At 37.9% G+C, this 144,179-nt stretch overlaps 1 protein-coding gene across 5 annotated transcripts; it reads left to right on the top strand.

The window, feature by feature from the left end:
• Nucleotides 1-42,256: 42,256 nt before the first annotated feature.
• On the top strand, nt 42,257-112,649 carry LOC127808401 (indole-3-acetaldehyde oxidase-like). 5 transcript variants are annotated; one of them, XM_052346932.1, is made up of 10 exons: nt 42,260-42,636; nt 43,394-45,094; nt 45,656-45,915; nt 46,066-46,275; nt 46,467-46,685; nt 76,538-77,503; nt 81,216-81,311; nt 81,542-81,640; nt 81,914-82,103; nt 112,050-112,649. In XM_052346932.1, the coding sequence occupies exons 1-10, from the start codon at nt 42,477-42,479 to the stop codon at nt 112,304-112,306; spliced, it is 4,158 nt and encodes a 1,385-aa protein (XP_052202892.1). In that variant the 5' UTR covers nt 42,260-42,476; the 3' UTR covers nt 112,307-112,649. The 5 variants fall into 5 exon arrangements, 2 of the variants coding, with proteins under 2 accessions (XP_052202892.1, XP_052202899.1); XM_052346939.1 differs by lacking the exon at nt 42,260-42,636 and adding an exon at nt 42,683-43,214; XR_008024937.1 differs by lacking the exon at nt 112,050-112,649 and having other exon boundaries at nt 42,257-42,636; nt 81,534-81,640; nt 81,914-81,941.
• Nucleotides 112,650-144,179: the final 31,530 nt, after the last annotated feature.

Genomic DNA, 144,179 nt, shown 5'->3' with positions numbered 1-144,179 from the left:
GGCCCTAGCTGAGATGAGGGAATTGAAGGAGCAATTACAGAACTTGACCGACAAGGGATTTATTAGACCAAGTGTGTCACCCTGGGGAGCTCCGATATTGTTCGTGAAAAAGAAAGATGGTACCTTACGTATGTGTACTGACTACCGACAGTTAAACAAGGTAGCCATAAAGAATAAGTACCCGTTGCCTAGGATTGAAGAGTTGTTTGACCAACTTCAAGGAGCCAGAGTATTTTCTAAGATAGATCTTCGGTCAAGGTACTATCAAATGAAGATCAAGCCGGAAGATGTACCCAAGACTGCATTTCGGTCACGGTATGGTCACTACGAATATCTAGTGATGCCGTTTGGATTGACCAATGCACCTGCTGCATTTATGGATTTAATGAACCGAACTTTTAGACCTTACCTGGACAAGTTTGTAATAGTGTTCATAGATGACATTTTGATATACTCTGCAAGTGAGAGTGATCATGAAGAACATTTAAGGATAGTCTTGCAGACTTTAAAGGATCATAAGTTGTACGTCAAGTTCTCGAAGTGTGAATTTTGGCTTACTCAAGTAGCATTTCTTGGACATATAATTTCTGCAGAAGGTATAGCTGTCGATCCAGCAAAGATAGAAGCAGTTCAAAAATGGCAAGCACCTAAGACCATTGGGGAGATCCGAAGTTTTCTTGGACTAGCAGGATACTACAGAAGATTTGTAGAAGGATTTTCAAAGATATCTGCTCCACTTACTCGATTAACGCAGAAAGAAGTTAAATTTGAATGGGATGATAAATGTGAACAAAGTTTTCAAGAACTTAAGGCGCGATTAACTACGGCACCGATTTTAGCAATGCCAACGGAGTCAGGAAAGTTTGTGGTGTATAGTGATGCTTTGGGAATAGGGTTGGGATGTGTTCTAATGCAAGATGAGAAAGTAATCGCTTACGGATCTCGGCAACTGAAAAGACATGAGCAGAACTACCCAACTGATGACTTGGAATTAGCAGCTATAATATATGCTTTGAAGTTGTGGAGACATTATCTCTACGGGGTACAATTTGAGATTTTTACGGATCATAAGAGTTTGAAGTACATATTTTCTCAGAAGGAGTTAAACATGAGACAAAGAAGATGGATGGAATATTTAAAAGATTATGATTATACCATTTCCTATCATCCAGGAAAGGCGTACATAGTTGCAAACGCTCTTAGCCGAAGAAGTTCCGAGATTGTGGCTAACATGATGATCGAGGAATTTAGCCACCTGACAGTAAGTGTTAAGCCTAAACCAAACAAGGGATATTTGGCAAATCTGACAATTCAATCTGATGTGGTAAATCAAATCAGATCAGCTCTTCAAACAGACACAAGAAGAAGTCAATGGATAGACGAGAACGGTCAAGTTAAGGCACCTGAATTTAGTTACCGTGACAGTATACTTCGATTTCAAGGAAGAACATACGTGCCAAGGAATCAAGGTCTGAGACAAGTTATCTTGGGAGAAGCTCATCGGGCAAGATACACAGTACATCCAGGATCCACAAAAATGTATAAGGATCTTAGGGAAATTTATTGGTGGCCAGGAATGAAAAAGGACGTGGCACGGTACGTGGCACAATGTGATACCTGTCAATGTATCAAAATTGAGCATCAGCGTTCGGGAGGAAAGTTACAACCATTGGATATTCCCGAGTGGAAATGGGACCACGTCACTATGGATTTTGTGACCAATCTACCTCGAAGTCCCAAAGGAAACGATGCTATTTGGGTAATAGTGGATCGACTGACCAAGTCGTCACATTTCTTGCCTATTAAGATAGGGCAACCGACTCACGCTCTGGCTTAGCTGTACTATGAGAAAATAGTACGATTGCATGGAATACCTGCAAGTATAGTGTCAGATCGAGACCCATGATATACGTCAAGATTTTGGGAAAGTTTCCACAAGTGTATGGGAACACAGTTGAAGCTCAGCACAGCTTATCACCCTCAGACTGACGGACAGTCTGAGCGGACAATTCAAACGCTCGAGGACATGTTGAGGGCATGCATTTTGGAATTCTCGGGAAGTTGGGAGAAACATCTACCGTTGGTAGAATTTGCCTACAACAACGGGCACCACAGCAACATTGGAATGGCTCCCTACGAGGCATTATATGGGTGAAAATGCAGAACACCACTCTGCTGGGTAGAAACTGGAGAAGTAGGATTAGTTGGACCCGAGATTGTTCAGACTACTACTGAGAAGATTAAGCAAATACAAGAGAAAATGAGGATAAGTCAAAGTCGTCAGAAATCGTATGCTAATCAACGAAGGCGAAACTTGGAATTTTTGGTCGGTGACAAGGTATACTTGAAAGTCTCTCCATTTAAATCCGTGATTCGAGGAAAAAGGAAAGGGAAATTAAGCCCAAGATACATAGGACCCTATGAGATTTTGGAGAAAATTGGATTAGTGGCTTACAGATTAGCTTTACCTGTGGCATTATCAAACATCCACAACGTGTTTCATGTGTCTCAACTACGGAAACATGAGCCAGACCCTACGCAGGTACTTCGAAATGAGACCATTGAGATACGAAATGATCTAACGTACCCTGAGGAACCAGTTCGAATCCTAGATCAAATGGATCAAGTCTTAAGGAACAAGGTTATCCCCTTAGTGAAGGTACTATGGGGCAATCATGACGAATAAGAGGCAACTTGGGAACGCAAAGAAGAGATAAAGATTTCTTATCCACATTTATTTTGATACCGTAAGTTAGTAATTTTGAGGACGAAATTTCTTTTTAGAGGGGGAGGATGTAATACCTGGTATAAAATAATAAGAGAATTTTTGAAGATATGGGTCAAAGATGATATTTAGCAAAGTTTCGGGCCTAAGTGCAATATTCGAAACTTAAACGAAAGAGGAATGACTAAGTTAAGATGAGCCAATTGACGAGAAATGGCACAATTAGACGATATTTGATAAAAATCAGGGATTTTCAAAGGTTTGAAGTCAAAAGCACGCAATTAAGAGAGTTCGGGCAAAAGTGCAGATTTTGCAAAATATCAGAGTGAGGTCGAATCGACGAATTTTTCAGAAATTCCAAAAGGAAATGGAAAATATAGAACTTGAGGGCCGTTGTGGAAGTGTTAGAAAGTCCAGGGGTATCTAAGAAAGGGAGGAAATTCAATTAAAAGAAGGCTGGGGACTAAAATGCAATTTTTGCAAAGTTCTTGGTGTGAAACCGACCGGCTTCCTATGGCCGCCGGCGGTCGCTTCTGGGGCATCGGGCAGGTCACTCGGAGGCTCTAGGCTAGCCTCCAGACGATGATGGTCTCGTTGGGAGCTTCCATTGGCCGGAAAATGGTGTGATTTGATCGGAAATCATGGCCAAAAGATTTTCGATTTGGCCGGATCTTTCGAGGGCTTAGGCTCGCGATTTGGTGCTTCTTAATTGGTTTAGAAGCTAGATCTGGGGTTAAGGGGATAAGGGCAACCGATCAATGGTGGAAAATCGGGTCGAGAGAGGGTATAAATAGACGTCGAGAGGCCGAGGGTTTTCTTCAAAATCGAGAGAAATTCAGGGCATTCGGGCTTGAATCGAGGCACAAGGATAAGGGGCTTTTGTTCTTAGTGTTCTAAGGATCGATTCTGGAAATTTTAGGGGCGTTTGGTGTAGAAATGGAGGGGTTTTAGAAGCTTGGCCGGAAAAACGAACCGCCACCGCCGCGACCTGCAACTCGCTTTTAAACCTACCTCCGGCCACTTTTTCCGACGAACAAGGGCACTATTGAGGCAGGGAAGAAAGAAGAAAGAGAAAAGAAAAAAAACAAAAAAAGAAAAGAAAAGAAAAAAGAAATGAAAAAAATGCTAGAAAAATCTCAAAAAATAGAAAATTATGTTTCGGTAATATCTCAGAGATTTTGGCTAGAAAAATGATTCGAGCACGCGTTTCGGGAATATGGGACACATACCGAGGAAGTTGGAGAGGCTAAGTCAAGGTAAGTAAAATTCTCTAGAAAATTTCAGAAATTCAAGAATATTATTTTATGAATTTTTACAATGAAATATTTGAGAAATATTTAGTTTGGATTTATTGAGGAAAAATAGGAAGAAATAGAAAGAAAATGCAAGAAATTATGAAAAAATAGGTTTTAATACTTATTTAAATAATATGGTGATTAGGATGCTTTGAGGGTTAAGTTGAAGTGACTGGTGCGAATTTTGATGTTGACACGCAAATCGAGGCGATGCACAAATTTCGAGATAAGTGCAAATATCGAGGTACCTCGATAAGCTTGAGAAGGTAAGTGGTACTTCCCAACTGGATTTAGCTTTATGAAAAATACTTGGTTTATGGGTGATTTATGTTTCAAACCCCTATCCTCGGGGATGCTTTTATCATATTGACATGCTTTGATATGTATCCATCATGTAGACTACATGCATAACATGATTATGAAATGCATAAATACACGTTGATATCATTGATCACGCTCATTGTGGCTGTAGGGAGTACGAACTGGCACCACTACTTTACCAAGGGTGCCCCCATACACCGCGGCTTCAAAAGAGGTGACCGTAAAAATGGTAGGTAGCATGAGGGGTGCAGTTGACACCTACGATGAGTAAGACATTGCATTCATGCATGAAATATATTTTCTGTACCCTTCCTTAGATGATTCATCATCTAACTTGGGCTTTGCCCTTGAAATATTCAAACGTTCTAGATGGAGATTGTAGCAGATACAAGGATAAATGAGGCATAAAATGGCACTTAGCAGAGTGCATGAGGAATGAATTCTGAACGTTTTGAGGAAATGTTGATTTATATCCTTATGGTTAATGAAGATGTAAGAACTGATTTATGATCAATGTTAAGATATCAAGTTTCGATCATTGCTTCCACATTTGATATGTATAATGATTCTCTTTCGAGATTGATGTATGGGAATTCTGGGACGGATACAAGGAATGATGTGATTTAGGATTAGTTTGAAAGGAAAAAAATTTATTGTCCTAATTTATGACGCACCCAAAAAAGTGGAGTGTTATAGTTAAGATGAGGTATAGGTAATAAAATAAGCATACATACTACTAGATCCCAATGATTATCTTTCAACTGTAGAGAGGTATTTGAGTAATATGACTCATTCTCCACAAATGTTACATCACAAGAGATGAAGAATTTTTGTGATATAGGGTAAAAACATTTATAACCCTTTTAGGTAGGAGAATACCCAATGAATATACACTTTAATGCTCTTGGTTCAAGTTTATGCTGATTTAGACTAGTTTGATGGATATACACCACACATCCAAGTACTTTGGGAGAAAAAGTATTTAGAATACGAGCATGGGAAAAGATGGAAGTGAGATTATGTAGTGGGGCTTGGTACTTCAGGACTTTGGAAGGAAGACTATTAATTAGATAAGCAGCTGTTAGGACTACCTCCCCCCAATATCTATTAGGCATAAAACTTGTGAACATAAAAGATCTAGCCACCTCAAGCAAGGGTCGATTTTTCCTTTCAGCTATTCCATTTTGTTGAGGAGTATAAGGATAAGTGCTTTGATGAAAGATCCCATTGGTAGTGAGATATTGGGTAAATGAGTGAGAGAACTATTCCCGGCCATTGTCAGTCCCAAGGATACAAATAGAGGACTAGAAGACATTTAAAATAAGTTTATGAAAAGTTTGAAAGATTGCACTAGCCTCAGATTTTTCTTTCATCAAGTATACCCAACACACTCTTATGTGGTCATCAATAAAGGTTATAAACCATCTTTCCCTATTTAGGTATGGTACTGTAGCTGATCCCCATATATCACTATAGATCAAATAGAAAGGTTTAGAAGGAGTATAGGGGACTAATTGATAAGTACTATGAGCTTGTTTAGCAAGGATGCAATGATCACACTTAAGTACCATTTTTTATTTATTGATAAATAAGTTAGGGTACAAGTGTTTCAAATAGAAAAAATTAGGATGACTAGGGTGTCTATGCCATAACAAAATTTCAGAATCTGAACTAACCATAAGAGAAAACCTATGAGAAACTTGACGAAGAGAATCCTTGTTATCATAAAGCCAATAAAGTCCATCATTCTCCTCTGCACTGCCAATCTCCTTTTCTGAGGATCGGTCCTGAAAATGCAATATGAAGGAAAGAGTGTTACAATACAATAAAAGTCTCTTGTTAGTTTGCTTACTGATAACATATTACAACTTAGGTTTGGCACATGCAACACTGATTCAAGTAATAAATCAGCAACACAAACACTTCTCTTTCCTTTCACCAATGATTGTGTCCCATCAGCCATCAAAACAGTTAGATCCTTATCTCCTATCTGAAAATTTTCAAGAGTAGTAATAGACCCGGTCATGTGGTCAGATGCCCCGGTATCTACCACCCAATGACTCTTATTCATTCTCCTAGCAATTAGAGAAAGAAACTAACCTTTTTGTGCCATAGATGCTGAATAATTTGGTGTTGCCTCAATTGATTCCTTTGCAATATGCGAGCCTTGTAACAGTTTCAATAAGAGCTCAATTTGATATGTAGTTAATCCCATACCTGTTCCTTTTTCACCAGTGGGGACACTTGCTGCTACATAAGCGGATCTGTCATTCTCCTTCTTAGGTCTCGGTTTCCAGTTTGGGGGTTTCCATGCAACTTCCAGCATGTACTCTTGGTGTGATAAGGTCGATTGCAATGTTCACACCATTGCTTCTCCTTTGAAATGTCTTCCTTTCTTGTAGCAGTGAGGGCTGATCCTGAATTAGGTTCGGTTGTTGGTAGTATAACGCTCTTTCTTCTTTCCTCCCATCTGACCTTGGAAAACACTTCCCGAAGAAATGGTAAAGGCTTGGTACCCAATAATCTTCCTCTTACCTCATCTAAATTTGGATTGAGCCATTGGAGAAAATAAAAAATCCTCTCCTTTTCCAGCATCTTGCTATACTTTTGGCTATCTTCTGCACACTTCCAGTTAGGATCATAAAATAGATCCATCTCTTGCCATAGTTCCACTAGGTTGTTGTAGTACTCAGTCACTCCAAGATTTCCCTACTTGGTATATATTCCGAATTACAGCTCTAATCTCAAAGCATTGAGCTGTGTTTTTGAAATCGGAATAAATTTCTTGAACAACCTCCCACACTTCGTTGGTTGTTTTGTAAAATAGATAGGGTCGGCCTATCTTGGGCTCCATTGAATTGATAATACAAGCCATCAATATCGAATTCTCTATCTCCCATCTTTGATATTCTACTGAATTTTTTGGCGGAGTTTGGATTGTACCTATGAGGTAGTCGTATTTCCCTTTGCCTTTAATCACCAAGGTTATGGATTGAAACCATTCTCTAAAGTTTCTTCCGTTCAACCTATGTTGGGTGATACACAAAGTATGGCTATCAAGTGATAGGGTGTTGTTAGGCGCTCCAACAGTTGAAGTCACCGGTTGTTGAAGATCCGAACTCAGGGAACACTCCGCTACAGTTGAGGCTGCATTCTCACGATCTTGAGGCTCCATCTAATTCGAATCTTTGGACTAGGAAGAGTCGAGCTCTGATACCATGAATAAATTTGGTTCCTAAGGTATGGAACCTGAAAACGAGAGACTGATTTGGTGGAAATCAACTCATACTTGATTTCTCATGAAAGATGAATTATATACAGCTTTTTATGCTATCACTTCCTAACTTCTAGCAGATAATAAATAACATAATTGAAAAATATTTACAGAATAATTTACAAATTTATTCCTATAATTTCTCCTTCTCGGTTAGGAGTCTTGTCTTGTTTTTCTCTTTTATTTCTTCTCCTTTATCTTGATGAGCCAGCCCACAACCGAAGCTCATATCTGTTGCAGACTTCTTCTTTACTTTGGACTCTTTTCTACTTTGAGGTCTCCTCGGATCCTAGGACTCTCCAACAAACTCTTTCAATGCTTATTTACATTCTTGATTGTAGTAAGCCCTCAATATTTTTCTACTTGATTACAATTATGTGAGCACTCAAGTGATGGTTTGAAAGTTTGTTAAGATTAACTTTCGTATTTCATTCACTTGATCAATAGAAGAATCTACTTTAGTAGATTATTTAAATTCTTGATTTAGTCACAAGGGTTCACTCGATTATTTGATATATTATTAATTAAAGTTTTGCAAAAATATTATATCATCAACATCATCATCAAAATATCATTAATATATAATTCAACAGTCTCCCCATTTTTTATAATGAAAAAAATTTAATTATTTGCCTCAATATTTCTGCCCCATTTTTTCATAATTAAAAAGGTTTAAAAGCTTCTCCTCTTGAACGTTTTCTTCCTTGTTGAATTTGGAATACTATATGCTCCCTATTTTTATTTGGGCAATGATACCATGATATGTGCAGTGGACTTGGTCTAATTAGTTTATTTGTTTGTTTGTTAAGATGAGATGGTAGTGTAGTAATGGGTAGTTTTTTTTTTAATACCATGCATTGTAGTGGGTAGTTATTCCTACTTTTTTTTTTTTCTCTTTGCAGCATGTAACACTATTATAAATAGTAAAAAAATATCATGAATGAAGGGAAGGCAATTGAAAACCCAATTTTTGTCATGTCTCATATTCTTTCTTCTTTAATTATGTCTTCTTCTTTTTTTCGCACTTCTTATTCTTTTCCAAATTTTATCTATATCAATGGTATCAAAGCCAGACAATCTTGACTCAACACAAGAGATGTTTGGAGCAAATGATTGTGGCGAACAATATGGCGTTGATGAGTTTGATGCACCAAACCTATTTTCACCATACAATCTCTAAAGAGAATCCCTAGTATAGTACGGGTAAAAATAAATTATTTATCGTGTATCAAATACACGCATCGAAATATAATATACATGCCATATTATGCTTGGGTATTTAAGCAACACACATTTTCAACAATGGAATATAAATAAATCTCATACCTGATATTCGATGTAATGTTGGGGTACATAAACAATTTATGTACTAAGACCGTATCCACCTCATGTTGTGGTGATCCTAGTCTGTCCACACCTAGTATGCAGTAAGGTATCATTCCGGTCACCTCTTCTCGTGCTAGACACAGAGGATTTGCGTATCACTGATGCTCGCGTCTCAAAATTTTGCGCATAACAATTACATGTAAAATATTTATGGCAGCAAAAGAATTTCAAATGAAGCAAAAGAAGAAGAATAAGAATGAGAAGAGAACAGTATAGAAGGGAGAGCACATAAGAGGCAGAGGGTTTTGCCTTTGTTATTAAAAGAATTCCCCCCTCATTTTCCTTTTCTTCCTTCTCCCCATTTCAATTTTTCTCATGTCCGCCACCCCCTTTAATAATGCAGTGTAATAATGCACTGCACTATGCACTATTGGCAGGGGGGCCAAGGGTCAACTTTTGACCAATTACTTTCAAAGAAATTTTGCGCACACGATGTTGATATCAAACACAACACTATATGATGCGTGATTTTCTAAGTTCACTATTCGCTAGTAATTAGATAACACCGAAACCCTTTTCGATATCAGTCAACCCCATGACCCATCATCTAAACTTCTCCAAATCCCAATGACGTTTCGAGAGTTCCTAAATAACGCCTAGCAGCAGTTCATGATAGTATAGGTGGCAACAAAGTCTTACTTCAAGTGAATCTATTACAGTTGACGATTATCGTGTGCTATAATCCTTTCATTACCTAGCATCCCAATTGAGCAAGAGTCATGGAGTGACAAATTCACAAATTCAGTAACTGTGTCAGACCTCATTAATATGACCAAATGACACCTCAGGAAACACCTTTCTTGACTTTCAATCTACCTTAACCAGGGATTGTTCTTGTCACATTTATAGTAAATCATATAGGACATTCACCCCATCAAATACCGACAAGGGCAACGGATCATATTCCCAACACATGTCTCCATATACTAGCAATACGAAACTACATAGATGAGCGTTCTCACCTCCCAATTAAATGGTTCGGCTTATTAGTAAATTCCACACACTAATACACAAAACAATCAAGTTAATTCAACTCTAAAGATCAACACACTATCACAACCTGATAACATAACCATTATCCAACGAACCATGTGGTCAATCATCGGTATCACATTCGACTGATTGTTCTCCAACGACCACCCACAAGTTTACTAGCGACGTCTCATGTCATATGGCACCTGAGATACCACCCTCCCATCGGTATCCCCATACCGAATGAGGGAGTAACCCCTATGCTAGTCCATACTCGATTAATCGGAGTGCACATCCAAATAATGTAAGGATTAGGAATAGTTTAAAAAGTTATGTTATCAGAGAATCCTGCCACAATCTCAACACCTTGAGAATAAGATTCTCACATAGAAAATCTAGAGATTCATTCATATAATTGATTGGATAAAATACGAATGAAGAAAACCTTGCATTTTATAGATTTATATAAGAATACAATTAATGTATTAAAAAAAATAAGTCAACACATCCCTACGTACTATAATATCTCGAATCAAATGAAACTTGTGTTCAATGTGTTTGGACTTCTAGTGAGACCTAGGTTTATTCACCTGCACGATAGCTCCATTATTGTCACAATACAAATGTACTGGTGACAAAATGACCGGAACTACATCAACTTTTGAAATAAATTTTTGAATTCAAACAACTTCGTTAACAATATTGCATGTCACAATATACTTGATTTCAATGATTGAATCCACTATGACTACCTGTTTGGAACTATTTTTGACTAACAATTGACACTCTTGATTTCTTGAAAAGTTATCGTCTATTTATTACGATAATTAAGTGGTGTTTGAAGGGTTTTCTATCCCTCTTCTATTTGAAATATTTAATGGATTGAATCTTATTGATAATTGAGTGATACTCAGACTCACTCGCATGATGTCCTGACAACAATCGAATGAAAAGTTTTAGAACTATTTACTTTTTCTAATTTTTCAATTATTTGAGCATTTTGAATTTTCACTCGATTTAATTTCTCATTCACTTGATAATAATTAATTTTTGTTTCACTCAATTTTTCTTGCACCTATGTTTGCATACTGAAGAATGTATTTGAATATTTTCAGCTCAGTTCAAGTAGATTTCAGGCTTATTTGTAAAGAGAATGAGAGTAAAAATAATTTCTATAACTTCCAGAATTTCTTTAAAACTCAAGGTCTTAAACACAACTTATTTCAATATATGCAAGGTAATTAAATCAAGATTTTAAATGAAACCAAAAAACAGTCCATAAAATTAGATTGTAAAATTATAAGATTTTAGAGATAATTAAAAATATCTTTTAATTTTTGTAAATATATGTTTATAATAACATAATTTTATAAAAAAATAAATTAATATTATTTAATAACTTGATTATTATTTATTATAAATAAAATGTATGTACTTATTTCAAAATGATTTCATCTCTCAATTTTAAAAATACTAAATAATATAAAAAATTTAAATATTAAGTTCATCATTTATTATTGTTCCTTACGGCCCAACGACGTTGATCAGACTGGTTGCAATGGTGGCAAAGCATCGTGATCCAATGATCTGCACGGTGGGGGGTGTTTAGCACCTGCAAACACTCCGACACTCAAGTTAATACGTATTTAAAATGGTAGAGTGTTGGTAAGGCTTAGAAAGAACATATTTTATCTTGCGATCATGCTGGTTTATGTAATATCCCAAAAATAATAGGGATAATAATATAACCATAATAATAATAATAATAAAAGTGAGTAAATGAAATTAATTTAATTAAAAGGAGTGGCGGTGCGCGTGTGCTAAGCATCAAAAAAAAAATTTGATATTTTTGTGTCTCTCATTGAAGCTTCTGGCCGAGATGGGGAAACAGAGGAGAGAGAGAGAGAGAGCTGGGAGATTGCGGAGGGGGTTTGGTCGAGTGAAGAAGAAGCCGTGAGAGTGAGAGATAGGGTAAGGGAGAGAGTTTGAGAGAATGAGGGAGGTGTGATGTAGCTTCGGCCATGGAAGCTGCCGAGTGAAGCTCGGCCATGGCAGTCGAGTGAGGCAGGGCAGTAGCTCGAATGGGGAGGCAGCCATCGATGGCGGCCTTGCAGCGACGTGGAGCGGCGGTTCGTAGTGGCGAGGAAGGGGCCAGAAACAAGCTAAGCAAGCAAAGCCGCGGCCATGGCAGCCATGGTCGTGAGCTTCGCAGCTGGGCAAGGAGGGCGACGCAAGCAGCGGCGCAGCCGTGGGTGGTTGCGCCGGTAGCGGGGCAGCCAACGGAGCTGCTGGCAGGGGGCGACGATGGCCGATGGGGGCTGGACAGCGGTAAAGGGCTGCTGGTTCGTGCAAGGAAGAAGGCGTAGGGGAGAAGCCGCGGTGAAGAAGAAGAAGAAGAAGAAGAAGAAGGAGGAGGAAGAGAAAATGAAGAGAAAAGAAAATAAAAAGAAAGAAAAGAAAAGAAAATAAAAGGAAGGAAATATGAGGAAAATGAGACGATTTTGGGATTGTCATGGCATGAAAAGCGACCAGGTACGTGGGTAAAAAAATTATTGAAGCGTCATATATTTAAGAATTTTATTTGGCTAAATTATTTATATTAGATGATAAATTTATTTAATGTAAGTTATGATTTTATTAATTTTAGGAGTTTAATCTATTTTACAACGTGTATTAATTTGGTGGTATTCAAGCGTGGGAACGCTGTAATCAGTTTAAACGAGGCAAGTTTCCTTTACCCTTGCGATCTCCTTTTATTTTGTGAACCCCTCGTCTCCCCTTAATTCATTTCGGTGTCGCGTATTAATTATATAAATTGAGAATATTATTAGTGTGATTTAATTTAAAATAAATATGAGATTTATTGGGATTTTATTTGCGGTGCGCTTACGTGGGATTTTAGACGGTTAAATTATTTATATTACACGGTTATATTTAATTAATGCGAGCTATGGTTTTATTAATCGCTATTAAATATTTTACTTCGCAGCGGGAGTGCAAGAAATGCAAGAAACGGCCGTGTAAAGGCAAGCTCCTAACCCTCGCCTCATGATCTTTAATTCCCATGAAAGACCCCGTGATTTCATGTATTTTATCACCTCCCTTACTTTAATTCGGCACTTAGCCTTATTTGTTGAATTATTACTCATTTGTTTTAATTTAAATTAAATCCGAGGCTTCTAGAATTTTATTCGTTGTGAGCCTATGGGGGTTTGTACTGCCCCCACTCCTTTTGGGAATGATGTTGACCCAGCCTGGGAACTAGGTTCCTAGACGTGCGGGTTTGTTTATAATTTTATTGGGTTTATTTACAGTTTTTCTCGGATTTATTTATGGTTCGGTTAGAGCTATTGAATAGTAGGGCAGGGGTCGGTTGTTGGTGACGTAGGGGTAGACTATTGTGCGGCCCTGAAGTGGACTGTCGGGTGGACACTCCTAGTCACTGGTCATTGACCGGTGCTGGGCACTATTGACTAGCTCTACCAGTATGTGATTCACTGCATGTTTAGATTCGTTTTATTACTGTTCATGATTTAATATGCACATGGGTACGGGTTGCATGTTGGGATATTCATTTATTGAGTATGCATGGATACGGACATTCTAGCGTGGTTAGGTTGCATCCAACACGGGCATATGCATCGCGTGTGGTTTACTATGTGGGTGGAGTATGGCCTGATGCCTGGATGTATGGGCGCCTTGTATCACGTTGATGCTCACTACGCCATTGCATTTCTATGTGCATTGCATGGCTACTGGTAGTTATTAGTTCTCGGACGGGAGTACCGTTCCGAGGGAGCCTCTAGCTCGGGTGTCGGGAGTACCGACATGGACGGGTGATGGGAGTACCGACCCGGGACAGCGCGCGCAGATTTGTTGAAGATTTATGTTGCCTTTCAAGGCGGCGACAGGTTGGTATGGGACCTGGGTGTCGTGTGTCTTGTGTGGGCCCCAGGGACCGGTATATGCTTTTATTATGCTATGCTATTGTGTTGTAGCATCTCATGACTTGTGTGTACCTGGGGGTTTATTTTGGGAAGAGTTTACTGGATTTATACAGCCTTCAGCCTTTCTTTTCTTATGCTTGCTAAGTCTCTCGACTCACCTTGTTTTCCATCATTCCAGGTAGTGCTAGCGTGGGCCATGGTAAGGGAGTCATCTCTTAGCGGCAGAGTCGATATGGTGTACAGGTAGTCCCGTCAATTCCTGTCAACTCTGATGGTTGAGTAGAATTTACTCTATTATTCTTACTGTGCCAGGTTATTCCTCGAGTCTTGTGTCTGTCGGCACAGGAGTCTGTATTCATTTATTTATCATGTGACCGCTGTGATAGCAGGGTACCCGTAGTGCATGCATGTGTTTAGCTTCGCTTCCGTTGTTCTTATTTTTGTGTATGCATGCCAGGGTAGTTTTGTCTCTATGTTCATTCTTTTTTTTTTTCCTTCTGTAGGCTCTCCCGTTCGGATAGTCTTGGTGGTTGGGATATCCGGGCGGGGGTGCTTACAGCTTATATAGACATGAAGGTACCTTGCGTGTCACCGGCTATTATGGGAGGATAAAAGGCTGAGATGCACTATAATGATAGGGATCACGCTCGAGTATCTTGGAGCTAATGAGGATCAATGCGCGAATTGTATGGGGTTAATGTAATCCGTTACTAATGCAAGAATCTCGTCTTAGATGGAAACATTATCCGAGCTCTTGGGCCAAGATCTAACCTAGGGGCCAGGCTAGGTGCCAAGTTGTGGGTCTATTGCCTGGGCATGGCCCAATGGATCAATACGATCCAATTATCATTCATCCATTCTTAATCAAAACATGATTAAAATTATCACAAATCAATTGTTTGTTTGCATAATTCAAGCGATATTATGCGATTTTAAAATTATCACAAATTAATTGTTAGTTTGTATTAAAACATGCAAATCAAAATTTAAACCATAACTAAAATTTTAATTTTATGCGATTTTATCGATTAAATTTTTGATCTTATGTAATTTTATTCTAATTCCAATTTTACATACAATTTGAATTGTTTAGGAGTTTTCAACATGTAAAATCATAAAATTATATGTGTTGAATGAAATTTTTACAAGAATAATAAAAAATTATAATTTTAAAAATATAATAATAATAATAGTAATAAAATATAAAAACTTTTTACAATTTTTCATATTATAAATTACAATTGTTTAAGAAAGTTATCTTGATTATTTAAATTTTCAGATTCGTTATTATCACAAAAGACTAGTTCTTACCGTAGAAAAAGTCGAACACAATAAATTGATATATTCAGACTAATTCGATAATCACACGGTGTTTGTTCTAACTACTCGAATAAAACTGTCTCAATATTTTGCTCTTGATTTATTAAGATCTTATAATTGTTTCGAGCTTTATTGTGTGCATTATTGACATCTCCAAGATGAACTTAAATTCTATCTTTCTTTTAAAATTATTGAACCCTTCTTTCACAAAAGAATTATCACTTTCTTGTTCTCCATTATTTGTTTTAAAAATATAACAATACAAGCAAAATGCGATATCTTTGCTTATACTATAGTCTAATCAATCACCAAATTTATTGAACCAAATTGGAATGAATCGTCTTGATTTCGAGGCTGACATAGACCTATTTGTAAGTAGGCTCTTCTAATTTGATCTCGAAGATTAATATTATAATTCATTATTGGAGTTCTTAGCTCAGGATCCATAAGAAGTTATGCAGCTTCAATTTGCTCAATACTTACTTTGTCAACCGATTTATTTTCTTCAATATAAATTTCCTCCATACTTGCTATCTTTGCTTCCTAATTTTCTTTAATACTTTATTTTCTTTGCATCATCATTGTAAGTAGGTAAAATTATGAGCAAATTGTAAAAAATGCTATGATGATTACTATTGAGCCATTATATACTTGTTTTCTTCAATACTTATTTTTTTTAATAATAAACTATAATATAACTTTCTTTATTTCTAGTAGTAAACCATTGTAAAAAATAAAATTAAAAATAAAAATCTGGCCTTCACGTGGCTCTGCCCTTGAGCACATCCATAACCACAAAAAATACTGAACGCACGACACAAATACCATCAAATGTGATTACGTATGATTTGATCTTAGATTGAATGAGGGACACGAACATGAATATCATATCAAAATATATTTTAAGGCGATAAAATCTTCCTCCCACCACTTCTTAAACAGACAACCATTCAATGGAATTACCATATAATATGTTGGGGGATCAAAAACCTTAATCCAACATTATTATTTAAAATAATAGAGAGGGGATATAAGTGTAAATAAAATATTTATCTAATAACTCTCCTAGTACGAGTTAATTAGATAATGGCTTACACTCTCTCTCAAGCCACTCCTAAATTCAAAAACTAATGTACACATCTCACTAACAATTAGATAAACTACTATAAACAATAAGAATATTATGCACGTCTCTTAAAAGATAATCAATTATATTATTACCAATATAATTTTAACAAAATAAAATCATTGATAATTGATGATAATCCCAAATATATATATATATATATGTATATATGTTCTGACAAGAAAATGCTACTTGTACAAGGAATTGGGTTACCAAGAGGATGACTGAATGCGCCAAATGACAAAAATGCCCTCACCCAATTTGCAGATTCACCACCCATGTCCTTGGCTGTCTCCTTTCTTCTTTGCCATGGCTACTTCTAGCAAGCTCTGCCTCACCTCGCCTCATCACCTTCGCCTCTCCACATCGTTTACTGCAGATACATCCTCTTGTCGCCTCGCTACGGCGCCTCGTGCAATCACTGTTGCATCCTATTTTCGCCTCGATGTAATGCCTCTTATCGACGACCACTGCACCATCTCGTCGCCTCACCGCTGTGCCTCTGGATGAAACCTCGGGCTTCATGAAGCAAATTTGATTTGATCATCAGGACTATCATCTCATCTATACAAGTGACACGATCCATTCCAACAATAATGTCTCGATAACCACAACCACAAGGTATAGTACCTCTCTCTTGGATCATATTGGACTTTGGGCATTCTCTAGCCATATGCCCAGAAATTGCAGACATGTTGTACTTTTGTTCTTGTTTTTAGTTATTAGAGGCACAAAATACTAAATGACCTAAGAGTGTGTTTGATTGCACACATTTACCATAGAAAATGTGTAATTATTACACATATTTTCTATGGAAATAATCAAACACTCTTAACTTTTTTATGAAAAAATGTGTATAGTACAAGCATTTAAAACTTATTTCCATGAAATTCATTTTTCAAGGGGGTGAGGTGATTTTTGTTTTCTAGCCAATCATTACCTAGAATTTATGCAATCAAACACACCCTAAATGGAATATTATGGGCCTCTAAATCCTTGAAGAAGTGTATTTAATAATAATAAATCGTCGCTAAAAACATAACTAGAGATGCAAATATAGCAAGCATTGTCTACTTGAGTTTATTTACTAATGGTAAATCTAGTGACAATTATTATTATGAAAATATTAGTTAGATACTTAATTTTGATATTATTAATGACTTGATGTATTAATATTATACATTTTAATAAGACATAAAATATAACATATCAATACGTGAGTGTCACTACAAATATCATAATTGAATATTATGATAAAAACATATATATATATATATATATTGAGTTTTAGGTTTGAGTTATTTGAGTCTTTTATTTATAAAATAAAAGTACGACAATTGTTAGAAATAATTATTTTTTTAATTCTTATAAATTGAGAAATTTCATGTGTTCATTAGTAAGGTGCATGAGGCGCACTTAATTAAAAAAAAAAACTTCGATAGCCTTATTTGATGACATTTCAAGTGAATTTATCACCTAAATTTGAATAATAATACCCATATCAGAGTCTTTTTAAGAGATTTGGTCAATTGATACGCTTTCTACTTCATAGTTGGAGGTATAAATTTTTGTTTCTACTTTACAATAAAAATAAATAAATTTTCATATCATTAAAAATATTATGTTACGCCACACTTTAATATTAATAAAATTAAGAATCAAACTTACAACTTAAAACTTCACAAAAAGGCCTGTTGGGAATTTTTTTTTTAAATTTAGTTTTTTTAGTAAATAATTGAATATTTTGTTAGAGAATAAAAAAATTCAAATTTTTACTTAAAAAATAAAATATTAATATATCTTTAATTATACAATTAAAAAAAATTTAAAAAAAAATTGAACCAACCTTAATCAAATTGTTAACTACTACTCTAAGACTTCGTTTGTTTGCAAGAAAGTGTTTTCTTGAACGGAAATAGTTCCTTGAAAAATGTTTTTCCGAAATGTATTTTTTGTTATTTAATTGTAACCTGAAAATGTTACTAAAAAAATCTTTTTTAGTGTTTGATGGGTACTTTAGAAAATTATAATATGTTTTTTTATCATTAAATCAATAACATATAGATAAAGAACCATAATAGTAATAAAATTAAAACATAATCATATCATATATCATAAAAGTTTTGCATCACAAAAGTAACAACCTAATTCTAGATAAGTTCTACAAAAATACGAAGACGAGAGAGAGAGAGATGGATGGATAGATAGCCAAATGGCGACATTGACGGGGACAATAAGGGGACCTAGGTGGATACTAAGAGAGATGGAGCTTGAGGGAGACAACGATACATGAAAAGATAGACAAAGGCAAAGAAAGACAAAGACGACAACGCGTAGAGGTAAATTTGGATAGAGAGATAGCTCAACAATGATGGAGATAAAGCCCGACAGAGATGACAACATAGATGGAGCGAATAGAGGCAACGATGTAAGAGGAGCTTGATAGACAAAGGCATAAAAGGTGTTGAAAGCTCTAGAAAATACAGATGATGAAAGTTTAGAAAGTGACTTCCAAATTTTAATTCGGGTAGTCACTTTATGAATTTCCTTTGTGTTTTAGCAATTCACTTTCTATTGATCGAAAAGCAATTTCATTTAACTTTGTTGTTTTCCTAAAACTAAACATAAGAAAACAGAGAAAGTATTTTTTGAGAAAATATTTTCTTGCCAAGCAAACGAAGTCTAAGCAATGTTTTTTTATTATTATACAAGTTATCTAAGAGTTAATCTCTTACTTTCTTTATTTAATTTAAAACAATGACGTATCCCATTGTGATCCATGGTTTACGAGCCCTCGGAAAAAGCCCGATCACCCCCGAATTGTAGGCATGGGCCCATGTAGGGGTAAATCTATCGTTGCAAAAATATTTAAAATATATTATTAGGAGGTTGCTAGTGTTATGCACGTGTAAGGTAAAATTATATTTTATAATTAGAGTTTATTTTTTTTTAATTTTTGGGGCAATATTTATACAAATGAGTTTAGGTGTAGTGATATAATTAGTTTTGATGTGTCCAAATGAATGGGCCTAAGTTTTGATGTTGCACATTTTTGTATATTAGTTTTGATGATGAAAAATATCTATTAGCTTAATCCCTAAGTCATGAGTCAAGGTCGTGGTTTTCAACATATATCAATTTCAATATTAAGTATAACTTTGTGAAAATGAAAATCAAATAAATTCCAAGTATAGAGGTTTGCAAAACCTTATTTTTCTAAGTTTGGAAGGTTAGCTCATTACAAGGGGACATATAAGAAAATGTTTTTTTTTAGAAAACTATCTCCCGGTATTTCGATTTCTAATATCTATTGGTATTAAAATGATTTTTAATAAATTTTTCATAAAATAGAAAGTGTTTCTTCTTTACCAAAGGAGGACGATCGGAGGCGGGGCTCGGGCTCCGGCTATTAGGAAACCACAACCGTGGAGAGATTCGATTATGCCTGATTTCGATCCGTAGAGTCGCAAGCGCGATCTCCTCCAAGTTGGTCCACACGATCGATACTTCCATGAACGCCTCAGTTGTGCTAGCAACCCTAGACGCCTTTTGAGAGACACGAAATTTTTCTCTTATTTTCCAGTTTCTTAAGCGGCATATAAATAAAGTTTAAGAACCCTAATCGTGCCTTGGAAAAACTATAAACACTTTAGGCCCGGCCCTTAATTACATTGGGCCAACTCTCTCTTTTTAATTGTAGAATGAGCTCGATCTAAGTGTGTGACCCCTTAGGTCTACCATTAGACTAGATGTAGGGCCAATTCTATTGGCCTATATCAAGGCCCAACTTATTAGATTAATTAAACTCATGGGCTTCTTAATTAACACATCTCATGGGCTTCTTAATTAAACTCTTTAATTAATAGTTTTAGAATTAATCAAATTAATTCTAAACCCTACATATCATGGTTAACGTCTAGCAACATGCCATGAATACCTAACCAACGATGAAAGAACACGGACAATTGCAATTATCGTTCAGTAAAATCCTTTCATCGATCTATGTCTTGATTGAATTTAGGGTATAGTTTTATGACGAAACCCTAATCATTCAATTACTATGTATCCATTCTTAATTTATGACTTGATAGGTGAAATCAAAACACCTTTTGATTTTCACCTCTCTTTGGCCAAGGATTTCCTCAGTCATAAAATCATAGGAATATATAGAACATCATCTCATCTTAATGATAAGTGATGAATCCTATTTCGACATTCATAAGCTTTTATATGTGATAAGGCCACGCCCAGTGATAGTTTGTCAATGACTCCATTAGAATCCAAAAAGCACCAAAGTGTAACTAGTCAAATATAAGACTACCGTGATATTTCAAGTCTAAGGATCAATCTGCACAATTGCAACATAGGAATTTCAATTCGACATTAAACAATAACCACTAGGAATTCTATAGCGGGTCAATTCAGTGTACTTATTCTTATAATAAGCACCCACATATATGCACTAGTGTTCTCACACCAATGTCCATGAAACAAGACATTCTCCTGATTGAGCATGCATCATATGTGCTAGTCTATCCGAGTTAGTAGTGTCCAATCCTAATAACTCTATGATTAGGAACATTTAATATCAAGGCTTATAGGAAATATGTTTCATGATAGTCATCTCTATGCACGACCATATTCCATGAGCCTATTTGATCTATGGACTTTGTCAAGTATGGATTGCAATAAATAATGACGACAACCATCAATGACAAATAAAACATAATGCCTTGCAATAACAATTGATTGAAGATAAAGAATCCCAATGTAAAGTATGATCAATTACATAAAACATGATTGGCTTGTGGGGCATAACTCTAACACCGGCGACGGGTCCGTCTGGGTGGCAACTGGCACCTGCAAGCACTCCAACGGTCAAGTGAGTAAGAGAGTAAAATGAGACAGTGTATCGGTAGGTCAGTGATGAGAACATACATTGGCTCTGAAAAGAGTTGACTGATATAGAAGGAGGAGATGTCCTCTTGCATGCATGAGACGTGCGCTTGCAAGTGATGGGACTGGGTATTCGGCGCAGGTGGAGGTTCCTAGGTGGTATCATGGTGGCGACGAGACCCTCATTAATGTGGATGGGATCCTCCATTAATGAGGGCAGGATCTAGGGCTGCTGCATGGATATCTAGTGGGATTGTAATGATGTTGTGATAGGTTTGGCGCTGGGTCAAGGCTGGATCCAGGGGGAAGACCAGATTGGGCCCTGACGGTCCACAGGCCCCCAGGTCGAAGGCTTGAGTAACGAGCGTTCAAGCTAAAAAGAAAAACCCGAGCGATTTTTGTTATGTGTGGCAATTTTGGAGAGTTTGGTTAGGTAGGACCAAGGCGGTCGATTTGAGCCGATTTTGTTTTTCCTAGGATGACGACTCTATAGTTGTTTTGAGGTCGGCTCGAGATGAGTTAGTGGGGCAATACTCTTTACGCGCTGGTTTGTGTTGCGCATGGCCTCGAGATTCGATGGCACTTTTCCTCGAGGAAGACGCGAATTGGGTATCGCCCAAGCGTGAAGGGTGGCTAGCCATTGTGAATGTGCGTCGGCGGGTCTCGTATTGCTAGGACACGTTTGGAGTACGGTTGAGTTCCTACTTATGCATGCCATCCGAGTTTTAACTATGGCTTGTATTCCGACTCCCCCGAGGTGTACACTATGTAGGACTTTGGGATATGGGGCGCCGTACCCAAAAGGCGCGTCGTCATAGGTGTGCATGACTACTTTCGATTCCCCTGGGAAACTTGAATACTCGATGGGTATGTGACAAGTGGCGTGCCCCTAGCGTTCTGCTAAATGTCTGATGGTGTTTTGCTTTCTTTCGGATGCGATGTGTGAAACAGTTTAAAAGGTGCGTCTCTTTGTTTCTGCGTTTCTCACTGTTTCTTTCTCAAAGGCGTGCTATTCACCCAATCTCTCTTACAGATAGAGGCAGTTCCTTTCTTTAACAGGATGATGGCGAAGGTTATCCCTATTGGTCATCAAGGGGCGTTAGTGACGACATCGAAGGAGGCGCCACTCTTCCGATCGTTAGTCTAACATCCTCCGTTGCTAGGCCTACTCTTCCGACTGCTCATGATGAAGAGCGACCATCAGCTGGGAAACATCAGAGCGACACTAGGGGGGCTGAGTCATCCGCGGGGGCGCCATCTGCGGGTGTGCCCTCCAGCTTTGGGAACCGTCAGGCAACGTACCACTAAGTGAAGGATCGGGTTCTGGGGATTTTGGTGGAGTAACGAGCGGTGGAGCTTGGGTTTCGTTCAGAGGTCGTTGCCCTCAAGCCATCGCACCGAGAGGAGGTGAAGCGCATCCAAGAGGCGGCGGAGAGCGAGGCGAGAGAGAGGGTAGCCAAGGAAACGGTTGACTTGTGTCAGCGGCTAGAGGAGTCAGAGTGGTCGCGGACTCGTTGTCGCGAGGTCATGAGCCTTCTTGTCTGCCAGCGTGAGGATGCCAGGGCTACGTTTCGTGATTCAAGGATGGAGGTTGCCCTTCTGCGGGTGACGCTCGGTGCTACCCAATCGATGGAAGAGGCTGGCAGGACTCTAGTGTTGGATGCTGCGAACGAGTATTTGAAGGGCTACGAGGAAGCTCTTCTACACGTGCGAACTTTGTTCCCCAGCCTAGACTTGTAACCTTGCAGGCCGCACATAATGGTTAAGGGCGGTCATCTTGTGGACCCGATCGAAGGGGCACGGGCCAAGGCTTCAAAGGGGATTCTTGAGATAGGCCAAGCTGAAGAAGGTGTTGCTGACGATGCTAAGCCGCTAGCTGAGTTGGGCTAAATTACTGCTTTCTTTTGTTGTAATTACATAGGTTTTCCTACGTTTTCTCGATTTTATCTGGTATCGTGACTCTTGCTATCTTTTGACTTGTCCCATTTTTCCTTCTTCACAAGGCATCCTCTGTGTTCTTCTCGGTATGGAGTGCCTCTTTTTTTTTTTTTTAACTGAGGTCGTGGTGGCTCTTGATTGGGCTAGTGTCCAATCCTAGAGCTCGAGGTGCCAACTTTTGGGTCTGGCAGAGGATTGGGGGGGAATTGCATACGTGGCGCAGGCTTGGAGGTTATAGATGAGGCGACTTTCCGGTGTCGTACATATCATAAGGACGAAGCGCTTCAACTTTTAGGCATTTTGTTAATGCGCAGGAGGGGTTAATTAGTCAGGGTAGGATTTGGTGCTTCGTTTTTCAAGGTAGGATTATGACAGTATTAATGGTGTCATTTTTCAGAGCCTAACTGTATTAAATGTCTAGGAGACGGTAAGGGGCTTCCAATCATCGAGTGTGGTTGTGTTTATAAAAGAGGAAGTGGTTTCGCTCCATGCTATCCTTGCTGGCTTGCGTCTTTGTCTTGGGAGGCTAAAAAGATGTCGTTGGTGGTGTTCTACAGCAGGAATTTGTTGTTTGAGTGGGGGCATTTTTGTCGGTGACCCCGCGGATGGTAATTTTTTGAGTGGTATGACAAGAGTTGAGAGGTCTATGGTTGAGTGTGTTGAGACGAGGGTAGTACTAGGATGGGTAAGACGTGTTGTGTCTAGAATGGGTGATGTGGCCTTCTCGGGGTTTACCTCTGGTGGGAACATCGTGTGTTGTCGTCCGAGGGCTTGGGCCATTAACGTCGATATTATCTAGCTGGGGTTGGGGATCGTCTACCTACTCCAAGGTTGAAACTTGGAAATGCCAGGATCACCTAGGCGGTCGGGGTCACCCCGTATTTTCATCAGGAGCAGCGGTCGTGCTAGCAGAATCCGACCCCCTCGAAGGCAGGATGCCAAGAAGTACAAAAGGGGTTCAACCAGTCTTATGCACTTCACGGGGTAAAGCGATTGCTAATGATCTAAAGGAATGCGACTGCTGCTTGACCGTGCTTTACCCGTTCGGTTGTCTTTTGTTAGATTTTCAAGCACTTGTATCATGCGACAGTTGTAGTGTGATAGGCAGGTGTATCATAGAATTATTTATAGGTGCGAGGCTTGTAATCAGATGTAAATTGTTTGTAATTAAGATGTAAGTGTTTTTCAGGTACCTTGTTTTCTGTTACGTCCTGATGTAAACTTTCTGGGATCGAACCGGAGAAAACTCAGGATCCAACGTGCTCGTCTGCTACCAACCACGTTTCCTTTTGTGAGTCCTAAAGTCCGTAGGGGGCGGACTGATCATGTCGGTCTAGGTCCCGAACACGGTTTAAAGGAGGACCGAGTCTGGCTCGAGGTCCTATGCGCCTATCTGATACAAGGTGTGTCTCGATAGGGCCGAGGCGGGCTCGAGGCACCTAGGGCAATGACGGGGTTGTGCCTGAGGTTCACACGAGGCAGACTAGCCATGTCAATCTGGATCGCGAGCACAGGTTAAAGGAGGACCGAGTCTGGCTCGAGGTCCTATGCACTTGTCTAATACAAGGCATGGCTCGATAGGGCCGAGGCGGGCTCAAGGCGCCTAGGGCAATAACGGGGTTGTGCCGGAGGTCCGCGCGGGGTGAACTGGCCATGTCAGTCCTTGGTCCCGAGCACAACTTAAAGGACGACCGAGTCTGGCTCGAGGTCCTGTGTGCCTATTTAATTCAAAGCGTGGCTCGATAGGGTCGAGGCGGGCTCAAGGCGCCTATAGTAATGATGGGGCTGTGCTCAAGGTCCGCACGGGGAAGACTGTCCATGTTAGTCTGGGTCCTGAGCACGGTTTAAAGGAGGATCGAGTCTGACTCGAGGTCATGTGGTCTGTATGATACAAAGCGTGGTTCTATAGGGCCGACGTAGGCTCGAGGCGCCTAGAGTAATGACTGGGTTGTGCCCGAGGTCTATGCGAGGCGGACTGACAATGCCGGTCTAGGTCCCGAGCACGGCTTAAAGGAGGACTGAATCTGGCTCGAGGTCTTGTGCACCTATCTGATACAAGGTGTGGCTCGATAGGGCTGAGGCGAGCTTGAGGCACCTAGAGCAATGCCGGGGCTGTACCCAAGGTCTTATACCTGTTTTTGAATTTACTTCATAAAAATATGGAATTTTTTGGCATACCTTATTATTTCGGCCTTCTTCGGTAGCGGTTTGCCCAAGCGTGTCTTTGTTTGGGATATGCACTATGTGGATCGAGGTTGTAGGTTACTTGCTTTTGCATTCGATTGATTAGGCAGGGCTTGTTGAGGCGGCTTTCGGTGTGATGGGGAAAAAGCGGGACTATACTATGGCTCATTGGGAAGTGCCGCAAGGGGAGTCCGTGTTTCCATTTTTTGTAGAGTTATGACAAGTAGTAAGTAAAAGCAGTCGTCTTTATTTAACCAGGAATATTGTAACAATGAGTTTCTAGGGGTATGGCTGCTTAGCTGAGGTGCTCCTTTGCTTCCCCATGTCGCGAGTTTCAGCTAGGTGGCAATCTTTGCTACTACCATTGGTCCTAGTGCGCCGCTTGTGCCATAGGTGATTTGTCCTGGGCAGAAGTCTAGCTCTTCGAGGTGCAGTTCTATGCCTTGGTTGTTTGTTGATTGGTTTTGTTCTTGTAATTTTTCCATGTACACGACGGAGTGCATGTAATACCCAAGAACTTTGGGTCATTGTTTTAGACGAAAAATAGAGATTCGGGAAAATTAGGTATCTGAAAAGCATGAAAAATTTATCGAATTGACCGAATGGAGTACCCTAAAGCTTAAATGTCTAAGGAAATAGGAATGCCTCTAACGAGCATCTCGAGGCATGATTTTTAGGACCGAAAGAAATGCAATCAGGAACGATTTTCGGTATAGCAAAAATGCAACTGCCATTTAGGCTGAAAAAAATCGAATTCTCGTAGGAGACTCTCGAAATGATAACAGAAGCTCTGGGAAGCTTCGGTTTGTCGTGTAAAGCAACCCTTCAGAGGTTTCAGGAAGAAACGAGTAGGTTTAAAGCCTAAACGGAGAAACGGGCCTAAGTGCAATTTTTCAAAAGTTGCCCGAGGGGGGTCAAAATGGCATTTTTTACAAAAGTGGCAAAGAGGAAATTGAAAGATTGGAACTTAAGGGGCTCAATGGAAATTGAGGAAAGTGTAGGGGTTGTGAGGAAAGGGGCTAAAATGGAAAAATCAAATTTGAGGGGGGCGAATCTGTAATTTTGGAAACTCCATAGCCAGGGTTTCTGACAATGGTGCACAAGCTCTGGTCGGCCGTTTCAGGTAATGGGCTAGCACGATGGATGGTCGGGGATCTCGTTAGAGTCATCATGAGCCGATAACGGCCATCGGAGTGGCTGGAATTTCGAGAAAATCGGCCAAGAAAGCTGGCCAAAAATGGGACGCCTGCAACTCGCTTTTGCAGGCGAATATCAGTGCTTTTGGGTCGATCTAGGGGCGGTGGAGAATCCTAAGGCAATGGGAAAGGCATCCAAGGCCATTTAAAGCTTCGAAATCGCCTATAAATAGAGCTCGAAGATGGCTAAAATTTTCAAGAAAAGAAGTTTCAAATCAAGGGCTATTTTGGACGAATTGAGAGGCAAGGATAAGGGGCTTTTGTTGCCCATAGCTTGAAGATCATATCTGGAACATTTGGGGAGTAACGGAGCAGAATCGAAGGCAAATCAAAGCTTCGTCAGAACCCTAGGCGGACCGCCTGGCCGAGAGTTCGTGGCCTCCGTTGGCCGGCTTCCGGACCTCATTTGGAGCTCATTCAGGTACTCCTAGGATCGATTCTTCATGGTCTTTCTTTTGGTATAGGTTTTACATTTTTCCGGCATGGCCTTGGCCGGAGAAGACGACCGGCGCGTGGGCCTCACGCGCCAGTCTCACTGTCCCTAGCACGCGCCAGCGCGTGTAGGTGTGTGCGGGCTTGGTTTTTCATGTAATTTTTTTTAAATAACTTAGAAAAATATTTTAGAATTTCCTATGTAAAAATATTTGGAGAAAAATAGGTGTAGGTATTTATTTTGGAATATTAGTGAGGAAAAATTGAAGAAAAATAGAGAAAAAGGCAAGCAAATAGAGGAAAAATAGTGTTTATTGATTTTTTTGAATAAACATCTTGCCTACGGTGCTTTTGGACTTGAGTTGAACCATTTGGTGCAAATTTCAAAATTTGGCACGCAAATTGAGGTAATTTGCACGTTTTTTGAGGCATCCCAATTTTTGTGAAAGGTGAGTGGTTTTATCCGTATAACTCATATATGATATGATTTCCTTGCTATGCATAATATTTTCACATGTTATGATCATTTTCGTTCATATATTGTTGCATAGGAAAACGTGATATATGCACGACACGATATTTTGTCATATTGAAACTCGTGCATGGGGTTGGGATGTTACCCTAAGAGTGTAGCCGAAATTCCCCTAGGGCAATTAATGGAACAACATTAGGCTTATCCTGCAAGAGGTTCGGGATTCTGCCTAGGGTTCCGTGCCGGGCTGGCGGGCCTGGGAAGTTACATTGTGGGTATATGTTTATAATTGTCCATGCATCATGCATCATTCATTCATATTTATCTAACCCTCACTTAGAAGATTTCATCTTCTGATATTGGATTATGTCCCTAGAATATTCCACGTTCCAAGCGAGCCAAGTAGCCGAAAGGGCAAGGAAATGATTGAGGCATGATCGTGGTGGAAATTTTATGAGTCCCATGTGGGACTAGAACTATCTATTTTATTCGGATGTATTGTTTAGATTTTAATTTCGTTTGTAATGTTATGTTGGGTGAACGATATGTATGTACCCACATATGCTATGTTTTCGAAGTTCCTTACAGGTTCTGATCTTGCTTCCGCTATACTTAAAGTGTATCATTCCCTTACTATATTTGGGAGTGTTATTAAATAAAAGTCATGTTGAGGATTAATTGCTAGTTTATGTTTGATAAAAAAAAAATCCTAGCATAATTTAATGCCCTGGAAGGCGGGGTGTTACAGTGCAGGTCTTGTCCATTTTTTCTTGTCGCTTGGTCATCATTCCAGAGAGTGCTGCTTCCCCGACTATCCTTATCGGGTTCGGGGGTTCGAACCCTGAGACTATCATGGTAGCATTGCCGAGCCTCTTTCTGGTCGACATGAATGGTTCCAACCTTGGTGTCTTTTACTGGGAATTTCATGGCTAGGTGGGATGTGAATAGTACTGCGCCTAGTTTGTTAAGGGAAGGGCGACAAAGTAGCGCGTTGTATGGTGTTTCATAATCAACTACCAGGTATCGAATGCAGATTGTCTTGAAGAGGGGAGCTGTCCAGAACAAAGTTAGCAAGTTGATTTAGCCCTTGACTCCTACTTGTTCTCTTCAAAAACCAATTAGATTACCATCAAACGGACTTAGTTCTTGTTCGGGGATTCCCATCTTCTTTAGGGTCGATAGGTACATTAGGTCAGCCAAGCTACCTTGATCCATAAGGACTTTCTTTACCAAGAACTTGGCGGCGGCGATTGAGATCACCACGGGATCGTTGAGGTTTTTATCGATGCCTTCAAAGTCCTCTTCAGTAAAGGAGATTGCGAGGTGGCGGGGAATTTTCCTTGGTCTTTTTTTGGCGTTACCTATTGACATTATCTTTCGGAGATGTCGTTTTCTTACCGAGTTGGACTCTCATCGACCTGCAAAGCCTCCGGAGATGGTGTCGATGACCCCGGCTACCTGGTTTCCTAGAGGTGGTCTGGCGTTTTGTCTGTCGCTTGTTTGGTGCCGCCTCTAAGGGCTGCGACTCCTTTACCTTCCAAGGTTGCCGTGGGGGGATTGCCTCCGGTCAGGCTGGTAGACATATTGGCGGGGGTAATCCTCCCTAACCAGTCGCTCTATCTGGTTTTTCAGGGCGGTGCACTCTTCAATCGTGTGTCCGAACCTACGGTGGTAATCACACCGCTTGCTGGTGTCAGTGTTGCCACGAGGGGGTCATTGTTCGTTGATATCCGGGAGAGAGATGACCCTGGTGTTGTAAACTTCTCAAAAAATTCAATCCCACATTGCCGTGAGGGGGGTGTACGCATTGTAGTCCAAACGAGGTGGCTCGAGGGCCCGAGGTGGTTCCCTTTGCCCTTTGTTGTGATCCTAGCCTTCTTGGCTTCGATAGAGGTCCCTCATGTGGTTGTGTTGATGCTGGGAGAAGGTCCCGGTTGGGGGCTGGTTGCGGTTGTATTCGTGGTTTGGCCTTCGTGCATCGAGCGATCGAGGCTTCCTCTATGTTGATGTCCCCTACCGACTGTGTCCTAAGGTCGGCCAGGGTGATAAGGGGCTTTCGGGCCAATGAATCGATGAAGGGACCCGCTCTCAATCTAACCGTAATGGCGTGTAGGGATACCGCGGGGTTGAGATCTTTGATCTGGATGGCCTCTTGAAAGAACCTGTTCATGAACGCCCATAGTGGCTCGTGCTCACCTTGTTTCTGGTTGATAAGACTAGTCAAGGTCCTGGGATGGGCTCGATTAGTGGAGAAGTGAGTGAGGAAGTGGGTGGCTAGCTTGAGAAGTCGTGGATGGAGTTCGGCTCTAGGGACGAGAACCATAACATGGCCGATTTCCTCAGTGTGCTGGGAAAGGATCGACACATGATCGGGTCCGAGCTTCCGCTTATTAACATGGCGGCGCTAAAGGTGGTGAAGTGGTCTTAGGGGTTAGTGGTGCGTCATAGGGTTCTAAGGCGTAGGGAGGGCAGAAATTGTCAGGAAAGGGAACAGACATGATGAACTCGGAGAAGGGATGTTTATAAGAGTATAGGGACGCAGAAGGTGAGGGAGCTGGGGTGTGAGTAGCCTGATGGTGTTGATGGTGATTACCCTCAGTATCGCAGTTAACTCGTTTGTTGGGCTGGTCATGCTGCTAGTTTTGTGTTAATTCGTCAACTCGATTTGGGAACCACTCTACTGCTTGGAGAAGGACCTCTATGATAGCTGGATTTTGTGGAGGGTGATCGGGGTTGTTTAGCTCTTGGGCAGGGGCGCTTATGGTTCGTACCATGATATGGATGCGGGAAGGTTGGTTCAAAAGGCTTTTTGGGAGCTTGTAGGGCAAGAAAGTTTTACTGGGCCCTACGGTGGGCGCTAGATGTTGCTTCCTGACCAAAGGAGGACGATCGGAGGTTGGGTGTAGGCTTGGCAATGGGTCCATCCAGGGGGTAGCTGGCACCTGTAAGCACTCCGATGATCGAGTGAGTAAGAGAGTAAAATGAGGCAGTATATCGATAGGTCAGTGATGAGAACATACCTTGGCTTTGAAGAGAGCTGGCTAATGTAAAATGAGGAGATGTCCTCCTGCATGCAGGTGATGGGATTGGGTATTCGGCGCCAGTAGAGGTTCCCAAGTGGTAGTATAGTGGCAACGAGACCCTCATTAATGTGGATGGGATCCGGTATTAATGAGGGCAAGATCTGGGGCTGCTGCACGGATATCTAGTGGGATTGTAATGATGCTATGACAGGTTTGGCGCTGGGCCAAGGCTGGATCCAATGGGAAGACCAGAGAGGGCCGAGATGGGGCCCAGACAGTCCAAAAAATATATATTTTGGAGGTGGTAATATTGTTAAATCTTGAGTTTGTACTAAAACCAAAATTCTACTTTTTTATTGTTATGGATTTTGATTTTTTTGTTATTTTTATTGAATCCAAATAGGGGGTACTTTCTTATTTATATTTATGTATTAAAGTAAATGGAAAGTAAAATATAAATAAAAGAAATGTAAATAAGTTTTGATGTATACATGCTATGGATTGTGCTTTCAAGTAAATGCTATTGAAAATCTGTCATGTTTCTATGCATGTTTCTAAACCCCTTCTGTAAAGCCTTTCAATGTTTTTCTAAGTGTATATGCTATTTCAAAACATCTAAGTATTGCATATGTTTTCAAATCAAGTTTTGGACTATGTTTCGAAACCTGTATGGTATGTTTTGAAATCTTCATTGTATGTTTCGAAACTTCTGACATTCTGTCAACAGAACATTCAAATCCGAGATGCATATGTGCTACATTTTTGTCTCTATCTAAAAGTATTTTTTAAATGTATTCTCCATGCTCTAAAAATTCAAATTCAAATTTGAATGTGAGTGCTTTTAATTAATCATAGTGGGGAATAGATTTTGTCTCCCACTCATTGTTGTTTTTAAGTGCAAGTCTAGCTGGAAAGGCTATATGTTTCGAAACATGTGGAGTATGTTTCGAAACCTTAGTGTAAATTTGTGATGTTTCAAAACCTGTATGCTATGTTTCGAAACCTACTTTTCTGTCTTGTCTCTAACGGCTATAAATGACCATATTTCTATCTCTTGGTATAAATAGTAGGTGTTTGAAGACAAGAATATGACACAACAAGAGGGAACACGCTAGAGACACATACACAAGCACAAGTGTTGATCAAATCATTTATTCAAGTTCTCAAAGAAGATCCTCTACAAATCATATTCTTATGCATTGTGAGTAAAAAGGAGAAGCAAGCAAAAACTGAAGTCTCATCTTGTCCAGCTCTCCTCACCTCAAGTTAAAAGGTTTGTCCAGCCATTGGTAAGATATTCATTGATATAAATTCTATTGGGCTATAAAGATAAAATTCTATTTATCTTGTTAATGTTGTAAGGTTTGAGTTTAACCTAAAACTCATTGTGGTAAAAGGTTTGAATTGAGCCTAAAACTTATTGTGTCAAAGGTTTGAGTTGAGCTTAAAACTCACTTGGTGTAAGGTTTGTGTTGAGCCTATAAAAACTTATTATACAAGGTTTTAGGGTGAACCGTGGTAAAACCCTTGTTGTGGTTGATGTAATGACCCGTTAGGGGGTCTAGACGTTTTCGGGTATTTTATTTTGGGTTCAAATTTTTTTTTGCTTTAATTAATTGAGGGTTGAAAATATTTTTCTTTGCTTATGGAATGAAGAGTAAGTGGAAATGAGAATTTGGTAGCCCATCTAAATGGAATCCAAAAATGTGGGGAAAGTCCAAGTAGATTGGGGCATTGAAATGTGTTTTGAATTTTAATTATATTATGAATGGGCTTGAATTATGATAATTTATTTGGGTTAGTGAGTTGGGCCATGGAATGGCCCACAGTATGGGCTAAGCCCAATTAGGAAATGAGATTTGAAATTTTTGAAAGAAAATAATAATAAATTAAATTGGCCAGCAAATGTCAACAGTGCCCTTGGTCTTCCTTTTGACCCTTGTAAAGGTAAAGGGCAATCAGGTCATTCGACCAAGTTGCAGTTGCAGCTGTTGCATTTCCCTTTTCATGCTTCCTTTGAATCAACGACCTTTATTTGTTGTGTGCCTGTCTTTCCCTTTCTGCAACTCCTTCTTTGTACTTCTTCTTCTTCTTTCCTTTTTACCTTTTAGTCTCATTTTCGTTTTGGCCAAGAGGAGCTTCAGGAAGGGAGGATTTTTCTGCATAAGCGAATCTACCAGGCAAGTTCTTTTTGCATTCCCTCTTCATTTTCAGCACAAGCTCGTTTATACACTCAGTATTTCACTTCCTTGATTTCTTGCTTTCTCATTTACTGTTCGGCAAGTTCTTCACGCACTTTCACTTATTTTTAGTGCGAGCTCTCCTATATATATATATATTCATTTTCAATGCAAGCTTCCTTGATTTTTATCTTCTGCTTTAACTTCATGCTGCAAGTCCTTTTATACATCATCTTCTACTGATACGATTGAGGTGTACATGTTGGTTCACTTTGTCCATTTCAGTTCATTTTAGCTCGCTGTGTTATTTTTTTAGCTCACTGTGTTCAACCTTTTGTTTCTGTATCTCTTTGTGGGTCTCCTTGTGGTCTCGAAATGGGGTTTGTTTTCACCCCAAACTTTCTTCGTGAATGGCATTTTATATAACTAGGTGAGAATGAAAACCTCTGCTCGTTCTGCATCCAAAGAAGCAGTGTTAAATGTATGTATATATATATATCTGTGTATATCACCTCTGTATGAGCTCGCTGTTCCAAATGCATCTTATAGCTGTATGTACTATGTCGAAATGTAAAATGCTAAATCATCTGCCACTCATTCGAATGTTTTCATTGAGGTATTTAGAGGTCTCGCATCAAACAACAAAAGCTGAACTGAGAATATATATATTGTTCACCCATATATGAGACCCACTTATAAATACATATATACAATATGCGTAACGAGCTAATGCCCTTCAGAGATTTGTAAAGCTTATTAGAGCATGCCCTGCCTAGCTAATCCACCATATACTCATGCTTAAACAGTCGTTCGAATGCCCATGTTCTATTCTGTTCGGCAAACACAGTTATATATATATATATATACACGTTCAGCTTCATTGATGTTCTAGCGAACTCATTCCAGTTCTTTCCGCGAGCTCGTTCCAGCTCTTTGTCGCAAGCTCACACCTATATGCTCCTTGACCATAAGCTTAATCGCAAGCTCGTTTTCGCGAACTCATTTCTCAAGCTCTTGGCTGCGAGCTCTTGCCACACGCCTGACCTCAAGCTCGTTCAGCGAGCTCTTGCTCAACCCCTTAATCGCGAGCTTGTTCAGCGAACTCTTGTTCACCTCTTGACCTCGAGCTCGTCCCGAGCTCTTTTCGCATGTCCTTTTCGCGAGCTCTCCCGTAAGCCGAGAGCTCATGACCTCGAGCTCGTCCCGAGCTCTTCCCATAAGCCTTTGAATGGGAGCTACTTGCTCACACCCTATCTATTTACCTTTCCTTTTTGCATTTTCCTTAATTTATATTTTACCTTTCATTTACTTTAATATATAAATATAAATAAGAAAGTACCCCCCATTTGGATTCAATAAAAATATCAAACAAATCAAAATCCATAAAAATAAAAAGATAGAATTTTGGTTTTAGTACAAATTCACGAATTTGCAATTTTACCCCCCATCGAAATACATAGTTTTCGTTTCTTGAAAAATTCATTAAAAATCATTTTTATAATAATGAATGCTAGTTATCAAAATACAGGGAGTTAGTTTTTCAAAATGAAGACATTTTCAAAATATGTTCTATTTGGTCCATTGTCTTAGAAAAATTTCAGGTTTATGCTTGGTCAGCAATTTCGCGTGGTATGGTCATTTGATTGCATGGGGACTAATCATGAATTTGAGCTATGAGCACTAATGCAAGTAAAAGCATACTATCACTAGTTAAATGAAATCACAACAATCATATGATGGGAAAAATAGTTATTAAATTTATAATACTCCTCAGCTGGTGAATCGATATTTAATATTAAATAACATCTCTCAAAGAAGTATTCTTGTGTTGTAAATTACATCAAGCATTTCTGTGTCATAAATTACATCTTGAATGTGGTAAACGTTATGAAGTAAGATATGTTGAATTTATCTGATGATGAAAAAATACTCGGTATGGGTAATTAATGTTGAAAGTATGAATATCGCGGAAATAAGAATTTAAATACATGAGGTTAGCAAATGCATACATGTACATGTTACATATATATATGTTTTGCGCACCTATTATTTTGCACGGAAGGAAAAAGGGTACCCTAGAGCACCTGGCACGGGACGAGGTGGCCATAGCCCGGCAGGTTGGCTCCATATTTATTTGTGAGGTTTTATGAAACTTATGCACTTTTGCATGCATTGATTTATGGCTTAAGAGCCAGAAAAATTGATATTGGTAATGAAATGATGTACTCTTGCATGTATTGATTGATGGCTTGCGAGCCTATGAGAATTGATAATGATATTGGAATTGTATACACATTTTCATAGTGATACATGGTGACATGATATATTAAGTTGAATTGATAAATTTATGAATTATGAGTCTTGTATATAATTGTGGAGTCCTTGATTACTCTTCTTGGTGTCATCATGTTCTTGGATCCTATATATTGTTCCTTATTTCTCGAACTTGCTAAGCCTTATGGCTCACTTGATCTTCTTTGCCATTCCAAGTGAAGGAAAGAATGTTATTGGGGGCGAGTCCAGTAGGACTATAGCCCAGGGGTAGTGGTGTGCAGAGACGTGTCCTACCTTTAAATATCCTAGTTAGTGATTTGGTGAGGTTTGTAATAATGAGAATTTATTATGTTATGGGCATTTGAGCCTCTTATTATTTTGTATGATCATCGAGCCTAGAGTTATGAGATATTGGGAATGTAATTAAATCTTATTTAAATTTCCACTGCTAGAAATGAAATAAGTTGAATTCAGTTTTGTTCTATATTATCTCTGTAATGACCTCTTTTCGAATATCCTATGCTGAGCAGGAATATTCGGAAGCGAGCCTTACAGTTGATCACTAGTAAAAGTGATTGGGATTGAAAAATCCTTTAAGTGAGTAAGCTTGAAGGTAGTGGACTAGGTGTAACGCCCCGCTCCCACTTACGGGTGTTACTCGTGAACAGCCACTCGAATTGTTCACCTGCCCGGCCTTTGTCGAAGGGTGGACCATGTTTCAAGGTGAAACGCCCTAGGTGGGAACTAGGCTCGTCCTTCCCTTCGCTGAATCCCAGGATTCGCCAGTAGAGTTGGGCTTTAGCCACACCGCATTGGCTATAAAGAAAATCTCCTTCAGGCGCCCAATCGACATTTTTTTTTTTTTTTTTTTATTCTTTCCCATCAGAGAATTTTACCGGGCTCCCAAAATCATCATCCAGACCAATCCATTGATGGATCTCCAATTTTTGGAGGAAAAACTCATCATTTTCAATTTCCCATAATTTCGGCGTTTTCTCCAAAAATGCCCGAAATTCCATTTATTTTGAAAATTCCTCCAGGGCCCAAAATCGATTAAGAAATGCCCCTTATTTCTCCCAAAATTCCAATTTTTAAAAAAAAATTGGCCGGCGGGGCCCGCAGGCCCGCCCGGGGCCCGCACGGGGCCCCGCTAGGCGCTGGCCGCGCGGCCTGGCCGCGCCCGCGCGCGCCCGCGCGCGGGCTGCAGGCTGCTGCCTCCAGCAGCCTGCTGCTGCCTCCAGCAGCCTGCTGCTGCCCCCTTTTCACTCCCATTTTTTTTTTTCCCTTTTTTTTTTTTTTCTTCTTCTTGGGGCCTCCTAACCCCAAATTTTCCAGAATTTAAATTAAACAAATAAACCTCACATTCACCTTGGTTTGCCTTTAATTCTCCTTAATTAAGGCTTAATCCACCTCCTAATAAATACACAACATATCATATCAAAGTGAGGTTTTTGCCTAGGCTTCAACATGCCATAAGCCTCAATCTCATTCACAAAAAATCAACCCTTCAAGGAATATACACTCCAATTATACACTTTGGGCTTAAGAAACCCTTACTTAAAGCATATACAATTTAAGCATAAATTACACCATTTGAGAAAAATACTCAATGTCTTCATGCTCAAGCTTCTTTCTCTTGCCAAACCCCTCCATAGCATGCTTTAATACCTACAAGAGGTCAAATAAACCTCATGAGCTCCAAGAGCTCAATAAGGGTGCAATGATATAAAGTATGGAAATTAACAACATAGATGCTAATGCCATATGCAAGTGCCTAGGGTTCCAATACCTCAACCCTCAAGGTTAAAGGCTTCAACATACCCATCCCAACACACAATTTCATGGCCATGAGTCTCATGCACACAAGCATATGCAAAGCAAGCACAAAATGTTAAAATGCATACAAAAGTCATGCTAGCCACCATCCACTTGGGGCTTTCCCCTTACCTCATACTCCATGGATCTTCAAGTTTCCAACAACTTCAAGCCTCCAAAATTACTTCCTTTAAATTTCCTCAAACTCCTTACATGAAAAACAAGACTAGGATTATAATGAAATCCTTTAAAATGAGAAATACAAGAAGATTATGAAATCCTTACCTCTAGGCTTCTTGGATTTCTTCTTCTCCTTTTTCTTCTTCTTTCTCTTTCTTTCTTTCCTTCCTTCTTCATTTCTTCAAATGGCCAAAAGGGAGACAAGTCTCCCACACTTGCCCTTTTATATTACCTTTTTTCAAATTTCAAGAATGGATCTTCACCATCCATTTAAAGCACAATCCATGTGCTTATGGGAGACTTGATCTCAACCATCCATTTAATAAATAAGGCTTCTCTCTTGAAGAAAACACAAGAAGCACAATCCATGTGCTCTTTTCTTGGTTAATCTCATCCATTGGATTACCTTTGCCTTTACAAGACTTCATCTCCACCATTGAAAGAAAGCACACTTTTAGTAGGATGGTAATTCATGCCATTCCTTCTCTTTAAATCTCCACCATAGGATTTATTCTCTAATTCAAGAATACATCTCATCCATTGGATTTATATTTATTTCTCATTTAAATAAATCTCCCCATTTTCACTCATAAGTGAGTGACTAATTTCCATTTCTTTCCCATTTAAATTAATGGGACTAATTTCACATCCATCACATTTGAGAAACATAAATAATTTCTTTCCCATTTAAATTAATGGGACTAATTTCCAACATCACATTTGAGAGACCACTTTGAAAGACATAATGCTTTCTTTCTCATTTAAATAATTCTCATAATTTCCAAAGCATTAATGGGAGACTATTTTCCCATTTTCCTTTTCATTTATTTAATTCACCATAATTTCAAACATTAATGGTGACTATTTTTCACATTTCATTTGGATTTTCTTTAATCCAACACAATAATGCCTCTCATTAAATGCTTGAAAGACCAATTATCCTTTCTTTTTGCATTTAATTAAATCATTCCTCAACTCATAAATCCACATATATTATTTCTCTCAAATTTCCAAGATTATGCCAAGTGTCACTCTAAGACACAAACTTGGCTTCCAATTTTTTTTGATCTTGGTCATCCATGTGGTATTACCACATTAATTCACTAACTTAGGGAAAATTTAATTATTCTCCTCAATAATTTATTATCCACCATTTTCCCTATTTCCAAAATTAATTTCCTTCATGGAATCACTCCAAAATTCCCAAATACCATTTGTGAATTTATTAATCCCACATATCTCTTCATAAATATGAAATTGGGATTTTTATTCACTTACTCACCTAATTCCATATAGGAATTATTTTTAATTTATCAAAATAGCCCTTTATTGGATTTCTCTATCCAAATTACCGAAATACCCTTCTCATGGGCATTCTCAATCTCAAGGATCATCACTTCCTCAAGGGCATTTTTGGAAGTATACTTACTTCCTTTCCTATTTTCTTAACACCGGTTACACCGGGTGTTACATTAGGCGGGGTGCTGAATCACTATATATCTTGTGTACAATTGTTCTTTCATTCTTTGCTTATTGTTATTGCTCATGCTTTCAAAATAATTATCTTTAAAGACTAAAACAATGTTTCCTTGAGCTTAAACATACATATACATATAAACATATTTTTGATATACAAACTCTTTTGGTACACTCTTATTTATGTAAATCATCTTTGTTAAAGATCATTATTTTGAAATACAAGGTAAGAAATTTCAAAACAAGAAAACTGAAAGTTATATTTCGAAACATACCTCATAAATTTCAAAACAAACTAAAACAGTAAAATATATTTCGAAACATATGTAGTAGGTTTCGAAACTTACTTAACAGAAAGTCTTATTTCAAAACATATAGCTTATATTTCGAAACCTAGTATTTTGCTATCAATAAGTTTTAAATTATCGAAAATTTATACAAATCTCTATTCACCCCCCTCTTGGAATATATTTGTTATCATTAGGACCAACAAGTTCAAGACAAATTTAAGAAAAATAAGTCAAAAAAGAGAAAGTTAGAAGACCTCCCAATAGATAGTTCATGGAAGACCATCTTAAGGCCTCTCTAGAGTACTTTTGAGAGACCTTAAAAATCTCTTTTGAGCCTTAGAGATACAGTCACTAGAGACTCTTTAAATTATGGACCATTGAGAATGCATCAAATTACCTCCAAAGTCTTCGCCTGAAAATTCGAAATGAACAATCCTAAAAGATACTAATGTTCTTTCATATATTAATATTCAACTTCCATAAATAAAAAGTGATCCATCTGATTTAGATACACAAGAACTTCTACACATACAAGCTACTTGAATACTTATATTTTTTCTAATTAAAATTAATTTAAGTATTGAAAAGCCCACGAGAGAGACACTTCACACCCTTAACTATCTTCTATTTTGTAGGTCTTTCAAATACTAGAGACTCAAAACATTCTCTCACATTTATAAATTTATTGTTGTATTTCAACTACAAAAAATTTCATTTAAATATGAGAAATTATAATTTCAAAATTTATTCACATGATAAGTTTATTTTTAAATAAAATATTCAAATAGTATTATTAAAATTTAAAAAGTTTGATAGAGATTCAAAAAAAAAAAAAAACACTAAATGTTTGTTTACTTAAATAATAGAATCAACCAAATCATATCTATTATTTATTTCTATACTTTTATATAATTGAATACCATATTTTTTTTTGGATTACGCACCATCACTCGCGCCCCTCGTCGAACTCATCTCTTGGTCATCACAAGGGAGATAAACTGCATGATATGCCCAAGTGGTTAGAGTTGAAGGCTGCGTTTACTAACACTTATCAGAGACTACCCGCAGAAAGAATTACTTCCTCTAAGAATTGATTCCACACTAGCAGCTTCAGCATGACTGCTCTTTACAACCCTCTCTTTTACTGCTTGGTTGTGCCCGAGGGCAATCGAATACCATATTTTAATATGACGAAATCCTGTCAATGAAGTGTTTTTAAAATACTCTTTATATATCTTATTTTAAAAACAAAATTAATTATATTAACAATAACTCTAAATAGTAATTGATTTATGAAATAATTTTACTAAAATTTATTTTATTTAAAATTGTCTAAAAATAAAAAGTAAACTGCAACTATTAAATGCAATTCCATAAACTCTTATTTAATTTTTTTTTTTATTTTGCATATACACGACACAGACCACCAGTCTAATATAAGATATTATAATAATAAATTAAAATTTAAACAAAATATTCGTTTAATCTCTATTTTTAATTCAAATGGTGGATGATAATCATAATATCTAAATAATATATTTAAGCTTAAGAATTATAATTGAGATATTATAATAATGAATAGAAAAATTAAAAAGTAAATTATAACAATCTTTTATTTAGAATTTTTTATTTTTTTAAATGTACTTAATACAAGTAATCCTTCTAATTACATATATAAATATATAGGAGATTAGAGTTGTATAACTTTTCCCCTAGGAATTATTTATTTTTCTAACCAAAATAGAGAATCCACATTTTCCAAAAAATTAAGAAATAGAAATGCAGAAAAATGTATAAATAAAAAAATATAAGAGTCTTTTTATAAGTATAATTTTTAATATAAAAAATAGTTATCCTATCAAATATAAATATAAATTTTATCATCTATTTAAATAAATATAAACATAAATTTTATTATCCATAAATTATAACTTAATAATTAAAAATAAATAATAAATTTAAAAAAAACAAATTTAATATAATTTATGAAAGTTCTTTCATCACCTCATGATCATTCTCTTCATATATATATATATTAATAGAATCCTCGTTATATATGTACATACATTCACAATCACAATCAGAGCTATACATTACACATACAATCCTCATTATATATGTACATACATTCACAATCACAATCAGAGCTATACATTACACATACATTCACAAAATATATATACATATATATATATATTTATAGTCTACCTATGAAAGAATTAGAAACATGAATATGGATTAATCTACTTTGTCCGAGAGGCTTATCAATGGACTTACCGAATGGGGTCAAAAAAATCCAAATGCCCTCACCCCTGCTGTTCTCTCCTCTCTTTTTCGTGACTCCCTCTGTAACTGTTGTCTCATCACTGCCATCGCCTTGTTGTCATAGCCTCGCCTCGTCGACGACGAGACGACAAGGCAAAAGCGGCGGTGAGACAACAGTTGCAGAGGAGGCCATGGAAAGGAGAGAGGAGCGAGCAACGGGGGTGAGGGCATTTAGATCTTTTTAACCCTATTTGGTAAGCTCGTCTGTGCATTTCTCAGGCAATATAGGACGACCCACATGAATATATACATACAAATGAGAAGATAGACAGTTGCCAGTCAAAGAGTTCAAAGTTGCATTCACCAATTGAAATTGGACGAGTTGGTGAAACTAGGACAAGATCAAAAAGATAAAAGAACAATGGAACTAAAACGAGAACAAGAAGATGGACAGATAATGACAACGAACAGAATAATGGAATGACAAAACCACACGAGATTGAGTAGATGAAAGGACAATGACAACATAGGGGAATATAAAGGTTTAACTTTTCACAAAATCAAGAAAGAAGAATAAATTAGAGTTAAAAATCTTCACTTAGAGAAGAAATATTGTCTAGAGCGGAAATAAGTTTTCAAATTGAACATATGTTTCCAATATTTTGAAATGACATTGAAACATTTTTAAAATTATGAAAATGACTTGTAAATATTTTTTTTAGTATTTCTTAAAGTTTTGAGAAAGGAAATATTTTGGTGTTTCCTTGCATTGAATTTTTTTTTTCTATAAATTACATTGGATATTTTTACTTCTATATTAAATTCTATAATATCTTTTACTGTTTTGCTTTAAAAGCAAAGAATAATTATATTAAATTGTTAATAAAACTCATGATCTCCATAATTATAATAAATTTTAAAATACTTTTATCATTGTACAAAAAACTATTTTAATTTAAATTTTATTTAAAAAATACTAAAATTATAATATAATTGTCAAGCACTATCAAATAAATCTTTATTTAAAATATTAAATTTTATTTTGATATAAATTAATTTAAAATTTTCATGCACCTCTAGTTTATGATAGTGGTTTTAACGAAGAAATATGATTATTGATTATTGATATTTATTGATAATTTATAATTTTCAAAAAATATATTATTTAGGTATTTAAATTTAATATTTATAATAATATTTTATATTAATATAAAATGAGTGGGAAAGTATTGATTATGGAGGTGACAGCACCTCGAGTTAAGAATGCAACATCAGACAATGAAAAGGTTCCAAAATCAAAAAATTCCCTCTTGCTTCTGCAATCTCCATGTTCTAGGTTTCATCATCGAACAAGCTATTCTCTCTCCCTCTCTCTCTTTCTCTCGACTCTTCCATAAATGTGCATGTGAAAGATTTGGCACCCCATTTTTGTGGGTTCTGTTGAGGTTCAGTTCTTGAAGTTGATCAACCGACTGCTTGCTTTGGATGTATGGAGGATGGAGGAGCAGTGCCAGCTGGGGCAGCCAATCTGGTATTTGCAGTAAATGGGGAGAGATTCCAACTCTCCACCATCGACCCTTCTACTACTTTGCTTCAATTCTTGCGTTCCAAAACTCGCTTCAAGAGTGTCAAGCTCGGCTGTGGAGAAGGTCTCTCTCTCTATGCATATGTATGCTTCATATATGTGTATTGCTGGGGATTATTGATGGATTGAGATTTGGGTTCTCACTTTTCGTTGATTTTTGGTTGAATGGATTGATGGATTTTTATTTTCTTCTGAAAGTTGATCTTGTGGACCCATTATCTGACTTAGAAAAGTAAATGTGGTCTGGGTTTTTCTTCCTTCTGCTTTAGCAGTTTGCATTGAGGGGGCATTTGGACGATTATATAAGGATTGATTTTGCTTTTGGTTCCTGTTTTGGGACGTAATTTAAGGAGTTTTTGTCTATGTATAAAAGCATACGTGATAGTTTCCTCATTTGCTTAGTCCTTTTTTGCGTTTGATTTCTGGACAAAAACCTTGGGAAAATTATGCAAGTCAAATATTTTGTGCTGCTTCTCCATTCATCAAACCAAACTTCGCTGAGCTGAGTCTGTTCTAGTATTCGAGTTTAGTTGAATTTGCTATGTAGTTGGGACAATCGGACAGCAGGTATTTCTGTTTGGAAATTTAAATTTACTTTTACCCAGTTTCGGTTTTTTTGGCGACGACAAGAAGCAGGCGAAAGTAAGTAATTCTTCTGGTTATTCTCTTTTCTCTGAATTGGTCAGCGTTTAGGATGCATTATTTTAATGCTTTTTAAAGCTCCATTTGTACTGAAAAAGGATACAAGGTTTGACTTTAATCCTATAAGATTCATGTTTCCATTTTATCGATACTCTTTTTTCAAACTTTGATTGTCACAGGCGGTTGTGGTGCTTGTATTGTTCTACTATCAAAGTATGACCCTGTGAGCGATGAAGTTGAAAACTTTACAGTAAGTTCGTGTCTTACACTTCTCTGCAGTATAGATAGGTGTTCGATTACTACCTCTGAAGGTCTTGGCAATACTAAGGATGGGTTTCACACAATTCACCAGAGGTTTGTTGGTTTCCATGCTTCTCAATGTGGCTTTTGTACACCTGGAATGTGCATGTCGCTATTCTCCGCTCTTACCAATGCTGAGAAAACACAACGAGCAGAGCCTCCTCCAGGATTCTCTAAGTTGACAGTTTCAGAAGCTGAAAAGGCTATTGTGGGAAATCTCTGTCGATGTACTGGGTATCGATCAATTGCTGATGCCTGCAAAAGCTTTGCAGCTGACGTTGACATGGAAGATTTGGGATTCAATTCTTTTTGGAAGAAAGGAGATAGTAAGAAAGTCAAAGTAACTAAATTACCATTTTATAACCCAAGCAATCAGGTCTCTACATTTCCCGAGTTCTTAAAAAATGAATTTAGGTCTTCGATGCTTTTTATTTCTAGAAAAAATTCTTGGTATAATCCTACAAGTGTTAAGGAACTTACAAGTATGTTGAAATCTACTCTAGCTGAAAGTGGTGCACGAGCCAAGCTAGTTGTTAGTAACACAGGCTCTGGTTATTACAAGGAAATAGACCACTATGACAAATACATTGACTTGAGGTGCATCCCTGATCTCTCAATGATTAGAAGGGATCGGACAGGGATTGAAATTGGAGCAGCTGTGACAATCTCTAAGGCTATATCAGTGTTGAAGGAAGAAAACAAAAGTGAGTTCCTTTCACATGGGGAGGTGGTGTTCCAAAAAATTGCTGATCATATGGAGAGGATTGCATCAGGGTTCATTCGTAATTCAGCTAGTGTTGGGGGAAATTTGGTGATGGCACAACGAAATCATTTTCCCTCAGATATTGCTACAATACTTCTTGCTGTGGGGTCAGAGGTGAATGTAATAACAGATCTTAAGCATGAAAAGGTCACACTAGAAGAGTTTCTGGGAAGACCTCCTTTAGACTCCACAAGTGTGCTTATGAGTGTGCATATTCCTTGTTGGGAACCAGTGAGAAATGTTACATCAAAAACTGATGCCAGGTTAGTATTTGAAACCTATCGTGCTGCACCACGTCCCCTGGGGAATGCATTGCCCTATCTGAATGCTGCTTTCTTGGCTGAAGTTACTCCTTGTAAAACTTCTAGTGGAGTTATTATAGGCAATATTCAATTGGCTTTGGGTGCTTATGGGAGTAAACATGCAATAAGGGCAAGAAAGGTTGAGGAATTCTTAGTTGGAAAGCTATTGAATGCTGGCGTTCTTTATGGAGCTATTAAATTGCTTGGAGCCACAGTTGTGCCTGAAGTTGGTACTTCGAATGCTGCTTACAGGTCAAGCCTGGCTGTTAATTTTCTCTTTCAGTTCCTTTGTCCATTTGTTGATGCTTGTGATGAATTTTGTGATGGTCTGTTGCATGGATGTAATGATGCTTTCTTGCTAAGGGCCTCCGAAACAAGTAATAACCAAAAGCAGTTTGATCATATAAAAAATGCAGTATTGCCTTTGTCTGCAAAACAAGTGGTGGAATTGAACCAAAACTACTCTCCAGTGGGTGAACCAATCACAAAAGCTGGTTCTGCCATTCAAGCATCTGGTTAGTTATGCTGTTTTGGTATTTTCATTTCAGTGTAGACATGGCTTACAAATTTTTCTTGTTTATTGAAAATTCTATTGCCACGCTTACTTGTACATTCCAATTAGCACCTGCAGTTGGAGACCTTTATCTAGTTCTTTATAGGTGAGCAGGTGACATGTCTAATAATGTTTAACTGTTAGCCCTGTTTAGTTGAAATGTTTTTAAATTAAGTACGCTTCATCAATTTACTCTTATTTTGTTGGTCTGCCACAGAACAGGTGCAATTTGATGAATCTATCATAATCAGGAGCATTATATGTTTCCTCCTGCTTCCTTTCCACTTTTTGTTGTTTTCTGTTTTTGCTCATTACAAAACTTATATGGATTCTTAGCTTTACTAAATGATGTTAGTTGGCACATGATTTTTTAATCTTATTTTTTTCTATTTTTTTTCTGTGTGCGCACGCTTTTTTTTTGGTTAGATTTGTTATTGGCTTTCATTAATAGTTGATTTCTTTCTCAACCCTTGAACAAAACAACTTTTCATCTTAATATTAACTTTATTGGGTATGTGTATAGGTGAGGCTGTCTATGTAGATGATATTCCTTCACCAACAAATTGCCTTCACGGTGCATTCATTTATAGCACAAAGCCTTTGGCTTGGGTAAAGAGAGTCAAACTTAACTCTAAGTACCTACAAGACAACGTAGCTGGGGTTATTTCTTTCAGAGATATCCCAAAAGGTGGGGAAAATATAGGTTCTAAGACCATCTTTGGTATTGAACCTTTATTCGCTGATGATATTACCAGGTGTGCTGGCCAGGCCCTTGCATTTGTGGTAATTATTCAGTTCAATTGTTTTCTAAGTGAGAATCCATTTAGTCTATTTCCATAAGTTTCTATTTTATAGTAGATATAGATGAGAATATATATTCATTCTATTCTCTGATTATTCTCTTTTATGTAGTAAATAGAATGGTTTCAATAGGTTGCAGATACACAGAAACTTGCAGATATGGCAGCAGAGAATGCTTGGGTTGATTATGATACTGGAAATTTGGAGCCCCCTATTTTGACTGTTGAAGAGGCCGTTGAGGGGTCAAGCTTCATTGAGGTTCCTCCTTTCCTTTATCCAGCACAAATTGGTGACTTCTCAAAAGGAATGAATGAAGCAGATCAAAAGATTCTATCTGCTGAGGTGCTGATAATTTTCTCTGTTGTTTGTTTTGTAATTTTCTTGCTGGATCTTTTGCCCTTCTGACAGGATAGATCTTTCGAGTGATCCTTTCATTTGATGTTGTAATGATGTTTCAGATACTTTTTGGGATGATTCACTAACTCTCACGATTTGTGCTTACATCAAATTACTTTCTTATTTCTTGTACACAGATTAAACTTGGGTCTCAATATCATTTCTATATGGAAACACAATCTGCACTTGCTATCCCAGATGAAGACAACTGCATGCTGGTTTACAGTGCTTCTCAGTGCCCCGAGTTTGTCCACTCTACAATTGCAAGATGCCTTGGTGTTCCTGAACATAATGTCCGTGTGGTTACAAGAAGAGTTGGTGGGGCTTTTGGTGGGAAGGCCACAAGATCTATGCATGTAAGAATACAATTGCATGATAATTTGAAATTTGCATAAAAAGGAAATGAAACTTCTCTTGTCCCCAAATTATTTTGTGTTAGGTTTCCAGAGTTTGTGTTTTTTCTTTGGTCCTTTGAACTTGGCACACTTACTATTTAAGATGATAAAATTCTTCCATGATTTTTGGATGACACCTTATTTTTATCACCATCATCATTATTATTATTTTCATTTGCCTTTCAGTACGAAAAAATGATAGGAGGTCCAAGTCCTTAATTCCTTTTTCTTTGAAACTGTCTTTTGAATGTGCATCCTACCATCTAGTAATTGATTGAGCTGCAGACTGAAGAAGGTATCTTAATCAAAACGAAAAAAAGAAAGACTAAGTTAATGCTTTATTTCTCTTCCTTTTCTGTTTTTTTGTCCTTTCTTATTTTGTTCTTCGTGGTTCTTTACTTGGAAGTGGGGAACACAAATGGAGAAACTAGAATTGGATTTAGTTAGAAAGGTTTTCCCATAAGAAAACAAAAGCTAAGATCTCGCAACTTCTTGTGTAGCTTTTATTGATTTTTGTAGAAAACCATGCGCATATAAGAACTGTTATGATCTTGAGGGTTATTTTGTAATCTCTACCTCTATTAAACTGTTGGGCAAGTTAGAAGGCGGGAGAGGCGGTTATAACAGCCTCTGGAAACAGTTAGGAGGTTAGAATAATCATTGTATAGCTAGAGGTCTTCTTAATAAGGAGACCTACGGCACATGGAGGACTACCGATTGATTGATGAATAGATCTTTCTCTCTTTGATCTTTCTAATCTCTCTATTCTAATTCTCTTTTCCCTCTCTTTCTCAATCGGAATTACGGAAATTGCCAAGTCCTAATTCAAGGACTTGACAAGTGGTATCAGAGCCGTACGATTCGGCTGTGAGGTTCGGATTCCAGGGCGCAATGGCGGAAGGCACACGTCTGAAGCAATGGGAGATCCGGTTAGAATCACTGGAGTTGGGCGTGACCCAGACCCAGGAGACCCTACGACAAACGCGAGAAGAATTGACTGAATGGAGGGAAGTAATGCAAACAGCTATGGAGAAACAGCAAGAAGCAACAAATCGATGCCAAGAATCGGTAGAGATGCAAGGGTGGAGGATGGACAGCTTGCTAAGCATGCTGTCTTCGCTACCCCAATTCCGTTTACCACCAGAATATCCACCACGACAGTCGTCGGAACCGATTCTACCACACCAGGGCAATCGTCTGGGCACACAAGGGATTCTTGAGGAAGCAGACCAGGGTACGGTGCAAGGAGTTATGGGTAGGAATCACTAGCTAGGGATTCAGAACCATGTTCCTATGCCAAGATTGGAGATTCCGATGTTCGAAGGGAAGAAACCACGATGGTGGGTGAGGAGATGTGGACGATTCTTCCAATTTTACCGAATTCCAGAGGAGCAAAAGGTAAATTTGGCGGCGGCTTATTTGAATGAAGAGGCAGATTCCTGGTATCAAGGATGGATTCAGGATGGAGGAATGCAAGGAAGCTGGGCCGAATTTGCTGAAGGGTTATGTGAACGGTTCGGGGAGAAAAACATGACCGATGTAGTAGAAGAATTCAGCAAGTTGAAACAAGAAGGAACGGTGATTGAATACCAAAGCCGATTTGAAGAATTGAGATCTCTGGTGAGTACGATACAACCTGGACTTATCGAATAGTATTTGGTATCAGTCTTCATTAACGGATTGAGGGAAGAACTGCGGCCCATGGTGAAGATGATGACTCCAACATCCGTTAAACAAGCAACGGAAAAAGCAAGACTTCAAGAATTAGCCTTAGAAGCCATCTTCAAGAAACATAAGGTTCCTTATAAACCCAGTATTTTAGCAGGATAGTATGGAGGGGGAAACATAAGGCCATTGCTAACATGGCATAGTCAACAAAATTCCAAAACACCCATAAATAATAACGGGAGTAAAGGAAATTTGATAGAGCAGCGAAGGCAGCTAGGGTTGTGCTTCAAATGCGGAGAAAAATACGGTCCGGGTCATCAGTGCAAAAGATAGCTGATGAACATGGAAGGAGTTGATGGAGAAAAGATGGAAGAAGAAACAGAAACTGGGGAAACCATTGGTGAAGAGTTACTGGAGCAAGAAGAAGAAGAAAAGCTAAGGGAGGAAGGAGGAGAGATTTCGTTCCATGCATTGAAAGGAAGCCCTATGGGGCAAATTATAAAAGTAAAAGGACAGGTGGGAAAACGAAGACTGATGGTGCTTATCGACAGCGGAAGCACCCATAGCTTCCTCAGTGAAGCCACAACAACGAGCCTTTAGTGTCCCATGACAGCCACAACACCTTTGTCGGTAACGGTAGCCAATGGAAATAGAATGTATAGTCACTATAAATGTCTCGGATTTACATGGATCATGCAAGGGCAAGAATTTGTGGCTGACTTGAGGATCTTAGACTTGGGTGGATGTGACATAGTCCTTGGCGTAGATTGGATGAGGACTGTAAGTCCTCTGACTTTTGACTTCAACAAGTTAGAAGTCACAGTGGTAATCGACGGACAAAAGTTAACCTTGCTGGGAAATTTGGAGCAAGGAGAGTGCAAGTTAATTGGAGGGAAAAGGCTACAGAAAATGATGTCAAAGAAGGGAGGAAAGATAGCCCAAATCTATTCTATACAAGCAAAAGAAATAGAGGATGACAGTGAAGTGAAGGCAGAATTGCAACTCACCAATGCTAACATCGGTTCCCAACTCACAAATAAGGTAGGTTTATCGGAGAACTTGCATTCACTATTGGTAGAATTTAAGGATCTATTTGTAGAACCCAGCTCTTTACCACCCCAAAGACCATTGGATCATTCAATTCACCTTAAACCAAATTCAGAACCTGTCAACATTAGAGCCTATCGATACCCTCCTGTGCAGAAAACTGAAATTGAGAAACAAGTTAAAACAATGTTAGACTCAGCCATTATTTAGCCCAACCAAAGCCCCTATGCTTCTCCAGTCATCTTTGTTAAAAAAAAAGATGGAACTTGGAGGTTTTGCATAGACTATAGACAGCTTAATTCAAATACAATCAAAAATAAGTTTCCTATACCTTTGATTGATGACCTATTGGATGAGTTATATGGTGCCCAAATTTTTCTAAACTAGATCTTAGGTCTGGTTATCATCAAATCAGAATGACACTATCTGATATCCATAAAACAGCATTTAGAACTCACCAAGGGTTATATGAATTCACTGTTATGCCCTTTGGTTTGACTAATGCCCCTGCTACATTCCAAGCTTTGATGAATCAGATTTTTCTACCCTATTTAAGGAAATTCATCCTCGTTTTCTTTGATGATATCCTTGTGTACAACCCCAATATTGAACACCATATTATACACCTCCGCACTACATTTGAGATCCTTAAATCTCACCAATTGTATGTTAAGCTCTCCAAATGTACCTTTGCTATGAGGGAAGTGGAATATTTGGGACATATTATTTGTGGAGAAGGGGTACGAACAGATCCAAAGAAAGTGGAAGCAATGTTAGAGTGGCCTAGGCCTAAAAATGTGAAGGAGCTAAGAAGTTTCTTGGGATTGACAGGGTATTACCGAAAATTTGTGCAACACTATGGTATTATCAGCAAACCTCTCACTGAGTTGCTGAAAAAGGAAGGGTTCCAGTGGAATCCGAAAGCAGAAGCAGCATTCTTGGCCCTTAAGAAATCCATGTCTACAGCTCCAGTATTAGCTCTGCCAGATTTTTCGAAGCCATTTACAGTTGAGACGGATGCTTGTGACACAGGGGTGGGAGCTGTGTTAATACAAGAAGGGCGACCATTGGCTTTTATAAGTCAAGCATTATCTCAAAGGCATTTAGGATTAAGTGGGTATGACAAAGAATTGTTAGCAATGCTTGGAGCAGTTGACAAATGGCGACACTACCTAGAAAGCTAGCCATTTGTGATCCGCACGGACCATGAGAGTTTACAATTCCTTGGCCAACAGAGATTGCATACTCAGCTGCAAAGGAAAGGGGTTTCTAAACTCATGGGGCTGGATTATATTATTCAGTACCGTAGAGGAAAAGAAAACATAGTGGCTGATGCATTATCTAGACGCAGTGAAACTGCAGCTTGCCAAGCTATCACAACAGTAGTACCTGAATGGATGGGGGAATTAGAAGCTAGCTATGGCCAGTCAGAATGGCTTCAAGGTATCCTAACACAGCTGGCAGTCCAACCTACTGCAATAGCAGATTATACATTATCCAACGGTCTGATCAGGTACAAAGGCAGGTTGGTAGTGGGGGATGACAGTGCATTAAAGGAGAGAATAATAGGAGCACTTCATGCTCGCCGGTGGGGGGTTATTCAGGGATAAGAGCTACTTATCAAAAGGTCAAACAATTATTCTTTTGGCCTAAACAAAAGCCAGATGTAGTGAAATTTGTGATGTCTTGCATAGTGTGCTAGCGATGTAAACATGAAAACGTGGCTTACCCGGGATTATTACAGCCCTTGGCAATACCTAATCAAGCTTGGGAAGGAATTTCTATGGACTTTGTGGAGGGTCTGCCCCTATCGGAAGGCAAAGATGTAATCATGGTGGTGGTGGATTGTTTGACAAAATTTGGCCATTTCATTAGTCTATCTCAGCCATTTACTGCACAAGAGGTGGCAAGAGTATTTTTGGACAGAATAGCCAACATCCACGAAATCCCTAAGACTATTGTCTCGGATAGAGACAAGGTATTTACAAGTTCATTTTGGCAGGAACTGTTCCTGAAATTGGGAGTAGGCTTGTGTTTGTCCACTGCATACCACCCTCAAACGGATGGTCAAACGGAAAGGGTCAATCAATGCTTAGAGGCATATCTAAGGTGCATGTGCTTCACAAATCCTAAGAGCTGGAATCGGTGGCTATCTTTGGCACAATGGTGGTATAATACCACCTACCACAGTGCTATTTGGAGGAGTCCTTTTGAAGCCATGTTCGGGTATAGACCCATGCTGCTGCCTGCTATTTCTGAGTCTTCCCCTACTATGGTCGAAGTGGGGCATTATTTCCAGCAGAGACAACAACTGTTAACTGTCCTAAAACAAGAATTGGCTAATGCCCGGAACCAAATGAAGCAAATAGTAGATAGAAGGAGGAGTGACAGGACTTTCGAGATAGGTGATTTGGTCTATCTCAAGGTAAGGAGGTTCTTGCAAGAGCCCAGGAGGTTCTTGCAAGAGCCCTATACAGCAGTGCCACCCTCTAAGTTGAGCCCCAAATATTTTGGACCCTATCCTATTGTGGCCAAAATAGGTCCAGTCGCATATAGATTGCAGCTATCTGAAGGAGTGACAAATCATCTAGTGTTCCATGTTTCTTTGTTAAAGAAGGCTACAACAGCACCTGATTCTACTCGGACAGAATTACCACCCAATGCGGAAGAAGCAGAAGAAATCATAGAACCCCGCTCTATTCTACAGAAGAGGATAATGTATGAAGGAAAAGTACCCTTGACACAAGTATTAGTCCAGTGGTCACACCTTCATCCAGATCACACTACTTGGGAATACCTTCCAAACCTGTTGAAGCAGTTTCCGCGGGCCATGGGACTTCTCTAAATTCTTGAGGACAAGAATTCTTTCAAGAGGAAGGGATTGTTATGATCTTGAGGGTTATTTTGTAATCTCTACCTCTATTAAACTGTTGGGCAAGTTAGGAGGTAGGAAAGGCTGTTATAACAGCCTCTAGAAACAGTTAGGAGGTTAGAATAATCATTGTATAGCTAGAGGTCTTCTTAATAAGGAGACCTACGGCACATGGAGGACTACCGATTGATTGATGAATAGATCTTTCTCTCTTTGATCTTTCTAATCTCTCTATTCTAATTCTCTTTTCCCTCTCTTTCTTAATCGGAATTACGGAAATTGCCAAGTCCTAATTCAAGGACTTGACAAGAACAACTAGGCAGTTAGGAAAAATAATAGGTATAGTTTATTTGATTCATTATACAATTATTTGTTCTCCTAGGTTAGACAATTTTTTCTATGTTTAACTGTCTCCAGATGAACAATTATCATTTGTAATATATATATGTGTTCAATCTAAATAATAGATTAAGTAGTTTTACAGTCCAAACTTCTTTATAGTATCAGAGCATTTCTGATTAGAAAATTCCCCCATTGTCCCAATGGTGTATGTGAATTAAATAATGTGTGTATTCTACCAAAAGTGTATAATACAATATAATATATATATATAATTATTTTAAGTTAATTACACTAATACCCCTTACTTATCTTATTTAATACTCCTCCTCAAGCTAGAACATATATATTGAGCATGCCCAGCTTGGTACAAATGTAATTCACACGAGAACCTTTTAGTGACTTGGTGAGTAAATCAACCAATTGATCGTTGGAACCCACATTTGTTGCAATGATGAGTACCTTTATGAAGAGCAATAGGTAAGTCAAGATCAGAAATCGAGGGTGACGGACCAAAGGAGGAAGAACTAACGGGCACAGGGGATGAGTTAGTGGACGACTCCCTCGAACTAGTGACAATAAGTGCTGCTGGTTGGGCTACAGGTCGGGGACATCGCTGATAGACCTGAAGATCGGGGCGAGAGGCAGAGGGCGGTGGAGAAGGAGAAAAGGAAAGGTCAAGAAAAGGAATAGGCAAAGGTAAGCCAGTAGACACAGACTTGGAGACCTCAGACGAAGAGAGAAAATAAGAAGATGATTCAAAGAAGGTAACATCTGCTAAAACAAAATAGCAAGCTAATTGAGGAGAGTAGCAACAATACCCCTTCTGAAGGTGTGAATAACCTAGAAAAATACATTTGATGGAACGAGTGGATAGCTTATCACGACCTGGGGCAAGATGGTGAACAAAGTAGGTACACCCAAAGATATGAGGAGGAAGAGAATATAAGGCAACCCAAGGAAAAAGAATAAAATGAGGAATCTGGTCATTAAGGACAGAAGATGGCATTCAGTTAATTAAGTAACATGCAGTTAAGACAACATTATCCCAGTATTGAAGCAGAACATGCATATGAAGTAGAAGCATGCAGATGGTCTCAATTAAATGACGATTCTTTCTTTCAACCACCCTATTTTGTTGTAGGGTTCCAGGATACGAAGTTTGGTGAAGAATCCTATTGTATGCCATATAGGATTTAAATGGTGAGGACAAATATTCAAGAGCATTATCATTATGGAGAACACGGACAGGCACATTAAACTGAGTTCGAATTTTAGCACAAAATGTAGTGAAGATAGAAAACAATTCTAAACGCGTTTTCATTAAATATAGCCATGTAGTTCTAGAAAAATTATCAATAAAGGTTACAAAATAACAAAAACTGTCTTTTGAACTGACACGGTTGGGACCCCATACATCCGAATGGACCATTGAAAAAGGAGAACTAACACGTTTATTGACTCTACTCGAGAAAGAACTATGACTATGTTTCCTAAGTTGACAAGACTCACACTTTAAAGAAGAAATACTAGAGAGACTAGGAACCATCTTCTTGAGATTGGGTAGAGATGGGTGCCGTAACCGACAATGGACTTGTAGTGGGGAAGCAGTTGTTGTGTACACCAATGATGAAGCAGGGTGAGACAGATAGTAGTGTCCGTAAGACTCAAGCCTCGTGCCAATTGTCCGTCCGGTCCTCCGATCTTGAACAAGAACAGAATCAGACAAAAAGGTTATAGAGCACTTAAGACTACAACTAAGTTGACTAACATAAAGTAAATTAAAAGAATATTGTGGTAAATGTAAAACAGATGACAATGGTAAAGTAGAAATGGGTGATGCTATGCCAATACTCATGATTGAGGCATGGGAGCCATCAACCAATGTAACAGGAGGTAGAGATTTCAAAGTTTGAATATGAGATAGAAGAGAACGATTACCAGACATGTGATTGGTGGCACCAAAGTCGAAGATCCATGGGCCAAGAGAAGATGAGGACTTAGTAAAGCAAGAAGTAGGCTTATCGATGTGAGCAAGGGATGTGACAGGTGAAATGGCTTGTCGTGCTGCCCAAAATTGAAGGAACTGAGCATACTCTCCTTTGAAGATAGTCACTGGTGAGGAATCACTGGGTGTGATAGATGTCTAACCCTCAGAAGCACCAACAACAATGTTAGCAGTACTAGTTGCTTAAGGTGGGTGACCATGTAAGTGATAACAAGTCTCCCAAGTGTGACCAAGGTGATTACAATAGGAGCACTGGGGTCGAGGATGCTCGCCACCACGACGTTCACGATCAGTTTGGGTAGTAGCAAGGGCTGAATGATCTCCAGATACAGACGTGCCACGATCAATAGTAATAGAAGTGACACTAAATAACTTGACAAATACCTTTGTCAAAGGAGGTAGAGAGGCACTGCTGGGAATTTGTGTCTTACTGATTCAAGCTCAGGTTGAATCCCATGAAGATAGAGGACAATAAACATTTGATCACATTGCTGCTGTTGTTTCTTGATATCTGTATCAAATGGCATTAACTTATTAAAATCAGTAATGGAAATTTGGAGCTTACCCAAATAGGTGGTAATATCTAAATGAAAAATGCTATTGGTACACCCATTTTGTACATCTTGGGCTACATAAGGGGGTATTATGACAAAAAACCCCCTCATGAGGCGCATAGAGGCGCGTGAGGCGCTGGGTATTTTGGTCATAATACCCTCTTATGTAGCCCAAGATGTACAAAATGGGTGTACATCTAGCATGATTCTATCTAAATTAGCCTGTTGTAGATTGGACAAAGCACTAATCACATCATAAATACGAGTGGTGTCACTTATATACAACTTACAAGCCCAAGTCCATAGAGCACTACACTCACGAAGAGGTTGAAATATAAGCATCAAAGTTAGCTCAATAGTTTGCCACAACAAATTGAGTAACTATGCATCCACCTGTTGCCGAAGAGGTTGATTTGGTCTTTGATAAATGATTCTCAAGGCCATGTCCAAGAAACCAAATTTCAATCGCGGATGACCAAGCAGAATAATTTTGTCCATTCAATTTCTCCGTGGTAATAACTGGTGTGCCTGAAAAATGGGGAATAGTTATAGTTGGAGAGGCTTGTGGATGAAAAGTGTGTTGTAGATGAAGACATGATATGGAAAGAACAACCCACTATTCTGGCTGATAGAATTTGGAGCAAGTTGGATTTGGAGTGGGTCGGATCTAATCCAGATCTAGGCAAGATCTGGGCGAGAAGCTTGAAGATTTGGGCAACAAGCTTGGTTGCTACTTCAATGGCTGCAAATTTGAACAACGGCGGCAAAGCTAGAACGACGGCCGGTGTTGAGGGAGATTGGCAATGATGGCATGCGAGCCAAGAACAGAGGCGAGCTAACGAAGGTGGTGAATGCCGCGAACGACGAAGGTGGCTGCTGCAAAAGTGGTGAAGGCGGCTACTGCGAAGGCGGGAGGCTCGACTGTCGGCGGAGGCGGTCAGTCAACAACAACGTGTAACGATTAATCAACGACGTCGGTTTCAGTTCTGATGGAGGCTTTTCGTTTTCCATTACAGGCGGTCGGAGAAGACGAATAGTTGCATTGAACAGAGGCCGTGATGTTGGTCGGAGGTAGCGGCGACGACAGCGGCTGGATCTAGGGTTAGGGTTTGTCTAATGGCTCTAATACCATGTGAATAAAATAATGTGTGTATTCTATCAAAAGTGTATAATATAAGAGAATATATATATATATATATATAAGTATTTTAAGTTAATTACAATAACACCTGTAAGGAAACTTGGATACGAAAAGTGAACAGATTCGGTCCCTAGTAGGGAACCCAGAATTCAAGTCAAGTTTTGATCAATGAACTCGATATTTGATTCAATAGAAGCTATATACCTACTGAGGCGCCTAATGGAAAGGTATTGGGATCATCAGAAGGAAGGCCCCTAATGGAAAGGTATCAGGATCATCAGAAGGATCTACATATGGTGTTTATAGATCTAGAAAAGGCCTATGATAGGGTCCTTAGAGAAGTATTATGGAGGGTTTTAGAGAAGAAATGAGTCTGAATAGCCTATATACAAGCCCTTAAGGACATGTATCATGGTGCAGAGACAAGGGTCAGAACATGTGGAGGGGATACTGAACCGTTTAAAATTACAATAGGATTGCATCAAGGTTCTGCACTAAGTCCATACTTATTTGCTTTAGTAATGGATGAACTCACTAAAGATATTCAGACAGAGGTGCCATGATGTATGCTATTTGCAGACGACATAGTGTTGGTGGATGAAACAAAAGAAGGAGTGAACACTAAGCTTGAGTTATGGAGAAACAATTTAGAATCTAAGGGATTTAAATTAAACAGAAAGAAAACAGAATATATGGAATGTAAATTTAGTAAGAATGCAAGAGTGGAGGATGTTATAATAAAATTGGAAAACCAAATCTTACAAAAAAAAAAAGACTATTTTCGATATTTGGGATCAGTGATTCAAAAAGATGGAGAAATTCACGAGGATGTCACACATAGAATTAGGGCAGGTTGGCTAAAATGGAGAAATGCATCGGGGGTGTTATGTGATGGTAAAATCCCAATAAAATTGAAAGGAAAATTCTATAGGACAGCTATAAGACCAGTTTTGTTGTACGGCTCAGAATGTTGGGCAGTTAAATACCAACATGAGCAAAAGACGAGTGTAGCGGAGATGAGGATGTTAAGATGGATGTGCGGCCATACAAGAAAAGATAAAATTAGAAATGAAGTTATTCGTAATAAGATAGGAGTAGTGCCAATAGAGAAGAAGATGAGAGAGACTAGATTAAGATGGTTTGGTCATGTGAGAAGGAGACTAAGAGACGCTCCTGTGAGGAGAGTTGATGAAATAGAACAATTAATCAAAAAAAGAGGTAGAGACAGACCTAAGAAGACTTTGAGGGAGACATTAAAGTTTGATATGAAGTGTATGGATCTCAATGAAGATATGATAAAAGATAGAAATATATGGAAGTCTAGAATTCATGTAGCCGACCCCACATAGTGGGATAAAGGCTGGATACGTTGTTGTTGTTGTTGTTGTATACAATAGAATTTTAGAATACAATAAAATAAGAAAACTTCTATCTATTCCTATTATTTTTCCTAGATTTTAACAACTTATCTATCTGCATCGTTATCTCCTTTTCCTGATCTGCTGCATTGACTTCTTATTTGCTTCTTCCTGTGACTTCCTCATAAGCTAGGACTCTCCAACCCCCCCCCTGAAGCTAAGAAATAGATATATCTCATTCCTAGCTTTTTGATGAGAGTTTCAAAACCTGGTCTAGCCATGGATTTAGTTAATATATCTGCCCTCTTGGTCTGCTGTGAGAATGTAGGTAAGTTTTATGCTTCCATCTTCTACTTCTCTTTGGATGAAGTGTCGATCAATCCTGACATGTTTCATTCTATCATGTTGTACGGGGTTGTTAACAATGCTTATAGTTGACTTACTATCACTGTAGAGTCGTGTTGGTTTAGTTAACAACATTTGTAGATCTTCCATCAATCTTGCCACCCAAATTAATTCGCAAACTCCTTGGGCAATCGCCCTAAATTCTACTTCAACATTGCTTCTTGCTACAACGGACTGTTTTTTACTTCTCCACGTGACTAAGTTACCCCATAACTTTGTACAAAAGTCTGATGTAGATTGACTATCAACCACTGACCCTGCCCAATCTGCATTAGAAAATCCCTCAGCCCCTCTTTCATCAGTCTTTCTAAGTAGCAGTCCCTTACTTGGTGTGCCCTTTAAGTATCCCAGAATGTGATATACTGCTTTCAAATGTTGTTGAGTTGGGGCATGCATAAATTGACTTATGGTGCTTACTGAATAGGCTATATCTGGGCGTGTTAACGACAGATAAATCAATCTCCCAACTAACCTTTGATGCCTCTCTTTATCTACTGGTGGATCATCATCCTTCTTCATATACTTCCAATTCCTCTCAAGTGGAGTTTGTCTTGGTTTGCATGCAAGCATTCCTGTATCTTTTAGAAGATCAAGAGTATATTTTCATTGAGATATTACAATACCTTCTTTACTTCTTGCCACTTCCATTTCTAAAAAATATTTCATATTTCCCAAGTCTTTTACCACAAACTCTTCTTTCAATCTTTGTTTTAGAGCTGCAATTTCATTAGTATCACTATCATCCCCTGTAACAATTATATCATCCACGTACACAATTAATATACACCTTTTTCCATTTGAGTGTTTAATAAATAGAGTATGGTCGGCCTCACCTTGCTTGTAACCAAATTTTGTTAAGGTTGAGCTAAACTTTTTAAACCATGCTCTAGGGGATTGTTTCAAACCGTAGAGAGATTTGTATAGTTTGCATACCTTCCCAATTCTTTCTTCGTTTTCAAATCCGGGTGGAATCTTCATATATACCTCTTCTTCCAGCTCTCCATTTAGAAAAGCATTCTTGATGTCGAATTGAAATAGCTCCCAATCTAAGTTAACAACAATGGATAGAAGTACTCTAATGGAATTTAATTTTGCAACCAGGGCAAACGTCTCTTCATAATCTTTTCCATAGGTTTGAGAGTACCATTGGGCTACCAACTTGGCTTTATAACGATCTATACTCCTATCTGATTTATATTTGACAGTAAATACCCACTTGCAACCTACTACCTTTTTATTCTTCGGTCTGTCTACCAGTTCCCATGTGTTGTTGCTGTCCAAAGCCTTCATTTCTTCCATCACAACATTCTTCCAGTTTGTATCACCCAAAGGTTCATGTATATTGCTGGGAATAGAAGCTTCATCTATAGTTACAGTGAATGCTCTGAATTATGGGGACAATTTAGAGTAATTTATATACTTTGATATGGGATATTTCACACAAGATCTTACCCCTTTTTTGACTGCAATAGGTAGATCCAGATCACCGCTAGCTACTGCTCTGCTTTCCTCATTTGCTGGACCGATCTCAAGTTCCAACAACTGGCTGATTTGAGGAGCAGGATTTTTTGGCTTTCTCGAGTACACTTTAAGTTGTTTTTCTGGACTCAATTCTTCCCTTAGATCAGTCTCCCCTAGTTCATCTGGACTGTGATCAGATTTTGAGCTTATAGCAGCTGATGATTGGAGATTGCTGGGTTTAATTGTTGCAGGCTGTGAACAACCAGCTGCAGGATCATCACCAGTAATAGAGGGAGATATAGGCAGTGTAATAGGCATTGAGATTGTGGGATCCCAATGGCTTTCTTCCTCTTGTGATGTAGTACCGGTGTGATAAAAGACTGTTTTATCAAATGTTACATCACAAGAAACAAAGAATTTTTGTGATGTAGGACAATAACATTTATATCATTTTTGGGTAGGAGAGTAACCAATGAAAATACACTTGAATGACTTTGATTCTAGTTTGTGACGATTTGGGCTGGTTTGATAGATATAAACCACACATCCAAACACCTTTGGAGTAAGAGTATTGAGAATTCGAACATAAGGAAAGGTAGTCATCAAGTTGTTCAAGGGTGTTTGGTATTTTAGAACTTTGGTTGGGAGCCTATTAATCAAGTAAGCGGCTGGTAAAATGGCCTCCCCCCAATACCTATTAGGACTGGAACTTGTGAACATCAAGGATCTAGTCACTTCAAGTAAATGACGGTTTTTTCTCTCAGCTACCCCATTTTGTTGGGGAGTGTAGGGACATGTGCTTTGATGAAATATTCCATTCGTAGTGAGATATTGGGTAAATGGGTAAGAGAAATATTCTCGGCCATTATCAGTTCTAAGGATGCAAATAGAGGACTGAAGTATGTTTAGAACAAGCTTATGGAAATTCTGAAAGATCGCACATACCTTAGATTTTTCTTTCATTAGATACACCTAACATACCCTTATGTGATCATCAATGAACGTCACAAACCACCTGGTACCATTCAAGTTTGAAACCCTAGCTGGACCCCATATATTACTATGAATCAAATGGGATGGCTTGAAAGGATTATATGCTTTTTGAGAGTAGGAATTGTGTGAAAGTAAAACAAGATCGCTACGGGGCAAACAGCGTAGTTCAAAAATTTTGAACCTTACCCCGATCCCGGTGATTGGATCAACGTCGAAATCAAATCATTCACAAACAAATAAATAAATCTAACCTTTAGATTATTGAGTCGTTCACGGATTCGAGCCGTCCAAGCGTCCGGCCTCTAATTCGTGATACGCGGCACGCGTCCGTTGACAAGGAGAGCAGAATAGGAGTGATAGCTCCTTTTCATTTGCGTGGCTTGTGTATGGACGGAAAAAGGACACTCTCGTTTCGTATTGATGCCAAAAGAAACGGGGAAGAGTGAACGGCAATACGTTTTTCAACTCTTAAAAAGAGGACACCAAAACTCACTACCCTTGTGGGCAACCTATAAAGGGATATTTATATAGAAATATCCTAGAGTTTCTAAAACTCTAATGAATTGGGTTAGCCCATTAATTCTAATTTAATTAGAATCTTAAGTGGCTTATTCTAGTCCAATTAGAAATATAATTAAATGGCCCAAATCCTTTTATAGGTTTAAATAAAATATTTTGGCCTAAATTTAATTCAAGCCCAAATATAATATTTAATATTTAGCCAAAATCTAATTTGGTCCAAATATAATATTTAATATTTGACCCAAATCTAATTTAGTTCAAATATAATATTTATTTTAATATTTGACCCAAATCCAATTTAGTCCAAATATAATATTTAATTTAATATTTGGCCCAAATCTAATTTAGTCCAAATATTAACTTAAGCCCAAATATATTTTATTTTCTATTTGCCACTCCAACAAATAGAAAATTATTAAATTAGAAACTTCTTCCTAATTTAATCAATTGCCATTTTAGGAAACTCTTTCCATTATGACGACTCCTCGTCATATCGACGTCATTACGTCTATTTGTTCTTTTTCCGTGAGAACCTACGATGGCACAACTTCTTGTCGAAGTGTCCTATTTAACCATACGTCCACTCTTCTGGTTTAAGCCAATGATCGTGCCTATTGTGTATGACTCATTAGATTTCCGAATATGTTGGCAATGTGTCGGTTCAAACGCATAAGACAAGATTAGCCTCTAGTAAGGCATCATGTCTACTCAATTATTTAGAAGGATTCATAATCCAGAAATAACCTTTTACGAGCATGGTTACCGTGTAATTCGATCCTCTCGTCAATGTATCCTATGTGATCTCAAGTTGGCAATGTGTTGCTTGATTATGATCACATAAGTTTTTCTTCGGTCATTCGGATATCTTCACTTAATAGAAAGTGAATCAATAACTCCTTATTGATCTCTTTCACCATGGCCATGGATTTAAAGTGAATATCCATTGAAGGTGTGCCTTAGATACATCATCCTCTATCAAGGGATAGACGAGTCCCATCTTGGTTATACACCCATCTCCATAAGCCTCACAATATACCCAACGATCGCCCACGTGCAGCCTTTGTCTAGGCCCATCGAAACGATGTCAAAGCATACCGGTCTTCTTATGAGATGACCGTGACAACCTCAGGTCCAAGGATTAGTTACACCCACCTCGTATGATAATTTCATCAACATATAATCAAAGTGGATTCTCATGGCGAGTTATGTCTAGTGACACGTTCTCCAACATTAGTCACCTATATATTTGTCTAAGCATCCCCATGCCTATGGGTGTGAGACCCCCATTGCTATCACATAGCAAAAACATAGCACATATAAGTCTTACCGCAATTGTCAATGTCCATTCTTGACATTGCTACGACTTGGGACGTTTAATGATGTCTGGAAACTGTGATGCATCAACTCACATCTTTATAGATTAATCACAGTATACATCATATGGACTTCTATCTAGTTTCATTCGGTTATTGCAATAATAATAAGAAACTAATAGAATGACTTCTTGTGAATTTGAACAACTCCTTATTCAAATAATAAATATGATTACAACTGTCAGTGTACAATATGCCCAATCTGATTGGGTCTAGAGCACCTACACTAACACTGTGAGTTTGTTTGGCAAGAATGCAATGGTCACACTTGAGCTCCAAATTAGATTTATTGATGAATAAATCATGAAATAAATGTTTCACATACTGAAAACTAGGATGATCAAGATGTTTATGCCATAACAAAATTTCTGAATTCAAACTAACTAAAAAAGAAAAACTACGAGTCAACTGACTAAGAAAAGCCTTGTTGTCCAATACCCAATAGAGTCCATCCTTCTTCTCAGCACTGCCAATCATCTTCCCCATGGATCGATCCTGAAAAACACAATGTGAGGAGAAGAATGTCACAGTGCAATTCAGGTCATTAGTGAGTTTACTCACAGATAACAAGTTACACTTTAAATTTGGCACATATAAGACAGATTCAAGTACTAAACCAGCCATGCACACTTTTCCTTTTCCCTTAACTGAAGATATTGTTCCATTTGCCATTAACACAGTTATATCCCTATTTTCCAATTGAATATTTTCAAACATAGCTATGGATTCGGTCATATGATCAGATGTTCCTGTATCCACAACCCAGCTGCTGCTGTTGCTTACCCTTCTAGTAGTTAGGGAAAAAACTGAGTTACCTTTTTGGGCCAAAGACAGTGCTGGAGTAGCTATTGCTGGTCCATCTATCTCCTTTGAAATATTTGCACCATTTAGTAATTTCTGCAAGAAATCTACCTGATTTGTTATTAAATTCAATCCCATACCTTTTTCGTTGTTAGGAGCACTTGCAGTTGCAGGCATACTCGTAGCTGTATAAGCTGGTCATTCCTTCTCCTTCTTGTTTCTTGGTTGCCAATTCGGTGGCTTTCCATTAAGTTTTCAGCATTTTCTTTTTGTATGGTAGGGCTTATTACAGTGTTCACACCATTGTTTAGCCTCAGATTTTCTTCTTTTCTTGTTGCGGCAAGGGCAGATCCAGTGTTGGGTTTTGTTGAAACAAGCATGAGTCTCCTTCTGCTTTCCTCACGTTTAACTTTCGCGAATGCTTCTCTAAGTGTTGGCAGTGGCTTGATGCCTAAAAGGCATCCCCGAACCTCATCCATGTTCGAATTGAGGCCTTGAAGAAAGTCGAAAACTCGCTCTTTTTCCTGCATCATGTTATATTTCTGGTTGTCACTTGAGCATTCCCACTTTGGATCATAATATAAATCCATCTCTTGCCATACCTCTACTAAATTGTTGTAGTATTCAGTAACAGAGAGTCCACTTTGTTTTGTAGTCTGAATGGCTGCTCTAATCTTGAAACATTGGGCAGTATTCTCAAGATTGGAATATAGCTCCTGGACTGCATCCCATACTTCTTTTGCAGTCTTGTAAAACATATAGGTTCGGCCTATCTTTGCTTTCATCGAGTTGATTAGCCACGCCATGAGAATAGAGTTCTCTACTTCCCATCGTTGGTAATCTCTGGACTCTTCTTGAGGTGTTGGAACGGTCCCAGCGAGGTAGCCAAATTTTCCTTTGCCCTTAATCACCAAAGTCACAAACTGTGACCATTCCCTGAAATTTCTGCCATTTAGCTTGTGCTGTGTGATTTGCAGAGTTTGGCTATCCGTGGAGAGGGTGCTGATAGGAATAACGGTAGGCTGCATGCTTGACTGTTGGGACGCTGATTCGAGAGAAGATTCCTCAGTAATAGGAATGGCTGTTGGATTAGGGCTAGCCATATTGATCGAGATACTCAACTATGGAAACCGAGCTCTGATACCATGAACAGATTCGGTCCCTAGTAGGGAACCCAAAATTCAAGTCGAGTTTTGATCAATGAACTCGATATTTGATTCAATAGATAAGAATCCTACTCATACAAGTTTCTATGTTATCTAATCCTAGAATTTAGGAGCTGATATACAACAGAATTTTAGAATACAATAAGATAAGAAAACTTCTATCTACTCTTATTATTTTTCCTTGATTTTAGCAACTTATTTATCTGCATCTTTATCTCCTTTCCCTAATCTACTGCATTGGTTTCTTATCTGCTTCCCGTGACTTCCTCATAAGCTAGGACTCTCTAACAAAAAGAAACTTTCAATTATTGAAAATGAATCAAAACATACAAATGACAACATTGCTCGTGTTTATATAGCAAGCTAAAATATAAATGAACAACACAGAAAACATAACAATATAACAACCTATGCAAATATAACTCATTAACAATTAAAAGGAATCAACCACTTTTTCGGTATATGCTTCAACATTCCCCCTTAAATCAAACTCCTTGGAGTGGGCTATTTTTGAAATGTTGACAGTAGACTTTGGACTGTGTTGTGTAGGAGATAAAACCAAACCACGCTTCTTACAAAGAAATAGAGACCGATCTCTCGACAGTCCCTTAGTGAGAATATCAACAACTTGATGAGTAGTAGGCACATATCGAATGTTAATTTCACCACTTTCAACATTCTCTCTCACAAAATGAACATCAATCTCTATATGTTTTATTCGAGAATGAAAAATAGGATTCTCTGCCATGCTTTTAGCAGCCAAATTATCACTCCACACAATAGATATGGTTGAGCATGCATAACCTAATTCAGAAAGCAAAGATTGAAGCCACAAAAGTTTAGTAACACCTAGAGCCACAGCTCGATATTCAGCTTCTCCTATCGATCGAGCTACCACAGATTGCTTCTCAGAACCCCACAAAAGCCACTGGTTGAGCTCCTTGTAATCTTGCAGCCAACATGGTCTGCATCTGTGTAAACGGCTAGAGATATATCAACAGTGCCCTTAAGATTCCTCAATAATCTCTTACAAGCTAACCAATGTTGCAGTCTAGAAACAGACAAAAATTGGCTTAGTTTATTAACCGTGAATGCTATGTCCGGTCGTGTATAAGTCAAGTGTTGCAAAGAGCCAATCATAGTACGATACAAAGAAGGATTAGCAAACAAATCACCCTCATTAGTTAATGAAACACCCAATGCCATAGGTGTAGAGTGAGGTTTACAATCCTACATTGCAGCTTTATTTAGCAAATCCATTGTGTATTTGGATTGGGTCAAGTATAAACCATTGGAATCTCTATAGGCTTCAAAACCCAAAAAATAACTAAATGGTCCAAGAGTCTTAAGAGAAAAATGCTTGTCCAAATCATGAATACAAGACTTCAATGCAGTAGGATTAGAACCAGTTAATAAAATGTCATCAACATAGATTAAGATAAACATCACAAATTCAGTAGTGCGACTTAGAACTTATCAAAGACAATGTCTTGATTGAATACCAAATGAATGTGTACAATATCCTCTTTTAAGGAGAGAATTATTAGCAAAGAAGGAAAGAAAAAATAGATAGCATCCTACCATCCTAATTTACATTATTGCCTTTCTATATTTGCATAATATTTACATAAAACACTGACCCTAGAGATCAGACTTAATTGAGCATAATTCCAGCACTCCCCCTCAAGCTAGTTTGTAGATATCGTCCATAGCCAGCTTGCTAATAAGTTTATCAAATTGATTTTTGTGAAGACCTTTAGTTAGAACATCAGCAATTTGTTCGGTTGTTAGAAGGTATGGCATGCATATTACTCCAACATCGATCTTCTCCTTGATAAAATGTTTGTCCACCTCTATATGTTTTGTACGGTCATGCAACACTGGATTATGAGCTATAGAGATGGCAGCCTTGTTGTCACAGTAGACTTTTATAGGTATTGAATGAGAAAACTTCAGTTTTTCAAGTATTCGTTTGATCCACATTCCCTCACAAATTCCATGGGCAACAGCTCTAAACTCTGCTTTTGCACTACTTTTAGCCACTACATTTTGTTTTTTGCTTCACCAGGTGACTAGGTTACCCCCAACAAAAGAACAGTAGCCCGAGGTAGATCTCCTATCATCAACACTTCTTGCCCAATTTGCATTAATGTAAATCTCAACTTACAAGTGACCATGTTTCTTGAACATTAACCCTTTACCAGGTGTCCTTTTTAGATATCTTAGGATTCTGTAGACCACCTCGAAATGCTCTGGCCCTGGTGAGTGCATAAACTGACTTGCCATACTAACTGCAAAAGCAATATCAGGCTACGTATGAGACAAGTAGATTAACCTGCCCACAAGTCTTTGATATTGTTCTCTGTCCTTCACTTCATCAGCTTTAGCATCCTGTAGTTTCACATTAGGCTTAATGGGAGTCTCCGACATCCTGCAACCGAGCAAACCTGTTTCTCTAAGAAGATCAATAACATATTTTCTTTGATTGACAAAAATACCTTCTTTGGATCTCGCAAACTCCATTCCAAGAAAGTATTTTAGACTTCCCAGGTCTTTAATTTGGAACTGCTTCGCAAGTTTTTGCTTAAGGGCTGCTAACTCTGTCTCATCATCACCAGTTAAAATAATGTCATCAACATAAACAATCAAAATTGCAATTTTACCAACTTTTGAGTGTTTATAAAATATAGTGTGATCTGCCTGACTCTGAAGGAAGCCATAACTGGTAACTGCCTTTCCAAAGCATTCAAACCATGCTCTTGGTGACTGTTTGATACCATACAAGGATTTCTTCAGCCTACATATTGTCACTCCCAAGTTTCTTTTCGAATCTCGGAAGCAAACTCATGAAGACCTCATCTTCAAGATCACTATTAAGAAACACATTTTTGACATCAAGCTGGTGTAGAGGCCAATCTGAATTTACTACAAGAGACAATAAAACTCTGATAGAGTTTATTTTAGCAACAGGAGCAAAGGTCTCCTGGTAGTCAATTCCATAAGTCTGGGTGAAGCCTTTAGCCAAAAGTCTGGCTTTGTACCTATCAACACTCCCATCAGCCTTACACTTTATTGTAAACACCCATTTACACTCTACTATTTTCTTACCTTTGGGTAAATAAACTATCTCCCAAGTGCCACTTCGCCTTAGAGCATTCATTTCCTCTATGATTGCTAATTTCCAATTCGGATCATCCAAAGCTTCCTGTATATTCCTTGGAACAAACAAGTGTGAAATCCTAGATGTGAAAGCTTTATGATTTTTTGATAGTCTATGGTAAGAGAGATATTTAGCAATAGGATGCTTAGTGCAACTTCCGACACATTTCCTAATGGCTATAGGAACATCGAGATCAGGAATAGTAGAAGAATCAACTGGGGAACTATTGGACACAGTTGAAGGAAGTAAACTAGAAGTTGAAATGGGATTTCTTGAACTTACAGTGCCATTGCTCGGGTTTTCAAACTGGTTTTGTGCAGAGTTGATATTCAGGTCTTTGTTCCTTTGATGAAATCTCTGCCTGGTATAAACCTGAAGCTCAGAATTCAGATCATGATGATCAGTCTGTAGTACTTCTCTCCCTGCACGAGAAACCTTTTCACTGGGCACCAAAGAACTAGAACCAGAATCTCCTAAGTGACCATTATTGGAACCATGTTGCTCTTGAGTAGGACAAATTGCGTTTGGAAGTGGGACAGAAACATCCCAAAAATTATCTTCAACTCCATATTTCTCCCCCCCTGAAGAGAATTTTGGGAAAAATAGGGTTGTTTTTCAAAAAACGAAACATCCATATTGATAAAGAATTTTTTTGTGTGAGGATCATAACATTTATAACCTTTTTGATGTGAGGCATAACAAAAAAAAAACCACATTTGACAGCCCTAGGGTCAAGTTTGGAACGAAAGTGATTAGGTATATGAACGTACACAGTACATTCAAAAACTTTGATAGGAAGATCCGAATGTAACCGAGTGTGGGGAAACACTTCTTTCAAGCATTGAAGAGGTGTTTTGTACTTTAATACTTTAGTAGGCATCCTGTTTATCAAATAGGACGCCGTCAAAACAGCTTCACCCCATAAATATTTCGGAATATGCATAGAAAACATTATGGCACAGGCGACTTTGAGTACATGTTTGTTTTTACATTCAGTAATGCCATTCTGTTGAGGAGTATTCTGACAAGTAGATGTGTGGTGAATACCTTTTGTTTTCAAAAAATCCCCCAAGTGCTCGTTAAAATATTAAGTGCCATTGTCAGATTGTAAAATACCAATTTTGGTTTGAAATTGATTTTCAATCATAGTGTAAAAATTTTTGAATAAGCATTTCACTTCAGATTTTTTTTGCATCAAATAAATTCAGCACAAACGTGTATGATCATCAATAAAGGTAACATACCATTGTTTTCCAGAAAGAGTAGAAATTTTGGATGGACCCCAAACATCACTATGAATTATATAAAAAGGTTTGGAAGCATGGTAAGGTCTTGGTAAATATGTAGAACGATGATTTTTTGCCAAGATGCAACTGTCACATTGAAAAAGTGAATAATCTATTCCTTTAAACAAATTAGGAAATAAATGTTTCAAATCGGCAAAACTAGGATGGCCAAGTCTAAGATGCCATAGCATAATTGTGTCTGGAACAGGAATTGAACTAGTACTACTCAAGCCCTGAGCTTGTTTATTACTAACAGAGATATCATCAAAGTAGTAAAAATCTTCAATCATCCTAGCACGCTTAATCATCGTCCCCAAGGTTTGGTCCTGAAATTCACAATGAGAGTCAAAGAAAGTAACACGACAATTAGAATCTTTGCACAGTTTACTAACAGACAAAAGATTGCAGGCTAAGTTAGGAACATTAAGGACAGAAGCGAGATTAATATTCTCAGTTAGTTTAATAAGCCCTTTGCCTGCAATGGGGGAAAAACTACCATCAGCGATTTTGATTTTTTCATTGCCAGAGCAAGGAGAATAGGTATTAAAAAAATGAGAAAAACTAGTCATATGATCGGAGGCTCCGGAATCTATAACCCATGGAGAGAAATGAAGACAAGAAAGGGCATTAGGTTTTCTACCTGTGTGTGCTAAGGAAACACTAGGAATACCAAATGAGGAATTGGATTTTAACAGCTGCAAGAGTTGATCAATTTGCTCTTTGTTGAAGGGACCAGTATCAACCCCATTGGCAGTAGGGACCCCACGATGGCTCTTTTCTCCTTGCTTACTGCTCTTCCAATTAGTCGGTTTGCCATGAAGTTTCCAGCAAGTCTCACGAATATGGCGTGGCTTGTTGCAATGGTCACACCAGACTCGAGTTTGCTCATCACTCCTACGCTGATAATTTTCAACCTTGTAGGTAGTAATTAGGGCAGAATTTTCAAGGGACTCACCAGCGGTCTTTTTTCCTAGCATGACACTCCTTCGACTTTCTTCTCTTCTAACTTTAGCAAAGACGTCACCAATAGGGGGAAGGGGGGACCGGCCAATGATCCTTCCACGCACTTCATCGAATTCGATATTGAGACTAGTAAGAAACTTGTAAATACGGCTATCTTCAACCAGTTTTTTGTGGTGGTTGCAATCATCTGTAGATTTCCACTCATACGTGTTGAAGAGATCAAGATCTTGCCACAATCGCTTTAAAGAGTGAAAGTACTTAGTGACAGATTCGTCTCCTTGTCGAACCTCTCCCAGTTTCAGAGTCAATTCAAAAACCTGAGATTGGTTCCCTAGGTTTGAGTACATTTGATTTACATTATACCACAACTCCTTTGCAGTAGGATAGCACATATAATTGGAATTGATATCTTCATCCATGGAATTGACCAGCCATGTCATTACCATGGAGTTTTTAGCATCCCAAATGGGGTGTAATGGATCATCTGCTGCAAGTTCTTTCTTCTCCCCTGTGATGTAGCGAATTTTCCCTTGCCCGCGAATATACGTTCGGACAGATTGAGAGCAGCGAATAAAATTATCACCATTTAAATGAATGGTGGTGATTTGAACATAATGGGTTGCTGGAATTCTAGTCTGGATGGCAGCAGCAGGATTTGGGATGGATTCAGATGTAACTTCTGACATAACTGAACTAGTTGGAAGCAGAAGAACAGGAGGAGAGACACAGTGAACAAAACTTGGGAGGTGGTTGCTGATGTAAGGACAGCAGCAACTCTAGGATGCAGCGGTGACTTTGGGTTGTGGTGGCTGGTGGTCGGATGGCGACTGAAATGGCTGCGCTGGGTGTGGCGGTAGACAGCGGTCAACGGCGTGAGAACCGGTCGCGTTGACAAGCTTTGAAGAGGTTGCGACCGATGGCTATGGAAGATCGATGGCTATGCATGACCAGTGGCTATGGAAGACCGATGGCTATGCGCGACCACTGGCTATGGAAGACCGATGGCTTCGGAAACGGTCGCGTTGATGGGAATCGGACCTGAGGTCGGCGATGGCTAGGGTGGCCGATAACGACGACGGTTGGGAGGGCTGATGACGTCAGTTAGGGATGACCGTATGCTGATGGGTATCGGATCTGATGGATGAAGAGGCAGCGTAGGGTTTCACAAGAAATCGAAGGTTGTGATTAAAAGGCTGCCTAGGGTTTTTCATAGTGTATGGCTGTGATTTAATCCTGCTTTGATACCAACTTAGAAATTATCAAAGACAATGTCTTGATTGAATACCAAATGAATGTGTACAATATCCTCTTTTAAGGAGAGGATTATTAGCAAAGAAGGAAAGAAAAAATAGACAGCATCCTACCATCCTATTTTACATTATTGCCTTTCTATATTTACATAATATTTACATAAAACACTGGTCCTAGAGATCAGCCTTAATTGAGTATAATTCCAGCAGTGCGTTTGATGAATAATGAAGCATCCGAAGTGGCTTTAGAGAAACCCCAGCTCTGTAAAGCAATTCGTAACTTTGTATACCAGGCTCAAGGAGCTATTTAAGTCCATAGAGAGACTTTCTTAGTTTGCAAACATGTGTGGGAAACTTAGAATCAACAAAACCCTTAGGTTGAGTCATAAAAACATCTTTTGTTAGATTCCCATTCAAAAAGGCATTATTGATGTCAACTTGTTGAATCTCCTGGCCAAAAGATACTGCTAGGGAGAAAAGAACACGAATGGTAAGTGTCTGCATAATCTACACCCGGATTTTAAAGAAAGCCTTTTGCAACAAGTCTAGCTTTGTGTCTAAGAACAGTCCCATCAGAGTTTTACTTGACTCGAAAAACCTACTTACAACCAATTAAATTCATATCAGTAGAAGGAGGAACAAGATCCCATGTATGTGTACACTGCAAAGCTGAAAACTCCTCTTCCATGGCTTTAACCCACCGTGAGTCAAAAAGAGCTTCACGAACTGAGTTTGGTTCTAAGGAGTTTGCTAAGGCATGAGGTGAAGAGGTTACTAACTGTTTAGATTTAGATCTTGTAATCATTGGATGAATAGAAGGGGCTGGTGCAGTAATAGGTTTAGGAACAGGTTGTGTAGGTGCAGAAGATAAACAAACGAGCAACGGAACAAATGGAGGTGGAGAAGATATAGGACGAGAATACTGAACAGAAGAAGAACTTGAAGAAGTTCTGACAGGAGCTAAGGGTGGTGTTACCTGGGAACAATGAGAAGGAAAAAATTCGAAGTAAAGGTTGATAACCCTTTAGTTGACACCCCAACAACATATAAATTACATGATCAAGAAGGAAATAGAACAGCAAATGGAAATTCACTTGGATTGAATTGAACATGTCTCGATACATACACTTTACCTGATGGATGCAAACACTTGTAACGAGCTTGAGTTTCCCTATACCCAATGAATACACACTTTGTAGAATGGAAATCAAATTTATGCTTGTTGTAGGGTCTGAGATAAAGAAAACAAGCACATCCAAAAGGTCGGAGATATAAGTAATTAGGTGACTGATGATATAGGAGATCAAATGGAGTAGTTAATTGGAGAGGAGTGGCAGGCAACAAATTGATAGTGTGAACAGCAATGAGAAAAGCCTCTACCTAAAATTTCAAAGGCATGTTTGCATGAGCTAATAGAGTTAGACCCATTTCCGCGATATGTCTATGTTTGCTCTTAGCAACCCCATTATGTTGATGAGTATAATGACCTATAAAACGAGGTTGTATCCCGTGGCTAGAAAGATAGTGTAAAAAGGCTTTAAACTCTCCCCAATTGTCGGTTTGAATGGATTTTAGTTTAGCTTAAAACTGAAGTTCAACAAATTTGTGTAAAACAATAAAGGTGGAGAGAGCATCAGATTTAAGTTTCAAGGGATATAGCCAAGTGTAACGTGTATAGGCATCCACAAATATGATATAGTATCTATATCCTTCAATCGACACAATTGGTTAGGGTCCCCATAGATCAGAATATATCAACTCCAAAGGTTTTGTTCATTTGATTGGGCAATCAGCAAAAGGAAGCTGATGCAATTTTCTCATTTTACAAGTCACAGAAAGAAATTTCAGACTTTGAAAAAGGAATTTGAATTTTATTCAAAACACTTTTCAGTACATTGGATGAGGGATGCCCTAACCGAGCATGCCATTGTTGACAAACATTTTGACTTTGAGCTACATTAGCACTAACTAATAGTTCATGACCAACTGAAGACTATTTATTACAAGTATTCAATGACAAATGCTGTCTATTATTTTGATTCAAATACAAAACAGGTTTAGAAGAAAAAGGTTTAACAGGCTTCTTGATAGGATGAATAGAAGAGCTGGAATCCATTGATAAGGTCCATCCTTAAGTTGTCCCCGGAGTAACACTTGTTCTGAACTCTTGTCCTTTATCAAACAAGAATTATCATAAAATTCAACAACAACATTGTGATCACGAGTAAATTGTGACACACTTAGTAAATTTTTAGTTATGCTTGGTACATGAAGAATATTAGGCAAAGAAAGAATAGATTTAGGATGAGTTTGAGTGTAAACATGACTAATACCAATATTAGAGATTGGTAAATTCTTACCATTTCCAACGATTACTTTATCTGCACCATTGTAAGGAGCATGTAGTGAGAGTTTGTTAAGTTGTGAGGTAATGTGATTCATGGCACCAGAATCAACGAACCACAAAGGATCTGCCAAAGAAGACTAAGGTAGATTTTTAGGTAAAGAAGAAAAATTGCCATGGGAAGCTCCTTGTACCAAACCTATCTCATTCATGTAAGATCCATTAGACTCACTAAGGGAAGTCATGCAAGCTCTAGGATCATTTTGAACAAACGCATTGGATCTGTTAAAGTTTTGATTCAAATTAGGTCTTGGAAAGTTTCTGTCATATCGGTGATAACATCTATTAGTGAAGTGTCTTGGTTTGCCACATAATTCGGAGTAAAACTTCCGACTAGAGGCTCTACCTTGACCTCTACCACCACCTTGATTGCCATGACCACCATAACCACCACCTCTAGATGGATAACCTCCTCTATTATCATTAGTGTTACTGAAATTATTAGGATTCCTCGAAGCTACATTTGTTAACATAGGAGAAGTCATAACCGATTCAAATTGACTAGATGATATCAACAAATTCTTAGCACTAATTCTTTGTTCATGCATTAACAGTAGATATTGTACTTTTTCTAAATCAATATCGTCCATCTGATATGTAATCAAACTAACAATAGTTTCATACTCTTGATCCAAGCCATTTAAAATAGCAAGTAAAACTTCCTTATCATTCAATGGTTCACCAATCGCTACTAAAGCATGATCAATAGTTTTTATCTTTAGTATATAATCATTCATAGAGAGTGATTCTTTCTGGATTGCTCATAATTGTTGTTTTAGTTGAAAAGACTTAGCTATAGTTTGCCGTGAGTAAAGACTTTCTAGTGAATTCCATACCTCAGCAAATAATTTGCAATGAATCACCTGCGTAAGAACATACTTGTCAATGGTGGAGAATAGCCAACCTAGGAGTAGTTGATCTGATCTGAGTCAATTTAGATATTTCGGATTTACGATTTGAGATCTAGCTTCTCCTCCTTTTGGATCTTGCACATACTTCATTGGAGACGTTGATTTGTTAAGAAAAGATGTTAGATCGAAGGCTCTAATTGTCGTAAGAATCTGAGCCTTCTAGAAGATGTAATTGTTGGAGTCGAGCTTAAATGGAATGAAACTAAAAGTTTTGGTTGTTGTTGCAAAATCATATTGTGATGCAGACGACAGAGAAGAGGAAGATCGAGGTGGTGGAGAAGAAGAACTAATAGTCGGATTAAACGCCATCGAAGTAGAGCTATAGAGGCTCTGATACCATGTAAGGAAACTTGGATACGAAAAGAAATGTGATGCGAGAGAGAAACTTTCAATTATTGAAAATGAATCAAAACATACAAATGACAACATTGCTCGTGTTTATATAGCAAGTTGAAATATAAATGAACAGCATAGAAAACATAACAATATAACAACCTATACAAATATAACTCATCAACAATTAAAAGGAATCAACCACTTATTCAGTATATGCTTTAACAATACCCCTTAACTATCTTGTTTAACAGTGTCCTTCACCACTACAGTCTCTACTTTTTCCTCTCAAGTTCTTGCTATTCCTTGTTCTAACATTTGGTTATGATGTTCATAAGTGACAGAGGAAAAGATGACTATCTTAATGGTGAAGCCCTTAAATCGAATTCAATAGATTCAAGGTACAAGACATGGAAGGTAGAACACAATATGGTAATGTCATGGCTTGTCAATTCCATGACTAATGAAATCGGAGAAAATCTCACGCTCCATGAGACGACATTAGAAATCTAGAATGTTGTAAAGGAGACGTATTCTAACACCAAAGACACAATAAAGGCATTGCCAAGTAGATCTCTTAGTCACCCAATGTTTTAGTCGTCTAACTAGATGTTGGTAGCAACTCAACATGTTCAAAGTGATCTAAATAGACAGGCACTTCATAAAAGAAAAAAATTAAAGATGGATTTCCTACCTACCATGGATCTATCGCAGACTACCTATTGAAGACTCAGTTTGAAGATGTGAAGATCTAAGCATGGCTTACTTTGTATTTATAGCTTAGGTTGAAGGGCATGTAGAAAATCATGTGCAAAAATATAGGAACAGTTATGCAAAATAATAGGGACATTTTAATTGATTCATTATATAGTTATTTGTTTTCCTAAGTTAGACAGTTTTTTCTGTTTTTACTGTCTCCTAGGAGCAATTACCATTTGCAATATATATATATATGTGTGTGTGTGTGTGTGTGTCGAATCTGAATAATAGTTCAAGAAGTTTTACAGTCCAAACTTCTTCAATTTCATTGGTACGGTTCTATTGTCTTCTATTTTCCTCATCCTCTTGACAGTCAACTCTCTATATGTACTGTTTCCGAGAAAAGATTGAAGGACCTGTTATATTATCCAACAACCACAAACTTTAATCCCGCTAGGTGGGTTGGCTACATGAATTCTAGGCCTCCATCAATCTCAATCCATGACCATTTCCTTTGTAAGGTCATCATATCCTATGTCTTGTCTAAGGGTTAAGAGCTTATATATTATGTTGAACTTGATTTGTTTTTATTTGATTGAGTAATTATCCAAAGGCTACACACTTGCTTCAGGTAATGTACACTAGTTACAATTAGCATATGAAGATCAAATAAATGCTACTGTTGTTTTCTTGACCTAAGTAGTTTTCACAGTTTTATCCATCATTTTTTCTTATAAATTTGTTATGAGTTTATAAATGTAATAGGATTTACCATCTTAAGTTGGTGAAGGGAGACAAATAAACCATTGAAAAGAAACATTGATTTGTGATGCGTGTTTCTCTGCTAGTCCAATATATTTGGTTGGAATAAAAACGTTTTGGGCACTGAAGTTTACATTTATCATAGTAATGAAATGTTCTGTGTTGATATTCTTGAACTTAAGTGGTTTGTGTCCCCCCCCCCCCCAAAACCCAAACACAAAATAGCTTACCTCTTTTCATCTGAATCTGCTTTGTCCAAAAATTTTGGGACAATAATCTGTTTCTATCCTTCATTTATAAACTTCTTGGTACAAGTATTTGACATTTGATATTTCAGGTTGCTACAGCATGTGCACTTGCAGCACACAAGTTAGGCCGCCCTGTTCGATTATATCTTAATCGGAAGACGGATATGGTAATGGCAGGAGGAAGGCACCCCATGAAAGTAACATACAGTGTTGGGTTCAAATCCAATGGGAAGATCACAGCTCTACACCTTGATATATTAATCAATGCGGGAATTGCTGCAGATGTTAGCCCAGCAATTCCACATAACATATTGAATGCGCTAAAAAAGTATGACTGGGGTGCTTTGTCTTTTGACATAAAGTTATGCAAGACAAATCATTCTTCCAAAACAGCAATGAGGGCCCCTGGTGAGTTGCAGGGATCTTTTATTGCTGAGGCTGTAATAGAGCATGTGGCATCTATGCTTTCAATGGAAGTGGATTCTGTGAGAAAGCAAAATCTCCACACATTTGATAGCCTGAAACTGTTCTATAAGGGTAGTGAAGGCGAACCATTAGAGTATACTTTGCCTTCTATCTGGGATAAACTAGCAAGGTCCTCATGCCTCGCCCAAAGAATTGAAACAGCACAACAGTTCAATGGGTTCAGTAAATGGCGCAAAAGAGGTATTTCTCGAGTTCCTATCATTCATGGAGTGGCAGTGAGACCAACCCCGGGGAAAGTAAGTGTTCTTTTAGATGGGTCTGTTGTTGTAGAAGTTGGAGGGATTGAGCTGGGCCAGGGTCTCTGGACAAAGGTCAAACAGATGACAGCGTTTGCTCTCAGTTCAGTAAAATGTGATGGAACTGAAGACCTCTTGTATAAAGTAAGGGTTATACAATCAGATTCCTTGAGCTTGATACAGGGGGGTTTCACTGCTGGAAGCACTACATCAGAATCAAGCTGTGAAGCAGTTAGACTTTGCTGCAATACATTGGTTGAAAGATTAAAAACCCTCAAAAACAAGTTGCAGGAGCAAATGGGTGCCATAAAGTGGGAGACTCTGATTCAGCAGGTATATGTCTTCACTCTGAATTTATTTTGTGAGTTTTATTCTTCTTCACATTAGAGTTAGACTAGAGGAGAAGAAAGTCACTTTTAGCTATGTGTGTGTTGTATCCTAACTAGCTAAGCTTCTTCAAACATCAGAGACTATTATGTCAACTTTCAATCTTTCTGATGTGGTTGGTGTGGTCATGTCCAAATTGAGTTTGCATCTTTTTAGGCTGATGCCACTCTATTAGTTCAACTTACACAATGCAAAAAGGGCATAGGTATAAGGTTTCTATGTGTCATTCATGAGGGTTGTTATATTCTTGTTAAAATTTGAAATGAGTGATGCCTATGGTTGCTGAAATGTTATCTGTGTCAGAGAGATAGACAAATATCAAATTAAGGGTTGCCCAATTATGTGGATCACAGATTACCAATGATAATCATAGAGTTGGAAAAGAGAAAAAGTAGAGAAATAATTGAGGGTAGTAGTAGGAACAGAAAAATAATGGAGAAATGGTTGTTGGATGCAAAGGAAATATTATGTGCTTCCATCAAATTAAAGAAATATTATAAGGAAAGGTTACATTAGGATTATATACTCCTACTGACACCTGTATTTTTGTATTATTTACTAGGTCATAAAATGAAAGATAGTAGCATTATAGCAATATTATGAGGAAAGATCACAACAAATTTATAGAAACCAATACAAGATTATAGCTACCACCATGCTCCCTAATCATGGTGTGTATCTATCTTCTATGTCCTCTTGCATACAATAGAACAAAGGACCTTACAACTGAGGCCTTTTAGTAAATACGTTAGCTAACTGATATTCTGTCTTCATAAAATTTATTCGTAGTTGCCCATCTTCTAACTTATCCTTGATGACTATCTCGGTATGCTTTGTTCTATCCTGTTGAATAGGGGTGTTTTTGGTGTTAATCGCTTCCTTAATGTCAAAATACAAGGTGAAAGGTCTCTTATCAGTTATTTCTAAGTCTTTCATGACATTCTACAGCCACAAAAGTCACGCTATGGGTTATTGCTCTATATTCAACCTTGGTACTTCACATAGCTAGCATTTGCTTCTATGCCTATCTTGTATACAATAGAATGAAAGACCATACAACTGAGACCTTTTAGTAAATGTGTTAGCTAATTGATATTCCAACTTACTAAAAGGTTATGCATAGTTGCCCATCTTCTAACTTCTCCTCAATGAATTGTTTGTTTATCTGAATATGCTTTGTGCTATCCTGCTGAATAGGTTTATTTGTAATGTTACTTGCTGCCTTCTCGTCAAAATACAAGGTGAAAGGTTTCTCATCACTTATCTCCAAGTCTTTCATGGCATTCTGAAGCCACAAAAGTTCACAAACACTATGGGTTATTGCTCTATATTCTGAGTTAGTACTTCATATGGCAAGCATAGCTTAGCTCATTTCTTGCTTTTCCAAGTGACCAAATTTCCACCAATGAATGTGCAATATCCTGTTGTCGACCTCATATACCCAATCAACTTCTATAAAGGCTTCTTTTTTCAAAAGGTCATGGTTTGCAGACAGCAATATGTTACTAGGAGAAAACTTCAAATATCTCAGGATATAATAAACTGCTTCCAAGGGGGATGTAGACTAACCATACTAACAATGTATGCTATGTTTGGAAGTGTGGAAGAGATAAATCAACCTTCCCATCGATCTTTGATATCTTCTGGCATCATCCTTGTGTCTATCCTTGCATTTGAGATGGTGATTTACTCCACTAGGTGTCTTTGCAAGTTTATACCCTAACATCCTGGTCATCCTGGTCTCTTTAAGGTCACCTTATTAGATCAAACAACTTCAATTCTAATTAGCAATTGCAGTTTTTCCTAATCCTTGATATTAAATTCCTTGCCTAGATAATCTTTCTATTTTGACATTTCTCAAAGATAACCTACCATGACAAAATCATCCAAGTATACGATAAAGTTGACAATCTTACTTACGTACTATTTAATGGACCAAGTATGATCAGCATTGCTCTGATGGTTATCCACAAGTTATTATAACCTTATTGAATCTATCAAACCATGATTGGGGTGATTGTTTAACACCATCTAAAGCTTTCTTCACTCTACACACCTTCCTTTTTGTCTTCATTGTCAACATCAACAACGTACTTGGCCTTTTTCCCTCTATGTGCGGTCAGCTACATGAATTTTGGATTTCCATTCATTTTTATCCACTGCCTTATCTTTTGCATGACTGATATATTTAATATGAAACCTAAGTGTCTCCCATCAAATTTTTTTGGTCGTCCTCTATCTCTTTTTGCTATTTACTTGTTCCATTCCATCACTTCTCCTCACAAGGGCCTCCATTGGTCTTTCTCATATGACCAAACCATCTTAATTGTGTCTCTTACATCTTATCTTAGATAGGAGCCATTTTATCCTTATTACGAATTTATCCTTATTACGAATAATCTCATTTCTAATTTTATCTTTTGTTATTATGAATAATCGCATATTTTGTTTTCATAAGTAGTAAAATTATATGAAAAAGAATTTATTCATGTGTGAGGATAGTCGTCATCATCATGCATGAGGATGGTAAAAAGAGAAATCATGCCATGCAAGTTATAAATTTTCTACTCACCCACTCACCAACAAATGTGCCCAAGGTTATCCATTCACACTGAACGTGGATTAGTAGATTCAAAAAGACTTGTTTCAGTCAAGGTTGTGAACTCCTGCTGTGAATCCTTCTGTCATCTCTCTGATCTTTCTCTCCTCTCTTTCATTTCTCTAATTTTCTTTCCTTTGGCTTTGGTTTTCTCTCTCCCCCTCCGTGTATGTATACAAATACTATATGCTTATTCTTACATGGATTTTTAACAGTATATGCCTATTTCTATTTGAATTTGGCGTAGTATATACTTATTCCTACATGGATTTGGTGTAGTGTATATTTACTCATGTAGGGGTTTGTATGCTTGCAGCATCCTGAAGGTTATTGAGAGTTAGTATAAGGTAAAAGAAAGGCATTTTTCTCCAAAGCATGGTGGTGATTGTGTACAGGCTTGAATCTGTTTGCAACCTTTAGAGGTGCCAGCTGACTAACCCAGGGAGGAAAATAGCTCCACTGGTTGCAAGTTTGAGCGCACCAAGTGCCTTTACATCCAACCTGTTGACCAAAGGGATGATAGAACTTGTCCTTTGTTGCTTTCACCTCAAATTGGTTGGTAGAGGCACAACTCCAAACCTTAGTTGCCTATGTAAGGTGCCTTGCCTGAGTAATAATAGAGAATCTTTTTCTAAACCTTCAACCTATAGCTTAATCTTGGATCAAACAACACTCAAACCCTAAGATTGGTAATTTTGCTTCTGTGTGTGTGTGTGTTTTACTTCATGTACTGTTAAGTTGGCTTTATATTTCTAAGGTTTCAAGATTTCCAATGAGATGTCAATAAAAATTCTTCTTCACTTTGATATTGCAATTAATTCCTTGGACTAGATTTTTAATTGTTGGTCATGAATAATATTATTTTTTCATGTTGATCAAAAGGCTCCACATATTCTTCATTTTGATATCTACTCAATTTCTTGATTGGATCCTCATTTTCTGATTGAGAATAATAATTATATTGATCTTAAGTAAGTAATTATCATTTCTATATGAATCCTCAGTTAATACATATTCTTTAAGTTTGCCTTCTAAATTTTTATGATCTTCTAAATGTAGGCATATTTACAATCTGTAAATTTGTCAGCAAGTTCTTACTATGTGCCTGACTTCACTTCCATGCAATACCTGAATTATGGTGCTGCAGTGAGTGAGGTAAGTTTATCTCATATGAAGTTCTCTTACCTTACAGTTTTGTTCATAAAATTTTTCTTCCAGTTTTCTCTTCTATAGCACCCCCTGCCCGCATTTCCAGCCACAAGTGAGGCTATCCCCCTTGTTTCCTGAATATTTCACTATTATGTGTTCTATCATTGTTGAGAATATGTTTCCTTCCATGCCACCATATCAATGTGAACATTATAAATGATGTTCTGGTTTTACAGGTAGAAGTAAACCTCTTAACTGGAGAAACCACAATTTTGCAATCAGATATAATTTATGACTGTGGACAGAGCTTGAACCCTGCTGTGGATTTGGGACAGGTTGGTCTGACTGCATGGTATTTTGAACTCAAAACCAATCTTAAACTTTTTAACCAATCTTAAAGTTTTTCTATCCGATCTAATTTGGTTTGTATGAGATCATATATTAGTTGTTAAAAGGTTTTACTAGTAGTTTTGCAAATGAAAATGCACTGTATTTTTTCCCCTGATTGGAAGCTGACTTCAATGATTAAGTGTTTATGTTATTGCATTAGTATCAACCTTGCTTCTAAAGTGGAATATTTTATATTTTCATGTGCTTGCTTCTAATAGATCGAAGGAGCATTTGTACAAGGGATTGGGTTTTTTATGCTTGAAGAATATGCTACAAATTCTGATGGATTGGTTGTTGCAAATAACACATGGACATACAAAATACCAACTGTTGACACCATACCCAAACGGTTCAATGTTGAGGTATTAAGCAGTGGAAATCACCAAAAGCGCCTTCTCTCTTCTAAAGGTATCCTTTTGAAGTTCCTTTAGTTACTTGTCAAATATTAAAATGTAACTCCTCCCTAGATGATGTGCTTTGATTCAATATTTACCTAGTTGACGCTTCATTACGTATGTGGTACAAGTATTGGTTATGCAATATGACATTTTGTTCCATATGCAGTTGTGAGGGAGGTAGACTTAACTGGAGTGCTGTGTGGAGTTGCAATTTGATTTTAAGTGGATCATTATATACATATACAAAATCTAAAAGCTAATTGTAATAGTTGATTAAATTGGGAACAATTAGTGATTTTTTTTTATGTTGCCTTGGTGTCAAATTTAAATCCCTAGCTTTAAGTTGCTTTTAACTTTGGCTCCCTAGAATTTTTCTTTTATGTCTCTTATTTAATTTCATTAATCATGTTTTCTTTGCAAAAAACATAATTGAAAGGCTATGTACAAATATGACCCTCCTTCAACCCCTGCAAAGCAAGGAGACTCATGAATAGGGGACAACCTTTTTTATCTCTTTAATCATATTTTCTTTAATTTGGGGTTGGCTTATGTAGTGATATCATGTGTGAATGCACCATAACAGGGACACCTAAGTTTTAGGTTGTGGTTCTACTGTTATGCCAAGAGTTCCTCTACATTTTTCTTTTGTTTTTTTGGTTCTCTACTTCTTGTACTACAAAATTCTTCCATTGTATCCATCCTTCTTATAGGCATATTTATTGGTCTTCTTTCACATCTCCAAATCATCTTAACTGTGTTTTGAGAATCTTATCTTCAATAGTTGATTAAATTGAGAACAAAACAGTTTGTTTTTTTATGTTTCCCTAGTGTCAGTTTTAGATCCTAGCTTTAGGTTGCTTTTGATTTAAGTACTCTAGAATTTTTATTTTAGATTTTTTTTTAAATTTCTTCAATCATATTTTCTTTATTTTGGGATTGGATTATGTTGTGATTTGTTGCGGGCATGCACTATAATAGGGATCGCTAAGATCTAGGTCATGGTTCCATGCCATGATCAATCTTATAGTCCCTATCATAATTGATCACTCTATTTCTAAAATGGGTTTGGTTACTTCATCAATGAAAAATGGGCTGTTGAATTGTATTGTATTATTGTTTTAGAAATATTTGGAGAAATTTTGCTCATATTTACATGGGGACCCCTATGTCACGATCGGCTTGTTTTTTTTATTTCTATTTTTACTTATTTTGTAGAAGTAGTTAGTTATTGCTTTTATTATCTGATTATTATCAGTTATGGAGTGATTTTGGAGGTTATGTAGTAATTAAAGAGCAGTTACTAGTAGTGGAATAGTGGCAACTGCTCTATAGAATTGTGGGCTGCTTATATATACAACCATAACCCTCATGGCTGAGGATATTAATGTATGAATTATCAAGTTTATTGAATTCTCTTTGTTCTCCTTCAAGTTCTGTCTATTTTTCTCCCCCTATTCTCTCAGATTCTCCCTGCATTTCTTTCAGTTGTCCCTAATTTCTGTTTGTACCCCCCTCAATTCTTTCTATTTCCAGTTCTATCTTCCTAAGGAAACATCAATTAGGACTAGGGTCCTCACATTTGGTATTAGAGCTGTCCGATTCTTGGCTGGATCTAGGCATTTTCGACCAAACTTTGGGAGGCGAGCAAGACAAGCCGATTTCTAGAAGAGGATTAGAGGTAGTTATAGAACACTGGAAGCAATTACAGTCATTGTTTAGAGTGAATTTTGAAGAATTTGAAATATAGATGCCCAAGGAACTCTTGAGAGAATTTAGTTGCTGGATAAAGTATTCAAGGAAGAGTTAAGTAAAAAGTTGGGCGACTTAATGATTTTGATTTCAAAGAGATTTTAAGTCAGTCTACCAGTAGAATTTCTTTCAAGTTCTACTGTAAAATTGATTCAAGCAGGCACTGGGGTCCTTCCTTAGATTTCTGACTTATAGGAAGCTAAGGAACTCCCTGAATTGGGTTCCAAGAAAGGAATGACAGTTGTAGGAAAAATCACTGCAGCACCATTGGAAGTGATATTGGTTGAAGATGGACCCTTGGGGTACACTAGCAAGTAGGCAGCAAAAGATGCTGCGCTATTGGAGAAGGTTACGATTACATCAATTCCGGATCTTGAAGATTTCAAGCCTATTATCCTTGATAGAATAGGTACCTCTCCATTTCCTGAGGTCAATGCAAAGCTAGTAATGGAGGATTTATTGGATAGAGTCAGCAAGGAGGAGGAAAAAGAAGTTAACATTCATCCTATAATAGACTTGGCTAATCGTTTAGGCACCATCAAGGAAATCACTAGAAAGAATGGTCTAAGAAGGATCAATCAGAAAGAGAAAACAGGGATTGGGTGAAGAAGTGAGGCTAGATGCTGAGATTTCTTGGGGACAAGAAATCTTTTAAGGGAGAGGGAATGCCACGATCAACTTGTTATTTTTATTTCTATTTTTACTTATTTTTGCAGAAGTAGTTAGTTATTGCTTTTATTATTTGATTATTCTCAGTTATGGAGTAATTTAGGAGGTTATGTAGTAATTAAGGAACAATTACTGTTAATGTATGAAATTCAAGGAGAAAGGGAAAGCAGCCGTCCACGATTGCTTCTAGAATGTTAAGGTTTTTAGAAGTTTCCAAATTCTGGTTTCCTAATTTCAAATTAGGATACTTTCCTAATGTGTCTTATTGTAATCTTTCATTCTTGTAATCTTTTCTAAGTTGTAAGTATTCAACCCTATAACTAGGGTTGTATGTTAATGAAATACATAAGCCTTTTCTGTTCAATCTTACATGGTATCAGAGCCTTGCTTCTAAGATTGTTTGAGCCTTCATTGCCCTCCAACGCTTTATTCCTCTTCTAGCCTTCATTGCCATCCCTCGGCCATTGGTGCCCTTGACTACTTTTTGTTGTTCTACCTTCATTATACTATTCTACTCCATCTACCTTTCCAAACATGTCTGAAATTTTCGAAATTGCTCCATCTGTGACCTCAGGAGAGACTAATTCTTTTGATGCTCCAATGGGAGGTTTGCCTATCGGCAATGTACCCAGGATGCATCAATCTTATTGATTGGATGGATGTAATTACCTACAGTGGGCTTAGTTGGTGAAGACCTTCCTAAAAGGAAGAGGAAAGCTAAGTCACTTAATGACTCCAGGCCCCAAGGCATTAGATCCTGGATTCCTAGTTTGGGATATAGAAGACTCCATGATCATGGCATGGCTGTGGAATGCTATGTAGTTGGAGGTTAGTAAAAACTATATGTTTTGTTCCACTGCTAGAGACATATGGGAGACAATTAGGCATACTTACTCTAAAGTCCATGATGCTTTAGTTATTTTTGAAATTAAAATGAAATTGAGTAGCACTAAGCAAGGGGTCTTAACAGTTACTGAATATTACGACAAGATGAATGGGTATTGGTTGGAACTTGATCACCAAGACATTATTAAAATGGTATGTGGTGAAGATACAACCGCCCTCAATTCTATACTTGAAAGGGATAGAATTGTGGAGTTCTTAGCCGGACTCAATATCGAGTATGACTAGGTGAGGGTTCAAGTCCTTGGAAGAGAAAAGCTTCCATCTCTCAATGAGGTTTTTTTTGTTGTTCGAAGTGGAGAATAAGAGAATAGCCATGCTGGGGGAGACCGGTTTTGAAGGATCAACCATGTTAACTAATAAAGGAGAAGGATCAAAGTTCAGACCTCAACAAGGAAAGACTGATGGGTCATCTAAGTCACAAGGGAAAGAAGGTTTGTGGTGCTCTTACTGTAAAAAACCTAAACATGCTCAAGAAACTCGCTTCAAGCTGCATGGGAAGGAGGTTGTGCTACAATAATTAGGGGGTTTCAAAAACATACCCTCTGGGAATCAAGCCTATCTTTCTAACAAGCGAGAAAGGGTGATGGAGAACATAAAATCTGTGGCTGGACCGGAGCTTAATCAGCTAAATGCTGATGAAATCAGCAAACTCAAGGTGTTCCTGAAAACCATCTAGGATGGATCATGCTCTATTGCCCAACAAGGTAACCTTCAAGGTAACAACTTTCATTCTAATTCTTTAAATACCTCAAAAACTACTAAGGATGACATATGGATTCTACACTCAGGGGCTACAGACCACATGCCCCATAATCCCACTGTTTTTGACACTTAAAAGCCTCTTGAAACTCCTAAACAGATCATCATTGCCAATGGGACGTCTATTCCTATAAAGGGTTAGGGTAGGGTCACTCTTAGCCCTACTCTTCTTGTCAAACAGGTTTTGCATGTCCCTAACTTGTCAACCAACTTGATTTCTGTCCATGAACTTACTATGGATTTCAAATGTCGTATTATTTTTTCCCCTCATGTTTGTGAATTTCAGGAAGTGGAAACGAGGAGGATAATTGGTGCTGCTAAGGAGTGGAATGGGCTATATGTTCTAAAGAGGAAGAATTTGCTGCCTAATGGGACTCAGCCTAAGCTAGGTTGCACATCATAGTCTCCTACAATCCTTACACACATCTGGCTTCATCATTATCGGCTAGGACACCCTCCTTTTTAATACTAAAAACTATGTTTTTTGATTTGTTTAAACATTTAGATCCTAGTACCTTGCATTGTGTTGTATGTGAAATTTCAAAGCATCATCGAGTCTCTTACCCTATTAGCATCAAACTGTCTTCTCATCTTTTTGCATTAATTCATTCTGATGTTTGGGGGCCATCTAGGATTCCCAATTATTCTGGGGCTAGATAGTTCTTCTCTTTTGTAGATAATTGTACTAGAATGACTTGGGTATTTTTTGTGAAGGACAAGACTACTATTAGCATTGTTTTGCCTCACTTTTATACAATGATCTTGACTCAATTTGGCTCTCCCATTTAGAAATTTAGGGTTGATAATATAAGGGATTATTTTAACCAACACTTGCATTAATTTTCCTAACAAAAGGGGGTTATCCATGAGTGTTCCTGCATTAACATTCCACAACAAAATGGAGTGGTTGAGAATAAGATGAGACACCTCCTAAATGTCACTAGAATTCTCCTCCACCATCATCATGTCCCTAAGAATTTCTGGGGAGAGGTAATCCTCATAACAACCTATCTAATCAATATAGTGCCTTCTAAACTCCTTGGTCATCAAAGCCTTATCCAGTGTTTGTCATCCCATTTTCCTGACATCAGTTTACATAATTCTCTCCCTCTTAAAGTCTTTGGCTATGTAGCCTTTGTTCACATTCCTAAGCAAAGTAGGGACAAGTTGGACCCTAGGGCTCCTCGCTGCATCTTCCTTGGCTATTCACCTACCCAAAAAGGCTGCAAATGCTATCATCCTTCTACTATAAAATTCTTTGTTTCTAAAGATGTGACATTTGTTGAATCACAACCCTTTTTTGGCTCTTCTCACCTTGGTCCCCAGGGGGAGAATCAGTGGGTGGGTGACCAAGGGAGTTCCTTTCCTAGATTGGACTTAGTCCTTCCCGAGATAGCAGAACCTTCTGAATCAGAACCATTTGGATAAGTTCTGAATCAGAACCATTTGGTTCTTATCCTATCTTTAATCATTCTGATCACTCTCCCAATGATCAAAATCTGCCTGGCCAAGCAGGTAAAACTGAGGTTTCATCCTCGATAAGGTTTAAAGGCTCTCCTTTTGTGTACCATAGAAGACAACAACCTATTCTTCAACCTCAGCAAGGATCAACATCTGATTCCTAGCCAGGTACTGAAGAAATGATTCAACCCTCAAATTGTTTTATTTCTAACCCTAATGATTTGGATATCCCTATTGCCATCAGAAAATGGGTTAAAAGTTGCACTCCGCACCCTCTAGCCAACTATATCTCCTATCACAGACAATCCCAAAGGCATAAAGGCTTCCTGACTTCCCTAGACACCACTGTCATCCCTAAATTGGTGGATGAGGCTTTAAAGGATCAAAAATGGAAGCTGGCCATGCAAGAGGAAATGAGAGCATTGGAGAAGAATAACGCATGGGATCTGGTGCCTAGGCTAAAGGGGGTGGTTTGAGTGGATTGTAGATGGATTTTCAATATAAAATATAATGTAGATGGGTCTTTGGAAATGTATAAGGCCCGATTAGTGGCTAAGGGCTACACTCAAACATATGAAATTGACTACTTAGAGACTTTTTCTCCAGTAGCCAAGATGACCACTATGAGGATCCTCTTATCCCTAGCAGCTCACTATGGATGGAATTTACAACAACTAGATGTGAAGAATGCATTTCTTCATGGTGATTTAGAAAAAGAGGTGTTCATGGAACAACCACTAGGTTTCAAGGAAAAGCAGATGAAGTGTGTAAGCTAAAAAAGGCTCTTTATGGCCTCAAGCAGTCACCGGGAGCCTGGTTTGACAGGTTCTCCAAAACCATGAGGCTTATGGGATACCAGCAAAGTAGGGGGGACCACACTGTCTTTTTCAAGCTCTCATTAGAGGGAAAGGTGACTGCATTACTAGTCTATGTGGATGACATTATTGTAACATGAGATGGCATGGAAGAATAGAAGGTTTTAAGAAGCAAGTTGGCTCAGAACTTTGAAATCAAAGGCTTATGATCACTTAAATACTTATTGGGAATAGAAGTGGCTTACTCTAAAGCAGGTATTTTCCTATCCCAACGCAAGTATATACTAGACCTTTTAAAAGAAACAGGTTTGCTGGGGGAAAAGGAGTGTGCACTCCAGTGGAACCTAATACTAATTTGGGAGGAGATGCTAGTAGTCCATTGGTGGACAAAGGGAGGTATCAAAGACTGGTAGGTTGGTTAATTTACTTGTCACACACTAGGCCGAATATTGCCTATGCAGTGAACTTGGTAAGCCAATTTATGCATAGTCTTACTGAGGATCATATGCAAGTTGTAAGAAGAATATTGTGCTACTTGAAAACAACCCCAGGCAAAGGAATTTTGTTCAAATTAGGTGGTACTTTGGATATACAAGGCTATAATATGCAGATTATGCTAGATCTTTAATGGATAGAAAGTCTACAATTGGATATTGTGTGTTTCTGGGTGGGAACTTGGTCTCTTGGCGAAGTAAGAATAGAGTATAGTGGGAAGGTCAAGTGCTGAAGCTGAATTCAAGGCTATGACACTTGTTATGGCTAAGGATTGTTCTAGAAGATCTAAAGATTACTGTTAATGAGCCAATTAGGTTATTTTGTGATAACTAATCAGCCATAAGCATCGCTCATAATCCTGTAAAGCATGACGGGACTAAGCACATTCAGATTGATTAGCATTTTATAAAGGAGAAGCTTGAGAAAGGTATAATTCAAATACCCTATGTTCCATCCTAGAAACGGGTGGCTGATCTTCTAACAAAAGGATTGGCTACTAGAAGATTTGAATACCTAGTATGCAAGTTGGGAATGATGGATATTTATTCACCAGTTTGAGGGGGAGTGTTGACGTATGAAATTCAAGGAGAAAGGGAAAGTAGTCGTCCATGATTGCTTCTAGAATGTTAAGGTTTTTAGAAGCTTCCAAATTCTGTTTTGGATAGTTTCCTAATTTCAAATTAGGATACTTTTCTAATGTGTCTTGTTGTAATCTTTCCCAAGTTGTAAATATTCAACCCTATAACTAGAGCTATATGTTAATGAAATGCATAAGCATTTTTGTTCAATCTTACAATTACTAGTAGTGGAGTAGTGGTAACTGCTTTATAGAGTTGTGGGCTGGTTATATATACAGCCATAACCCTCATGGCTGAGGATATCAATGTATGAATTATCAAGTTTATTAAATTCTCTATGTTCTTCCTCAAGTTCTATTTATTTTTCTTCCCCCATTCTCTTGGATTCTCCCCTTATTTTTGTTAGTTCTCCCTAGTTTTAGTTTGTTCCCCCCCTCAATTCTTGCTATTTCTCCCTTAATTTCCAATTCTATCTTCTAAGAAAACATCAGCTAGGACTTGGGTCTTGGCACCTGATATATATATATATATATATATATCATGTACAAGCCTAAATAGGCGAAGAGAGTAAAATGTGGATCTAGACAGGAGAAAATTAGGGAAGAGAATGGTGGCAGATCATAACAACTCCCTCACGATGGCGCATAGATATCATACATGCCCATTTTGTTTACAATGCCCTAAAACACTTTCCCCTTGAGACCCTTTGAAAGATCATCATTCAATTGGTCGAAAGATTTGACAAATACTAGGCAAATGATTACTCTATCGAGCTTCTCTTTGATGAAGTGTTGATCTATTTTGATGTGTTTTGTGCAACCATTTTGTACCGAGTTATCATCTATGTTGATAACTGCTTTATTTCCGTAGTAGAACATGAGAGGATGTTGTAGCATAAGCCCTAACTCGATAAGAAGCCTTTGTAGCCAAAGAATCTCACATACTCTTTGTGCCATAGCCTTATTCTCAGGCTTTGTGCTAGAGCGTGTGACTACATTTTGCTTCTTGCTACACCATGTGACTAGGTTAACTCCGACAAAGGTGCAATACCTAGAAGTTGAGTTCCTATCTATTGTTGCACGGTTACAACAATAAATTTGTAGATGGGAAATCTGTCAATGGATGACCCATGTGTGGCTGATCCGAGCGATGGATGATTCTCGTGTGGCGTATCTGAGTGATGGATGACTCACTCGGGGGATGGATGACTCTTTCGGGCGATGAGTGACGTGTGGATTGTCCCCAAACGATGAGTAATTATCTGGAGAGATGGGTGAGTCTCGCGGGGCGAAGCGACAACAATGGATGAGTCTCTCGGGGGTAGTAGCAGTGATGGATGAGTCCCCCGGGGGTAGCAGCAACGATGGATGAGTCTCCCGGGGGTAACAACAGCGATGGATGAGTCCCTCGACTAGGTTAAAAGCGATGGATGACGTATTCAAGAAAGAAGATTGGTTAGGGGTGCGGGTGAGGATCCCCATGCAGACCCTCCGATACTTAAGTTAGTCTCTTGAAAATGTAAAGTTGAATGCAAGAGGGAGATGGGAGTATGAGAGATTGCATATCGAATGAGAGGAAAAGACCCCCTATTTATAGCGATGGGAGAGGCATCCATGTATCGAGTGACCCGATTTTCTTGGCGGGTATCTTGGAGGTAGTTTTGATCGAGTCTTGCAGGGTTATCGGCGCGAGAGTGTATGGCTGAACGTGCACGTGAGTGTACGCAGGTGTGCGCACAGAGGTGTGCATTAGGCACCCCCGAAGGACCTCTCTCGGGGGTGTGAAGTACCCTTGAGAGAGGTCTCTTGGGGGTGGAGCCCCCCCATTTTCCTTAGCCACACTACTGTGTGGCAGCGTGGCAGAATACCCTCGAGAGAGGTCTCTCGGGGGTGGAGCCCCGACCCCCCCCCCCCCCCATATCCTTAGCCACGCTGCTGCGTGGCAAGGGGGGAAGCGCCCCCCCCCCCCCCCCATCTTCCTTGGCCATGCTTTTGTGTGGCTGCGTGAGGGAAGGGGGAAGCGGCCAGGCCGCTTCCATGTGGCCTGGGAAGCGGCCTGGGGCCCCCTCCTGGTTGCATGAGGCAGCCAGGTGGGAATTTGATGGTCTGCCTCATGGCGACTCCTGGGGCTGCCACGTTTCATTTTTTTTTTTTCTTCTTCTTGTTGGACTTTGTATTTATTTTTTGATTTTTCAGGCATAACAATTCTTCCTTGCTCTTTCTGTCGGGTCTCCTGAGAGGAAGAGTATTTTGCCTGCAACACTGCCCTATTTTTAAAAGGCTATTTTTCCTCTTTTATTTCGTAGCAATCTTCTCCTTCACGGTTTTTGTAGTTGTCTTTGACATTTTGCTCCCTGTGTGCCTTTTTAAAAGGAGGCTTGAGCTTCTCATTTGGTCATTGTTTCAACGAGTCTTTAGCGTTATTTGTAACTCTGGCATTTTTATATTTCGACTTCTCACAAGCGTTAATGGTTTCGAGAGGATGTGGCAGAGTCTTCGCATGACGTGCTAAAGCTCCTACTGTTGGCATATTGGGGAATTTTTTCCGAATCCAAGGGTATTCATGATGATTGGCGTTCCATTTTCTGGTTTATCGGATTACTTGCGAAATGATGAATATGATATCTCTTCTTGCAGGACAACGACCATTGCACCATTCGGACACCAGGTAAAGCGGCGTAAGTCGCTTGTGAGGCCGCTGAAATTATGCTTCCTTGATGTATCGCAGGACAACAGTCTTATGCCTTCTTGTTGTCAGGCTGCTTGCGAGGTAATGGGATGTTCTTGCCTCATTGTTAGGTTGTGAGCGGGGCGATGGGCCTTTTTCTTTTTTTGTTACAATGTCGCGGCTCCCTAGTTTCACGTGTACATGCTCGCTGGTATTGGGAGCGTAGTGTTTAAGTTTGCAATATTTTATTCTCGCAGTTCGACATGATACCTACGTCCGCAATTAAATAGCATAAATATTTTTTTTTTGTCGTTCGGCATAACGCCTACATTCGCGATTAGAAAGAATATACATCTTTTGTTTTTGTGGTTCAGCGTAGCGCTTACTTCCGCAATTAGTTTTGGTTTTCCTTGTTGCTGGTGTATGAGCAGGGCAACAGACTTGTTGTTTTCACCTTGTGGTCGGGCTGTTAGTGAGACAATGGGTCTTTATGTGTTACCTCGTTGCTGGGCTAATAGTAGGGCAATGGGCCTTAGGTCACCAAGCGAAGCGGTGTAGGTTGTTCACAGGGCAACAGATATTATGGCTTCTTTCTGTTGGGCTTTTTGCAGGATAACAATTTTATTTTCACCCCATTGTCAGGCTATGTGCGGGACAATGTCTTATTTTTCCCCTATTGTCGGACTACGCGCTGGACAATGGGCTTGTTATCTCCCTCGTTGCAGGGCTATGAGCCGGGCAACGGGCTTTTAGCTTTCACTTCGTTGTCGGGTTATGCGCGGGGCAATGAACTTTTAGCTTTCATCTCGTTGTCAAGCTATGCGCGGGGCAATGGGCCTTTCATTCGAGAAAGAACCCTTGATGGAGTCTGGTAGATAATAGTGGACGCAATAATGATAATTTATTTGCACAAGTGAGTACAAGCATTTTGATGTGGTTCAGCCAAATGTGCCTACGTCCACAATATCATTTTGGACTCACATTATTACAATGCAAATAATTCAAATAACGGAAATAATACAACTTAATTTTGCATAATTTGTTTGGCAATCAATAAAGTCCCTTTACTCTGTTTCCCTTTTATAGATGCAACATAGCACGTGCGGGCCTTCCGTTGATCCCCTCGGACTTGTCCCACTTGGGGTGTAAGAAATTTCATCAACAGATAGTAGGAAGAGACTGCGGCTCTCATGTCGTTGAGCAGGGGACGACCAAAAATTACGTTGTATGCAGTTGATGAGGCTTTAACCACCATAAAGTAGGCCTGGCGTGTTGTGCTCTGAGAATCAGAGCCCAATGTGACTGGCAATTAAATTGAACCAGCCATCGGGATGGTCTCCCCGGTAAAACTATATAAAGGGGAAGAGACATTTTTCAGTTGATCTTGGAAAATGTGCATTTGCTCGAAACAATTCCAATAAATGAGATTAACTAAGTTGCCACTGGCTATCAAAATTCTCTCAATTGGGTGTTTTGCAATGACAACTGAAATTACCATTGGATCATCATGTGGAATGATTACATCTCCTTTGTCGGCACGTGTGAACATAATGGGCTCTTCATTTTCCCTAATCTCCATTACCGAATTGACCGGGTAGGCCAAACGGGCATAGGCCTTTTGGGAAGAGGAGCTGTCACCAGCCAAGGTTTCGCCGCCCGAAATGACGTGTATAACCTAATGTATTGGTTCATTATCCAGATGGGGGTTTTGTGTGTAGTCGCTTCCTCTCTCTTGTTGTCTTGGATTATGTATTTCCTGTGTTTCAGGCCTCTCTTCCCTTTTTTGTGGCTCTTTGTTATTTTCTTCTTCTTCTCGTACATGTCTTTGTAAGTGCCCTTCTCGGATAAGCATCTCAATTTGATTTTTCAATTCCCAACATTGATCAGTGGAATGGCCACGAGTCCTATGGTATCAACAATACTCATCTTGATTCTTCCCTATAGGTCGATCCACCTTTTTTGGAAGTTTGATTAGGCCCGATCCTTCTATAGCTGCCAATATGGCAGACCGAGGTTGGGTAAGCCGGGTATAGTGATTGAACTGGGGCCTGACATCATCTAGTCTTCGAGCCCTCTCTTGTCGTTGATCAAGGTCTTCTTTAATATCTCGTTCCTTTCTTTTTCGCTCCCTATCTTCATCCATTGTCATAGTCCTCATTACTTCTGTATGGTGTATATATTTATTGGCCCTAACAAACAAATCTACCAAGGATTTTGGCGGGTCTAAAGATAGGGATTCTTGGAAAGAAGTCAGTCGCGCCCCTTGGAACATGGTGGGCACTACCATCTCAATGGGTAGGTTGTGAATCTCAAGTGTAGCGTTCTGGAATCTGTCCATATAATGGCGTAGGGTTTGTTTGCTCCCCTGTCGAATGCTAAGGAGGTATGTCGCATCTTTCTTCCTTTAGCTATTAATAATGAATGTGTCATGTACCTAGGAGGATAGGAGGGTCAATGCTGTAATAGGAATATAATAAAGGGGGTAATCTTGTAATGAGGTTATAATAACTGTTAGGATATATTGTTAGCAAGTGGTTAGGATGTTAGAAGTCAATGATGCCTATATAACGCTGCTGTTAGGAGTTTGTTGGACATGCTTGAATTGAATGAAAGAAACTCTAATTCTCTCCCTAACATTTCTCTCCATTCTCCCTCAAGTTCCTTCCCCTTTCTCTTAATATCTCTCCCTCTTTCTACTGATTTTCCCCTTCTACAATTCTGATTTCTTCTCCCAATTCCTATCACAACCCTAACTAACCCTAGGGTTGTGACATAATGCTTTGATAAATTCCGCCTTTAGTTGCCTAAACGAGGAAATGGATGCTTTGGGTAAACCATTAAACCAAGCTCGAGCATGTTCAACTAGGGTTAACGGGAAGGCCCTACACATTATCGCGTCGTCCCATCCATGGAGCATCATTAAAGACTTGTAGTTCTGCGTGTGATCGTAAGGATCATCCTTGCCAGAGTAAGGGGTTAGTTGGGGCATCTTAAATTTTCTGGGTAAGGGCTTTTCCATTACTTATACAACAAATGGCAACCTCCCTCGTGATCACTCTTCTGAAACTGGTAATAACTTATTTTGCTGCAACACTTGCTCAATCATTTTCTTCATATTCATTGTCTCCCAAGCACTAAAGGTCGTAGGGTTGTCATTGAGCTCATTATTTTGCCTTGACACTGGTTTAGAAGAGTTTCGTCTTCCTTCTATGGGGGTGCTGGCCACTGTCTCAGAGTATCTACCCTTATAAGGGCTTCACTCACCTGCCTTTTGACGCTCGACCCTTCCTTGATTTTCTTGGCGGGGGGAGGTTTGGGTAGGAGCCCCTCGAGTAGGAGACCTTGGTCGGTTGTTTCGAGGAAGGGCAGATTGTGCATGAGAGTCGGGAGTAGCCTCTCGATAAGAACCATTTCCTGGAACCTCTTGACGTGCCCCATTGGACCGAACTGTTTCTGGTATAAACTTTCTCAAGGTAGTCGGCATCGAGGCTCGAGGAACCAAACCTTGCACTATCCCAGCCATTTCACGAAAGGCTTGCATCTCTTCAACGTGCTGCTGTCGCAACGCTTCGTACTCAGCTAGAGGAACCATGGGTGGGGCTGGTACACTTGAGCTAATGTGATGAGGAAAATAAGGCCCCATAAGGGCATGTGAGTTGATAAATGGTGGAGTTTGGAACTAAATGTCCAATGGATGTGAATGCCCTAGGAAGGGCGGCTATTGAGTGAGGGGTGGGTGACCCTCAAGTGGGGATTGATGGGTAAGGGGGAGCTAGCCCTCACGAGCGGATTGATAGGTGAGAGGGAGCTATCCCTCACGAGCAGACTGATGGGTGAGGGGTTGCTGGCCCTCACGAGAAGTTTGATGTTGATCTTCCACACGAGGGAGGGTCTCTTGTCGAGGTGATTGTGCACCACGAGAGAGAGTCTGTTGACCGCTTCGAATTTGTGCCATGGTGAATGAGGGTTTCTTGGCTTTTTGTTGGTTTCCCACAGACGACGCCAATTGTTGTTGCACGGTTACAACAATAAATTTGTACATGGGAAATCTGCCGATGGATGACCCACGTGTGGCTGATTAGAGCGATAGATGACTCTTGTGTGGCGTATTTGAGCGATGGATGACTCACTCGGGGGATGGATGACTCCTTCGAGCAATGAGTGACGTGTGGATTGTCCCCAAACGATGAGTAATTATCTGGAGAGATGGGTGAGTCTCGCGGGGCGAAGCGATAACGATGGATGAGTCTCTCGGGGGTAGCAGCAGTGATGGATGAGTCCCCCGAGGGTAGCAGCAATGATGGATGAGTCTCCTGGGGGTAACAACAACGATGGATGAGTCCCCCGGCTAGGTTGAGAGCGATGGATGATGTATTCAAGAAAGAAGATTGGTTAGGGGCGCGGGTGAGGATCCCCGCGTAGATTCTCCGATGCTTAAGTTAGTCTCTTGAAATTGTAAAGTAGTCGAATGCAAGAGGGAGATGGGAGTATGAGAGATTGCATACCGAATGAGAGGAAAAGACCCACTATTTATAGTGATGGGAGAGGCATCCATGTATCGAGTGACCCGATTTTCCTGGCGGGTATCTCGGAGGCAGTTTTGACCGAGTCTTGTGAGGTTATCGGCGCGAGAGTGTATGGCCGAACATGCACGCGAGCATACGCAGGTGCGCGCATAGAGGCATGCATTAGGCACTCCCGAGGGACCTCCCTCGAGGGTATGAAGTACCCCCGAGAGAGGTCTCTCGGGGGTGGAGCCCCCCCTCCATTTTCCTTAGCCACGCTGCTATGTGGCAGCGTGGTAGAATACCCATGAGAGAGGTCTCTCGGCCCCCCCCCCCATATCTTTAGCCACGCTGCTGCGTGGCAGGGGGGGGGGGGGGAAGCGCCCCCCCCCTATCTTCCCTGGCCATGTTAGAGTTATGCCCCACAATTATTACTATAATTGATCATATTTTACATTGGGACTCTTTATCTTCAATCAATTATTACTGCAAGGCATTATGTTTTTATTTGTCATTGATAGTTGTTGTCATTATTTATTGCAATCCATACTTGGCAAAGTCCATAGATCAAATAGGCTCATGGAATATGGTCGTGCATAGAGATGACAATCACGAAACATATTCCTTATAAGTTTTGATTTTAAATGTTCCTAGTCATAGAGTTATTAGTATTGAACACTAATAACTCGGATAGACTAGCACATCTGATGTATGCTCAATCAGGAGAATGTCTTGTTTCATGGACATTGGTGTGTGTGGACATTAGTGCATATATGTGGGTGCTTATTATAAGAATAAGTACACTGAACTGACCCGCTACAGAATTCCTAATGGTTATTGTTTAATGTCGAATTGGAATTCTTGTGTTGCAATAGTGCAGATTGATCCTTAGACTTGAGACATCATAGTAGTCTTATATTTGACTGGTTACGCTTTGGTGCTTTTTGGATTCTAATGGAATCATTAACAAACTATCACTGGGCGTGACCTTATCATATATGAAGGCTTGTGAATGTCGAAATAGGATTCATCACTTATCATTAAGATGAGATGATGTCCTATGTATTCTGATGATTTCATGACTGAGGAAATCCTTGGCCAAGGTGAGGTGGAAATCAAAAGGTGTTTTGATTTCATCTATCAAGTCATAAATATGGAATGGATACATAGTTATTGAATGATTAGGGTTTCGTCATAAAATCATACCCTAAATTCAATCGGGACATAGATTAATGAAAGGATTTTATTGCATGGTAATTGCAATTGAAAAGGTACGTGTTTTTCCATCGTTGGCTAGGTATTCATGGCATGTTGCTAGACGTTAACCATGATATGTAGGGTTTTAGAATTAATTTGATTAATTCTAAAACTATTAATTAAAGAGTTTAATTAGGAAGCCCATGAGATGTGTTAATTAAAAATCCTATGAGTTTAATTAAAGAGTTTAATTAATCTAATAAGTTAGGCCTTGATATAGCCCAATAGAATTGGCCCTATATCTAGTCTAATGGTGGACCTAAAGGGTCACACACTTAGGTCGAGCCCATTCCACAATTTAAAAGAGAGAGTCGGTCCAATGTGATTAAGGGCCGGGCCTAAAGTGTTTAGGGTTTTTTCAAAGCACGATTAGGGTTTTTAACTCTGTATATATATGCCACTTAAGAAGCTGGAAAAAGAATAAGAAAATTCGGATTCTCTCAAATGCCTAGGGTTGCTAGCACTTCTCGAGGCGTTCGTGGAAAGGTCGATCGTGTGGACCGACTTGGAGGAGATCAAGCTTGCGACTCTAGATCGAATCAAGGCAAGAACGTAGCCTACACGGTCGCTGGTTTTCTAACAGGCCATGCTGTTGCGTGGCCACATGAGGGAAGGGGGAAGCGGCCGGCCGCTTCCATGCGGCCTGGGGCCCCTCTTGGCTACATGAGGCAGCCAGGTGGGAATTTGATGGTCTGCCACGTGGCGGCTCCTGGGGCTGCCATGTGGCATTTTTTTTTTCTTCGTGGACTTTTTATTTATTTTTTGATTTGCCAAGCATAACACTATCATTATGACATCCAACCCAATCTGTATCAGTGAACGCTTCATTATGTAGATTGATAGTTGCAAGTGAATAACAAAGCTTTACCTAGATAACTCTTTAGGTACCTCAAGATCCTATACACAATCTCCAAATACAAGGTTTTGGGGTCAGTCATATACTACTTGACCACACTCACAGCATAAGCAATATTTGGATGAGTGTGTGATAAATATATTAGTCTCCCAATGGACCCAACCAAGCTTTGATATTGCTCCTTGTTGACTTGATCACCTGTATTAGCTCAAAGTTCATAATTTTGATTGATTGGGGTGTTAGTCGGCTAACAACCAAGCATGCATGTATCTTGTAAAAGGTCAAGCACACACTTTTATTAAGAGAGGACTATCCCTTTCGATGATTGTGTTACCTCGATGCATTGGAAGTATTATAAATTCCCATGATCCTTGATCTTGAACTCACATGCTAGGCATTCCTTCAAGGGCATCATTTATGCCTTGTCGTTATTGGTTAACACAATGTCATTAGCATAAACAATCAGTATCATCAGACTCTTACCACTTTTGTGCACAAACATAGTGTGATCTACATTGCTTTGTTTGTAGCCTTGATTTAGCATTGCCTTCTAGAATTGATTGAACCATGCATAGGAGATTGTTTTAACCCATATAAAAATCTCTTCACTTTACAAACTTTCCCATAGGTTCTTTCATTTGTGAACCTTGGGGGCACATCCATATATACTTCATGCTTCAAATCACCGTGTAAGAATGCATTCTCCACATCCAATTGCCACAAATCCCAACCAAAGTTTGCAACACATGAAATTAATGTTTGAACTGTGTTCATTTTAGCTATGCAAACAAAAGTTTCTTCATAGTCAATGCCATATGTCTGTTTGTAACCTGGCCTTTAGGCACTCCACTTTACTCTTTGGTGTGTGCTTGATGGTAAACACCCATTTGCAGCCAATCAAGCACTTTTCTACAGGAAGAAGAGCCAATTCCCAAGTTAAATTTTGACCAAAGTTCTCATCTTCTCAACCATGACTTCCTTCTACTTAGGATCCTATATAGCTTCCTTCTAGTCATGAGGAATAGTAACAAATGCCAAAGATTTGGAAAAAAAAATCTAAAATGAAGGAGATAACGATTCAAAGGAGACAAAATTAGCGACTGATGAGTGTTGAAAAGGTTATTCTTATAATGAGTTGCTATTTCCACATTGTGAGAAGATTTACATAAAGCTACAGAGATACCAAGGTTGGTAGCATGAGTAGGGGTGGTGGATATTATACCTTGAGGTGGAGGAGGCAACTCGGAGCTGCCGCCAAGATTAGTTAATTGGTATTAGGAGGATGTACGGTGGTCTCATTTGAAACTTCTTGTCTCACATACATCTTCAAAACTAGTTGTTATGGCATAAGTTCCTTTGAATGTTGTCCATCTTCACTTATATTGACATCACCACTACCTTCATCATCTTCATCTGAGATGCCACCACCTACTACATCTTCATTTGGGATGCCATTTGTATCATCATTGTTGAGATCTTCATTTGGGATGCCATCTATATCATTATTGGCGATATTATCACTCTTCCTTTCTCGACCAACATGGCCACTTTTGTATTGAGGATGTAGGATAGTATCGTTCGGATTCCTTGAAGACGACATCCATACTAATGCATATCTTCCTATCCATAGGACAATGACAGTTGTAACCCTTCTTATTAAGGGCATACCCCACAAAAACAAACTTACGAGCTCGTGGATCAAGCTTCCTGATGCACAAGTTTTGGTCTTGCAAAAAACGTATGCACCCAAATACTCTCTATGGGACCACAAAGGAAGTGGATCCCTGAAGTATTTCGAGTAGAGTGCAAAAGTGTAGGGCTTCTAATGGCATCCAATTAATCAACTAAACAACAATGCACACAACTTCTCACCACAAAAACTTAGGTACATGCATAGAAAAGAATAAGGAGCATGCTACCTCTAGAATGTGCCTATTTTTTGGCTCAACTACACCATTCTAGCGAGACTATTGACACGTAGTTTGATGTTGTATCCTATGGTCTACCAAGTATCTTTGAAAGTCACTAGTGGTATACTCTATTCCATTATCTGAACACAACGCCTTGATCCTCACTCTAAATTGTGTTTCCACCTTCTTTAGAAACCGCTTGAAACAAGGAAGACTTCACTCTTAGCTTGCATTAGGAACACCCAATTAACTTTGCTAAAACAATCTATAAATGTTACAAACCAATGACCCCTAGAAGTTGAGGTAATTCTGGTAGGACGCCACACATTGGAATGAACCAAGTTAAAAGGACTAGAACTTTTATTGTTGACACTAGGATAAATAGTTCTAGTATGTTTCACAAACTCACAGGCATCAAGTACTAACATTTCTTTATTACACTTGGAAAACAAGGTCGGAAACAAATGTTGTAACACACTAAATGCAGGATGGCCTAATTGACAATGCCATATAGTAGCTCGTGCTCTGCAGGAATAGCCACCCTAGTTTGATTGCTCATTGTTTGAGCATCCTTTTCTAGATAATAGAGCCCATCATGCATCCTACCATACCCAATCCCCTTTTCTATCTTTAGCTCTTGAAAGATGCAATAGGTAGGAAAAAAAGGTGACTTTGCATTGTAAGTCATTTGTAATGGAGTTGATAAAAAGGACACTATTAGAAAAATTTGGAATATGTAGGACAAAACATAAGTTTAATGGTGATTAGCACTAAATCTCTCCTTTCCCTGAGATGGGAGAGAGAGCCATCTGCAATGCAAACCTTGTCTCTACAGGGTAAAGGAGTATAGGATGTGAAGGAGGTGGATTGGCTAGTCATATGACTAGAGGTCCATGAATCTATTATCCAGAGTCAAGATACCCAGAAGATAAATTAGTGGCATATAAAGAAATATTGGATTGTGCAAATAAAGAAATGGGAGAGAAACATAAGCTAGAAGAGTTAGTAGAAGCGCGTGGCTGAGAAGTATCGAGCATGGTCATCATGCATCTGAGTCTTTAGACTTCCTCCACTGAGAAATGAACAACCTCAAAAGTTCCTTTAAAAAGATTTGCTTGAGGCCTCCCAACGCCTTTTCGATTCTTGCCTCCACGACGACTCGTACTAGGCTTTCCGTGGAGTTTCTAGCATGTCTCGTGTATGATGGGGCTTCTGTCATAAGTCACACCACTATGCATGCTTTTTAGTAGGGAGCTTTTCCTCCAATGAAGGGATTTGACTAATCATGGTAAACCTATCCCAAACAGGTGGCATTATCACACTACGCCCATCTTCCTTTTGTTGTACCAAGGCAAAAGCCTTTCAGGCAGTCTAGGTGTTGGGGATCTTTATCATACATGGACTTGAATTTGATCAAAATCTTGATTGAGCTCGGCTAAGAACTTATACACGCATTTATGCTCCATGGCTGTCACATATCCACATCATTTGTGCACTTTGTTGAAAACAAGTCATAGAAGTCCAAACGCTACCATATGCTCCTTAATCCCTCGTAGTAGTTGGTGACAACCAACTCCCCCTAATAGAGGTCCCAAGCCTAATGTTGTAGCTCATACACCCAAGCATAATTACTAGATAGCAAGTATGTTTTGGGAAGTGCAGTCTATACCTTCTCCGCAATATCAAACAAAATATACATGGGAGTCAGGGCAACATCCATAGAACCAAGGAGCTAGAACATCACTAAGGAGTTCTTCTTTGTCCATTGGATGAGTGCAAAGTCACTCTCCCTTGGCTTGGTTGTATCTTGGGAGGGATACCCATCTAGTCCTCATGCTTGTGTGTGGAGAAGACACTATCAAGACTAGATAAAGGGCCATCTAACTTGACCGAGCTAATTTGGATAAAGAAGTTTGTGATCACAAGAGAAACTAGAGAAGGCAGCCATAAGGGAATTAGGGCTCGTTTGGGCGTGAGGTGAGGTGAGTTTAGTTTGTTGAGATGAGGTTAGTTTAATGGGGCGAAGTGAGGTGAGTTTGATTATAAAAAAGCTTTTCATAAATTAGCCCAGCTGAGGTGAGTTTCAAAGTTAGTGTTTGGTAAATATTTGAGTTGAGGTGAGTTAAGATGGTAAAATGACTAAAAAGAACATAAAAGTTAATCATGAATATTATATATATATAAAAGTTGTAATAATTTATAATTTTAAATATAAAACCAAAATTTAATTAAAATTATATTTTTTATTTCCTTCCATCAACTTTATATAAAGTTTAATTATTTTTTTTTTACTTCCCGCTATCAATTGTACATAACTCAATATTTGTGATTGAAGGATATATAATTAATAAATTTATTTTATAAAAGTATTTAAAAGTAATATGAAAAAAAATATATTTGTTAAAATATATTTTCTATATATATAAATATAAAGTAAAGAAAAAAAATAAGAGTATATATAAATATTTGTTTTAGTTATTATAAAAGGACAAAATTAGAATGTACAAAAAATTGGTCTTTAATTGGCTCTGATACCATTTGTAATACCATGGATTCTCACTCAAAAGTGCCAGTTGAAGGTGACTATTGGGTTTATGAGGCCAAGTAGCATACTTAAGAACCCCTCCTAGTAGACTATTGATGTGGGATTAGGTCATGACAAAAATTTACTATATTCTTCATATCCTAAGAAAATGTGCTAACTGCCTTTATAAGCTAATTTCACTTTTTCTTAGAATTAAGTATCCTAACAATGGACTAAATACCAAAACTCTGACATGATCATTTGTTGATTTTTTTCTTCTTGAACAACTAGCACTAGTTTGTATTAGCTTTCCTATTAGGTGTCGCATTCAAAATGAATCACAAAATTATCAAGGCTTCAAAAGAAGACTATTTTTTGAGTGGGAACTTAAAAGTATAGTATTAATCATATTGATTAATGTTCGATTCGTCCATTTGCTACTTTATTTTTTAATGTGTAGGATATAGATACAAGAATTCCTATAGATTCTCAAACTCAGGAAACTGTATACTCAAAACCAAATAAGGAAAATAGTAGTCGACTAAACCAGAACTGTTTAGGGGTTGTTCTCTTCGTGTTTCAGTTTTTAGTTTTGAATTTTGATGTGGCACTACCTAAAATTACAAGAATACCTCTATACGCTAGTGGCCTCACTCGTCACGTGGATTGCCCGAGAGGCTGACACATGGCAAGTCAATAATCCGATGTGGAGTTCGAAAGATCCAGGCCGGACTGCGAGACTCTTTCTATCTTGATTGGGGTCCTCGGGAGTCGTGCCCACCCATCTCGGGTACCTCAAAGCAGGCCCTCCTATAAAAAACAAAGGTCCTCATTAGCCTCGTCACTCCATTGTCTTGCAGATTCTATCACCGAGGTCCGACATCGCCAAGTTCAAGGTATTATTCCCGAGGTCCATTCGTAGAGATGGCACGTGGTGGTCGGTCCCAAAAACCATCATCATTTGGCGCCCACCTTGGGGCTGACGTCCATACTCGCCAGTCTCTTCTTTCCCTACCTCGCGCTTCGGATTTCAACTCCTCACCTTGGACCTCGGTTTTTCAACAAGTGTCAAACGACTTTCGCTCCTCACCATAACTAACTACATGGCTCCCCAAAGAGACGTGACTCGTAGCCAAGCTAGTGCTAATTTAGAGGCCTTGCCATAGGGGGAGAATCCACCACCTCCGGCCAATCCAATGCTAGAGGATCGACTCACCAGGCTGGAAAATCAGGTCCAATAGTTAACTGAGTTGTTGACTGGTTATCTACACTAGAATGAACAACATCATCCGCATGTGCCCTCTTAGCGGGAGGAGCACCAATCACCTCCTTCTACTCAGGAGCCTCGTCAATCCCGCCAGTCGGGCCAGGAAATCCATCCCTCTAAGGCGGCATGATCTACTTCTTCCCCCTCATGAGAATGAGGGACTTCGTAGGAGAGGCGATTGCGTTTCTTGGAAAGGCAAGTCCAGGAACTCAAGAGGGGAAAGGAAGAGCTGTCTCATCTCGACTCTAACCAACCCCTGAGCAAGCACTAAGGTGTAACTTGGATTTGATGGATGAGCTCCTAGACCTGGCGCGAATTCGACAAGCCACGTATAATCAGCGCATTGCTAGATACTACAATCGATGAGTCCACGCTAGGAGTTTCATGCCAGGAGATCTTGTATTGCGACGGTTCGACGTGAGTCATCCTCGGCACGTGAATAAACTAACTCCAAATTGGGAAGGATCGTACTAGGTGGTGGAATCCTTAAGTTCGGGGGCATATCAACTAAAAGACATGGAAGGCAAGCCCTTAAAGCATACTTGGAATGTGCAAAAGTTAAGAAAGTTTTATCAATGAGCAGGGGAATTCCCCGAATCTCTTTGTACTCTTTTTACGACTAATGACAAGACTTCGGATTCTCTCCATCTAATAGCAATCTCACAAAGGCCAACACTTCGCCAAAGAAAAATCCAAGGGTCACGAGTCCTAGGCCGTCCCCAAAGGTGGACTAATGGCCACGGAAAAACTCATCCAAGGGTCACGAGCCCTAGGTCATCCCCAAAGGTGGACTAATGGCCACGAAAAAACTCATCCAAGAGTCACGTGTTAGAAATCGGCCAACCGTGTCGCTTCGATTCTGCCTTCTTTGATTCGTAGAGTTGCAAACGCAAACTCCTCCAAGTCGGTCCACACGATCGACCCTTTCCACGATGCCTTGAGTAGTGCTAGCAAACCCTAGGCGCCTCCAAGAGAGATCCGAATTTTTCTTTTTTTCTTTTTTTTTCCAGCTTTTTAAGTGGCCTATTTATAGAGTAAAAACCCTAATTATGCCTTTGAAAAAACCCTAAACGATTTAGATCTGACCCATAATCATATTGGGCCGTATCTTTCTTTTAAATTATGGAACAGGCTCGACCTAAGTGTGTAACCCTTTAGGTCCACCATTGGGCTAGATGTAGGCCAACTCTATTGGGCTATATGAAGGCCCAACTCATTAGATTAATTAAACTCTTTAATTAAACTTATGGGCTTCTTAATTAAACTCTTTAATTAATAGTTTTAGAATTAATCAAATTAATTCTAAAACCCTACATATCATGGTTAACGTCTAGCAACATGCCATGAATACCTTGCCAACGATGAAAAAACACGGATCTTTTCAATTGCAAATACCGTGCAGTAAAATCCTTTCATCAATCTATGTCCCGATTGAATTTAGGGTATGGTTTTATGACGAAACCCTAATCATTCAATAACTATGTATCCATTCCAGATTTATGACTTGATAGATGAAATCAAAACACCTTTTGATTTCTACCTCACCTTGGCCAAGGATTTCCTCAGTCATGAAATCATCGGAATACACAGGACATCTTCTCATCTTATCGATAAGTGATGAATTCTATTTCGAAATCCACAAGCCTTCATATGTGATAAGGTTACGCCCAGTGATAATTTGTTAATGACTCAATTGGAATCCAAAAAGAACCAAAGCGTATCCAGTTAAATATAATACTACCATGATGTCTCAAGTCTTCTAAGGACCAATCTGCACTATTGCAACACAGCAATTCCAATTCGACAATAAACAATTACCATTAGGAATTCTGTAGCGAGTCAGTTCAGTGTACTTATTCTTATAATAAGCACCCACATATATGCACTAGTGTCCACACACCAATGTCTATGAAACAAGACATTTTTCTAATTGAGCATGCATCATATATGCTAGTCTATCCGAGTTATTAGTATCCAATCCTAATAACTTTATGACTAGTAACATTTAAGATCAAGACTTATAAGGAATATGTTTCATGATCGTCATCTTTATGCACGACCATATTCCATGAGCCTATTTGATCTATGGACTTTGTCAAGAATGGAAATAATAAAGACAACCATCAATGACAAATAAAACATAATGCCTTACAATAATAATTGATTGAAGATAAAGAGTCACAATGAAAAATATGATCAATTACATGTAAATATAATTGGCTTGTGGGGCATAACTCTAACATCACGTGCCCTAGGCCGTCCACAATCCGAAGATGGAAGGCCGGAAGAAAGTCAACACCCTCCTTCGCGTGGGCGTGGCAACAATCCAAGGGTCAAGTGTCCTAGCCTGTTCACAAGTCAAAGGTGGACTAATGGCCGGAAGAAACTCATCACCCTCCTTCGTGTGAGAGTGGCAGAAATTCAAGGGTCAAGTGCCCTAGGCCGTCCACAAGCCGAAGGTGGACTAATGGCCAAGGAAAAACTCTAGCCCAACACCTTCCTTCGCGAGGGAGTGGCTAAAATTCAAGGGTCATGAGCCCTAGGCCGTCCACAAGCCGAAGATGGACTAATGGCCGGAAGAAACTCAACACCCTCCTTCGTGTGGGAGTGGCAGAAATTCAAGGGTCAAGTGCCCTAGGCCGTCCACAGGCCGAAGGTGGACTAATGGCCAAGGAAAAACTCTAGCCCAACACCTTCCTTCGCGAGGGAGTGGTTAAAATCCAAGGGTCACGAGCTCTAGGCTGTCCACAAGCCGAAGATGGACTAATGGTCGGAAGAAACTCAACACCCTTCTTTGCGTGGGAGTGACAACAATCCAAGGGTCAAGTGCCCTAGGCTGTCCCCAAATGTGGACTAATGGCCAAGGAAAAAACTCTAGCCCAAAACCCTCCTCCGCGAGGGAGTGGCTAAAATTCAAGGGTCATGAGCCCTAGGCCGTCCACAAGCCGAAGATGGACTAATGGCCGAAAGAAATTCAACACCCTCCTTCGTGTGGGAGTGACAACAATCCAAGAGTCAAGTGCTCTAGGCCGTCCCCAAAAGTGGACTAATGGCCAAGGAAAAACTCTAGCCCAACACCCTCCTCCGCGAGAGAGTGGCTAAAATCCAAGGGTCACGAGTCCTAGACTGTCCACAAGCTGAAGATGGACTAATGGCCGGAAGAAACTCAACACCCTCCTCTCCGAGGGAGTGGCTAAAATCCAAGGGTCACGAGCCCTAGGTCGTCCACAAGCCGAAGGTGGACTAATGGCTAGAAAAAATTCAAAGCCCAACACCTTCCTTCACGTGGGAGTGGCGACAATCCAAGGGTCAAGTGCCCTAGGTCGTCCACAAGCCGAAGGTGGACTAATGGCCGGAAGAAACTCAACACTCTCCTTCGCGTGGGAGTGACAAAAATTCAAGGGTCAAGTGCCCTAAGCCGTCCCCAAAGGTGGACTAATGGCCAAAGAAAAACTCTAGCCTAACACCCTTCTCCGCAAGGAAGTGGCTAAAATCCAAGGGTCACGAGCCCTAGGCTGTCCACAAATCGAAGATGGACTAATGGCCGAAAGAAACTCAACACCCTCATTTGCGTGGGAGTGACAAAAATTCAAGGATCAAGTGCTCTGGGCCATCCACAAGCTGGAAATGGACTAATGGCCAGAAAAAATTTAGAGCCCAACACCCTTCTCCATGAGGGAGTGGCTAAAATCCAAGGGTCACGAGGTCTAGGCTGTCCACAAGCCAAAGATGGACTAATGGCCGGAAGAAACTCAACACTCTCCTTCGCGTGGGAGTGGCAAAAGTCCAAGGGTCAAGTGCCCTAGGCTGTCTACAAGCCGAAGGTGGACTAATGGCCAAGGAAAAACTCTAGCCCAACACCCTTCTTTGCGAGGGAGTGGATAGAATCCAAGGGTCACGAGCCCTAGGCCGTCCACAAATCGAAGATGGACTAATGACCGGAAAAAACTCAACACCCTCCTTCGCTTGGGAGTGACAAAAATCCAAGGGTCAAGTGCCCTAGGCCGTCCACAAGCTGAAGGTGGACTAATGGTTAGAAAAAATTCAGAGCCCAACACCCTCTTCCATGAGGGAGTGGTTAAAATTCAAGGGTCATGAGCCCTAGGCCGTCCACAAGCCGAAGATGGACTAATGGCCGGAAGAAACTCAACACTCTCCTTCGTATGGGAGTGGCAACAATCCAAGGGTCAAGTGCCTTAGGCCGTCCACAAACCAAAGGTGGACTAATGACCAGAAAAAATTCAGAGCCCAACACCTTCCTTCCCGTGGGAGTGGCAAAAATCCAAGGGTCAAATGCCCTAGGCTGTCCACAAGCTTGACCAGGGAAAATCCCAATTTGACCAGAGGATATCCCAACTTGATCAACCAGGCCAAGGGATCCCAGCCTGACCAAGGGAAATCCCAACCTGGGTAGAGGATATCCCAACCTGATGAGCCAGACCAAAGGATCCCAGCCTGACTAGGGGAAATCCCAACCTGACCAGAGAATATCCCAACCTGATCAGTCAGACCAAAGGATCCCAACCTGACCCGGGGAAATCCCAACCTGACCAGAGGATATCCCAACCTGATCAGCCAGACCAAAGGATCCCAACCAGACCAGGGGAAATCCCAACCAGACTAGGGAATCCTAGCCAGACCAACCTAACAAGGGAATCCCAACCTGACCAGGCTTATTGCTCCATTGTCTTACAGGCCACATCCCCACAAACAATGCCAGGTATAACCAAATCCGAAGTGCAGGCTACAGATCCGAGGCCAGGAATACCCAAGTCCGAAGCTTCCATTCCCGAGGTCCATTTGTCGAGGCGGCGCGTGGTGGCTGGTCTCACAGATCATCATCATCATTTGTCGAGCTAAAAATACTCTTATGCACATTGAGAAAAATCTACAGTCAGATAATCTCATAAATTAAGCTACTCCTCGACCCAGCGTGATTCTCAGCTCAACTCAAGGAGTGAGGGGCAAGTGATGTGGCATTACCTAAAATTACAATAATACCCCTACGCGCTAGTGGCCTCGCTCGCCACGTGGATTGCCTGAGAGACTGACACGTGGCAAGTCAACAATCCGGTGCGGAGTTCGAAAGATTCGGGCTGGATCGTGAGACCCGTTCCATCTTGATGGAGGTCCTTATTAGGTATAAAAAGCTCTACAGTTCTCACATTTATTACGACCTGCATTTACTCTACTAATTTGAGCGTCGGAGTCCATCCCGAGGGACCCTAGCCCCACCACTCCGTTGTCTTGCAGTTTCTATCACCGAAGCCCGACATCACTAAGTTCGAGGTTCTATTCCCGAGGTCCATTCGCAGAGGCGACACGTGGTGGTTGGTCCCAAAAACCATCATTAAATTCATTTTTAGTTTTGTGTTTTAAGTGTCTGTTTTGAGATTGCTGAAAATGCTTTTTTTTTTTTTGGGGTCTATAGTGTATTCTACATTTTGAAAATTTTGAGCGTATTTATGATGAAAATAGCCAAAACAATTTTTTGTTTTGAGTTTTCTTTACAAATTTTTTTCTTGTTTTCTAAAATGCACTTTTAAAAACATGAAAGTAAACATATTTTCACTGTTTTGGAAAACTGAAAACGGTCTGAAAATAACAAAGAGAACAGGGCCTTAGTTGGTTCAAGTCATTACATGGTTCGACTTAGTAAACTGTCCTTGTAAATTTTGTTATCTAATAGGTTGTATTTTGACTTCTTACAATTTGTGAATCTTTTTGGAAGTTGTTAGGTATTGAGTTTTAGTCTTGAATGAAGCATCCTTGGGTTACGCTCATGCATCCATAGACACATGCACACATACAATCAAGGAGTGGAATTAATAAAAAAAGATTCAATGATAAAGAAATATATATTCATATATGTGACCTCTACTCAGAGCAAGTATTTCTTAACAAATTTGGTCACGTCATTTTCTCTTGAACCTCAAGCGAATTGGAAGTCACATCCTAAGTATGGTAAATACCCTAAAGATGTTGTTGCCTAACTATAACAATAATTTTTTTTTTGGTGGGAGACCGTCTTAAGGTGATGCACGAGTGACCCAAGTGACCTAACAACTTGGGTGTGACTCTTCTGAACCAAGTGACCCTCAAGGTGTCTTGTGACCCTCAGGATGACTTGTGACTTCCTTTGGTGATGAGAGTATCCCTTGGTGACGAGGGTCCCAAAGTGACGGGAGAGTCCCAAAGCAACGAGAGAGTGTCTGATGATCAAGAGGGTGCTTGATGACCATGAGAGTGTATGATGATTGAGAGACCTACAGTGAAAGAAGCAAGTTAGGGGCATAGGTGAGGTCATTCGCGAACCCTCCGATACTTAAGTCAGTCTCGGCCTGAAGAGGAGTTAGAGCCTGAAGAGGAGTTAGAGTTTGAAGAGGAGTTAAGAGTTTTAGTGGCATAGTGAGCATACCTTGAGTAAGGAAATGACCCTCCTATTTATAGAGGGGGAGAGACTTGACAAGTGGTAGGTAACCGCCCTTTTTGGCGGCATCTCAAGGGGATCTTTGACCGAGTCTCGCAACCTCCCGAGAAGGTCTCTTGGAGAGAGGCTCTCGAGCTTAGGCGTGATGGTCTCTCGTATGCCTTCGAGGGGGTTTGAGTGACCTTCATGTGACTAGGTGACCTTTATATGATCAGGTGACCTTCATGTGACCGAGTGCCTCGAGAGGGTCCCTCAGTGATGCGTTGAGGGAGGCTCCCAAGAGGTCACTTGCTCGTTTTTGGGTCCCTTGCATGGCTTGATTGAATGGTGGCATGGCTTGGTTTGTAGGTCTTCACATGATTTATGGCAATCAAAAGAGGAGGGGGGGGGGGGGACTCGGTTATTATTGAATGACTTGGTTATGACCAAGTGACTTCTTGGCAGGCCCCCTTTATATCTTGCAAACTATTTGACCCTTATCTAGCACTTCTTGCAACCTCACTCGGCATATTTAATTGAAATGACCAAGTGACCGAGTGAAGATTAAATGATTTGAGTATGAAGTGACCCAGTGACCTTTTAATTGGTCTTTAACCAGTCCTCCCAAGTCCTTTTCGGCTTGGCCCACTTGGCTCAAATTAATCTTCCAGCCCATCTTCATTGTTTGGCCCATCCTCTTAGGTTGTAAACTTATTTTATCACATCCAAGCCGATTATTGGGCATAACAGATGCATATTGTCAGTATCAGTATCATCTGGTGGTATAAGGAGAACATCATCATCATCTCAGTGTAGTCGCTGAAATGCAAATATTGAATTCGATGACTATGAATCTAAATGAAGATTAGCACTGCATAGAATAAAAATGTTGCCAACAATTAGTGAATGAGGTGACTACATTTTCTTGCCTATTATCTACATATTATATAGTAATTGTTTGATGTAGAACTAGCTAGAGACAGAATCATGCAAAAAACTCATTAGGAGACATTGAGAGTAAATAGTGATCAATCCAAGGCCGCTTCAGAACAGATGACCAATTGTTTACTTGCTATTTTCTTCTAGTTAGATTGATGATCCGAATTTGCATCTGTTTTGCTATCTGCAGCTTCTGGGGAGCCGCCATTGCTTCTGGCAGCTTCGGTACACTGCGCGACGAGGGCAGCCATTAAAGAAGCCAGAAAACAGCTTGCTTCTTGGAAAGGCTTAGATGGCTCTCATTTTTCCACAGTATTCCAGTTGGAAGTCCCAGCCACCATGCCCGTGGTGAAGGAACTCTGTGGATTGGACAGTGTGGAATGCTTCTTAAAAAGTTTGCTCTGTGCCTCGAGAACCTCTGATTGCTTTACTTTGTCTTGTGTTTGAGCTATACATGTTGGAATTTTTCTTAAATATCGTAGTTTAAAATCTTATTTAGCAAAACACTATGCTTCCCAAATCTGTAGCTAAATGCTACAGATTTGGCCACGTTGGGCACTTTCTAGTGTGGTGATTCTACATCAAATGAAACCCGCCACTGGGACTGGCGAGTTTCTTAGGAACTCTATCCCAGTGGCAAGTTACTGTAAAATGGAGAAAAAAAAAATATAAAATTGCCTAAAAACTGAATAACCGGCTCTGGCAATAGCAGTTTTGCTACTCAAGCGGGTTTTTGCAAGATTGGTTCACAGATTTGATGGGAAAGTGTAGTGGTTTATTAAATAGTAAATGTTGTTGTATTACTGAATTGTACATGTTGTAAGCAAACACTTCTTGTGTTCGCATTGTATTAGTTTTAAGGGTAAATTGACTAAGTACTATCTGAACTGCATTAGTTTTAAGGGTAAACTAAGTACTATCTGAACTGTATTAGTTTTAAGGGTAAATTGACCAAGTACTATCTGAACGGGCACCCCTTCAATTTTAAAATTTACGTAATTAATTCTCAAATTTTTTAAAATTAGTCATGACACTTCTTGAATTTTGGCTCTTCTAGAAGTTATTACAGCTAATTCTGTAAAATTCAAGTTAGTTGCATGAATTTTAAAATTTAAGGAGTGTTCGGATTAACTAATAAAAGTTTTAAGGTATGTACGGTTAATTACAACAACATATTCAGTCTTTATTCCACTATGTAGGATCGTCTACTGTTAATTAACTCTATTTTTAATTTTTTTGTTGTTGCAATATTCATTAGTTTGTGAATTGAAAACTTTGTTATGTAGTGTATGTCAATCACATTTAGATATGAACTATTTTGGAATTTTCATTTTTTCATATATAAATATTAGTAAATTAATTTTTTCTACGAAAAAATAGACATGACTAAGAATTTGTTACAAGGAAGAAAGTGTTCTTGTTTCATATATTCACAACTATAAGAATGTATATGCGATCAATCTAGATCCTAGAATCAAGCTACAATCAAGCCTTACAATCAAACTTTATATTTAAGTAAATTTATTTATTTATTATATTTACATTATTTTCTCTCAAGTTGGAGTATAGATGTTAATCATGTCTCCATTGTTACATCACAACTTCATAGGCATTGAACTACCAAGACCAATCTTGTTCATCAATTGATATATCCACATAAGCCCACATGTGGATTTTGCCATGATTTATACTTTGATTCTACATTGGATTGAGGTATTGGATTTTGCTTATTATTTTTTCACAACACCAAGTTACCTCCATGTAATACCCCTAGTAGATCTGTTGTCAATTTTAGAACAATTCAAACGAGAATAACCATGATTGTTATATAATAATATACCATGTCTTAGAATTTGCTCTAATATTGCTTAATGAGTATTTGGTGGGAAAAACATAGCTCACAACACTAGTAAGATATGCCATGTTAGGATGTGTTAATGTAAGATAACTCAAATTTCCAACCGGTCTCTAATAGATCTTAGGATCTGCAAACAAGTCTTCATCGTTTGTTGTAAGTTGCATGTTGGTAGTCATCGATGTACTGCAAGGTTTATGTGACGTCCTGTTCTTATTTACGGGTGCCACTTGTGAATAATTAATCGGATTATCCACCCGTCACCGTTATCATGTTGAAGGGACAGGCTATGTCTCATCGAGAAACGCCCTAGATGAAAACTAGGCTTCGCCTTGCCCTTCGCTCCACTCAAGAATTTGGAAATAAAATGCCGAATGAACACAACAGATCCAATCTAATGCCATAGCGCAAACTGACTACGAGCCAAGGATGATTGGCCCAGAATCCCCAACACAAAACAATGTTGGCATCTTGCCCATTTTCTCAAGACTTATAACCAATTGCCAAAAATTGCGGAGTTTCTTTTATTTGAAGAACACTTTAGAGTCTCGATTCTTGCTTCACAAACCCAAGGCCTTGATTCTTAAAGGAATCCATTAGCCTGCATCTCAGAGAAACATCACAGCTTAGCCCGCACCGAACCCATTTCCTTTCCCACAAATCACTAGGAAACATTTCGGCTAACTTTCCTCTTTCTTTTTTTTTTTCCAAATTTTCCATAGCCAATAATTCTAAGATATTGGGCTAATTTCTCATACCTAAGGGAAGATCCTCACTTTTTCTTAATTTTCCAAAAATTAGAATTTTTTTTCCAAAAAAAATCGCCCAAAAATCTCTTTATTTTGAAATTTCCTCTAAGGCCCAAAATTTATTCCAAAATGGCCCAAAACATTTCAAATTTTCAAGAAAATTGGCCGGTAGGACTTGCTGGCACGCTTGGGGCCCACATTGGGCTTAGTTGGGTGCTGGCAGCACGAGCTAGCAGCAGGCCGCGCGCTCGCGCCTACTGCTTGTCGCATGCATGCCCCATGCCTGCTGCCTGTTGTGGCCCCAATGTGCCCACCGCGCTCTTACTGCGGCCCACCTACTCGACTCCAAATCTTTCTTGGGCCTTTTTAATCCAAAATTTTTCAGATTTCATACACATCATACATACATCAAAATACCCACTTTTTTTTCCACAAAAAGCTTACACAAAACAATATACTCCTTACACCCACTCATGTGCTTATAACAATATGAAACAATACAACAAAAATAGGTTTTCATAAGCCATACAATGGTCTTGAGTTTTTATTCTAATGTATCCACATGCTATCCCATCTTTACCTTGAGTTTTCCATACCTTGACAACCTATATGTGAGGGTAAAACCTCATGAGCTATTAAGTTCAGTAACGGTGCAATGACAATAAGCATGAACATGAATATAAAATGTGATGCCAATGCATGCAATGTAACAAAGTTAAGGCTTCCACATCCTCACAACCACCTTGGTTTGAGGCTTTAACCTACCCTACCCCACACAACCTCATGGCCATAGGTCCTTGAACACAAACAACATGTCAATGCACGCATATTTGCTCATGAACCATACTTACAACCTTGCGAGCCACCATCCCATAGGGCTATCCGTTACCTCTTATCCTTTAAGTGTTTCAACATCTTTAACTTTCAATACTTTCTTGCTTTCCATCCCCTTAAGACAAAATAAAAATTTTGATCATTGAAGCTTTCTTGAAAACTAGAAAAAAATAAGAAAACCATTTCTTTTTACTTGAAACTAACCAAGTTAAGAGCTTACCTCTTGCTCTATCTTTCTTCTTCTTCTCCATTCTTTCTTTCTCTCTTCAAATGGCCAAAGAAGACAAGTCTTCCTTATACATGCCTATTTATACTACCCTTCTAACTTTTCAAGAACAAATCCTGACCATTGAATCTTTCTTGATTAATCTCAATCTTCAATTAAAAGCACAATCCAAGTGCTTTGTAAGGAATAAATCTTAACCATTGATCTCTTTAGATTAAATTCCTCTCTCTTCGAAAAAGCACAATCCATGTCATTTCCTCTCTTTAAATCCCAACCCTTGAATCAATTTTTTCTCCACACTACAACAAAAATGGGTTTTAACGATGGGAAAATTAGTCGTTGAAAGTTGATTTTCAGTCGTTAGAAAATTATAACGACGGGAATTTTTCTATCGTCAGTCGTCGTTATTGCCTCCGAGGATAAAAGTCTTTAACAACGGGAATGATAAACCCATCATTAATTGTATTAGCGACCGTATGATTCCCCGTCGTTAAAAATAATTATTAACTATCAAATTATAACTCAATAACGACAATATTTCTCGTCGTTAATAGTCTAAACAATTAACGACTGGATGATTCCTGTCGTTAAAAATAACTTTTTAGTTATCAAAACACAAACTAATAACGACAATATTTTCTCTCGTTAATGATATGAACAATTAGTGACGGTATGATTCCTATCGTTAAAAAATATATATATTTTTTAATTTTTAAATTTTTTTAATAGTATATATGAAAACAATTGCTAGTCATCAATGACAAAAATATCATGTTTTGATATAAACCACCAAACCTATATATCATTATCCATATCAAATTGGAATAGAACTCATAAAATTAAACATGTCATTCAAATAACACCAAAGTAATCATTATCCATTAACATTTACACATCAAAAGTAATATATATATATATAAGTGTTAATTGCCAACAAATTACACCAAAGAATAACACTTTGACAATTGTATGTACTATTAAAAAATGTACACTAAAAAAGATATTCAACTAAAAGTAACACTTTAACAATCATATATGCTATTCAAAAATATACAACAAAACACTATATATAGTTATAAAAATGTTCATGTACTCCAAGATAGTAGTTGTTTCATTTAGAGTCTTGTTGTCTCATTGACCAACAAAAAAAATAAATAAAACATGAAATTAGAGTCAAATAAGTGTTCATGTTTTCTTTATAAAATGTTAGAAATAGAATTAACAAAGTTCAAAACGTCTCCATCACAAATTACATAACATATAATCACTAAAATGTATCAAAACATAGAAACCCTTAAATATAGAGTAGATTGAGATATAAATTAACAAAAACACCAAACCTTAGTTCTATAGAATGGTGCCATCTATATGAATTCTAATTTGTGAATTATCTTTATCCACCACCATATCTTCTGACATCTCTTTATCCATTAAAATGTAGTCCTATGACCCAACATAAAATAATAAAAAATAAATATAATATATATTATGATACATATATATTCAACACATATATTCATGCATGACACACACATATATATATATATAATACATTAAAATACATATACTCAATTTTGGCAGCCATGCATGAAGTCCAAATCAAAGGAAGTGAACTTGGAGGTCCACGTGTAATTGAAGATGCAGGGAAGCAACAAATTGAAGAGCAATTTGCAAATTGAATGAAAAAATTAAAGGCACAGCCTAGGGAAATTTGAGTATAGTGAAAAGTGCGGACCCTGGCTGGTAATTTGCAACAAATTGAAGGGCAATTTGAAGTGGTCATTTTTATATATAAAGAAGGCTAGTGCATAGAAGAAGGAGAGTCTCCCAACAAAAATTTTACAGCAATAAGGGAGGTGCAGTGAAAAAAATTCATCATCTGCCATTTCTGCAATTAATAGCCATTAGGCATGGATATTTCAAAATAGATGTTGTAAATGTATTCAACACATATGTCCATGTGACATGCTAAATATGTGTTCTACAAGCACAAGTTGACATTGTATATAGCATCATTATTCTTGTCTTTATATATAGGACTACTAACACTATAATCATTAAGAAGCTGAAATCGAATAGTATTTTTGTTTCATTTAAACTCACTATGTATCTTATTCTTTCTTATGGCATGTATGCATGCCATTAAATAGAAAATTTGACAGCCATGGCCATGCAGAATCTACTACGGATACGCAAATATGACATGCAATGCATGCATGCATGTTGAAAGTGCCTCGGATGATCCAATAACATTTATCACAACATATAAAGTGTAACACCCCACATACTCAGGGCGTGTTATGCCTTAGAAAATTTTGGAACTATTTTTTTTTTCTCATTCTCAAAATTCTCCTTAAACCTATCTAGTGCTAGGCAAAATAATTCATACACTAGACTTAAACAGAATCATATAAAGCAGAAGTTGAAATCGAACCTGATCATAGCATTTCATGCGTAGATAATAGAACATAGTACTTGTTACAAAGTTCTTACGATACATAAGCTCCTAAAGATAATTTAAAACGTACATTCTTGCTATACATCATACTTGAAATATTCATGCTACAACATAACATGGTATACTTGCTCATTCATCGATAAATCGTGTTGTTACACATCTTTGACTTTCGTACTATCACTGCAAGTCCCGACTGGAACGTTGAAGATTTCAGGGGCAAAGACCCGAATTAGATGATGAACCATCTAAGTAAGGGTACAAAATGTTTTAACATGTGTGTATGCAATGTCTTACTCATCGTAGATATCAACTGCACCCTTCATGCTACCTACCATTTTTTACGGCCACCTCTTTTGAAGCTGCGGTGTATGGGGGCACCCTTGGTACAGTAGCGATGTTAGTTCGTACTCCTTATGGCCACGATGCATGTGATCAATGATATCAACGTGTACATATGCATTTCATAGCATGTCATGTGTGCAGTCTACGTGATTGATACATATCAGAGCATGTCAATATGATGAAAGCATTCCTGAGGATCGGGGTTTGAAACATAAATCACCTATAAACCAAGCATTCTTTATAAAGCTAAATCCAGTTAGAAGTACCACTTACTTTTCACAATTAAGCTATCTTGATAAGCATGATGACCTCGATAAACGTATCAAACGAGCTATTTCCCAATCCTCGTGCCCCAAGGATTCCTAAAACATTAAATTTATTCCAGAATATCAATTTACTATTTTTCTCATAATTCTCATAATTTCTACAATTTCTCCTTATTTTCTAAGTTTTATTTCCTCAAAAATTCTTAAAATAATATTTCTAACCTTCTGGAATTTTCTTGTAATTTTTTAGATTAAATTCCTATTTTTTTCTTATTTCCATAATAACAAAATCACTTAAATAAATAATTAATTTAGTATTTTTCAGAAAATTTTTCCCAAAATAAGGCATAAACGAAATTCTAGATTTTCTAGAATTTTTTTCAAAATTTTTGCAAAACTTTTCCTATTTTTTATTTTTATTTTTTCTTCTTTCTTTTCTTTTCTTTTTCCACCTGGCGTGTGTGTGCAGGCCACGCACCGCCTTTCCACGCACTGGGGCATGCGGCCACGCGCCCGAGCCTGGTTGGTCTTCTCCAACAGCCACTTCACCGCCGGTGAGCCTTCCGATCTTGCAAGCTTCAAAACGAGCCTCTCCCCCCCCTAAAACCAACCTCCCGATCCTAAATATAGCCTTAGGATTTAGAAAAAACAACTAAAAATACCTCGTTTGGCTGGTTGAAGCCTTGACTCTGGCGATGCGTGGCTTTTTCGGCGAGCCTCGATTCTCCTCTTCCTCTGCTCCGTTGGCCACCAAACGCTCCAGAAACCTTGTCCACAACTCAAGGACTAAAACCCCACTCACCAATCTCTCAAACACTGCCCCAAACACCCGATCTTTGAAGTAAAAGTTTCTGATGGGAAGCCTCGCTCGAACTCGGCTATTTATAGCCCAAAATAGATGTGACTTGTCCCATCAAGGGCAGCTATGCATCCTGAAGGCCATTCCGACGACCATTGAGGCATTAATGCCCCCCACCTCTGATTGCTTGTTGCAGGCGCGACCAGAGCATGGCGATCGCACCTGCTCCGATTTTCTGATTTTTTAATTTTTTTTATATAATATAATATACATATATACATACATACGAATTTATAATATACATATATACATACAACAATATAAAAATCCCAATAATATTTATATAATTTATGGATTTTTTTTTTTTACTATGATTAAACTATATACTTTATACAATTTAATTACAATATAAATACATTTAACTAAATAAATTTATACATACCTAACCCTATTAAATTTACTAATAACACTAAAATTCTAATAATTTCTCTAGGGTCTAAAATATCAAAATTATGATTATTATTCACGATGTCTTAGGGTATTACATGAAGGAAAGCACAACATGAAATGCCCGTCAGCAAAAGTATGAATACAATGCTGGCATCTGAACGGGAATCACATTCACAAGCTGCAACAACCTCAAAGAACACATCGTGAACAATATTATGTACTTCTTTCCCTGAACTAGATCGAGCTTATGAGCATCTAAAATTCCATGATGGTGAGCCACTCCAATATGTCTTATCGTCTTTGAATTCTACAAGTGAAGGCTTCTTCATGAAGATGGCATTTTCCTATTCTCTATGTGTGAATAACTATATGTATGTCAAATGTGCAATTCTGTTGTCTTTACACTGCTTCTGGTTTTCTACTTTATGCATATAGTTCCCATCTACTTTATGCATAAAGTATGGTTTTCTACTTTATGCATGTATGTTAAATAACTATATGTATGTCAAATGTGTATTCTACTTTATGCATATGTTAGAAATTTGCTGCTTTTGGTTTTCTACTTTATGAAACCACCAATTGTTTTTCATTCATGGCAATTCTAAATTTCTCTTAGTTTAAAAAGGAAAATAAAGATTTCTACTCCACTAATTTAATTTCATGCCCGATAAGTCAACAACGGAAGCTATACTTGCAAAAATCTAAAAAAAGGTCGGGGGGGGTAAACAAAATTATATATTACTTGAGTAAATTGAGATGTAGAAGGTTGATCTTGACCCCTAAATTGTATAAATTCCTTAAATGCATCTTCTAGAGCTTTCACCCGATCTTTAAGCATCTTGTTCTCTTCTTCCAGTTCATTCTTGCTTGAAGATGCAAGTTTTAATTCTTTAGGTCTCACCCCGCCACCATACAAAAGAACATGATTCTTGACTTGGGGGCCAAAACAAGTCTCAATGATTTCAAGATTTGACATTTCAGGATTTGATTGGATGGTTTGAACTAGTTGATCCTACAAAACATGTTCATTGTATAATTTAATACATATTAAATATAATTAGGTGTGAAAAATTGAACAAGAAAATTAAAACAAGTGTCATTAACTATTTAACTTACATATGTTTCTTGTTCTTCCGGCTCCGCCAACTTTTCACCTTTCTTCCTAGTTGAAAACCACATTTATGCTAAATTGGGTTCATGACCATTTCTGCCTCCCTAAATAAAATGAAAAGTTTAGAATAACCACTATCTAACAAAACTATTGATATGTATAAAGTAAGAAAATTGTTAAAGGTATATGTTATAGTACCATTTGGTATGCAATCTCCCGCATTGGTTTGCTTCCGGTCCTATGGGACATGCATGGCTGCTTTCTATTTTTTGAATTTCTTTCACTTTTTTCCTATCCAAATTTAGAGAATTTAATAACAACATAAAGTATATTAATGGGATATAAATGCTACTCCTTAAAAAACTAGAAGTGGAATTACAAAAAAAATCGAGGCTGTTTACCTTGAAGGATGAAACTTGAAAATGATTTTTGACAAGCCATTCCCAATCTTCTTGATCTTGGATCTCGATGGGTTTTTTTTTCAGAATGTCTTGTACACTATTGTACGGCTTGATATATTTTCTATTTAATAAGGACCTCCAATTATTCCATAAGGAATGCATGTGACAAAGTGCATCTTTACGGTGATCCTCCATATTATCATTTTTAAACTTCTCCTACAAAGAAAAGTTGAACAAATCAATAACCAAAATTGAAAATATATATATCAACTAATTTTTATTTACCTTAATTGCAGCCCACATGTGGCTCTTCTCTTGTTCTCCAATTTCCTTCCAACTATGAACTCTAACAGGACAAATATTAAAATCACGAACAATCCGTCCCAAATGTCTTGAAAAAGCCTCGTGATTAGGTCTGACAACTCGATTTTTGTAGAAAGTTACTTCTAATCAGTCATCATTTTTTAGAGCTGCAACTCTTTTGTTCTTGTTCATTCCTCGAACTCTTCTCTGTTTGTCTGACATATATTTGTTAAAGTTACATAATTATGTATTAATGTGTATAAATACCAAAATTATGATAAATAAATACCATCATTTTCCACTCGTGCTTTCTTTTTTATTGGTGATTGATGTGGATGCGGTCCGACTTCATTAGGCTGTGGTGCAGTTTCACCAATTAGTGTATTGTCTGGAAGACATTGGGAATCTTAGTTGACTGATTTTGTCTTTCTTTCCCTATGAAGCAACAAATACCAAAACCTAACTTATTAAGTTCTAAATAAATATCTTAGGAAATTTAGAATCATTCAATTAAGAATAACATTAAAAACTTAAGAAGAAAATAATATCAAACCAGTGCGTTCAATACGGCCTAAACCATCATGACTTTGATTTTCTATTTCTTTTTCTGTGAAGCAACAAAAAATAAAAATTAAAAACTTAATAGACCTAGAATCATTCAATTAAAAAATAGAGTTAAAATTTCATAGAAAACCAATTTCAAACCTGTGCATCCAATACTAACTGAATCATCATGACCATGATCTCCCATTTCTTTTCCTGTGAAGCAACAAAAAACAAAATGAAAAAACCTAATGGATTCCAAATAAATATCTTAAATGGCCTATAATCATTCAATTAATTAGTAAAATTAAATACTTAAGAAGAAAACAATTTCAAACATGTGCGTCTAATACAAACTAATAATATCCTATTTCTTTTTATGTGAAGTAAGAAAAAACAAAATTTAAGGACCTAATAATATCTTCAAAGATCTAAAATCAACTAAGAAGTAATATCTCCAAACTTGGTCTTTTGATGTGTTTTGGTAACTTGAAGGGAACTGGGCGTGTTGTCTTATCCTCGTACACAAAGATATGAATGTTCATTTCATTATGACTTCCTTGAAACATTTAAAGCAAATCAGCATCACATGTAACCCGCATCTCATCCTCATACATGATGTGCATCCCAACAGTATATATATCTAGATGTTTTGAGCATGTCTCTAGCATGTCCATGTAAGTGTACTTGTTTGGGTCAACTTCTTTTTCTAATTCTATTTTGCTATTCTCAAAGTAGAAAAGCAAATTGTGCAGCAACATGTTACCTATCACAAAACTGTTTGCTTAGATAAAAAAAAAAATGCTATTAATTGAACAAATTCAAGAGCCAAAAAGCATACAATAATACAAACCTGGGTTCCCCAACATCAACCCCTTTGTTGCCTCAAAAACAAAAAGCTGCGAACTTTTACTAGCTCCTTTTTCATTTTTCTTTTCGATCGGGACTTTTGATCCTTTATTAAAAGAACATGTTGGCATTGAAGTTGACAAGCCCCTTACCTTTCCTCTAAGTAAAGTACCTGGAAGTATGAAGACATGTTTACTAGTCTTTGAGCCTTCCTTATCTTTTGTCTCTTTCATATTACTACAAAGTACAACCAAAATAAATTAGTAACATATAACAAAATAAAAATGCATGCACAATAAAAACTATGTATGTGCAATATATGCATGCACATATAAAAGTAAATGCAAAAGAGTTAAAATTTAATACCTTTGTTTCTTTCCTTTCTTTTCTTTGAATAAATAGTTGTGTTAACGACCATTGGGTCCATGTCTTTCCTTGTCCAATGCATATTATCACCTATATCCATTGAGTTGGAAGCTTGAAATTCAGATGAGATTGATGCATTTTGAGGACTAATTTCAAATATTTGATTTGCATCATCAATGTCATCATCCTTTTGAAATGGGAAATTATATAAATCACGAGGTTGTGTTTTTGTAACTACATGCCATCCTTTGATGTAGTTGTCATCCATATAAAATACTTGGGATAGTTGTAAGGTTGTGACTGATTGAATTCTAGAATACTCTCTGTAGATATAAAATAGTTATTATTGAGTATAACAAAATTAAAAGAAAGTGACATTAAGATTAAAGTTGGATCTTACTCAATAAATGGTTGAACTTCGCTACAATTCCTTAGAATATATATATGTGCTTCAATCCACTCATTGTTTTCTAGATCACAAGTAATTCCAGCTCCCAAAAGTCTCCCACGTTGGTTGAACACAAGTGAACCTCCATCGTGCACATCACCCTTGTAATTTCTATCAAGCTTGTTAAACTTTGTCTCCATGCTATACAAGTACCTTGAACAAAGTATCATGCACTCACTAGCAATGTATCCTTCAGCAATTGAGCCTTCTAGGTCCGTTTTGTTACGGACAAACGATTTCAAATTGTACAAATATCTCTCCATGGGGTACATCCATCGATACTGTATGGGCCCACCGACCTTAACCTCATTTGGCAATGTATTGGAAAGTGCTCTATTACATTAAAAAAAGATGTAGGAAAGATCATTTCCAACTTGCAGAGAGTGACAAAAATTTGAGATTCAATTTGCTCTATTTCTTTCACCCTTAATGCCTTACCACTCAATATCTTGAAAAACAAAGACAATTTAGTGAGTGCCTCGCATACATCATTAGGAATGATGCTACATAATGCAATAGGAAGTATATGCTGAATAAGAACATGACAATCATGGTTCTTGAAACCGATAATTTTGTGGTCTTTGAGGTTAACACATTGAGATATGTTGGATGAAAATCCACCAGGAACCCTTATTTTTTTTAAAAATATAAGGAATGCATCCTTTTCCTTTGGAGACAAAACATAACTTGCAGGTGGTAACAAAACTTTGTCGCCTTGTACAATTGGGTGTAGCTCTGGTCGTATGCCCATTGATTTTAAGTCAAGCCGAGACTTTAAATTGTCTTTAGTCTTTCCCTTAACATTCATGATAGTTCCAAGAATGTTATCACATATATTCTTCTCAATATGCATCACATCCAAATTATGTCGTAGCAAAAGTGTACTCCAATATGGAAGCTTGAAGAATATACTCTTTTTGTTCCAATTATCTCCCCTATTTTCATGATTTATCTTGGTCTTCAATTGACGAGATTTAGTTAAAGTAATCCCTTCAAGGTCTTGCACTTGCTTTAGAACATCTACACCAGAAAGTAAGTTTGGAGCGACCCCTCTTTCCCTTGTACCATCAAATGAAACCCTATTATTTCTCCATTTGTGATTCATAGGCAAATAACGTCGATGACCCATATAACATTGTTTCCCACCGTTAGTAAGCCTTGTCGAAAAAGTATTCTTGTTACAACAAGGACATGCTAATTTTCCTTTTGTACTCCATCTAGATAAAATCCCATAAGCAGGGAAGTCATTGATCGTCCACATCAAAGCTGCATGCATTGTAAAATTTTGACATGTTGACACATCAAAGGTTTCGACACCCAATTCCCATAGCTCCTTTAATTAATCTATCAAAGGTTGGAGGTAAGTATCAATTGCATCCCTTGATCCATCTGGTCCTAGGATAAGCATTGACAAAAGGAAATTAGACGGCTTCATGCAAACCCAAGGCTCTATATTATACGGAATAAGCACTACTGGCCATATACTATACGGTGTTCTTGAATTAGAAGAAGGTTGAAAGCCATCACTAGCAAGACCAAGTCTAACATTACGAGGTTTTGAGGAAAAATTTGGATGGACTTTATCAAAATCCTTCCATGCCATTGAATCAGCTGGGTGTCTTATCACTCCATCATCTACTCTTTTATCAAAATGCCATCTCATAGAAGAGGCTGTCTTGGAAGACATAAACAACCTCTGAAGTCGTGGCTTTAATGGAAAGTAACGTAGAGTTTTTACTGGTATTTTCTTGCCATTTGTTTTCATCTTAAATTCTCCACTACGATAATCTTTCTTCCATCGAGAAGCACCACATACCTTGCAACAGTAACATCCATTGTTTGTCTTCTAATACAACATGCAATCATTCACACAAGAGTCATACTTTTCATAAGACAAACCAATGTCATGCAATAACTTTTTCGCATTATAGTACGAGTCTGGTAAGAAAGACCTTTCAGGTAAGAGTTCTTTCAACAATTGCAACAACATAGTGAATGACTTATTACTCCAACGACCAAGACTCTTTATATGCAACAATTTAAGAATTGCAGATAATCTTGAAACTAGTGAACTAGGATATATTGGTTGCTCAAGCTCATCTATCAACTTGTAAAACTGTTTGGCTCCATTATTCGGTTCCATTCAGGCAAATTTTGGGTACTTGGAAATTCAACATCTTCATTATTTTCGTCTAATCCTTTAAACTAAGGGTACAAATCATTTATGAATTGTTGGATCTCATCATCACTATCATTTGGAGCACTAGTATCATATTGTAAGATCTCATTTTCTTCATCCTCAGACTCATATTGAGGCTCATTGCTCAGTTCACCATGATGATACCAAAATGTATACCCTTCAGATATTCCATGTATCATTAGATGTGCCTCAATAGACTCACGAGTTCCAAGATCAGTATTGCAACATTTCGTGCATGGGCACCGAATCTTATTTTTAGCACCCAACTTCTTTAAAGCAAAATCTAGAAACTTTTGTACCCCTATTTGATAAGCTTCACTAAGTCGATCATTGACAAGATTCATCCACTCCTTACTAGGTGCCATTATCTTATAAAAGAATGACAAAATCTTGTACTTCACCTAAACAATATAATAATAATATCGTTTAGCTAAGCCTTAAGAAATAAAGTTGGCTATTCATAACAAAATTTAGCTTCTCATTATCAGAGTTGGACTTTAAACTTGTATGAATTTTTAGAAAACTAAACTTTAAAAGCAAGTAAACAAAAGTTTAAGCCAACTTATTACTTGAACAATTAAAAGCTTGTGTGTGTGTGTGTGTGAAAATTATAATGTAACTTAACTTTTTGAGCATGTAAAAGTCAATCACTGTAAATTTGTTGAGGAGGTGGAGACCTCTAAAATTGGAGCATGATTAGGCTTGGGAGAAAAAACAAATAATTCGGGTGATTTCATGTCTCCTAATGGACTAATAGTAACACCCTTCCTGCCCCCATAATAATGCCTACTGATAAAGTAATTACTTACACCAATTAAAATTAAAAATGTGCTTTTTAATTAAAGCATCAATTTTACAACCCTAAAAGATAACTAGGACTCCCCATCCACAAATAAACCAACGCCTTTTTATTTTCTATCTCTTTTTTTCTGTTTTGGATAATAAGAGTGTTTTCCTAAAAATCTCAAATTTAAGAAGAAAGAGATTAATAATATTGACATTAATTGTTTAAGGATATTCTAGAATTCATATACTAGTTGAACAATAATAAAAAGTCATAAATTGACCTTCCCTAATATAACCTAATTGATGAGTAATGACGCTTGCTCATTTTACAAATAAATGTTTTTTTTAACATTCAAAATTATCCTTTTAAGTGACTATTTTTGTCTCACTAAAATGAAAAGCAAGGATGTCGATCTGGGTCAAGATAGAGGTGATGGAAGTACAAAGTTTTATCTTTATGTTCCCCTTTCAGATTTGGAAAAGATTAGATGCTGTGGCTTGCTTTTTTCTTCTTTCGATTTGATAATAGTACATTGTAACTATTAACACTCAAAAACTTGCTCTGTTTTTTTAACATCAGAAGCTTGCTCTACATAGTCAAATTAAGAAGGAAAGAAGCAGGATCGAGCATACGCAATCACTGTAATATATATACATACACACATAATACAAGATTATACACCTTTAGCACCACACGATCAGTCGAATCGAAGAATCAAAGTATCAAATAAATATATATACATACACACATAATACATATACATACATGCAGAATACATATATACACACATAATACATATACACACACAGAATATATATACACGCAGACTACATATACACACACACAATATATATATATATATGTATACCTTCTTTGAGGTGGCGAAGGCAAGGGCAGATTTGGTAGTGGCGGCAACCGGAGACGAAGGCAGCGACAGCGGCGATGACAGGAGGCGGAAGTAGCGGCGAATCGATTGACAGCGGGAGTACTTAACACACACACACACACACACATAGAGGGAGTTAGGATTTAGGGATTTGATGATTTGGGGAAGGAGGAGAAAGGGAGAGAGAGATATACGGCGGGAGTATTCTCGCCCAAATTTGTTTTCTTTTTTTTATTTTTTAAATATTTATTTGTTAAATAAAAATCAAATAATTTATACAAATAATATTATTAATTATTTAATTGATAAAAATAAAATAATTTATGATTATGATAACTAATAAAATAATAATTTAAATTAATAATCTAAAATATGGTAATAAAATAATTTAAATTATTGTATCAAATTAATATTTATTTAAAAATATAATTATATAATAAATCTAATAATTATAATAAATTAATTAGTTTGATATATTTTATTATTATAATAATTATAATAAATCAATTATTATAAGTAGTACTAAAATCTTAATAATTTTTTTTTTTATTTCATAGATATAATTAAAAATTTTAGTCAATAACGATGGGAAAATGGTTTATTAACGACGACTTATTTTGCCCGTCGTTAAAAGTTATCTTATAATGATGGGATTTATATTTAGTTGTTAATAGTATTACATTAACGACTAAAACTAATATCGTTCGCTAATTTTTGATTGTTAATGCCTGTTTTTGTTGTAGTGCCAAGAACAAATTCCATCCATTAGATTTATTAATTTCTCACCATTTAATAAATTGAGATAATTTTCACAGATCAATAATGAAATACATAATTTCTTTTTTTTTTCCTTATAAATAAATCCCACATTTTCAAAACATTATTGGGAGACAATTTTCCATTTCATTTGGATTTTCTTTTAATCCAACACATCATTACATGAATGACTAATTTTCATTAACATTTAGATTTATTAAATCCCATCATTTTACTTGAACAAGACTTTGCTAAATGTCATCTCTAGATACTAACATTGGCTTCCAAGATTTAATCTAAGCCACCCATGTGGCATTACCACATTAATTCACCGATTTAAGAAAAATTAATTATTTTATCTCATAATTGAATATTCTTTATTTTTTTCATTTTTTGTAATTTAATTCTTTTATGGAATTTTACTCCAAATTACTAAAATGCCCTTTGTGAATTATTAATCCAATTTATCTTCACATAAATAAAAAAATAGAAAATTAATTCACTTCCATACTTAATTCCACCTAGGAATTATTTCCAATTGTCAAATTACCTTTTATTGGACTTCATTATCCAAATTACCATTATGCCCGTCTCATAGGGCACCATTACTCTCAAAGGTCCATCACCTTCTTAAGAGTATTTTTGGAAGTTTCTGACTTCCTTTCTAATTCTCCTAACACCAGTAACATTGGGTGTTACAGTTTAGCACCCAATTTCTTAGTTTTTGTCAAAGGATTAAGGATATACTTTCTTTGAAAAAAAAAGAGACCATACGCCTTGTAACCTCAATCCCAAGAAATACTTTGCATGCCTAAGTCTTTTGCTTGAAAATGTGTTTGAAGATGAGAATTAAGAGCTAAGATACTTGCACTATTAGTTTCATTAATAATAATGTCATCAACATACACAATAAGGTAAGATTGACTTTAGATTGTTGATAGAACACAGTGGTTACTATTACTCTTCTTCGTACCAAACACTCAAACCACCTCACTAAATTGCCCAAACTGAGAATGAGGACTTGTTTTAACTCATATAAAGACTTTCGAAGTCTAGAAACCTTATTATACTCCCCATAAGCAAAAAATCTAAGTGGTTGCTCTATAGACACTTCTTGTAAAACACCATGTAGAAAGACATGTTGGACATCTAACAAGTGTAAATGCTAACATTAATAATAAGAGAGAGAAATAATCAAATAGATGTATGTTTAGCCATGGGAGAGATATTTGAATAATTGATTCTATATGTTTGAACATGTCATTTTAGAACAAGATAGTTTTTGAGATGAGCCACAAATCCATCAAGGTTAACTTCGACAATGAAAACCCATTTATAATCAATAACTTACTTGCTTGCCAGTAGATATGCTAGGTCCCATGTACCTGTCCCATTTATTATTGCTTAGATACAATAATTAATTTATAGCTATAGGTGAGTGTCCATCTTGAATGTCTTGATCCTTAAGTCTTTGAGAGATCTACAAAAGAAAGAATGGTTAGGGGCGAGTGCGTCTCCCACTCATGCCCTCCGATGTTTAGTCTTTCTCTGATTGAATATACAATAATATTAGAAGTGTAGTAGAATTAGAGTTCTAAGTGTACCTTAACTAGAGTGATTTTTTTCCCTATTTATAGAGGGTAAAATTGACTGGTGGAAGAGTACCCATATCTCTTGGGATCACTCTTTTGGATTTTCAAGCGCACATTTTGAAGGTAAGTTTGACTCATTCTTCGTAGTCTCGTGTCATGAAGAGTCTTTTGGAGAGCGTACCTAAGGAGTTTGAGAATTTCTTAAAAAGATCTCCTATGATAGAGAAATAAAGGCTTTTAGGTCCGAATGTGCAATGACTCGTTAGAGGGCTTAGAAATTATTGAGAATTATTTAATTATTTTTCTTAATTTTTGGATTAAAAAGGATTTTTTCCAAATAAATATTTATTGTGATGTATTAGGAATTTTAAATGCGAGAATAACATTAAATGACATTTAGATTATGTGGAAAATATATATAAGGGCAGGAAGGTAATTCAAAAATTTATCTCATATTTTGATGATAATTAGGAGAATAAGGGAATTAAAGATAATATAAAATTTAGAAGTTTTAAAAGGATTTGGATTTGGCGTAGGGTATCTCGCCTATATATATATATTGTATAAGCTTGTAAACCCTATTCATCTTCAAGCCACAAGTAGTAGAAAAGAATTGTAGAAGTTGCAGCCTCTATTAAGTTCTTCATAGGAGAAGTTGTGTTGCAAATCGTGGAATCCATTTGAGACCCATAAGGCAAGTTCTCTCCTTGTAATCGTTTTCATTACAAGTTCATGTGTAGTTCATTTTTAGATTTTAGCAGTCTGTTTATATATATATATACACACACACACATTTATATCAACGTACAGTGAGTTTCTTGGGTAAGTTCTGTATTTCCTATCAAATGATTCTTTAAATACGATTTTTGAATCATCCTTGTGTTTATTTCATGTCGATTGGGATATGTTTTTCCAAGTTTCCTTCTAATGGTGTAGAGATGTTAGAGTTGTTGCAGAATATAAACACTAGTGTAAAGATATTTCCTTCTAATGGTGTAGAGATGTTTGTGTTTTTCATATAAATATACAGACATCCAGATGAGAATCCCCACACCCGGATGTTTTTGGCTAAATTGTGAGTGACATCTGGATGGTCTAGAAGTCATCTAGATGGGTGAAAAAGTTTTATGTGAGTGATATTCGGATGGCTTTTTGTGCATATCCGGATAGCCTTGTAATATCTGAATGGCCCTCACATGCATTTTGCCCTTATCCAAATAGCCTATGTCATCCGAATATGTTTTAAATATACTGTGAGAGACATTCGGATGAGTCTTCATCATATTTGGATGAGCTTGCATGACATCCGGATGCCCTTTCTTCTATCCAGATGCCATTTTCTTCTATTCGAATACGAACGTGTATATAAGTGTGGGCTATTTGAATTCCTTGAACCCTATCCGGATGTGTCCCAAGTGTTGTGTGTGTGATATTCGGATGGTTTCTTGTAGCATCCGAATATCTTTATTAGCCATCTAAATATCTTTGTGAGACATTCGGATAACTTGAATCATATCCGGATGCCCTATTTTATATCCGAATAGCTTGTGAATCCCATTTGAATGCGTCTTATGTTATTCGAATGATGGAATAGTATATTTGGACGCCCTCTTCTCCCATCCAGATACATTTCACATAGTATTGAGCCTCATATCCAAATGAGCCCTATAGCATCCAAATAACTTGGTGAGACATCCGAATGACCTGAATCATATCTGGATGCCCTGACTCATATCTGAATACTTCTTAGCATATCCGAAGAGCTTGTGCTCTATAAGCTAGTGCATTCGAATAAGCTTTCAACACATCCAGATGCCTTTCTTTATATTCGAAGGTTCTTTATGATATCCAAATGAGTCTTCCAGTGAACCTATTTCAAGCTATCATTTAAATAAAAGATTAAATACTCCTAAATGTTAGATTCTCATGTCGAAATGTGATAAATCTAACATGCCCATACCATAAATCATAACTCGTAAAATCATTGTATTCCAATATGTTGATGATGATTCTATGGCATGCTTAGCATAGTTATGTGATATGTATGATATTATGTGCATACATCCTAGTATGAGCATGAAGCATGACTTTATGTGGAGAACTTCATGTCGTGTGCGAGCATGTATATGATCATTGCATTGCAGTATGAGCGCATGGCGGTTTGGTCTGCGGGGATCCCGTAAGTTTTTGTTACAGTTCAGTTTCTGTGTCGCTCACCTAGTACGACCAGGGGGCTAGGTGTTGGGATTACATAGATCTTATCATATGCACAGTGAAATTAAAATTTAGTTTGCAGGTATCCTATTTTTCAAAAAAAATATGGTTTAACAAATTGAAGGCAAAAATGAAAGATTACCTCTTTGATGAAATCCGATTTCACTGTTAGGTTTTCTTGCTGTATAATCCTCCAAGTGTAGGATGCCGAGTCGATCTACCCGAAATCACTTCTATCCAAAAATATCAAAGAGACTGATAAGTAGAAGAAATTTTTCACAAAAATTTCTAACTTACCTTTCGGATTCACACCACTTCTTCAAAACATCTCTTAACTCACAAGTGATTCAAGAGTTTGAAATGAAGGGTTAATGGAGCTATTTATAGAGTTCCATTAACCCTACTCCTTTAATGGGTTGGGCTTCTCAAGTCTATTCCATTTAATATTATTGGGCTAAGCCCAATCTAATGGTGTTTATTTAAATCCAATCCAATAGTGCCATTGGGCCAAGCCTAATGTGCTAGCAAAAGATCCAACCCAATTAATAATTAAATAATATATTTACAATATAATCCTTTATATTATTCTTATTTATCTAATAAATAAATTCATTATTATTAGTAATTATAAAATTACTAATTTATCCATCTTCTCTTTGAAAGTGATTTCTTTTGGGTGGGACTTTCTGGATTCACAAATAAATTGGCAACGAGAATAATCAATAATTAATTCTCATAAATCATGAGTGACATCTAGTATTATGTCATGATTACACAATTTATTGTGAAGCGGGTATTGTAAACCTTTTATTACGTTATCATGCAATACGGTCATTCTATCATCCTATATCCTGACAAGACATGAAATCATGATCAGCAGATCAAATCTCTTAATCTCATCATATGACCAAATCCAAAATCAATCTTGACTAATTATGATACAACCCTTATGGAACAGATTCCATCATCATATTACCTCGACTAAGAATTTATCATCAAGTGATTATTGGGTCACATAGGATATCTTCCTAAAAAATCTCAAGGTAATAGATTCTATATCTGATGCACACATACCTCATGTATCACTGAATTAGATACATAGATGCATATGATTATTCTTAATTAGAACAACCGTATAATATCACTATCTCATAATCCACCAATACATAGATATCTATGTCATCTCAGGTCTAAGGACTAGTTGCACATCCGCATCTAACATTGAATCATTGACACGTGAGAAATAACCCACGTGATTCAATGTTAACAGTCCCATTCAATGAATTCATTATTGTAACGAGCACCCACTCATATTCCTTCTATATCTCATACATAATAGCACGAGACTCACAAACTTTATCTTATAGAATCTCATACTGAATAAGGAAAAAGACGATGTGCTGGCCTTTACGAGTTGCTATTATCCAGATTAGGAATTCTACGGCCAGGAACTTGTTTATAGTATAACGAATTTTAGATTATTCGTAACTCATATTCTTAACTCTTAATAATGATATCCATTCCTTATTATACTAATGGATATATGTTTTATAATTTAAACTATATTGCAATTTAAATAAAAACATAAACTTGCCATTTAAATAATATTTAAAGAATTAAAAGTTTGAGTCCTTTTGTGTCATTAGAATCGGTCTTTAGGGCTCATATCTAACACTAGGGGCACGAGACCCACAATATGTGTTTACAGTTTTTATGCTTACAAGATTCAGCTTAGGCATGTATGTATTTCAGAGTATGTGGGCCTAAGGGTCGTAGTTGCTTACTTGCATTTTTTTTTTTAATTTATGTGCATTGATATTATATATGTAACCTTACACTAATTATTAATCCCTCAGTGCAATACCAGTTAGTACTTTATGAGCATCGATATTCTTTGATTCAGCTACAGTTTTATTCCATGATTATTCCTTGTTGAGCCTTGTGGCTCACCTTGTATTCTTCACAATTATGGGTTCTAGATAGGTAGTTCTAGACGTTGGGCCTAGCAGTTTCAGGCAGTAGAGTATGTATGGAGAGCTGTTTAAAAATTAAAAGATTTTTGGGAGCTATTTATGTTTCGATATTTTTAGAGTATTTTTATATTTACAGATGAGGGATTTCTTTAGTTAATAATACCAGTTAGTTGTATGCCTCTTGAGGACCAATGATTTTTGTTTAGTTATGATAGCTTAGAATTTTATTACAGTACAGCTTGAGATGTTTTTTAGTTATGATGTGTTCAGTTTAGTTTATTTGTTGATGATTCCAGATTTATTATGAGTTTTTATTTATTTATTTATTTTTTCAGTAGCAACTCTTTCTCGACAGTTCTAGGAAAGTGGGCGACCCGTGAGAGTCTCCCAGAAGGGTTTCTTGAGACACTAGAAGAGGTCACTCGATCTTTTTAGTAGGATTTCTTTGAGGTAAGCCATATAAGTTTTTTGGGATGAAATTGGGACACCTGTGAGTGTCTTCTAGAGTTATTCGAGAGACCTAGTCACCTAAGGGTCTCTCGAAGACCAACTTCTATAGAAGGTCCCCCAATGACCCTTGGGCCTTTTCCCTTTTAGGCTTTCTTTCCTTAGGTCTTGGCCCATTGTTCTAGGGTATAACAAGAAATATAAGAGGTCATTGTATATACAAGTTTAGGATCAATCTAGATTTAAGAATCTGTTGGAGATGTGGAGTCTAATTCAATTTATGATACATACGTTTTAACAATAAATTATTTTTGAAGCCTAAACAAATTAGGAATCCTATTCAAATTAGGAGTTCTATATGCCCTAATTTTCTTTTATAAATATATGAACATAATTCTTCTATAACATTCTCAAATAGTGAAAAACACTTAGTGCATTCGTGAATGTAAGCATTTCTTGCCAAGTCACACAAATTTTGTCTTTTGTGTGTGTGCGATTTTGTTTCAAATTTTTTTATTCCTTGATTCATTCCCTAATAGAATCAAAGTACATTCAAGCCCTATAATCAAGCTCTACAGTTAAGTAAATATATTTACTTCTTATATTTACTATAGGATTCAGTATTATGGTCTCGTCGATACTATAGTTTTTCCATATAAGGCAATGGCATTAGGATCTTATCCTTAATTCTATGGTCCTAATGATAGAAGCTCACTCAAATAATGGTTGGGAGCTAAACTAGATCTAATACCTCAAGTCTTAGTCACTAGAGGTGTAAGCACCCCCGCCCGGATATCCCCAACCACTCGGACTACCCGAACGGGAGTGCCTACGGGAGGAGGAGAAAAGTAATAAACACAAGACAAAGACCACCCTGGCATGCATACTCAAAATGAGAGCAATGGAAGCAAAGCTAAACACATGCATGCACTACGGGAACACCGCTACCACAGCGGTCACAAGAAAAATAAAAGAACACAGGCTCCTGTGCCGACACACACAAGATACGAGGTATGACTTGACACAGTCAGAAATAAAAGAACAGACCCTACACAACTATCAGAGTTGACAGAGATTGACGGGACTGCCTGTACACCATACCGACTCGGCCACTAGATGCTGACTCCCTTGCTCGGACCCACGCTGGCACTACCTGGAATGATGGAAAGCAAAGTGAGTTGAGAGACTCAGCAAGTATAAAGAAAAGAAAGGCTGAAGGCTAAACATAACCAGAAAACTCTCCCCAAAATAAACCCCCAGGTACACACAAGGCATGAGATGCTACAACACAACAGTAGAGCATAATAAAATCACATACCGGTTCTTGGGGCCCACACAAGACACACGGCACCCAAGTCCCATACTAACATGCTGCTGCCTTGAAAGGCAACAAGTATCTGCAATAAACCTGCGCGCGCTGTCCTAGGCCGGTACTCCCGCCACCCATATCCCTACCGGTACTCCCGACAGCCGAGCCAAAGGCTCCCTCGGAACGGTACTCCCGTCCAAGAACTAAATACTACCAATAGCCATGCAATGCACATAAAATGCAATGGCATAGTGAGCATCAACGTGATACAAGGCGCCCATACATCCAGGCATCAGGCCATGCTCCGCCCACATAGTAAACCACACGCCATGCATATGCCGCGCTGGATGCAACCTAACCAAGCTAGAATGTCCGTGTCCAAGCATTCTCAATAAATGAATATCCCAACATGCATCCTATACTCATGTGCATATCAAATCATGAACAGTAATACAATGTATCTAATCATGCAGTAAATCATATACCGGCAGAGCTTGTCAGCAGTGCGTGGCACCGGTCAACGGCCAGTGACTAGGGGTGTCCACCCGACGGTCCACATCAGGGCCGAACAATAGTCTACCCCAACGTCACCAACAATCGACCCCTGCTCTACTGCTCGATAACTCTAACCGAGCCATAAATAAATCTGATAAAATCATAAATAAACCCGTTCATCTAGGAACCTAATTCCCAGGCTGGTTCGGCATCATTCCCAAAGAGAGTGGGGGCAGTACAAACCCCCATAAGCTCACAACAAACAAAACTCTAGAAGTCTCGGATTTAATTTAAATTAAAACAAATGAATAAGAATAACAAATAAGGTTAGGAGCCGAATTAGAGTAAAGGAGATGATAAAACACAGGAAATCATGGGGTCTTTCATGGGAATTAAAGATCAGGAAGAGAGGGTTAAGAGCTTGCCTCTACACAACCGTTCCTTGCTTTTCTTGCGCACCCACTGCGAAGTAAAATGTTTGCTGGCAATAAATAAAATTGCGGCTTTAATTAAATAAATCTACCGTGTAATATAAATAATCTAACCGTTTAAAATCCCTCGTATGCGCATCACAAATAAAATCCCAATAAATCTCATATTTAATTTAAATTAAATCACACTAATAAAATCCTCGAAGCCAGCTTAATAATTTAAATTTAAATCAAACGATTCAAAATTCCATAATTAATAAATGAATCGAAACAGACGAAGGGAGGGTATAAAATACGAGAAATCATAGGGTTTCTCACGGGAATTAAAGAACACGAGGAAAGGGATTGGACCTTGCCTGAAATTAGCTGCTTCCAGCCTCTCTTGTACTCCCGATGCGAATTAAATCATTTCCTAGCAAATAACACAACTGGGACTCAAATTAATTAATTTTAATCGCGTAAAATTTATAATTTAAACATAAGATGCTTCTACTAATTTTTACCCACGTACCTGATCACTTCTCATGCCGAAAAATCCCAAAATTTCTTTATTTTTTCTTTATTTTCTTTCTCTTCTTCTTTTTCTTCTTCCTCCCTGCATCACCCGCGCCTGCACTTCATCTTCTCTTTTCTTCTTTCTTCTTTTCCTTCTTTCTTCTTCTTCTTCTTCTTCTTCTTCTTCTTCTCTTCTTTCTTTCTTCCTCTCCCCTGTTCTTCTCCCAGCAGCCGAACCAGCACCGCCGCGGCCACCCGCGCGCAGCTGCCCGCCACGGATAGCCCTTGCTGCTCCAGCCGCTGCAACCTCCGGCCGCCTTCGCTCGCCATAGCCGGTCATCGAAGCCCCCATCGACCCCCCCTCGAGCTCCAGCGTTGCGGCCATGGCAGAGGCTTTCTCAAGCCGCTGCTGCTCGCTTCAATCATCGGCCATGGCAGCTACTGCCATGGCCGATCTTTCCTCTCTCTCTCTCTCTCTCTCCCTCTCTCGCATCAGCTCTCGACCCATAGCTCTCTCCCGAGCTCTCTTTCCTTCTCCCAATCTCTCGGCTCCCCCTGATCTCTCTCTCTCCTCTGCTCACTCTCTGCTCACTTTGAAAAAAATATGGCCACTGGCCATTCCATAGCTTCCACGCACACAAGCACAGCACACACGTTTAATCAAATTAATTAATTTAATTTAAATTAATTTAGACAAATTTAATTTAAACTTTTATTATTTTTGGGTTATTACAAGAGGTGTCATTGGTGAAACTACCACCCTGTTTGAGTCTATACCAAGTTATTTTATTTTAATGAAAAAAGGTCATTTTATGAGAAAAAAAGGTTACCTTGATGAAAATGAAAAATGAAAAGAGGAATAAAACTTAATTAATTATGGTAAAGAATGCATGCATGTTCATGTTTCACTTCATTGAAAATAGCTACTATAGATAACTATGCCTAAATAAAGTAAAAATGTTTCATTAAGAAGGATGTAACATGTATGGTAGAGAATGAATACCAACATCTTGATGGATGGAGTTGTACCTTGGTAAAGTATAGTTGTAATTTATAAACTAAACATTTGTGTGAAGCATAGTTGTACCATGTTGGATGGACTGTATAATTACCTATGTCTATTTAATGGGTCAGGTCTCGAACTTTGACTCTCGTCAAACTTGTCTATTATTCAGGTTGGGATACAGATGGATTATGAGTTTTAGAGAGGGTGGGATAGTTCAGGTCAAAGGTTGTCTGTGTAATAGAGACCCCATGATTTTTCCATGTTATCAAAAAATTATAAACTAAATTCTAGCTAGACATATATGTGACATTTTGAGATGTTGATATTTGTAGCCTTTCCAAACTTGGTTTTAGATAATGGACTATATAAAGTATAAATGGGGTCATTTCATGTAATGGGTTAATATGGGCTTAGTCAAAGTCTAAGTTTAATATGGGTTAATAAAAGGGTTAATATGCCCCAAGTCAAAGTCTAAGGGACACTCTTGCATTTGGCCTTAGTTTTTATAAAATATGTTACTCAATATTAATTACTAAATAAGGATAAAAAAACTTACTCATAGTTAGTTTGAAGTAATGTTAAGAGAATTGAATCTAAACGGTTTAGATTTTAGGTTTTAAGGTTTATTCAATGAAGAATTATCTATAAGTTAAAAAAGAATTAGATGTAAGTTATTTGGGCATTACTAGATGTGTAATGGCCCATTCCAGGAGATCTTGCTAGTAGAGGACGTCTGGAAGAAGGTCGCTAAGAGTATATATAGGTACAAATAAAACTCGATTTAAAACTATCCACATTCCTTTCATTAAACTACATAACCCGCCAAAGTGCATATACATTTCTTAAGAATATATTATTCTCTTAACAACTCCTTAGGGTTGAACTGCCCATACATCACAAAATAAAAGGACAATAATTTAAAATATAACATAAACTACTCTGTCTTTGCCTTCAAAACATACCCCAAGACCTTTTGGTTGGGAGAGCCCTGCACACCTGCTTATATCCCACAATACTCAAGCTTTGCTCAACCCGACCCCTTCCTTGGCCTTACCCTTAATTGGAATGACGAAAAGAAATAAGGGTAAGCCACAAGACTCAGCAAGTATATATAGATATAGCAGGCAAGAAGTGTAAAGAATTAAGACATGAATGATAACAACAAAGTATAATAGAACTTCTCACTACAATCCATAAATTCTTGCCACTTACATTACCTCTCATAATGCCTCATTATTAACCACATCATACGCTCATGCAATAATAATACCCTAACATTATATTGTGGACCATTGTCCACCCACGCTCTAGTTTTATACCAAGCGCGCATTGTGAGCTGAAACTCTCACAATCAAATAAGTGCTTACTGGCTTATTAGGATATCCTTTCCTCCATTCGCGATCATAGCCACTCTGCAAAATAATAGGTTCGCTACTTATCTCATATATGAATATGCCATGCACATGCCATACACCACCACACACATGAACTAGATATGCCCATAAATTAAACACCCTTTCACATACTTGGGAATATCTATTTCATCATGCAAAACATAGCCCTCCACATCCATATTAACTAATCAATGTAAAATCCATTAAATGCACATATGACCACATAATAGATCTCCCACCCTCTAAGAATGGCAATCAAGATTATAAGTTGATGAAGGAGTTTATGATAGGTTTGAAATCCTATGGCATACACCTAAGATGGGGGGTGAATTGGGTAATTTAAAAATTAGCTTGAAACTCAAAATCCTTTTGATGGAAAATAAAAATTTAATGCAAGTGAGGAATAAACAAATGTTTGGAAAGATAAAGATCAAAGAATACAAGCACAAGAGAACACAAAGATTTATAGTAGTTCGACTTAACCAAACCTAATCCACTACCTTAGTTCCTCACTAAAAATTTTTCAACCAATTCACTAAAACCTCCTACTTAACCAAGTAGACCCTCTAGTGCAAGACTAAGAAATTACAAACCTCTTGTTTATACAAGCAAGCTTTTTAGCAGCTTGTTAGGTAATTACAACCCCTTGGTTCAAAGAGTGAGCCCTCTAGTATAATAAGATAGGAAATATAAGATTTCAACAATAAAAGAGAATCTAAGAGATGAATCTCTTAGTTACAAGATCTCTCAAAATACAAAACAAGTCTTGAATGAATTAATACGAATTAAAATCAAAGCCTTAAAAAGAGAAAAATGAAGTACAATCACTATAAATACAAACGAGTATAAATGTAAGTTCAAATCAATTTATTCCCGTCCATTAGTCTCTTCTTGATCTCCTTGATTTGTATTTATAGGATTCCCAAAAGCTTTACCCAAAACCAGCCATTTTTTATCTGTTGGAGACTGAAAAACTAGTCGTTAGAAACTGTCAGAGACACAAACTGTCGACAGACTAAATATGTTAGTCGACTAATTATATGAACAAAAATTAAACATAGTCGACAGAACCAGACCCATAGTCGATAGATCAAAAATATGAAGAAAACTTCTTATAAATATACACTGATAGTCGACAGATTAAATTAAGTTGTCGACAAAACCATCAAGATAGTCAATAGAACAAAACATAGTCGATAGATGAAGCACTTAGTTGACAGATGCAAGTGAGTTAGTCGACAGATTGCTATGTATATTAGATTTTTCTGGATGATACAATCCATAGCATGTATATAATATATTTACATTTCTTTAGTTTAAATAAATGGAAGGTAAAATATAAATTAAGGTAAATGTATTAAGGAAAATGAGGACATTTACTTTAATACATAAATATAAATAAGAAAGTACACCCCATTTAGATTTAATAAAAATATCTAAAAAATCAAAATCCATAACCATAAGAAAATAGAATTTTGGTTTTATTACAATCTAGGGATTTAGCAAATTTATCACTTTTAAAATATATACATTCTATTTATTAAAAAATTCATTAAAAATTATTTTAACAACAATGAATATTAGCTATCAAAATACCGAGAGATAATTTTTTAAAATAAAAACATTTTCTTATTTGTATCCTTATAATGTGCTAATCTTTTAAACTTAGAGAAATAATATTTCTTGGTTTATTTTGATACACAAAATACTATAATACTTAAAATATGTTTTCCAACTAATATGATATAAAAAAAACTATAATACACATATGTTTATCCAATGATTTAAAACTAATTTGTAAAAATCATTTAGGAGATCCTTTTAAATCTTAATACTTATTTTTGCTAATCTCCAACTAATATAGAAAATCATAGATCATTTTGATTTTCATATTCTTGACAAATCATAATCTCCAACAAATCATATTCTTAACAAATGACTTAGAGAATAGATTGATTTTATTTTTTATCATCAAAATCAAATACAAGAGTAAAATATCAATTTATTAGAAGCTTACATGATGATTTGAGGGTGATTTGTAAGCATCAAAAGAAGAAACGAGTGACCAAATGGGAAAATTGGTCAATAGACTGATGGTATTTGTCGACCGCTAGAAGCTGATGGCCTCAAACGATCAACAAACATTGCCCCAACTATTGACTAATAGAGACCTTTCCTCTCAAACGGTTGATAGATTGGGTGTGGTCGATCGGCACACAGAATGCCAGTCACCCGATTACCCCTAACCTCATCAATCGGTCGACATCCAAGGCCATCTTTCGATTGATAGGATACAAAATCCCCCAATCGGTCAATAGACATGAAAAATACTATTGACCGACAACAATGAAAATGATACACTCGAAGTAAAAATACATGCAAGACACATCAAATTCTTGCATGTAAGTTAACTCTAACAATAAACTTGTCATTCCTTAAAAAAGATGGAGTGAACCAAAACTCCATTTGGATTTTTAAAGCAATTTTCTAAGAATTCAAAGAAAACTACACGAGTTACAAGAAATCGGGTTAAAACCCTCTTTACCAAAGAGATAGGGGTTTCTAGAATCCAAAATCTGAAAAGGGACAATCCAAAGATACCAAGACGAAGAGAAAAATCAAGATTTACCCTCGAAGGGAGAAGAAAAAGAAGAAAACTAGCATAAGAAGCAAAAAAGAAAGGAACTTGCACTTAAAGAAAGAAAGAGGAGAACTTGCCTTGATGATTTTGAGACGGTTAAACTAGAAGAAAATAGAGGCCACGAATCAAGTTGCTGGGACTGCAATTCATTCTCCTTTTAGAAGTTCCAAACTAAGAAAAAGATCCCAAAAGAAAACAAGAGAAGAAAGATAAAGAAAGAGAGAATGAAGTGAAGAGAAAAGCTTGCAAGCCAAGCTCTCCAAATCCACCAAAATGCTCCCTTTAAATCTTTCTCTTTCCCAATCTTACCCCCACGAATATATATATATATATACATATTGACATACATATAAAATCCCTTTTAAACAAAATATAAAACATATATAAATATATATCTATATACATATACTCGTCCTAGCCCACTCCTCTTCCGATTTAAAATCACAATTTTTGACTTTTCCACATGCGTACACACACATTCATGCTTGGACTCTTCATCACTCAATTTATTTGACTTTTCAACGACTTAAATTTTCATTGTGCACTTGTCAACTATCATATAAATTCATTTTCCTTTCACTATTCCATACACATAAATTTCATTCATTTTAGATTTCTCAATATCATATTAAATATTTCCAACATTTAAATCAAGTAATGCCAAAATATATCACATAAAAATAATACTAAAATAACTTAGACCCGATAATAACCATTACAGAATATATTGTCAATTTAATAGTTGCTACTTAGTAATATAATGCCAGTTACTAAATTTTTCAATTAAATTTTAATTATTAAATATTTAATTTTTTAATAAAAATAAATTCCAATTCAACCTCGATTCTTGAACCTCTCCCATTTTATTTCCCAATTTAGGTTTCAAAACATTGATTGTTAAGGGATCCAAAGTAAATAAAAAAATTTGTATATTATCTCCCATCATACCTAGTTAGCCTCGTATAATATTAAGATGTTGTTATAGTGATATTAATTCTTTTAATTTAACTCTTAAAACTTATGATATGGTACCACCTAAATGTTAATTGAGATAAAAATGAAACCTACAATCTTAGACAAGGTTATATTTTTGAAATTACAATCTTAGAAAACCATATAAGTGCATCTGTCAATCACTAGTATTAAGTCGAGAATTATATTGTTTCTTATTATATATATGCATTTGTTTTCTTATTTAAAAATTCGGACAATGTATCAAATTGATCATTATATCTTGCCCAGGGAGCTAAGTTAGCCATTAAATTTTAAATGAGCAAAATAAGTTACTAAAGTTTCATAAATTTTGGTAGTCAACTATTGAGTTTCCATTTTAATGTTGTTAGACAGTTTCTAATGCTGTTACCAAGTGATGGTTGGCTAGTCTAACTTCATTTATAAAAGTTCAATGACTTATTTGATCTAGTTTAAAGTTCAATGACCAATGTGACTCTTAAGTTAAAGTACAGTGATCAATTTAATTTTTTTTAAAGACAAATAATTTCTAAAAATAGAAGTGCCAAATTAGTTAGTGCATTGCACTTTAGTCTAGGGCTAAATTGACAACTAAGCTTTAAAATGGGCCAAATAGGCTACCCAATTTTCATATTTGGGTTGCTCCTCATTTTCCCTTTTTAGATTTGGTGTTTAGAGTCATCTATAAGATTCGACTTAATAAAAAGAAAAACACTACTCAA

This window comes from Diospyros lotus, chromosome 1, assembly GCF_014633365.1.
Source record: "Diospyros lotus cultivar Yz01 chromosome 1, ASM1463336v1, whole genome shotgun sequence".
In the NCBI taxonomy this organism is placed as follows: Eukaryota; Viridiplantae; Streptophyta; class Magnoliopsida; order Ericales; family Ebenaceae; genus Diospyros; species Diospyros lotus.
The sequence above is the reverse complement of the archived record's forward strand: the minus strand, read 5'-3'. Positions and strand labels throughout refer to the sequence as shown.

Coding starts and splice junctions, on each gene's coding strand:
- LOC127808401 (XM_052346932.1), top strand. CDS start 42,477: ATGGAGGATGGAGGAGCAGTGCCAGCTGGGGCAGCCAATCTGGTATTT. Junction 46,276..46,466: donor AAAAGATTCTATCTGCTGAG/GTGCTGATAATT, acceptor TCTTGTACACAG/ATTAAACTTGGGTCTCAATA. Junction 81,641..81,913: donor CTGCTGTGGATTTGGGACAG/GTTGGTCTGACT, acceptor TGCTTCTAATAG/ATCGAAGGAGCATTTGTACA.